The sequence below is a fragment of the Macrobrachium rosenbergii genome, chromosome 1 (genome assembly GCF_040412425.1).
Source record: "Macrobrachium rosenbergii isolate ZJJX-2024 chromosome 1, ASM4041242v1, whole genome shotgun sequence".
In the NCBI taxonomy this organism is placed as follows: domain Eukaryota; kingdom Metazoa; phylum Arthropoda; class Malacostraca; order Decapoda; family Palaemonidae; genus Macrobrachium; species Macrobrachium rosenbergii.
Window position 1 is genome coordinate 34,660,359 of NC_089741.1, and position 121,896 is coordinate 34,782,254.

General features: G+C 38.2%; 1 long non-coding RNA gene, 1 other non-coding gene and 2 pseudogenes across 2 annotated transcripts; 1 reads left to right on the forward strand and 3 right to left on the reverse strand.

The window, feature by feature from the left end:
* Positions 1–48,369: 48,369 nt before the first annotated feature.
* On the reverse strand, positions 48,370–91,289 carry LOC136840164 (rho-associated protein kinase 2-like; annotated as a pseudogene).
* Positions 91,290–95,555: 4,266 nt separating this feature from the next.
* LOC136841925 (5S ribosomal RNA) lies at positions 95,556–95,672 on the reverse strand (annotated as a pseudogene).
* Positions 95,673–97,152: 1,480 nt separating this feature from the next.
* On the reverse strand, positions 97,153–97,257 carry LOC136841995 (U6 spliceosomal RNA). Its single transcript, XR_010854136.1, has one exon. It is a non-coding gene; the product is annotated as a U6 spliceosomal RNA (small nuclear RNA).
* A 2,572-nt stretch (positions 97,258–99,829) lies between these two features.
* On the forward strand, positions 99,830–103,015 carry LOC136841604 (uncharacterized). Its single transcript, XR_010854029.1, has 3 exons — positions 99,830–100,021; positions 101,765–101,872; positions 102,931–103,015. It is a non-coding gene; the product is annotated as an uncharacterized lncRNA (long non-coding RNA).
* Positions 103,016–121,896: the final 18,881 nt, after the last annotated feature.

Here is a 121,896-nt window from a genome sequence, read left to right on the forward strand (position 1 = left end):
AGAAAGTAATCCCCGAACATCATCTTCGTCCTCAAGGATTTTACATCACCATCACCACCATCATCATCATGAGGAGGCGGAGCTCTCTCTCTCTCTCTCTCTCTCTCTCTCTCTCTCTCTCTCTCTCTCTCCCATCCTTCCGAGAGTCACCAAAGGACGTGGAGTCTTCACTCAAGTCATAGCCACTCCATGGCGTCCAGTTCCATATGAATGCGCAGACGCTAACGTCTTTTTTATTTTTTTATTTTTTTTTATAACTTTTTTTACTAAGAAGTATCGAATATTATTTAAAGAGGTGGTATAAAGACAGTTATTTTTTACTCATTTTTTGCGGCTGTTATTCCATTGCAGAGTTGTGGTCGGCATACTTTACCAAATTCTGATTTTTATGCGGAGAGTATTTCCAAAGCTAGTTGTATTTATATTAAGAAAAATAATGATCAGCATTTTAACGTCTTCTATCCTATATCGTTACCAGACGCACGATTATGGCTAACTTTAACCTTGAATAAAATAAAAACTACTGAGGCTAGAGGGCTGCAATTTGGTATGCTTGATGATTGGAGGGTGAATGATCAACATACCAATTTGCATCTCTCTAACCTCAGTAGTTTTTGAGATCTGAGGGCGGACAGAAAAAGTGCGGACAGAATAAACTGCGGACGGACAGACAAAGCCGGCACAATAGTTTTCTTTTATAGAAAACTAAAAAGGAAATGGTTAAAAATGGTTAACAGACGCCTTAGATAACCGTAAATGAATAAGTCCGTGTTTACACAGTTAATGTTAACACGTACTTATCCATTTAAGTTTTTCTAAGGCGTCTGTGTAAAGCTGGTTTTGTTTGTATAAAAGATGAAAGCAGCTGATTTTTACTGTATTTCTCCATCCTTTCAATTTGATAACGCAAGAAAATAATGTTTGATCAGTTCTAGAACATCATTCGAGGCGCCATATTTTTTAACAATTTCCTTTTCAGTTTTCTTTAAAAAAATATTGTTCCGGTTTTGTCTGTCCGTCCGCACTTTATTCTGTCCTCACTTTGTCTGCCCGCCTCAGATCTCAAAAAACTAAGAGGCTAGAGGGCTGCAAATTGGTATGTTAATCATCCACCCTCCAGGCATCAAACATACCAAATTGCAGCCCTCTAGCCTCAGTAGTTTTTATTTTATTTAAGATTAAAGTTAACCATAACCGTGCGTTTGGCAACGATACAGGACAGGCTACCACCGGGCCGTGGTGAAAGTTTCACGGCCCGCGGCTCATACAGCATTATACCGAGACCACCGAAAGATAGATCTGTTTTCGGTGGCCTTGATTATACGCTGTACAGAAAACTCGATTGCGCCGAAGAAACTTCTGCGCCTATTTAACCTGTTTTTCTTAACCTCTTCATTATCTTTGCGGGAACTGATAAGAAACATTTAATCAGTTCTATAACGTCATTCGAGACGCCAAATTTTTTTAAATTCCTTTTTATTCTCTTAATTCTTCATTTTCCTTCCGGGAACTCAAATTGAAAGTTGTAGGCCAGCAAAACCAGCGTATCTCGTGACTGGTTCGTAAGGGTGACCGCAGCTGCTGTGAGGGAGAACGATTTAGGCGACAAAGTTGTAAATCCTTTCTTATGCCTATTAAACAGCCTCGTCTCCTGGCCTTGCCCCTTCTCCTATACAGGTAACCATTTTTTTTCTTTATCCCCGTGGAGAAAACTTTGAAAGGCGTCGTCATCCCTTTTCAAGGGAAGATTCGTCGTGAGAGGAATGATTACGAGATGTTCCTTGGTTTGGGTGCGACATTCTCTCTCTCTCTCTCTCTCTCTCTCTCTCTCTCTCTCTCTCTCACACAGATTATTTCTTATATTGTTAGAATGACTTTCATTTTTGGAAAAGCATTCTCTCTCTCTCTCTCTCTCTCTCTCTCTCTCAGATTGTCTTGGATTTTTAAATAACTGTTTCAGTTTGGAAAAGCATCCCTCTGCGATTCCATTACTTTATTGTACACATTTAGTTGTACAAAAGTATACTCTTCAGAGAAAGCATTCATCAACACTTGTGCTACTTTCAAGTACAACTATGTTTTCATTCCAATATTTTTGTTTGTTTGTTTATTTTCGGCTACAAAACAGTTCCGCTTTCATGTACAACTATATTCCCATTCCAGTTTTTTGTTTCCTTTGTTTTAAATAGTCAGCGTTTTGCATTTTAACCTTATACACGCTGTATACAGTAGATCGTGTGTGGGATTTGATCAGAATTCTTTGGCCACAATCTTCGGAAAGTTTCTCTCTCTCTCTCTCTCTCTCTCTCTCTCTCTCTCTCTCTCTCTCTCTCTCTCTCTCTCTCTCTCTCTCTCTCTCATCAATTATTCAAGCGAACGCTTGACCGTGAAGGAAAGAGAACGGTATATAAGAGATATTCACAATCGCGTAATCCTCTAAAGAATGAATTCAGTTTAGTCGGCGACGATCCCCGGAGGGCAGAATTACTGTACCCATAAAAAATAAAAATTAAGCAGCGTCCCGTTACGCCCAGTCAGTTGAAATGGACAAATCACTCTCTCTTTCTTCACGCCACGATACGCAATAAACGTATGCTAACGAGCGGGTCAGCTATAATCATCCCATTAGCATATGACACCTTCGGAGGAGGCATTTCTGTGCAGGGCCGCGGCGCGTGACGCGAATGCTAAAAATAGTCGGAGCCGTTGCAAAGGCATTTCTCTCTTTACTTTACTACTACTACTAATACTACCACTACTACATCACTGCTAAGATCATTTGCCGGGATCAGGGTGTCGATGCATAAATTTTGTGACCCTCATTAAGCGTTTCTTTTCTGGTAAATTGTAGGAATAATTATCATTAGCGTCATTTCCGATTAGCGTTTTGTGACGAGAGAGAGAAAGAGAGATTTACCTTATTTTTCACATTTTTCCTGCTTTATCATTTTATTAATGTATAAGTTATTCAGTTTCATGCCTTTACCTTTTTTTTAAATCCCAAACCCTTATCAGGATATGATTATTAAAACAAAATGGATAGTCTGCTCTCTCTCTCTCTCTCTCTCTCTCTCTCTCTCTCTCTCTCTCTCTCTCTCTCTCTCTCTCTCTCTCTCTGAAAGAACACTTGTAGAATGTCAGTCAGTCGATCAACCAGTTAATCTGCTTGTATATTGTATAATTAACTGGGTTAGAAATGACGAGTGGTAGTTTGTGAATCATATAATGTCGTTTCTTTCTTTCTTCAAATCTCTTCTGAACGTATAATAATAATAATAATAATAATAATAATAATAATAATAATAATAATAAATTTTGTAAAGCAGATGTTATTTGTAAAGACTTTGCGTACACGCGTTTGTTTGAAACTTTTTACACGCGTTCGCTTTTGCATGCGTGTGCTTGCGTGTTTAGAGCTTGGTGCGTGCAGGATTACCCCGCGTCAGAGGCCACTTCTATCCTTCCTTTTCCAAGCTCTGGATTTCACTACCTGCTTCTGTGTTTTCTTGATTTGTAAACTTTCTTCTTTCAAGGTGAAGCCACTTAACCACTTTTTTTCATTTTGGTATTTAAAAGGCCTGAGATGAAAAAGGAAAGTTAGGTTGTCCCGTCGGCCTTTGATCTTTAAAAAACTTACGGTAAGCCGGGGATATACATTATTATTATTATTATTATTATTATGATTATTATTATTATTATTATTATTATTTGAACCCTATTCATATGGAACAGTTATTATTATTATTATTATTATTATTATTATTATTATTATTATTATTATTATTATTATTATTATTCATGGAACCCTATTCATTATTATTATTATTATTATTATTAGTATTATTATTAACCCTATTATTCATGTGGAACAATTCATTATTAACAATTATTATTATTATTATTATTATTATTATTATTATTATTATTATTATTCAGAAGATGAACCCTATTCTTATGGAACAAGCCCACCACAAGGGCCATTGATTTGAAATTCAAGCTTCCAAAGAATATGGTATTATTATTATTATTATTATTATTATTATTATTATTATTATTATTATTATTATTCAGAAGATGAACCCTATTCACTGGAACAAACCCATTACAGGGCCCATTGATTTGAAGTTCAAACTTCCAAAGAATATGGTGCTTATTAGGAAATCTGAGAAGGTAAAGGGGCATAAAGAAAGAGGAGATCTCCTAATTAAGAATTTAAAAATAAATTATACAGTAAATAAATACGTAAAAATGTGGCATCAAAAATTGCGGAAGAATGGAATAAGTACTGTACGTGGAATAAGTACTGTTTTGCCCGTGGAGTTCGAAAGCAGAATGTCAGGTACGCGGATCTCGTGGGACATTTGATAAGTGACGCGAAGGTTGCGCCCACGAAAGGCCACAACAGCAGCTTTCTCACCTCAGAGGTTATTCTTCCAGCTGTTCTTTTGAAAGTCTTCAAGCTCCGCGACTTATAGTCTGTCAGTCCAAGCACTGGGTGGGCGCTTTCGGCCATTCAGCGCTTAAGACTGAAAATTGGGGGTTGAGCTGAGAGAAAACCCCGTATTTTTCACTAGGAAGTTGTAGTTAGAGAGGCTGGATAGCAAAGTTGAAGAAAAGAAGCGAAAATGGAAGTAAAACACAAGGCTAAAAAGTGGGTTCAGCAAATGGCCGGAGGGACTCCGCAGAATACCTGAAGTAATGCCTACAGTGCATCGAGTGAGGTGGACTGGGGGCACTGCGACCTTACGAGGCCTCAGATCTGACGATGAAAAAAGACATTTTGAAGGAAAAGTATCTGTGTAACTCGTTAGGGGTAAAAGTTTTAATTGGGGTAAGGAGTGCCCGATATCTAACTATGAAAAAAATTGAACTCCATGGAACTTAGATTTGAGATTATATATATATATATATATATATATATATATATATATATATATATATATATATCAATTTGCAAAATATACAAAGTCTATCGTGGATAACTCGACGAAGCGGACAAGTCAGGCAGACTTAGCTTTGACTTAAGCGCTAAATCATTAACAAGAAGAAAAGTTTTTTTTTTTTTTTTTTTTTTTAAGCCACGCAAATTACTTTCGATTCTCCGAGCGTTGCAAAACCACCTCGCAGATCTGTCAGCGTTGAAACGCAACCTTCCATCTTCTCTCGCTCCTTTGTGAGAAAAAAAAAAAAAGTCTGTTTTTACATTAATGTTGTACCAGCCTCTCGTAAAAGCTGAGAGATCTTGGCCATAAATTTCCATACCTAACAATAGAGGTATTTGCCAACGTGACATTATGCCTCCATATATGCTCATTAAATTCCGTACATAAATGCCATGTTCTCTGCGCGACCCTACGCAGTGTTTAAAAAAAAACACACACACACACCTGAGTGAAGTAATAATGTGCTAGGAAAATGAATGCCCATTTTATGGTGCCCAGAGGTAATATTCGGATGGGCTATGGGCATCGCAGCTCATTTTCCAGTTGATTGAAAAATGTGTGTATATATTGCTTATCAATATTAGATCTAACGTTACCGGATGATTCTTTGTTTTGGTCAGGTAAAACTTATGGTTGCTGTAAAGTATCTTGTTTTTTTCAAGGTCACTGCATTGTGACATTTTCATTTCCGCTTCGATTTGCGCCTAATATTTAGCCAGAATCATATTATCATTTGATATTGCTGAGCAATTTATAGAATTCGAATTCCGCAGCAAGGAAAAGGCTGCCTCCTGTCGTCGTAAAATTGTCGAGTGTGTCCTTTCACTGTACCTCCGTTCATATTCGCTTTCTTCCATCTTACTTTCCTCAACCCTCCCCTGACAGTTGTTTCATAGTGCAACTGCGAGTTTTCCTCCTGTTACACCTTTCAAACCTTCCACTCTCAATTTCATTCCATATTTCTATCTTTTTGTAATGAAAGCCTCACTGTCAGAATCCACTGACAGTAAAAAGTCACTTGGCACAAGTAATAAAAAGGATTTAGACATTGTTGTCGACCTTAAGGAAACGCAATCAAGTGTCTTTTTTTCGCAAAAACCTGGATTCAACTTCATTATCTAACCAAGGCCGCGTCGACTTCCATAGCTGACACCCCCTTGTTTGACCTTTTTTTTTTTTTTTTTTTTTTTTGACCTTTTATTTTAAAGGCCGCGAATGACCTTTCGGGATAAGTAAGAGTCAAACGTTAGCATAGTCTATATCTGTTAGTGTTAATATAAAGGGGTGAACTTGGGACTAAGAATGATGTAAATATGTACAGGAAATAAATTATTAGGAAGACAGTGAAGAGGAGAATTATTATTATTATTATTATTATTATTATTATTATTATTATTATTATTATTATTATTATTATTATTATTCAAAAGATCAACCCCTATTCATATAGAACAAGCACACCAAAGGAAGGCCATTGACTTGAAATTCAAGAAGCTTCCAAAGAATATGATGGTGTTCATTAGGAAGAAGTAAGAGAAGATAAAGGGAAGTACAGAAAGGAGAGATCTCACTTATTAAATAAGAAATAGGTGTTTTAGGAGATACAGATAAAAATAAATGCACTGATTATATAGAACGCGCGGATAAATGAATAATTTGAATGACAACGTCATATCAACTTCAAGGAGGCCAAAATAAAAAAAAAAAGCTTATTCGTAAGAGGTTAGGTTATTTAAGACCACATCTCATCCTGTGGGCATAAGGAACCCCCAAAAAAAAAAAAAAATTAGTCACTTGAGGAATAGTTCTGAGTCACGTGGTTTAGGTGACTGAAATAATGAGCCTTGTAATTCACGTGACTTGAGGTATGAATTATATATTTCACATGACTGAAAAAATAAGAGTTCTATACTTGACTTTTTTTTCCAGTCGTGTGAAATATATAATTCATACTTCAAGTCACGTGAATTACAAGGCTCATTATTTTAGTCACAACACAAAAAAAAATAAGAGTTCTAATACTTGACAAAGTTCTTCGTTGGGCTGGTCGGTACCGTTCTCGGCTAGCACACTGCAGAGCCCGAGTTCGAATCTCCGGCCGGCCAATGAAGCATTAGAGGAATTTATTTCTGGTGATAGAAATTCACTCCTCGCTATAATGTGGTTCGGATTCCACAATAAGCTGTAGGTCCCATTGCCAGGCAACCAACTGGTTCTTAGCCACGTAAAATAAGTCTAATCCTTCGGGCCAGCCCTAGGAGAGCTGTTAATCAGCTCAGTGGTCTGGTTAAACTAAGGTATACTTAACTTTTCTGTACTTGACATAACTGAAATAAGTATGAGTCATCAGATAAGTGGCTGAAATAAACTGTGAGTCACATAGCTTACGTGGATTAAATAAAATCTTGAGTCACGTAGTCCATGTGACTGGAATCAGCTGTGACTCATACAGGTTATATGGCTTCGTCAGAGAATGAAAAACGAAAGTGAAATTGTTGTACGTCGTAGCTCATAGCGAAGCAGACAGACATACGGATACAAGCGTATATATATATATATATATATATATATATATATATATATATATATATATATATATATATATAAATAAATTCTTTTGAATAATTTAATTGCCTCGAGAGATCCACCAGCGTCAGATTTCACCTTTGTCATTTTCGTTTCCCTAAGTCGAAGATTGGAGGATGAACTTACCTATTCGGAATCTTCTTCTGTAAGTGATAGGAACCACCTACGATTATAATGCTGCATCTCGAGGATGACAATACGAAATGGACGGTTTTTGCCGCTGTTCATGACCGGATGCAGTTGAGGAAATAACAAGGTACGGCCAATTCGTCATCGTAATCGAGAGAAGTGATTAAAGTGTTGACTTTGTGAGAGAGAGAGAGAGAGAGAGAGAGAGAGAGAGAGAGAGAGAGAGAGAGAGAGAGAGAGAGAGAGAGAGAGAATTTTCATAAGCGTCCTTCATTTCACTGTCTTCCAAGATTCGCTATCTCCTTTCATGCGGCTTTCCCGTGCTTTAATCCGCGGTCTTTACGTTGCCCCTTATTATCATCATTAATCCATCACGTCAGGTGTTTTGCTGTGAAAAAGATGCGTTAAAATGCAGAAGAAGAAGAAGAAGAAGAAGTAGAAGAAGAATAAGGAAGAAGGAGGAGGAGGAGAATCTGCAAAGTCGACCAACTCCAGGCTTTAAATCGTGAAGGCCTCTCTTGACGTCTTGCGTAAAGATTGTCGATTTTGATCTCTTAAGAATGGTGCAGGTTTTACCCGTATTAGTAAACACAGCTCATGATAATACGCGCTAGTGTACTCTGACCTCTTGGCACTCGATGTCAGTGAGGCTGTGAACTTTGAATGAAGACGTTTTCACACACACAGCCCTCAGAGGAAATCTTGCCTACACACTACTCAGAGGAACTCTTGTCTACACAGTACTCGGAGGAAATCTCGCCTGCACAGTACTCAGAGGAAAAATATATTCTGTTTTAGAATGAACTGTGTTGTATACTTTTTCGCATATAAAAAAAAGCTGTTTTAAAGGAAGGATTCATGGGAGAAGGAACCTTTTGAGATGATTTTAGGGATACACTATACCAGTATGGAAAAATAATGTATGCAGAATAATATACTACTGGAAATTATTCAGCAACAAATGTAAAACAGTGTAATATGTATATGTATATATATATATATATATATATATATATATATATATATATATATATATATATATATATATATATATATATATATAATACATAATACTGGTACTGTATATATAGTCTTAAAATCATCTCAAAAAGTTCCTTCTCTTATGAATTCTTGCTCAAAAACAACCTTTCCATTTGCGAAAAAACATGGAACGCAGTTCAGTCTAAAGCAGAATGTCGAAAGACTTACCATAATATAAACATGCTTTCTTATCTGCGAGTCAGCGCGCTTACATTGTATGCGTGAGTATGTTAGTGTATGTTTGTGTTTATGTATGTTTGTGTTTGTGTATGTTGGTGTCCGAGCAAGCGACTTCAAGTCTTGTTCCACGCACGCAGGCGCGGTCTTTTTATTTATTTATTTATTAATTTATTTGTTGTAAGGTTATTCAAGCGTATGCACACTGGCATTCATTGTTTACACGAACAATCTATTGTGCATGTCTTCTAGGATTAGTACCTCGGACCGTTCATTTGCACAAGCGCAATTTTTATTCACAGTTGACAAAACTTTCGCCCAACTCTTCGTACTTCTGCGCATTCCGTCTGCGCATGCCTCGCGAGTGGCGGTGAGAAGTGTGCATTTGAGGAATTCTGAAGTGTCTTCGTCTTCTCAAGTCTGCGTCAATTTGAAAACTTTGCTTGTATCTGCGGTCAAGGGAATCTCGCCCTCGGCTGACGAGTGAGATGAAAACCGAAGCTAATTTTTGACGGGTATTTAATGCTGTATTGTCGCGGGTGGGTATAACCCCTTGAGCCGTGGCGGTAGTCAGAAGTATATTATTTTTATATATAGAAATAAACAGACTTGCGTACGTGCATATATATATATATATATATATATATATATATATATATATATATATATATATATATATATATATATATATATATATATATATATATATATGTATATATATATGAGAGTAAAAAAAACAAGAATCACGTCGAACCCCTGATACAAAACTGCATCATTGACGATAATGAAACATCTCTCTATAAAGGTGATATTTTTGTGTTTAGAAATTTAAAGTAAAAAAGGAAATTTTAAAAATAACTTCTGTAGTGTCTTGAGTTACTATTTGCAATGCCGTGAGATGGATTATCCGAGAAACGTGTTTTATGGGTAATAATAATTACTGGTATTATTTTTAAAATACAATATATTTACCACTAGATTATTTTTGTATGAAAGTTTGTTACCTTTTAGAAATTGTGTCTCAGGTAGGAGCTGCTCTCCGGTTTTCATGAAGCCATTTGGGATGAGATTGCTAGCCCCATCCCTTTCTCAGTCTTCTCTGCCACGATTGCGATCCATCGTCGTCGAATAACTGTCAGGTACAGATTTAAAGCTAGGGGTCAAGTAATGTTAAATGTGCCTCTAAACACTACTTCATTGTATGTCTGTAGCAAGCCTCCCCTCTAATGGCTGGGTTGAGTTCAGGGGTCCACACTATGCCTCATTTGACCTCGTAACATCGTACCATAATCAGGTTCCGCCCTTGAGTGAGGGTCCTTGGTGGCACAAGGTCCTCGAAATCGAAAAGCAAGAATATTATTAAAGATTCAAAGGATAACTACAGTAATTGTGAAGAAAAAAAATTAGCCTTGGTAGTATTTCTTGTTTATTATTATATGCATTGATTAGCAACGAGAAAAAAAAAATCGTGAATTTATGCGTCTTGTACAAGGATGCATGCAAAACAAATCACTGAACGCAGAATTGTGCTCACCTGCGTGTGCTGTACAACTTTGTTCTGCAGCTGTGCATCGATCAGATGATATCAGTGATCATGAATTATGAATCTCTGAAAGGATGAAAGCAGTTAAGTAACTGAGCATCAAAATTTATCGAGCCACGCCGAGTCTCTATCGTAAAAATGAAAAATTCCTTTTATAAGTATTCATCAGTGAAAGGTTGTAGAAAATTATGACTTGCTGTACTGTATGTGTTATCGAAATATATCGAGCCACGCCGAATCTCTGTCGTAAAAAAGAAAAATTCCTTTAATAAGTATTCATCAGTGAAAGGTTGTACAAAATTATGAATTACTGTATGTGTTTAAGAAATGCTAAAAAGAAAAAAAAACTGATGAATATATTAAGCCACATTTGTTGTATATATTTGACATAATATGTCCTTTTCAAAGGCATGATCGAAGATTTTGAAAATATCTGGGAATGGCGTGCCCAAGCCGCTGGTTCGAATAAGCTTTTAATCTTCCCATGAGGGATTAAAGAAAAAAAAAAACTGTACCCATAGTAACCTTCAAATACCAAGCAGCCTCGCAGCTGAGTATGCGGGTTACCTTGACAACCTAGGTAATGTTATCCTTCATTCTAAAATCAAAGGTGGTTTTTTTTCCTCATTCACTTTTTTTTTTTTTTTTTTTTTTTGCTGTCGTGATGTAATATTTCAAGGGGAGACTATTTGCAGTAGATGTGATAAGTTCGTCGATATTCTCTCTGATTCGTCGGATCAAGTAAGAAATAAATAAGGGCTTATCTTTGAAGCCTCACAGAGGTATATTTAATTATATTTCCTAACCCGCTTAGGCTAATGGCTGTGTGAGAATTTATGGAAATTTTCTAATGCGTTTCTTCATAGCTGCAACCCCCCTTTCATTCATTTTACTGAACCTCCGTTCATATTCTCTTCCACCTTCCTTTCCACCCTCTCCTAACAATTGATTCATACTGCCAATGCGAGGTTTTCCTCCCGTTACACCTTTCAAACCTTTTTTACTGTCAACTTGCGTTTCAGCGATTAGTGACCTCGTAGCTCCCACCGCTTGGCCTTTGGCCTAAATCCTATATTCTATTCTATTCCAATACATTTCTTCAGTATAAGTGACAGTCTTATAGCAGAGGTATCATCCTACCACTATACCTTATTATAATACATCATTAATGTGTGGGTCCAGGTGTTAAATATTTGTCTTGCTTGGAGTTAATCTCGGTGCGGGGAATGAATGTTAAATCTGTCTTAACAGCGCCAGAAAGTTAACTGCCGTTTCTAGACACACCAAAGTTGTAATACTGAACTCATAGCTTTTATTTACTTCTCCCATTTCTCCCACATTTACCTGTTTTCTGGACTGAGGCAACAGGTGAAACATAAAGTATGTCTCTCCCATTATAATTTTGTTTTATGGAATAATACTTAAATATATGTATGTATGAATGTAGATACAGTATATATATACACATATATGTGTGCGTATATGTATGTCTGTATGTATGTGTGTTACTGTACATGGCTGTGCTGAACATACGAATATATATACCGGTTCCACGACTAATTCAAGTAGAATTTGCGCAATAAGGCATTTCGATACCGCGTCTCCTTATGCCCCAGAGGAGGTCAGACTAAAAACAAATTTACTTTCGGAAGATAGTTTTGAGGTCTGTGTACAATATGAAAGAAGATGACATTGCAAGAACGTAAGCAGAATGGGAATGGCGTACGGATACGCAAAGCGTTTCCTGCACAGTTTTCAAGCGCGTTCAAAACGACGGCCTTGGGAGAAATTATCTGAGTGAAAATCGATTTGTATATGCCAGGGTGAAGGACTATACGCCAGCCCACGATGACGTTGGCTGCATTATTATATTTTGTTTATTTTGCGTTTCTCCCTCGGCGTCATTTTTAACCCTTTTTGTTTTTCTTTTATTTTCATTTCGTCTCTCTGTTTGGTTCATCGAGTCTTGGAAAGTTTTATGTTCGCGCTGATGATATGGTCGAATTCATGTGTGTGTGTATATATATAATGTGTTTGTATGTACTGTATATACATATTCACATACGTATATGTATAATGTATATATATACGGTATATATATATATATGAATATCAAATATATATTCAACATTTAAGTCGTTCCCTTGATAGGGGTGGCGTATGGGAAAAGACAAGACATTGTAGCATTCTATAACTAATATCTAAATCTAGGATGAGCCTCTGGTACACCAATAGGAAGTTGAACCCCTCAGACGTGGTGCGTCATTCATCTGCATCTTGGGCTTATAGGCTCTTGCATTCCGGGACCTCTTCAACTCTATCTGTCTAGCTATCATTTAGATCCCCTATTCTCCCCATTCTCTCCACATGGCCATACCATCTCAAAGCAGAACTTTCTTACACCTGCGCTATGCTTTTCACCATAAATATTTGTTTACAGTCCTCCTCACCCCGCACACACTAAGCAAGCAATGATGCCTTGTGCAGGAGCAATCATGAATGGAGTGTGAACGAAGAAAAAGTAGTATTCAGCGGATTCCTTACGCATATTGAAGGCCAGCAGTCGAAACGCCACGTCAGCGGGGAAAGGAGCATCCATCTGCCTTCGCAGGAGCTCCTTGACCTCGTCTCTGAGAAACATGTTTTTTTGGACGGAACCTCTCTTGGTTGTTAGACCTCTAGGTCAAATAAGGTTCTGTTCTCGGTACGAGGACTGGAGAGGATAACAATCCACAGTTACCTGAACTCGGATGAGTAATGGCAGACGATTGGTGCAGAGGTTAAAACCCGACTTGTATGATCTTGCTGCGGGAGCAGAGAGAAATGGGGTTTTTGGCTTGCGCAGAGGTTGATTGGTGGTAAGGGTTGGCACTAAGTACGCGTTATCTGCTAGCTTTGCCGGAGAGGGAAACGAAGAACTGACTGTCAGAATGGTGTGAGACAGGTGTTGGAATGAAAGGGCTTTAATTTGAAGAGAGCATGGGGCTGCATCTAAGATAGATGTGAATATATTGCCTACGTTAGAGAGATGAGTAGAGTAGTGATTCTTAGTCATTGTGATGAATTTCACTTACTGTGTCAGTCTGTGCACAGGGGGTTCATCCTTGGTTGTTCAACTGTTAGAAGGCGAACGTGTGAGAGAGAGACAGAGAGAGAGATAGAGCGAGAGAGAGAAAACTGCTGGTCACTTTTACAGATGTACGAGTATATGTTTTTATGATAGCCTACGTACCTTCTTAACTTCCCGATTTATTTGCACTTTTCGGCAGCGCTTGACATTAACAAGCTTTGCATCCGAAGCGAATATCAATAGAAACTTTTAACTTCCCGCGACGTACAAAAATCGCCAATGATAAAGACATGAAAAAATGGCCTAACGAAAAAGAGGAAGAGACCACTAACTTGAAGAAATGTTAATTTTTCATTTAAAGGAACACGCGTAAGTTCCAGCATGAGACAAAGTAATTCGTCAGAGATCTCATTAGCTCAGCCAACTCTACCAGTGTCACACGTGAAAATGAAATCAAATCATTTCTCTCTCTCTCTCTCTCTCTCTCTCTCTCTCTCTCTCTCTGATTCTGCAGTTTTGGTCAGATGGACACAGCTTCCTTCTCTTACGAAATTGACCTTCTCCCACCATGGGAACTTAACAGGACGCTCCTTCTTCTTTTGGAAGAAATTTTTTATCATCCTCCTCCTCCTCCTCCTCCTCCTCCTCCTCCTCCTCCTCGAATCATTATTTCTACTTGGTGAGGATGTAACGGCGTCCTCGCAAATATTAATTTTTTTAGACAGATTTGTCATCAGACATCCAGTTTCTTCATTATAATGCTTCAGGGGAGAACGATCGAAAGATAAAAAAAAAAAAAGATATCTAATATTCTTTTCGTTTCCAATGCTCTATTCTTCGAGCGGAATTTTTATTTAATGCTCTATTCTTCGAGCGGAATTTTTATGTACTCTTAGACAAACAAGGCTGACATTCGCCCGGTCCTCGTTCATGCGTCATGGCGAACTATGACCGTTTTCAGTTTTCAGTCTATGGCGTTCAGCGACCATTGGGTTGCGTGAGTTTTGCGCGTTCCTAAAATTCCAAATCTGGTGTTACTGCTGCTTTATTGTATTTTTAGTTTTAGTTTCATCTCTCTTATTCTCTCTTAGTTTCATCTACTCTCTCTCTCTCTCTCTCTTATTATTGCGGCTTTATTGTATTTTTTTCATCTCTCATCTAATCTCTCTCTCTCTCTCTGTTATTATTGCGGCTTTATTGTATTTTTCTTTCATCTAATCTCTCTCTCTCTCTCTCTGTTACTATTGCCGCTTATTGTATTTTTCGTTTCACCTAATTCTCTCTCTCTCTCTCTCTCTCTCTCTCTCTCTCTCTCTCTCTGTTATAGCAGCTTAATTGTATTTTTCTTCTCGTCTAATCTCTCTCTCTCTCTCTCTCTCTCTCTCTCTCTCTCTCTGTGTGTGTGTGTGTGTGGCAATGTTCATTTTGTAATTTCAAGGATATTCTCACACGCCTCCTCATTATTATCCTGCCACTACCGCATTATCCTTCGATAGTAATGAATGTCCTGTCATTTCCAGCAAAAAAAGAAAAGAAAAAGATAAAAAAAAAAAGCGAAGCCTAAGAAATTCAAAGGAATCTTCGATGACAGTGCATCGAGGGGCACTGAGTGAGGGTCTGTGGCTACAGAGACTTATAACTGTTTTCACTTTTAAGACTTTGTTTTGCATGTTGTTCCACTGTCATGCAGGCTTTGGCTAACTTGTCTGACATGTAAATCTCATGTGTATGTTTTTTTTTTTGCATGTTGTTCCGCTGTCATGCAGGCTTATGGGAAACGTGTCATCTCATATAAATCTCATGTGTATGTTGTTTTTGTTTTGCATGTTGTTCCGCTGTCTTCTTTATGTTGTTTTTGTTTTGCATGTTGTTCCACTGTCTTCTTTATGTTGTTTTTGTTTTGCATGCTGTTCCGCTGTCATGCAGGCTTTTGGGTAACTTGTTGTCACATATAAATCTCATGTTTATGTTGTTTTTGTTTTGCATGTTGTTCTACTGTCATGCAGGCTTTTGGGTAACTGGTCAACACACATAAATCTCACGATTGTGTTGTTTTTGTTCTGCATGTTGTTCCATTGTCATGCAGGCTTTTGGGTAGCTTATCACCACATATAAATCTTATGTTTATGTTGTTTTTGCTTTGCATGTTGTTCCACTGTCATGCAGGCATTTGAGTAACCTATCATCACATATAAATCTCATGTTTATGTTGTTTTTCCTTCTAAAACTGTATGCCGTTGCGTAGCTTAAATCTCGTTTTGTTTCTCGCAAGAAGAAAATAAATCCTTTATTCGCATATGACGCCAAGAAAACTTTTCATCTAAAAAATCTCCCATTCGGATTTTTTTTTAAAGGATTTCAGTAAAAAAACGGAAAGTTGTATAACCACAGGTCTAATGAATGTGACCAGTAAAGTCTTATCTACGTCAGGACGTTTCATCAGAATGCTTCTTTATTTATTATATCCCTAGTAATTTTTTCCCTGTAAGTCGATAATAATGTAGCTTTGCTTTTACCAAAGTAACAGGGAAGTTCAACTACGGCTTTTCATTTAACAACCTGTTTGCTTACCCATTTCACTGCAATGCACATCTTCACCCACTTAATCGCTGATACAAGATTGGTTTAAAGAAGTAGAGGTACAATAAAAGTAAATAAAAAAATACACCCGGTACAGACTCTATGGAACAGATTTACAAAACAGACAGACACTTAACCTAGCGTCTCGCTTGTTAGAGCATCATCGAATGCGGAAGATGACTTCCATTGGAGAGGAAAGGTTCGTAACGGGATGAGAACGTAATGAAGGCAATTTTGTCTGGGAAGGGATTTTGTGAATGCACGCCTAACTTTCATTCCGGCTTGGAAACTTTTCTTTTGTGGGGAAGGTAGCTTGTGATTGGAGAATTGTTTATCAACAAATATTTAGCAGAATCATTAGAACATTCTGGTTATACTTTTTAGGCCGTTATTCTGATCGACTCATAATTCTGGAACAGTTTCTTGAATTACTGTGATATTTTTATTGTCATTATTCAGAAGATGAACCCTGTCCATATGGAACAAGCCCACCACAGGGGCCATTGACTTGAAATTCAAGCTTCCAAAGAATATGATGGTGTTCATTAGGAAGAAGTAAGAGAAGGTAAAGGGAAATACAGAAAGAAGAGATCTCACTTATTAAAAAGGAAAAACTTAAATCAATTGATTAACAAATAGATAAAAACGTATTAAATTGCAAGGAGAATAGTATTAGGGTATTAATGTATTGCATCTTCGCTTGAAGTCTTGAAGTTCCAGGTGCACGACATATTCGGGGGACCTGCTCCACAGTCCAACGGTGTGAGGAATAAAGGACCTCTGGACCTGGGGAGTTCTACAGCGAGGACAGATTTACTGAATATTGGTGTTGGTTCAGCAAATCTGGTCGCTCTCGGCAGGTAAAGGAGATCAGGGATCAATAGAGAATGTGAAAGAAAAACAGCCTTGGTTGAAAGATGGTTTATCGTTAACATCTACAAGAGATACTTAGTTTTTTTTTACGATACCTTACATAACGTACAAGTCTGTTTTAAGAGCAGCGGACCTTGAAAAGTGTCGAGGGAAATTCGGCTGTACGCACGACCCGCTTGAACCAGGCTGCTAGACCGTCCTTGAATATGGAACACGGTATAGTACCCCTCGGGAGGATCTTACCCCTTGGGAGGATCCTGCAGACCTGGTCGTGATTGACTTTACGGCTCTTGGTCTAAGCAGGGATCTGCTGTAGGCATCAAAAGCCCTCATTCTCACCTGGGTGTTATTTTAAGAACAGTTTCTCCCTACAGCCAACGCAGAAGGAAATGGCTTTTCAGGTTGGTAGGTGCCCGTCTTGCTAAAACGTCAAAATCTTCTGGTGGCCTTGTGGCTGGACCTCTTCATATTGTACTCCTAGCCCAGACATTGAAAATAAGGCCTTGTGCTTCCACGTTTGGACTCTGTCTAATGTGTACAATAAATCTTATTAGACACTGCAGGAGGCAGCAGCCCGCCTTGAGGTTCCCGCATTTGGTGATGGTTCTCGTTTATTCATTCCCTTTTGTTTGTTTTCTTTATTTGCCTACAGGAGGTTGAACGATATGGTCAGACAAACTCCAGGACATCATTAGAATGAATTTAATGAGGATAGCTGTAAATCTTGTCTAGCGTTATATGTTTAAACTCTTTTGAGGTGGTGAACAGATGGGATTCACTTCGAGATACTGTATGTCATTATTCGACTCGTTTTGTTTTTGTTTTATATATACTTTATAAAAGTTTACTGTGAGTTTTATCCTTGCGGCTTTACCCTAAACAAAGTAGATGTCCTTTGCGCTCTCTCTCTCTCTCTCTCTCTCTCTCTCTCTCTCTCTCTCTCTCTCTCTAAGAAGCTCTCCTCTTAAATTTAAGAAACCTTACATATATTATATATATATATATAAATTTATATATATAAACATGCATAAATATATACATATACATATACACGTTTATGCTTGAACACACGTACACATAAATTTGCGTATGTTTATTTGTTTGTAACGGAAGGGGGAAAAAAAATTGTTTTGTGACAGTGAATGCATTAAAAGAGACAACAACCTTTCTTTTGCCGGTCATTCTGTTCACGCTCACGATTGATAGTGATGATGAGGAGGGAATGTTGCCCAAAGCACGGATGAGTAACTCCGTAATCAAATCATTATTCAAATGAGAAATTTTTCCGGCTTGTACCGGCGGCGAAACTGCTTTGCGGCTTGCTTAATCTGACAAGCGCGGGTCAGTCTCACAACTCTGATGTCCTTTTCCTCGTTCTTTTGCTTTTTTTGTTCAAGAACATCCTGATTTTCAGTGCGGTACACTGTAGGCATTGCTTAAGGTTCCTTGCGGAGTGCCTTCGGCCCCTAGCTGCGACCCCTTTCGTTCCTTTTGCTATACCTCCTTTCATATTCTCTTTCTTCCATCTTACTTTCCACCCTCTCCTTACAGTTGATTCATAGTGCAACTGCTTTGAGGTTTTCCTCCTGTTACACCTTTCAAACCGTCTTGCTGTCAATTTCCCTCAGTTTTCCTCTCAGCGCTGAATGGCCTCATAGGTCCCAGCGCTTGGCCTGTGGCCTAAATTCTATATTCTGTTCTGTTCGACCTCGTAATTGCCCGTTATTCTTCCTCATCTGTCAGTTCCCCATTGGTGCCCAGATTCACGGGATCATCTTCCCCTCTTCCGGCATTGAAATCTCTCTCTCTCTCTCTCTCTCTCTCTCTCTCTCTCTCTCTCTCTCTCTCTCTCTCTCTCTCTCGTTCAGCCACCGCGAGAACTCTCTAAAATGCGCACCACTCCAGGGACTGTGGACGGCGTTATCTGCAGGCAGCATCTCCCCATTTGCAACATCTGTTCTGAGATCCGTTTGGTTACTAGCCTTTCTCTCTCTGCTATATACTACCATAAGGGATTTAACCGTGAGTCCTCTGTTTGTGCAGTTTGTTTCTTTGAAGGGTATATACGAGTATGTACCGGTATTTCTTTCTAGTAGATTTTTTTCTCTTGCTTTTGCTTTTGCTACGCTCAGATATCATTTCCACTTCCTTTGCTGCTAACATCCATATTCCTCCCGTCCACACATATACGCTAACAGGTTGAGAGAGAGAGAGAGAGAGAGAGAGATCAGTTTGGCAAAAATGTCAATGAACTGGCGCCGATTTTTCCTACATCTTCCCGAGAGAAAATATAAAAAAAAAGAGACACTGAGGAGTGTATACAAGAAAAACAGTAACAAAAAAATAAATAGAAATAATTTCTCCTATCCTCTGCACGATAAAAAAAAAGGTAAATAGATGAAAATATAAAAAAAAAATGACTCTGAGGAGTCTAAACAAGAAGAAACAATACCACGAAATAAATAGAAATTAATTTCTTCTATCCTTTGCACTATAAAAAAAAAGGAAAATAGATAATGATGGTGATGATGATGATGATGATACGATACTGCCAAGGAAACATATTAAGAATGCCCCGGGCAAGGATGGGTATCCCGTTCAGCTATTAATGGGCGGGCAGGGTCAGTCTATTGTTCTTCTTCCCCTACAACTCTTGTTTTTTTTTTGGGGGCGGGGTGGCGGGCGGGCGACATCCTTGACACCTTGACCTCCGCCTAAAAAAAAAAAAAAAAGATAAAACAACACCATAGCACATCGCTTCCTTACCAAAACCACTTTTTGCATAAATCTCATTTATGGGAGATGCTACGGAGCCCTCAAACATATTGACCAGGCGGTTACCGTAAAGAAATGGAGAAAGGGGGTGGGGTTTGGGTGTTGGAGATGTGGGGTGGGGGGCGAGGGGAGGGGGTTGGGTTGAGAGATCATGTCATGTCCTGGTGCAACAGTTCATTGAATATTCAACATTTGTCGTACACACATGCATACATTTAAACACATGTATGCGATCTGTCTATTAATATGCGTAGATTCACATAATGTATACATACAGTATATTTTATATATATATATATATATATATATATATATATATATATATATATATATATATGTTGATATATATATATATATATATATATAAATGTTGATTCGCTAAGATCTTTTACATACATTTCCCATTTTTACCCTGACCGCCATTTGAATGAATCGGCTGAAATTTAGTAAAACAACATGATCATCTTCCATTTTGAATGTTCCTTGAGAACGCTTCACCTGATTTGTGTCATTCACACTCGCCCACGGGGCTGACACCTTGAGGATATTGAGGACATCGTAATAAGACATTATTCCACGCAAACACTTGCGAAGGGTTTGTCCGACAGACATCAGCTGAGGCAGCAAGAAGACGGGAAGTTAGACAAGCAGACTGAATGAAATGTTTAGGACACATTTCTGTGTCTTTTTCTCCCCCACCCCACCCCCCTCCCGTTTCCCCATTCTTCTTCTTCTTCTTCTTCTTCTTCTTCTTCTTCTTCTTCTTCTTCTTGTGCATAGTTGCTTGCAAGGCAAAAATCCTTTGCAATCAATAGACCCTACTTGTGTCATTCAGTTCTCTTGGGGCAGCGAACGCAACACGGTATCAGATGTAGAAGTCAGTTGTCCTCTAAAGGTTGGACTGTTCGGTGACTGTTTCTCTTCTTACCATCTGCTGCCATACTTTGGAATTGTTTCTGCTTCTCATGATTTTTACAACCTTCCTCCATGTCTTAGGCTAGAGGGTTGTATGAACTCACTGCTTTTGCTCATATGAATGATGCTTCATTTTCTTTTTAGTGTCCTGTATCCATTAGACATTTGATTTCACTCATAGGCATACTTATTTTAACAAAGTTGCGGTCCTCACCGCCAAACAGTACTGGCATATTGTCTTCATTAAGACTCAAGGCTCCTGATATTCCATTTCAAAAGACACTTTTTGTCAAAAATCTGGTAGTTCACGAAAAAACTTATTTTTGGTAATGTACTCTTCGTAACTGGCGAATCTCTATGGTTCATTCTAAATACATAAGGTCATGACTATCACTTTTCACTAAAGGGAAAAGACATTCTCCCGAGTAGGATTTGATGGTAATGGACGCCTACGTATCTTTTTACAGACCTCGTATTACCCACATCCGCAAAAGAATGCCGCCTGACCTGTCGCTTTTACGAAGCCATGAAAAATTTTCATGTGGACACATCGCGGATTTTATTTCCCAGGCCATCTCCTCATCCTTTAAGACTACTCTCTTGAGACTACTCTCTTGAAATGCATGTGATGTCATATTCGAATTCCCTCCTCATTAGCTAGAACAGATTGAAGTATTGAGTTTTCTGTCGTTATTTTGATGCTTTATTTGCTGCTAATTCTCTTGCTTTCGTTTACTTTGTCCTTTGCAAATATTGAATATACTTCCATTCTTCTAAGTTACAGGATAATCTCCCTTTTCCATCTTGCCATCAACGAGAACCGCCGTATTAAAGTCTGCATAAAGTTTCTGTTGTACTAAAAAAAAAATTTTCTAATTTCAATTTAAGGAGAAACCTTTTACAATGTACAAGTATCTGTTTATATGCGTTCTTCGTGTATCATATTGGAAGATCACTCCGGAATTAATTATTTTTGAAAAATTTTGTTCCTTTTTTTTTTATGCACCTATCAAGTTATTTTATCTTTGTGTATATTTGATGATTTCCTTTCTTGAGCGTCCATCAACCCGTGCTTTGGCCGCTTATCAAAATATGAACACATGAAACTTTTGTTCATTTGTTTTTTATGTGATCAAAATATGAACACATGAAACTTAATTCGTGGAATCATTTGGTATTTTTAATTCGTGCAATCACCTTTTACATTTATGTGATCAAAATATGAACATATGAACTCAGTTCGTGTAATAATTTTTTACATTTATATGATCAAAATATGAGCATATGAAACTTAATTCGTTGAGTCATTTTTTATTAGGTAACCGTGGTAGTCAAACTTATAAAATTACGGTTCTTTCACGCCATTTATGATTCTTAAATCGTTGTTTCATGATTTTTAGGATAATCACACCATCTACGGAGCTTATACCGTTACGACCTTGGCGTATGTTTGGCTTGGGAGTCGTTAAATAAAAGATTAAAACCAAATGTTTAGAAATACATTTTCTTTTTTATTATTATTATTATAATAAATATGGCTGCTCGGCCCAGCAAGAGGCAGCATCACATTCCCGTGTTAATAATAAATCGTTTTCCTTAGAAAAATGCTAATGAATATGAAAGCCATTCGTAGAATTTGACAGCAATTTTCGTTAAGGTTAAAGTGGTAATAATGAAAACATGCAAATATGAAAATAATGTAAAGATTGTACATTGAAAGAAAATAAAGTTTGTCTTAAAACCGTTGCAACAATGATCATGGGGCCGATGCTTCAGCTAAATCTCACATAAGCCAGACCTCACCACAGCCTTGACAGGTGGAAATGTACTGGAGTTGTGGCTTTCACCTTCACTTGTACCTTGTTAACACCATACAATCAAAGTCATAAATTGACGCATGAGTATAAAGCGCGCCTGTAGTGTTGAAAATACAATGCCCGAGTCCCGTAACTCTTTTAGATGCTCCACAGGCGCCGCGGGAATTCATTCTCCATGAAGTTCCTCGTCTCGCCATTTGCAAACATGCAAGTTTTCTACTTTTATCGGAAAATTCCGACATTAAACGACTTGGTTTTTGGTAACTCTTGAGTCACCAGACGCAGATAAAGCTACGAAACGCTAAGAAACGCCGACTGGACACAGTCTGTCTTGAGCAAAACCAGTAAAACAGAACTAAGTGGAAATATATATAGGCAGAGCACCTGGCGGCTGTCAGGTCCATCGGAAAACGAGGAAGGAAACAGTCGAAACAATAAAAAAAAAAAAAACAGTCGTCAACGACGAGGACCTTGGGTTAAGACGTGCGTAAAAGCCTCTGATTTGTATAGACACACCTCCCCTCATCTCCCCGGCGAAGGGTCTAATCGCCCAAGCACGCAATTTAAGCGTAAAGAGAAGAGGCCCCGTGTAGTAGGGTAGAGATACCCTCTCTTTAAGGATGGCTTAGTAATTACTGTTCCTTTAATATCCCCTACCCTTCCATTCGCCATAGTTAGGGCATATGTTTGCTAATTATGTCAGAACGGTACCCGCTTGTAGTAGATTGCGGATCTATTGTTCTTCGACCCCCTTTTTTTTTTTTTTTTTTTTTTTTTTTTTTTTTTTTTATTTTTTTTGCCAAAGGACGTCTTCATTTAAACATTAACTCTTCATCGAACGGTTTCATTCACTTATCGGTGTTCAGTTACATCTATTTTTTCATCAGTGAATTTTACTGAATATTTAAAATTTGCGTCTCGAATTGTGTAAGGACATTTGCCGAATTCTCCACATATTTGCCGCCGGCTGCTGATGTATTTATAGTTTTTTATTTTGAGCTGATGGTAAATATCCGCAGCCGATATCACTGCAGTTTCTATTCTGTTTCTGAATGGCGTATTTATGGTAGTAGCAGAGAGTACATACATTATTTCATAGATATAAAATCAGATCCGAGTACATACTGTAGGGTCGTTAGACAATACGAAGTATTAAAAAAATATTATGAAGATCATGGAAATATGATAATGAATAACGCAATATAATATAATATTAAGAGAGAGAGAGAGACAGAGAGAGACAGATTTTTAAAAAAGAAGATTATGAAGACTATGGAAATATGGTACAATAAATACCGTAATATAATGTAATGTTGAGAGAGAGAGAGAGAGATGAACTTGAAGAAATGGCGGCATTACCCACAAGGATCCATATCTCGAAATTCACGGGTGGAGGACAAGGACAGCTTCGGGGCACCGCAATTCAGAGAGAGACCACAAGTAACGAACAAGACGAGTTAATGGACGCAAACAATTATCCTGACTTATTTGCATAAACTAACAAACCGCCAAAAGATGCTTGAGCTGTCGTAAGTAAACATGCTCACGTCGTACAGTGTGCGAACTCGTATATTTTTTGTATACCCTATATTGTTTTTTTTATTTATTTTTTTTTTTATTTATTTATTTATTTTTTTTTTTGGCTGGTGCCAGAAAGCATTAGCATTTCGATTTCCAGCGAGGTCGTTTTGGGACGAGGCTGCGAGCCCCATGCCATATTTAAACACTGGTTGTAGTCATCGCAGTCGTCCAGCTGTCGAGTACATAATTTAATGCATAGGTCGGCAGAGGCACGATAAAAATAATCACAGTCTTTAATATCTTCGGCCAGAAGCGCATCTGCGGAGGTTTAAAACCTGAACCCTCGCAATTGGAGGTCAGTCTCAATTTCATATTGAATTATTTATCTATTTTGTTTTCGTCTCGTGATACGAAATGGCATGTTGCGTAGGACGCCACAATATATCTCTCACAAATAAGCCGGGGGGGGCGTTCTTGATTGATAGAATATTTAAAAACTGCACAATATAAGACTGAATAAACAAACATAAAGGTCTTGAACAAACGCAGTCGAATCGAACAGAATAACACGATACTTTAAAGATCATATAACTGTGAATAAACAAACTGTTTGCTTTTTACAAGCACTCGAATTAAACGGCGCAACAAAATACTTAAAAGTTGCGGCTTTGCACAAGCACAGTCAGATGGGCTGCGGGACTCGGGCTGGAACAGACAGGCCCACAATTATCACTAGAAGGAGAACCAACAGGTTTTAAAGGACGCCAAATTTGGAGTGGCAGGAAATGACCAGACGCCATCTTGTAGGATTGAAGACGATGCATTTGTGAAGAGTGTACATCCCCAATAGGGCAGGAATGGTCCATGTCTGGACGGCAAGACGGCACCAAATATTGAGTGAAGTTGATTTGATAAGATGAAGAGTTGACGAAAATAAAATGCACGCGTCTTGCACAATTTCAGGTACATTTTTCACATGCAGGGGTCTTGGATGTGGCTACACATCCGCCAACGCAAATGTGGCAACATTTGACGAAGAGCGTCGAAAATACGGTTTACGTTGTAATAAAATAAAGTGTGGGCATCCTTCAGAGTTATCCACATCAAAAATTATCGAAAAATTCCAGGTATAGATTTCTAAGACGAACTATGTTGTTATTATTATTATTATTATTATTATTATTATTATTATTATTATAGTTTTGCAGAAGATGAACCCTATTCATATGGAACAAGCCCACCATAGGGACCATTGACTTGAAGTTCAAGCTTCCAAAGCTTCCAAAGAATATTATTATTATTATTATTATTATTATTATTATTATTATTATTATTATTATTCTTATGATGATGATGATGATGATGATGAACCCTATTCACATGGAACAAGCCCACCAAAGGGGCCATTGACTTGAAATTCAAGAAGCTTCCAAAGAATATGGTGTTCGTTAGGAAGAAGTAAGAGGAGGTACGGGAAAATACAGAAAGAAGAGATCGCTCTTATTAAAAAAAAAATAAATAAATAAATAAAAATGTATTAAAATGCAAGGAGTGTAGTATTATGGTAGTAATGCATTTCATCGTCGATTGAGGGATAAATATCCGCATTATGGAGATGAATATCAAAACATGCAGTGATAGTCTACTAATCCCTTCTCAACTTTCATGTACAGTGTTCGCTTAAACCGACAATTCCCCCCTTTTCTGTCTACTGGCCACGGCGATTATGTCTTTGATTATACCGGTTTCTTGTATGGGATCCCATCTCTCTCTCTCTCTCTCTCTCTCTCTCTCTCTCTCTCTCTCTCTCACGACTTCATTGTATAAAACAACAATTTTTTTTCCTAATTACTTGGCATTCCCGGTAACGATCTTCTGATTTCTAGGTTGCTGGCCTTGAGAGAGAGAGAGAGAGAGAGAGAGAGAGAGAGAGAGAGAGAGAGAGAGAGATGGACAAACCACTTTAGTATCGTCTTTCCTTCCCTCAGCATCAGTGACATAAATAGCTTCTATCTATTTTGTTTCTTCATTATTCGCCTTTTGTGATTGACTTCAAGGTTCTTAGGTTCTTAGAGAGAGAGAGAGAGAGAGAGAGAGAGAGAGAGAGAGAGAGAGAGAGAGAGAGAGAGAGAGAGAGAGAGATTTCGTAATTGTCAAGTGCTTTTATGGGACCTCTCCGCATTGCGGTCGCCGACTTAATAACGAATATCTTTTAGAATGTAAAAATTCCTTGCATCTGCCCCCTGAAGATTGAATCCCTTTATTCAATAAAAAAAAGTACAGCAACACCCTGTTAGTTAAGTTTCTGATTTGTTCTGCTTGCTCATGAGTGATGATTCACTCTTGATAGGCTTTTTTATATATATTTTATGAATGTGCGTGCGCCAGTTTATATGTATATGTGTATAAAATATATATATATATATATATATATATATATATATATATATATATATATATATATATATATATATATACATGTATATATATATATATATGACTATTTATCACATCACCATCACTGATTCATATACAATCAGAAAGCTACAAACGTCCTTTAATATCCAATTCGCTCTACCTCGGAAATAATATATTTTCATATATATACTGTGTATATATATGATATATATACAGTACATATATAAAATTCGACTTAATACCTCGTGCTTTAATTTCCATACTAACTATTCATCACTCGTAAAACTTTCCAAGAACTTTGAAACCATCAACTTTATCCCATTTTACCTCATCTCTCAACCGTAACTTATTACAGAAGTTATTCTACTTCGATCTCATGTACTATTTCGAACACCCGCATTTCGCAATACATTTTTGTAACTTTCTATCGTTCAAGGTTATGAATGAAGCCTTGCTTCATCTCCCCCTCTCCCTATAATTTAATCTTTCACAAATGAAAGATTACCAGCTCGCTCCTATCATTTCGAGCCACCTTTCAAAAGCCGCTACCTACCAGCTGAGGATGCTTCCTGTGTCGGCAGGGCGTTCGTTGCTCTACCTGTAATTACTTGATTTAATCACCTCTACTTTCATCCTATAATACCGTCTCTCCTTATCTCATCCGTAGCATTAGAGAGAGTCATAAGTTTCTTGAACATTTAATACAGGTACGTAATCGCTTGACGTAACATTCCTACGTTTATTTCATACGTTTCTTCCGGTGTAGTATAAGCTTCCTTTCTCCAGGAGGCGGGGCTGCCGGTTCATTTAGCCTCGCCTTACTCGCTGATTCAATTTTATCTTGGTTTGCCCCTGGGCTGGGCTAGAGAAGGGTGTTCTCTCTTTACAAATTACCGTTACTACAAAGTTGGTAGCCATGCGAAGTATATGTAACATCTCGGTGATGCCATATTTGCGTATTTTGACTTGGAATAATTATTAGCAGACCTGTTTTTTTTTTTTCAGAATATGAAATTACTTCATTCACGTTCTTCTTTTGACTTTGTGAAACCTTAATAGACTTGCAGGTACTCGAAGGGTCTAAAGCTTTCGCAAGGGCGAAAGTAATTTCATGTCGCGTAATATCTCTTCACCGAGGAGTTCCTCATTGGACGGGTTGGTATCGTTCTCGGCTAGCACCCTGCTGGGCCCTCGTTCGATTCTCCGACCGGCCAATGAAGAATTAGAGAAATTTATTTCTGGTGATAGAAATTCATTTCTCGTTGTAATGTCGTTCGGATTCCACAACAAGCTGTAGGTCCCGTTGCTAGGTAACCAAGTGGTTCTTAGCCACGTAAAATAAATCTAATCCTTCGGGCCGGCCCTAGGAAAGCTGTTAATCAGCTCAGTGGTCTGGTTAAACTGAGGTATACTTAACTTTTTTCTTCACCGAGGAAAGTTTAGTAATACCGGGCAAATCGAAACGGACGCCAAATATATCCGGGAGACTCGACAGCGCTGAGGTCGAAAGGTTGAAGAAACTCCGAGCCTCCAAATGGAAATCTTCTTGAATATATGAATGGCAATTGGGAGGACCTCCGCCTCCTTATTAGTATTACCAATCTTTATGATTTCATATTCATGGAGGCCGTGCTTTTTCATTTAAATACGAAAGTACACGCTATTTTTTCATGGGATTTTGGAAGGGATGACCGAATAGATTCTCTCTCTCTCTCTCTCTCTCTCTCTCTCTCTCTCTCTCTCTCTCTCTCTCTCTCTCTCTCTCTCTCTCATGTCCCCTTATGTAAGAGCTGTCTTCACATTATTGCTTTGTACTGTGTACAGGCGAGGTCATGCCACGGTTTGATGCGCTCATTAAGCTTCAGGTGCGTCTGTTCAGGTGTTCAGGTAATGAAGGCTCCTGAAGTGTAAGGGGCTTACATGCGTGTGCGTGTGTGTGTGTGTGTAAGTGTTACATGTATGTGTGTATGAATGTTGAGGTATGTGCAGAGATAACAGCCAAGTGTACAAAATCACTTGGTCACAAAAGATTTTCAGAAACAATATCGCTTAGTAATAAAAGATTTTCAGAAGAAATTGACGAGAGGAACCGCTGTCAACAAGACAATGGCGTAATGGAATAGCGAATTCGAACAACAGCAAAAAATTAAAATTCGTTTTGTCGTTAATTTAAATAAGAAAATGTTGTTTTTGTTTATTTTTGAAAACAATGGCCGAACAAGAAAGTTAAATTTAGCAACACAAATCAGATTTTTTTTTCGTAGAGTGCGAAAACATAAACAAAAGGCTTCTTGCAAAACCCAACAGTGCCTGCAGTCAGCCAACATTATTTTGCCCATGCGCCTTTTATATTATTTAAAGCCCTGTCACGAGGAGGAAGTGACAGAGGCTCACTTGATCAGCGTTGAATATTCTATTATTCATTATCGTCACATAAAAAAGGGATATCTGATAGAAGATTTTTTGTTAATGATACCTGTGTTGTTTGTTTGGGACTGCGTTTGTTGTTAAACTTTTTAGATCGGAAGATTGTATTAATTATTAGCTGGACAAAATTCTTTATACTATACATACATACATACATACATATATATATATATATATATATATATATATATATATATATATATATATATATATATATATATATAATATATATATATATATATATATAATCAACACACAATCACATGTGAAACATAAATTTCTGACTTGTATGGTCTAGTGGGCAGCGCCCTTGCCTTTCAATTGAAAGACCTGGGTTTGATCCTGATGTGTCAGAAATTTATATATATATATATATATATATATATATATATATATATATATATATATATATATATATATATATATATATATATATATATATATATATATATATATATATATATATATATATATATATATATATATATATATATATATATATATATATATATATATGTTGTGTGTGTACATATATCTAATTATTTATTAAATTTATGATATTTTTGTCCTCTCTTAGTAGGAATTCTTAAGTTCTTGGCGTATTCTAATTTTTTCTCTTTTTTTGCAGAGCATGAATATATTCTTCTAAAGTCAAGAACCGTTGAAGAGTGAAGCTTTATCCTAAATTATCTCGGGTAAGTGCTGATTGTTTGAATTAAGAAATTCTCTCTCTCTCTCTCTCTCTCTCTCTCTCTCTCTCTCTCTCTCTCTCTCTCTCTCTCTCTCTCTCTCTCTCTCTCTGAGGAATGTCAACCAATTCGGACATCAATCATAAAATGGCAAAAAATTTCAGACGTAAAAGAACCTTTCGAGTCGTGCTTGTATCAGGAATAAATTTACCCAATATTTAAATGAATTCTTGACAAGTGTCAATTCTCATCTTCTTTATCATGTTGTTTATGCTTGACGATGCATTAGACTTTTATAAATAAGCAGGCTTGGCAGGTGTCAATTTTAATCGTGTAGTGTTGTAGCTTCGACCCCAGAACAGGGAAGGAACGAGTTAGTGGCGTTTTCTTACAAATTCAGTATGTCTAAGACCTTGTTTTATAGGGGTCCTAAACCTTGTATTAAGGTCCTGGTTATTAGCCGATAGTTGTGGGTCGCTGTGAGGGGAAAATAGGATATGGGTGATTGGTTAATCCGTCAGTATTTTTACCGTCATATCATAATATAAAAATTTGGGAAGGCCTCGACGAAGCAATCCAAAACTGTTCATTTGGTAATTCATTAAATTCTCTCTCTCTCTCTCTCTCTCTCTCTCTCTCTCTCTCTCTCTCTCTCTCTCTCTCTCTCTCTCTCTTCCATGCCGTTGAATTTGTGTCTTAAGAAGCCAGTAACAGTCATGCCTGAAGTACTGATTGACACTCAGCCGAGATAATTCAAGCTTTCTAGTGTTATCAGTGTGAGTGGGTGTGCATGCAAGCACTTGCAGGTGCGTCATAGTTTGACTGCTTCACTGATGTAGCTACCGCTTTAGAATAATAAACATGATTTCGAATGTCTCAGAAGACCAAAAACATAAATAAATAAATAAAGTTTCAGTGGGCATCTTATTACTCTCGTGTCATGGAGTTCTTTTGCACTTTTTCCAGGTTATTTCGATCTTACATATCGTGTAAAATCATATATATATATATATATATATATATATATATATATATATATATATATTTACATATTTGGTATATTACGTCACCCTATATACATTAATGTCAATGAGTCACCCTGGCTCATTACCTGTCTCTCTCTCTCTCTCTCTCTCTCTCTCTCTCTCTCTCTCTCTCTCTCTCTCTCTCTCTCTCTCTCTCTCTCATTTGTAATCAAACAGCATTAAACAGTCACCTTGAACGAAGCACCCATAAAACGGTATCACCCCTACCGAGGGACAATGGACGATCACTTTTCCTTGCGATTGAGTAACGGTTTCCACCGACATTTATGAGCTTCTCGCCCTCCAGGCGGAGATTTTCAAGGTTTCTGTGAATTATGTAAATGGAAGATGTCATGGAGATGCGAATGAGCCTTATGGAAGTCAATAAATTGTGTTTGTGAAGTTACATAAACTGGTAGAAATTTTTTTGTTTTTTATCTCACTAGAGACGTTGTAATAAAGTCTTCTAACATGTATAACTCTACGGACGTGGCCCATAATGTTTCATGTCAGTATCGTTCTGTTTTGGAAAAAGGGGGTAGGCGGACTTTCTTTGGGTATTGTTTTGATACCGAACCAGAGTTGTTGTTGTTCTCTCTCTCTCTCTCTCTCTCTCTCTCTCTCTCTCTCTCTCTCTCTCTCTCTCTCTCTCTCTCACCTCACGACAGAGTAGATCCGTTTTGTTTTTTCCTTAAATCAGATCGTACTAAGAGCTATCGTAGCATAATTTCCGCCATGTGCTTGAGAATGGTGCTAAAGTCAACGGAAACTGGAATATGCTCTCTATTAGTCGTTGCTACGAAAGCTAGGCGAACCAGGCCTTATGCCAGCAAGGGGTCTTGCCAGTGACATTTGGCCTCTACTATATTTCTGTATATTTCTCAGTATCTTTATGTATATAAAATAATCAAGTAATGATTTAAAATTAAACAGAAAAGGCCCCGTAGGGGGACAGCGCCGTCAGTGCACCTCACGCGGTGCACTGTAGGCATTATTTAAGGTATTTTGCAGTGTCCCTTCGGTCCATAGCTACAGCCTCTTTCATTCCTTTTACTGTACCTCTGTTCATATTCGTTCTTCTATCTTACTTTCCTCCCTGGGCGATTTTCCTCCTGTTACAGCTTTGAAACCTTACTCTCAGTTTCCCTTTCAGCGTTGAATGACCTCATGGGTTCCAGCGCTTGGCCCTCGGCCTAAATTGCATATAAATCGTAACAAATGACTTCATACGAAGTGATCATTTCCTCTCCAAAAGAGCAGCAGCTAATTTGCCGAGCAGATGAATTCTCGAGACAAAACAACTCTGGGATTCATTTCCATTCCTCTTTTTTCCTCAGGAAGTGTGCTAGAGGCTTCGATCAATCAGATAACAGTCAGTAAATCTGTACAAGGGCCTTATGTCAATTTAGGGTATCAAATTGGGGGAGCATCGTGACTTAACGAAAGATTAAGCGAGGCAACAAAAGATCAAGCGAGGTAACAAAAGATTAAGCGAGGTAACAAACGATGAAGCGAAGTAAAAAAAAATATTAAGCGAGGTAAAAAAAAAAAGATTAAGCGAGGTAACAAAAGATTAATCGAGGTAAAAAAAGATTAAGTGAGGTTACAAAAGATTAAGCAAGGCAACAAAAGATTAAACGAGGTAACAAAAGATTAGGCGAGGTAAAAAAAAGACTAAGCGAGGTGACAAAAGATTAAGCGAGGTAAAAAAAAGATTAAGCTAGGTAAAAAAAAAAAAAGAGTAAGCGAGGTAACAAAAGATTAAGCGAGGTAAAAAAAAGATTAAGCTAGGTAAAAAAAAAGAGTAAGCGAGGTAACAAAAATTAAGTGAAGTAACAAAAGATTAAACGAGGTAAAAAAAAAAAAAAGGGTAAGCGAGGTAACAAAAGATTAAGCAAGGTAAAAAAAAAGATTAAGCGAGGTAACAAAAGATTAAGCGAGGTAAAAAAAAAGATTAAGCTAGGTAAAAAAAAAGAGTAAGCGAGGTAACAAAAATTAAGCGAAGTAACAAAAGATTAAACGAGGTAAAAAAAAAAAAGGGTAAGCGAGGTAACAAAAGATTAAGCTAGGTAAAAAAAAAAAAGTAAGCGAGGTAACAAAAATTAAGCGAAGTAACAAATGATTAAACGAGGTAAAAAAAAAGGGTAAGCGAGGTAACAAAAGATTAAGCTAGGTAAAAAAAAAAGAGTAAGCGAGGTAACAAAAGATTAAGCGAGGTAAAAAAAAGATTAAGCAAGGTAAAAAAGAGTAAGCGAGGTAACAAAAGATTAAGCGAGGTAAAAAAGATTAAGCTAGGTAAAAAAAGAAAGAGCGAGGTAACAAAAGATTAAGCGAGGTAAAAAAAAGATTAAGCTAGGTAAAAAAAAAAGAGTAAGCGAGGTAACAAAAGATTAAGCGAGGTAAAAAAAAGATTAAGCTAGGTAAAAAAAAAGAGTAAGCGAGGTAACAAAAGATTAAGCGAGGTAAAAAAAAGATTAAGCTAGGTAAAAAAAAAGAGTAAGCGAGGTAACAAAAGATTAAGCGAGGTAAAAAAAGATTAAGCTAGGTAAAAAAAAAAAAGCGAGGTAACAAAAGATTAAGCGAGGTAAAAAAGATTAAGCTAGGTAAAAAAAGAGTAAGTTTAGGTAACAAAAGATTAAGCGAGGTAAAAAAAGATTAAGCTAGGTAAAAAAAGAGTAAGCGGGGTAACAAAAGATTAAGCGAGGTAAAAAAGATTAAGCTAGGTAAAAAAAGAGTAAGCGAGGTAACAAAAGATTAAGCGAGGTAAAAAAAAGATTAAGCTAGGTAAAAAAAAAGAGTAAGCGAGGTAACAAAAGATTAAGCGAGGTAAAAAAAAGATTAAGCTAGGTAAAAAAAAAAGAGTAAGCGAGGTAACAAAAGATTAAGCGAGGTAAAAAAAAGATTAAGCTAGGTAAAAAAAAAGAGTAAGCGAGGTAACAAAAGATTAAGCGAGGTAAAAAAATATTAAGCTAGGTAAAAAAAGTAAGCGAGGTAACAAAAGATTAAGCGAGGTAAAAAAGATTAAGCTAGGTAAAAAAGAGTAAGCGAGGTAACAAAAGATTAAGCGAGGTAAAAAAGATTAAGCTAGGTAAAAAAAAAGTAAGCGAGGTAACAAAAGATTAAGCGAGGTAAAAAAAAGATTAAGCTAGGTAAAAAAAAGAGTAAGCGAGGTAACAAAAATTAAGCGAAGTAACAAAATATTAAACGAGGTAAAAAAAAAAGGGTAAGCGAGGTAACAAAAGATTAAGCAAGGTAAAAAAAAAGATTAAGCGAGGTAACAAAAGATTAAGCGAGGTAAAACAAAAAAGATCAAGCGAGGTAACAAAAATTAAGCGAGGTAACAAAAGATTAAGCGAGGTAAAAAAAAAAAAAGGATCAAGCGAGGTAAAAAAAAAAAAAAGGATCAAGCGAGGTAACAAAAGATTAAGCGAGGTATAAAAAAGATCAAGCGAGGTAACAAAAGATTAAGCCAGGTAAAAAAAAAAAAAAAGGATCAAGCGAGGTAACAAAAGATTAAGCGAGGTACAGCAGTAATAGACAGGTACTGAATTAAGGAAAAGGCATGAAAATAAAAAAGTTAAAAATTGGGGGGCGGGAACAACAAACGCGCAGGCTAGGGAACCCACCACCCACGGCTATAGCATTTCCTTGCCTTGACCTTTGACGACCTTTTCCTGGAGAGCTGACAAGGTCGCGTAATGAGACAACATGATTATCTAGATGTGGCAGGACTTGTTTACCCGGTCCCATCGCTTTGTGCGACGTAAGCAAAAACAATAAGTTTGTCTCGCTGGGGTGACAGCATTCAGGGGTGTTCTATAGAGTCGAGTTTCTCTCTCTCTCTCTCTCTCTCTCTCTCTCTCTCTCTCTCTCTCTCTCTCTCTCTCTCTCTCTCTCTCTCTCTCTCTCTGGCTGACCATAAAGAGGAAAACCACACGATGTACTCTAGTTTATATATTAGCGGATGCTTCAAACGGGAATGCGCACTCTGTTTAAGGTCGGGAATGCGCACTGTTTAAGGTCGGTTATATGCACTCTGTTTAAGGTCGGGAATGCGCACTGTTTAAGGTCGGGTATATGCACTCTGTTTAAGGTCGGGAATGCGCACTGTTTAAGGTCGGTTATATGCACTCTGTTTAAGGTCGGGAATGCGCATTCTGTTTAAGGTCGGGAATACGCATTCTGTTTAAGGTCGGGAATGCGCATTCTGTTTAAGGTCGGGAATCCCCATTCTGTTTAAGGTCGGGAATTCGTACTCTGTTTACGGTCGGGAATGTGCACTGTTTAAGGTCGGGAGGGCGCACTCTGTTTAAGGTCGGGAATGCGCATTCTGTTTAAGGTCGGGAATCCGCATTCTGTTTAAGATCGGGAATGTGCACACTGTTTAAGGTCGGGACAGAAAAAATTGCGGACGGACAGATAAAACCGACACAATTGTTTTCTTTTACAGAAAACTAAAAACAATAGTATAATAAAGAATGATTACAATAAAAAAAAATCAAAGCTAAATACAAAAAATAAGCACAGAAACGAAATAAGGACTCTTATACATGTTTCTGTAGTACAGTCATTTTTGTTTGGGATGAATACATATTTAAGGTTTTGTCATCAGCTGATAGCAGAAACCTAATCACGCCTGTATTCCGTTGAATATTATAGTTTCCCAGAAATGGCAACACCGCACAAAACTCTCTCTCTCTCTCTCTCTCTCTCTCTCTCTCTCTCTCTCTCTCTCTCTCTCTCTCTCTCTCTCTCTCTCTCTCTCTCTCAAATCAATGAAAATTTATTCTGTATTTTGGGCTATACTTTTCTCATAATTGCTCTTCCCCGATAGGGCAACAGAAAATGTGTTTAAGTCCTTGACACAACACGGCATGTTAAAATGCGCGTGGACGCAAGCGCCGCTAATAAAAATGAATAAATGCTAGCAGTTGCTAGTAGAAAATGTAAAATATGTAAAAGAAAATTATCATTGGCCGGCAATATATCAAACAGTACAGCTGGAAAAGTTGAACCGGGCTGAGGTGAACCAGTAGTTAGTCGATGCTTGTGAAAGGGTGAGTAACCTGCCCCTTCCCTGCCAGGGGGAGACAACGTCGTCTCTGCATTATAAAAAGCAATGCGCGTCTGCTTTTAGACTTTGTAAGAATGATGGTCTACAGGTAATAAGCCCCCCCTTTTAGGCTTGTCGTCTATTGTCTGCCCGAGAGCCAGCCTCTTCCATGTTTGGTCCTTGTAGAAGTATGTCATTACAGACGCATGCGTCTTTTCTTGTGTCAAGTTTCGTCGTCAAGATTTTCCAAGCAGATATCTTTTTGACAAGATCTGCACATCCCCCCTCCCACCTCCATCTCTTTGCCATAACACTTAGCAGCATTCTTTATCCGTTGCTGTCATGTACACCCTGCCCCCCCACCTCCCTTCTTTCTTACAAAAATATCCAGCTATCGTTAAACGATCGACTACCTTACATTTCCTCTCGTATGTATCTTATCAACATCCATTCGGAGTCCCAGTCCTCAGTGTCAGACTCTCTCATGCCCCTGTCCTTGCAATCGACAGCCGGCCACCGTACCACTCAGCCACATGTTCATATCAGTGAAGGATTTTATTATAAGATTCGTCAGATATCAGTGTCTGTCGGGGGAATTGAATTCGACAGCTGATTGCGGACACTGAAATCAGCAGCATCGGACCTAGTTGTTACAGAGGCTGTGTCAGTTAACGTACAAAATAAAAAATTAATGTGCAGTTACAGGGAGACCATACTGTACCTTCGACTCGCTTCGCTCAAAAAATGAACGAACAGCCACGAGAGAGAGAGAGAGAGAGAGAGAGAGAGAGAGAGAGAGAGAGAGAGAGAGAGAGAGAGAGAGAGAGAATCATCAAAATATTTTCATTCCGTAGAGGACGGTCATAACTGTCTTGACTTAAATGAAATGTATTCCCCTGAACACTTATCGTTTTAAGTTGTACGTCGACAGACGGTGTGAAAGAGGTGTTAGAAAGGAAGGACCTTACCATCCAGGAGTTGAAATGGTGCATTGCAAGATAGAGCCGAATGGCGCATTGTGTGTGAGAAGTATTGGCATGCTGGTGGTGAGTTTTTTTTTTTTTTTTTTTTTTTGTGTATTTGTATGAAGCAGCTAGTGGTCTGAAAGTCTTGTGTATAGTGGGTTCATCCACGATTCAACAGTTTAAATATGAATGCAGCAGTGATTGTTGTCTTTTCTTTTCTTTGAAGACACCCAAGTAAAGAATTAAATAAACATACATTTATACACAGTATATATATACATACATACATATACATACTTGCAGTGTCGTATGTTATTCTTGCCAAATTTACAAGCCACTTGAAGAGAGGTCACTCGAGTACCGGCAAAGGGAAGTACCGAATACGGACGCTCCCTCGTCCCAGCAGCCAGCCATCTCTGGCTAGAGAGATTATGATGATGTAAGGTCATCAGTGAAAGTAAGGTTCATCTCCCAGCCTCAGGCTATAAGATGACTCTGCAGGGTGTACGCAAGGGAGGGCTACTGGGCCTTCGTCACCTTTGTTTCGGCCTTAACCGCATTCGGAGCCGCATTCGATTGTCTGCGATGTTAATTGTTTGCATTAGGAAGCGAGCTCGTCTCTCGATGGGCTCGTGTTAGACTCGAGTACGTAACTGTATTCGTCGGTTTCCGTTTGACATTTTCTTTGTTAATTACAAAATGCTGACGCTTTTGTTCCGTAGCTTTGGGACTTCACACATCTTACGTAGATGCAGGAATATACGTAAATGATAACACAAAAATATGACTTTATAAAAAAAAAAAATTTCAATAGGGAGGGTTTCTAGTCGTGAGGAGAATAATTTAGGGACAGTTAAGTTTTAGAGCAACTGCTCAGGATAGATTGAAAACCGTGTTCTTAAGGAGAACGTACAAATGCACCAAACGTTTCTTCAGTTAATGCGGTAATGGGAGGCGTTGATACTTTGAACTTCCGTTAAGGTTTTCCGATGTGATAAATGCTGAAATTGCTTTTACTAAGTATAATAATATAAATGCAAGATTTTCCATATATTCCATTATGATACTCTGAGAAAACTTCAAAATTACTGACAAGAGATTAACAAGATTTTGGTAGACCCTATTCTGCAGACTATAAAACACACAAAACATACATTGAGCTTACAGTTATCATTAGCAAGGCTAACTTCTCCCTGCTTATTTAAGGCGCAAATACTAGTACAGTATACGAGTACTGATGTATTTTGGTCTGCTGATACCGAATAAGAATGCATTATTGCTATGTATTATCATTTGCTTTCAATATTGTTGCCAGCAACATTGTTGGAATAGCTGTGCTCTGTCCTTCGTGATACTTTTTGGTTCACCTGGCGTTTTCCTCCAAACTGGGAATAATGCACCAATTTGGGCCTTGAATGACGAATGTGAACACACCACTGGAATACAGTGGAGTTAGTCTTGCAGTACAGTAACATTGCAAGTAATGCAAAAATTGCCAGATAGCAAGGCTGTAAATTGCCGTAGTGATTTTATGGTGTACAACAGGACTTTTCCTATAACTGAGTAAAATGAGTACATATATTGGGCCACTAATCACGATTATGAATGAAAAATTTCAATACTGTACTTTATACAGTATAATCATGGTGCAACAATAACATTGCAAGTAATGCAAAAATTGCCAGATAGCAAGGCTGTAAATTGCCGTAGTGATTTTATGTTTTACAACAGGACTTCTCCTACAGCTGTGTAAAATGAGTACATATATTGGGCCACTAATCACGAATATGAATGAAAAATTTCAATGCTGTGCTTTATACAGTATAAACATGGTGCAAGTTATAAAAAAAAAAGCCACAGAGGTTTATAGTGATCCAGCTGGACTTTTCATTCTGAGTATAATGTACCACTTTGGGCCTCTAACCACAAATATAAATACAAAATTGCAATGTTTTGCAATTTCCTTGCAAGACAGTAATGTAACAAGAGATGCAAGAATTTACGGCTGTATACTGCCATAGAGGTTTTGCCGAGTCCAACTGGACTGTTCCCTTATATTGGAATACTAACTGTGAATATCAAGACACACTTTCAATATGCCTGCTGTACAGGAGTGATGCAGACAACATAAAAATTGCCAAAGTATGAAGACTAACCTAAGGGATTTTTCGGGTTCAAAATACTATAGTGTACACAGTTTGAAGGAAGTGTTGTGGACACAGAATTAAAATTTCACCAAGTCTATAGCCTTGCTGTTTTAACAAATATTGCAATGCAGGTAACATTACTGCATTGCAGGGGTTCTTTACCCTGGGTTACATTACCCCAAGTGGGGTAATTTGGCAGCTAGAGGGCTACCAAGAAAAAAAAATCTAAGTAAAACCATACCATTGAGTTAGGCTTTAGGTTAGGATAGACTGAATACATCCTTTTTATTCTGATTATTTATTTTGCAGCATAACGTGCCGCATTCAGTGAAGGATAATGGGTCAAGGTGTGGAAAACTGGGTATTGGTAGATAATAATGGAGAACCTTTATACATATATATTTATGTACACACACACATATATATATATATATATATATATATATATATATATATATATATATATATATATATATATATATATATATATATATATATATATAGGCCTTATATGTATTTGGTGTTTTTGTTTTTATAATCATTATTCCATGGCATTTGTCATGTGTTCGTTATATTGGGTTTCAGTGATACTGTACTATGAAATCATCATGTAAAGGAAGTGCTTAAATTAGTTATAATTATTTACACTTGGGAATTTTTTTTATAAAAAATAATCTTGTAACACTTCTCAGTGAATTAATGTTTGAAATTTGGGCTATATAGCCCTGCGTAAATGCTTTTTATTAGATTGACTGAAAAGATTGAGGATTCTGACAAAATTTCCTGAAGGGATTGTTTTGAACAATTGCCATAAGTTGTCAGCCGAATCGGTATTCATATTAAAATAGCTATTATTTTTATTGCTGTATTGCATTCTCTGTGGATGAGAACTTGGACACGAAGGGTGGCCACTAAGTAAGAGAGTTAAGCAGGTGTTATAGTTTTCAAATGTGACAGCATCACCTCTACATTTCTTTTGCTATTTAAAAGTACCACAAACCTAGTTTGCGATCAGTCCGCTTTACTTTGTCATCAACCATTTAATAGCATCACAGATCCTGTCGTGTGTACAACATTACCATTAATGAATTTTTGGCTGCTTATATCTCCATTTCCATGCCTGTATGGGCAGGACTCCAGCATTTACTAGCCATCATCATACCTGTTTATGACTTTGCAAAGTTAATGTCTAACTTATGCCGAAAGAAATCTTGGAGTAGTGTTACTGATAGTGTTTCTTAAGTCACATTCGTAATATTTTGTGATGTAGATGACTATTTTTTTTTATAACACTCGGGGAGTATGTGATAGTACAGCGAACACTACTGCGTATTGGATATTTTAAAGCTGTGTGTGTGTGTTTGTAATGTGAACCTTTACATACATCTTGTATACTCAAGTATTACCTCTTGTATTAATCACCAGATATTCCCCAGACTGGCTTTTACTGGCAGCTGCAGCTGACTATTTTAATATCAGAATAACATCTTTTCACTTGGGTACTTGATCAGCAGATAAGAATATTATCATTAAAACTAGTTATCTATTTCTGTTTCTGATACAATAGGAAACTTAGTTGATTATCATACCAAAAAGGGATTCGTAATGCATGGGTCTCTCTCTCACACACACACACACACACACACACACACACACACACACACACACACACACACACACACACACACACACACACACACACACACACACACACACACAGAGAGAGAGAGAGAGAGAGAGAGAGAGAGAGAGAGAGAGAGAGAGAGAGAGAGAGAGAGAGAGAAGAGAGTTAAAATGTAAAGGGATTTTGTTTCACTCGTCACAGCAAAAGACCATTAATACTCATAGAGGTATTTTCCCACACCTATTCTTTCAAGATTGATAAACACCTCTCACAAACTCCCCTAGGGCTTGTAAGCAATAACACTACTGCTTGCAAGGTTGCCAATCCACCAAGATGGACCCATCAATTTTATTTAAGTTATTAATGTTGAAATTACAACTTCCTTAAAATGGTGGGTATACCACAACTGCAGAGGGTAAGAATTAAAATAAGAACATTTCATTTGTCTTTTATTATTATGGTAGATTATATTCACAGAGGAACAAAACCTGGTACAAAAGTACTGACTAAAAAACATCCTCAGTACAGTACAAATGTTTTCAAGTATTTAGTTTTGGAATTAATCATTCCTACGATCCGAGCCATCCTGTGTCCCCCTTGTAAAATGAGACCACATAGTCGCTAATGTACTGTAACACAACCCTGAGCATACATTTATTGCAGACACTTGAATGATCAAAAGGCAAGGTCATGCATCTGAACTGACTTTTAGCTCAAAAAATAAATCAACACAACAGTTAACACATGAACAGTTTATGTATAATGAAAATATCCTTTGAACATAAAAGGAATATTTCCCAGTTTGGGACTACACAACTCACTGAATTCACTTAGAAGAATTGTGCCATCTCGGCAATGTCATTGAACATTAAAATTATGAGATCCCTCAAGCATCACAAAAGTTAGTTCATGCTTCAGTTTTCTATGTTGTAAAGGTCAGCAAATTGGTGTGTCCTTTGAATCTCAAAATGTTTTCATTCAATATGCCTGCAATTTCATACGTTCCTGTGTTTATTGTGTTACTCTATGGTCAAAGAACAGACACACTTCAAGAAAGACATACGCATTAAACGACTGTTGGAAATCTTGTGACAAAATCTCTAAACATGAAAAATTATGAGTCAAGCAACTTTTAGGTTGTGAGTAAATATAGTTTTTTAAAATAATAGTAAACAAGTCACCTGAACAAAAGGTTTTCTTTCAAGCCCTGTAAGTGAAAGGAGTAAATAAAAGAAAAAGGATACCCTTATCAGTGGCAGATAATATGAGGTATTAGATTAGGTGGAGGATATCTAGGATGAACATACTGACAACAGATTTATGGATAGGGTTTAAAAAAGTAAACAAGATTTTTCAGTAGAACACACCTAAACAATTATGGTCATTCCACGGTGAAAAATTTAAAAAATACACTGGCCAATATAATCCAAACTGTCAGCTAATCCAAAGTTTTGAAACCCAAAGAAATATAGACCACCTTTATATCTCACCAGTTCAAGTACAAACTGTCAAGGTGCTCTGGTACTATGACGAGTTCAAGAAGTCAACTCATAGTTATATTCATTGATATCATTTCTACCTAAAAAACCGCAGCAATTGAATGAAACTGATACAAGGTTTCCAGGGAAGAACAGAAAGTCTTATCAGGGAATAGAGATTGCAAGATAGTAACCCAATGAAAGGGACATTGCAGATTATAGGAACCGTGACACTGAATGCTTGATTTGTCACTGAAGAAAAGTGAAAACAGAAAGCCAAAAATTTATATTTTGTCAGAAAGGAAAGGAAAGGTGTCAAGGCTTTAGACTTTGAAAACCTAAGACATGACTGTGCTATTTACGCACTGGAATCAGTATTCAACATACTCTGCAAGGAAAAAATAACCATAAATAATCATTACAAGAACACGTCACACAAGTCTTTTTCTGACATACAAGGAATAGGGATTCATATCTTTCCTCACTATAAGGAGGGTTTGTGTAGACCTTGAAAATTGAGGTAATTTTTACAAACTGTTCAAGCAGACAAATGAGATGAAAGTAATTGAACTGTTTGCTCACAAAGACGTTTCCCTGGCATATTTGTAATCTTCAATTTTACTAATACAATGTGACCTGGCATATTCATTGCTTTCAGATTTATTCACAGACCAGATAGTACTGAAAACTAATGTTCCCAATTTTTACCCCTGAAACACTCATTACATTCGTTCCCAAAGTTTACACAGAAGTACTTTAAAATGTATTTTTATGAAAACAAACCTCCACTAGTGATGAATGAAGGCTTATTTCAGTTCTGTTCTGTACAAATATGAATAATCTTGGTAAACATTGCACACAAACAATCTCTCCTTTCAGTATCAGCCACATCAGTAATTATGCAGCCGTTTTAAAAATTGATACCCTAGAGTAGGAATCTACAGCAGAGGTGTCTGGCACAAATGGGAGGAAAAATTATATCTTCAAATGTGCAAGTTACAGTTAATCAAAACATTAAGAAAATATCAATGCGAGATAAACAGTAAAACTTTGATTTTTCTGATCTCAGATAAAAGTGAAACAGGATAATTTTATATTATTTTTTTTTAAATTCATCTACTGCATGTTACACATCTCTGAAGAGAACTGTGTGCATGTTGTGAAAAAATAAGAAATCTTTAATACATTACTTAAGATAACACTGTACTTTGTAATATCAATTTTTCTTAACAATGGCTAGGTTACCTTTGTAGTTTAAGCAGTCAAAATTCACATTTAATTCTTCAATCCTGTGATGATCAAGATTTGGTTACATTGAAGAGAAAAAGGAAGAATACTAAAGGAACACAAAAGGGCTAAAGAACCTTACCAACTTGTCAGTCAAGTATCAAAAACCAATCACAAACCTTTTCCTCATTGGACTCGGCACAACAGTTCTCACAACCATCACTACACTGAGATATTTCTCCAAGGGACCAGGATAGCTCAATTTAATTATTTACAGCTCTCAGTAATATAACTCTTCAGTGTCAGAATAAAACATACTGGTTTATTCTTTTTATTCAATTAGGAAGTGTGCATGTATGATTAACTTGGTGAAATCCAGCACCACTACCTCAGGCAAAAAAAAAAAAATGACTTGTTTCACGGCACTTTGATCATTATTCATGGGAACTTACCAAGTGATATTACTTGAAGAGCTGTTAAAAGTTGAAAAGAAAATCTCATCACACATGTGAACCTCAGGCACTAATAAGCAAGTCCTGCCTGCTGCCAGTTGGTATAAAGTACTGTCAGTGTTTATCTTCTTTGCCAGTTGGTTTAAAGTACTGTCAGTGTTTGTTTATCTTCTTATGTGTATGGAGAGAGAAAGTGTAATATCTACCAGTCCAAAAATATGTAACTTGGAGTACATAATAAACTATGTATTGCTAAATACTAAGCAATATAGTTCAAAATTTGTTTCCCACAACTGAGATAGAGAGGAAAAAGGAGAGACCTATGTTACAGTAGGTGTTATGTGTTGAGTCCAAACGAATGGTAGAAATTGGAGTAAATAATAAACAATGTTTTGGTAAACATTTACTTTCAACAAATTTTTTTACACAACCAACAGACAGGAATCAAGACAATCATTCCTAAATGGACAGTGAAGACCTTGAGAGAGCAAAAAAATATATTAGTTTGGTTTATTCTAGAAATTTAGTATGGTGGGCAAAGTTGTTGATACGATACACTGGGCCCTATGGCAGCAGGCTGGGACAAAGATTTTGTTCCTTTAAATGCTAGTCACTGAGTGTGTCACCCAATGAAGGGACACGATACCATTGTTAAAATAGCCATGTACAAAGCTTATTCATGTGGAGTACGATAAGAGATAATTAAAAAAGAAATTATTCATGTAGCACAAGAGGAAAGAGACTGAGACCACCATACAGTTGCATCTCGATTAGTCCTCGGAAAGCAACGATTCTTCCGAGTATTATTGTCAGGAGATTTACTGAACGATCCAATGCAATAGTCTGATGCCCACATAAACTGGGTGGCAAACTGTAAGTTTGTACAAAAAAAAAAATAAAAAACATTCACTGGACGACAAAGCTAATTTCACTGGTTTGTATATCTTGGAATAAGTACTTGCATTGTACAGATGCACAGAAAGTCCAGACAGACAGATACACTTGTTTCTGCATACAAAACATTCCATTTACAGTATTCTGTAAATCAGTTCATACACATACTAGATCAAATTCACCTCTAAAATTATATAAAAAACCAACTCATGATCAACATGAGTTCCAATCATGCGAAGTCAACTGCGTAACTGTAACAAAAAGGAAGATGACAGTACCAAATAATTAAAAGATATTTATACAAAACATAATGAGAAACTGACTTAAAACCAGACATGACTCATTCAACGGCACATACTTTCAATCTGGCTTAAGAGCCAATAAAAAAATATTGGCACAAATATCTTATCACAAATTATACATCTCTTAAATTTAAATTACAGTCACACAAATCCATTAGATTCATTAGCCTTCAGCTACAACACACAGAATGTATCATTCCTCTGTACAGTATTGCATAAAAATGGGGTCAAGTTGGAGGGCCCTCACAATAAGGAAAAAACAAACAGAGCTTCAATGAAAGTAACCTTTTATGTCAATACTATGCACTAACCTCAGCCCACTGTAACTGGAGGGGGGGTTCAGCCGTGCAGTCTAAATGAAAGAATTTTATTTTAAAGTAATATGAATCTAAATAAGATAATGCTGCTAACTTTGTTAAAATTGTGAATGACTGTTTCGTAAGAGCTACCAGATGCATGTCCATAACATTTGACAGCTACAAATGCTTTAGAATTCAAGACAGGGATTAAACCATATTTGGAAAATTATGAATACTATCACATTCCTGTAAAAATCTCCTGATTATTTGGTCAATTCATCCTACCACTGACAACTAAACATTTCTAATCAATAATAGGAACCAGCTTAATATATATGGTACCTTTCAACATGAAATCAGGACAATTTCGGAAAGGAACTTTCAACATTATACTAATAAATATATGGACAGCTGTTATGTTCACATTCCTTATCTCTAATATTATTCATCCATAATTCTTCTTCGTGAAAACCTGAATGCAACAATATAAATGGTACATTCATACTACCTACTTAGGTGTGTATTAGAAGCCCACCAAATAATTATTGCAATTTTCCACAACAAATTCTCACAGTATCAGTACTGCACATTACTTTAATTATGCTTGGTTTAAGTAAAAGCACATCTTATTATCACAATTAATTGTATTGTTTGCTTAAAAAAATATACATTTAACAACTACCTCTAATGTCATAAGAATATAAAACTGTCTACTGCTCAACAATGAGTGGTGTGGAAAAAATGCACTAATATCATTCTCCCATAACTCTACATCCTCCATTTTGTAGTCTGAAACATGTTAATACCAGCTCAAAAGAATTATTACTAAGCTAAATCAGTGGCATTGACATATAAAGGTGTTTCTATGACAATGTTGCAATTTATTAATTGTACCAGGAAGTTTAAAACTGAACGTTTTTGGTATCTAGGAAGATAAGGTACCACCTAAACTCAAAACAAAATTATGGTAGACAGTATTTAATATTCCTGAAGTCTAGTACTTTGTGGACAAATGACTTGTAAATATCACATTGATATAAAATAAATCTTCAATGCAACCATGCAATAAGGGGAAAACAGTATAATAACAGCAAGTCAAAATCTAGCCACCCAGATATTAGGCTACTGGATAACATTCAGTTGTTAACACATACACTGCATATTAAGCCATGGAATGAGAAACTCTGTACACATAATTAACACACCTTAATCATTGGTCATGCCTACTCCTATCTTGGCCCAGCAGCAACAATGCCTAAAGAAAAAACTAACATAATACTCATGTGGAGTGAAGAATGAAAAAGTACTCTCTCTCACAGTTACTTTTTGTGAGTCAAGACTGCATAACCTACAGTTAACAAGCAAAATTGTAACACAAATATAAATTAGTAAAAGTGCAAGATATGGCCAATGTAGTATCATAAGGGATGCCTGGCTAAGACAGGAGATATAAATATGAAATGATTAAAGAAAGAATTCAAGACATATGAACTGTGCTCTAAACAAGCTGTCCACTAGGACTTTGGCCAGATGATGATGCAGACACCATCTGGAAGAGCTGGGAATTTGAACTTCATGTTAATCAGCATATTTACCGCTTTCGTATAATTGTTTATAAACAAAATATTATCTATACAGTCAAGCATTCTGATTCACAACCACACACACACACACACACATACATATGATCATACACTGCAATGAAAGTAACTTCCGGATTACACATACACATGCACTCAATTAGCATTCGCACATGTTGATATTTACAAAACGTGCTCAGTTATAAAATTAACTTTACAATGATATATACTAATCTGATTCAGTTTGCAAGCTATTATGAGGTACTATTTTGACTGACTGGGCACATTATGTATCACTACAGAAGGCTACGCATCACTGGCATTTAAAAAATTATTATAAAAATTATTGCTAGGTATACACAACTAAATTTCTGTAATTTTGTCTTAACATTTGGCTGATTTCTCAAGATCGTATTTATAGAAATGGTATTATTGGGGAAATTACAACAACAACATGAACGAGGGCCAGTGAGATTGGAAGCATTTTAAAAATGTTGGAGCTTAGGTACTTACACAGTAACCCTCAACTTATTGGACTTTCTGCAGTTATCAGCTACATTATTAAAATGGTTTTTTGCTAGGCTACCTTTTGAGACTTCAAGCATTTTTGGGTAAATCTCAAACACTGAATGTAAGGTCTAACACACTGTTTAGTTAGGGTGAAAAACCATATGGAATTAACGTTAGCCACTGGGTATCTTGTAAATGTCAACTCACATGTTAAGTATAGTCTTTGTTACTTAACAAAAGACCATACCCATGAAGCATCTGATAACTTGAGGGCTACTCTATAACATAACTAACATTGTATAAAAAATTTCCAGTTTTATACAGCATTATATGATGATAACACTACACATGATTTTGACATTTTATGAATCAATATGTAAATATTTTTCTGTAGAATCTCCATTATCCAGCGTAATTAGGACCAAGATCTTTCTATTTACTGGATATAATATGCAGTTAATGGCAATCAATATTTTAGGTTTTCTAAGCAGGTAACTGTGAAGTAATGAATGGTGTTAAAAATAAAATATTTTGTATAGCTTATATTTACAAAAATACAAAACGGTAAAATCTTTCCAGTGCACAGGAGCTAAAAGTAATATGTAAATTTATTTACAAATCTATTTTACACCATGAAATCTTGAATGAAACTTTTCAGTTATAACAGTATGTCAATGTAACATTTGACATTCATAAGAAATCATAAATTAAAACAATCTTAAAAATATGGAAGGTAAGAAAAACCTGGACACTTACATCTTGGATAATAAAGACTACTTTATTAGTTGGACTGTTAGGTTAAGGTATTTTAAAGTGTTCATGTATGTTTAGAAAGCATAATTTACTAAAATGCTTGTCTGTCAACCTGCATGTTTCTATTTGCATTACCACTGGGGGGGGGGAAACATCACTAGTAGCAAGAATTAAGTTCACACAATGGGAAAAAAATGATGCCACCCTCATGCAAAGATAGTAGTTTGGGGCTAAAAGCAGTCAGTATATGAGGAATCACCTCATAAACACAGCAATTATCGAATCATCAAATGGAAATTGTTTAATTTAATATATAACAAATATACAACATACAGATATAGCATATCTATATATCTTTTATCTCTGTCAAGTCCTTTTAGCTAAGACTTGATAAGGCACTGGTCCTTGATATAATAATGTCTCATTGGCAAAATAAATTCCAAATCATCTGTCATTTATCTTGAAAAGTAAAACCATTCAACAGTGTACCCTTATGTAGAATCATATTCACATAAATAGTACAAAGGGCTTGCTGGCACACTTAGGAATTGTGACCCGACTTTGACTCATTTTCGACTCAAGTTTGAATTTGGTGGTAGGGTGGCGGACTTCTGGGCAACAAAGGGTCGGTAGGCAGATCTTGTGGATTCCCTGCAACATTCAAAACTTTCAGTTAAAAGAACAGCACAAACTTCTTTACTTGTACTTTTAATTCATCATTTGACCAAAGATGAATGACTGCTACTGACAAGTTTCACTCTGTCTAAATTTACCATAAATGTATAAAAGCTATATTAATTAATCCCAAATTTTACCAGTGCAAAATACTTTTTTCTATTAAGAATTCACATAACAATAGATTTCACAAACAAAGAAATTTCAAAGGAAGGATTATCATTTGGAAAGGGGTGTAATTTGATAACACAACAAAAACTTGGTAACTTCTGGCAAACAGTTCAATTGTTTCATTGGGTAAGGAGAAGGCTTTGGAAACCCCTCCTCAAGGCTGAAGATGGCTGGATGAAATGTTAAAAAAAAAAAAAAAAAAAAAAATAGAGAGAGAGAGAGAGAGAGAGAGAGAGAGAGAGAGAGAGAGAGAGAGAGAGAGAGAGAGAGAGAGAGAGAGAGAGACCTATGGTATTTTCTAAAGAAAACCAATACCTATCGTCAGCACTTAAACCAAGCATACTAACTCTACAGCAATTTACGGATTTGCCATTCCATGTTATTTAATGTAGGCCTAGTTTCGCTATGTATAACAATATGAGTATATTGAAATTTTCAAGTTTGACTTTCTTCTCAAGATCACCTGTCTGATTTTCTGTTAAAGCATGCTTCCGATGTACTGTACCTCATAAAAATATCTTAGTAGGTACTTGAAAAAGAAAATTTATAACTTAAAATTTAACTACAAGTCTCTACATTTGCAGTTTCTTTTATTTTGATTTGGTGTCAGTAATTTGTTGAAGAATAATCTTATTTAATTCTCTATGAATGCTTGCTGTGTATTTCTGATTTTCCATGAATGCCTGCTATGTTTTCCACATTGCAATTTTTATATATTGGTAAAACACCAGTGCTTGTCTTGATAGGAGTTACTGTACCTCAAAACTTGTGGCTCAACTTTCAAAACAATTTTAATAGACCTCACTAACTGTGATGTTTCCATTGCAGCCTTGACATAAGTTATACCTTCCGCCCAAGATATCTCTGCATTAATTTTTTTTACCATGACCTGATATTTTCACATTTAATATGAATTAGCCTACTGGTCACATTCCATCTGTTGGACACAAACTGGTGTGTCACTCTGTTGACAACTGAGCATTGCCGGTGGGCACAGGTGAGTATTTACTCTCAAAAGCAAATGGAAAAACAGATTGGACTGTAAAGGGATGGGAAGAAGGGTATATTGATTCTGCCCTAATCGCATTGCATTATAAAAAAAAACTTAATCGTAGCATGCATGCGCTACTAATAACGAGGAAATTGTGAAGTGGTAGTGTCCAAATCATAAAAATAAAAATTTTTTAGGACAGGTAATTAGAAGTGATGGGGGCCATTATTCAGAATAGCTGTGTACAGTATCAGGGAGTATATAAAGATAATTAGGGAGACCTACTAATCCATGAAGATAGAGCACTGATAAAGACCTAAGCCACATATGCATTCAAGCAAAAAGTACGTAAGGTAAGAGAGTTTGGGAAAATTAATCATGAAAATATCAATGATGATGGTGACACGCTATCTGTTATATGCTGTTTGAGTATGTCGAGGCATAATGCACTGGATACAATATGCCTCTAAATATAGAGATGAAAAAGTGTGCTATCATTCAATAAGCAAATTCTAACCTTTTAGCTTCAATATGAATAACACCATTATCATTTCAAAGTACAGTAGTTCACCGAGATCTTCAAACCCCATTTCTAGACTCTCATTGAGCTCACCCATACAAATTTCTTCTTGAGAGGGGTGAATTTTGGAGCAGAGTAAAGACAAAGATGTTTTGCAACTAAGTGAGAAGAGATCAAAGGAGCAAATGAAAAGAAAAAGTGGAAAGCAATGCAGCTGAGGCAAGTCGAAGCTAGAGAGAATGTCCTGTACCATCTGTAATGATAAGGCCACTAAAAGTGGTACCCCTCTTATGGAGCAAGTATGGTAAAGCTTATATGTAATCTCATGAAATGAAGTTTTTGTACTTGGGTCTCCTAGGAATGGCATGTTTTCAGGTTGATCCATAATGGCATCCGAGTTGCAAATCGAATGACACGTTAAAATAATATACCCACAATAAGACTTTTTTCCCTTGTCATAAAAAAATACTAATAAAATTTTTATTTACTAAAATATTATACCCACAATAAGACTTTTTCCCTTGTCATAACCTTAAAAATACTAATAAAATTTTATTTACAAAACCATTTCATACATTATATATATATATATATATATATATATATATATATATAATATATATATATATATATATATATATATATATATATATATATATATATATATATAATATAATATTTATATATATATATATATATATATATATATATATATATATATATATATATATATATATATATATATATATATATATATATATATATATATATATATATATATATATATATATATATATATAACAAAGATCCAAAGATCCACACTAACTGGGGCTGGGAGTGGAAAGTTTGGTGAAAATATCCAGATCTTTGCAAAGTTTTATAATATTTTAGCCTAGAACCTATAAGCATATATATATATAATATATATTCACAAAAAGTTATTTACTTGTATACTGCAAATCACATAAACTGCTTGTGGGTGTGGCAATAAGTTGAAGTTAGCTGAAAATTTTCTACATACAAAAGTCAGTGGAATCCCAAGTCTGGAATATGACCTTCAAGGGGTAATGATGATTGTTAAAATAAATGAAAATTAGATAGAGGCTTCCACCAGTTAGGAACCCACTTTCTGCTCTTCATTCTCTCTCATTTACCTTGAACACACACTAGGATACATTACTGTTTATTTGCTAGCCATTTTTACCCCGTACCTAAGTGCTTTCACCTTACATGTGTGACATTTTCATAGTTTTGTTTTTATTTCTCTTTTCATTTTCTTAAGAGTATATGATTTTAGACTGTATGTATGTTCTCATTCTCTCTCTCTCTCTCTCTCTCTCTCTCTCTCTCTCTCTCTCTCTCTCTCTCTCTCTCTCTCTCTATATCTATATATATATATATAATATATATATATATATATATATATATATATATATATATATATATATTATTTTAAAGTAGCTTTATACAAAATACAAGATATCTTAATGTATTATGGTGTATGAAACACAAAGGAGAATAGGTTGTGACTAAAAATTACAGTAGTTCATTTACATATACAGTACAAGCAAAGAATGTGGATTTTAAATGAAAAAAAGTGTAGAAGGAAAGTAAGTGCACTGAGAAAATAAATACAATCCTTTCCCTTAGATACAAATGAGATATTAAAATCAGAAATTGTTTCCGACATGGCACACGATAAAAGTACGATCATCTGAACATGAACAAAACCTGTTCCATGTATTTTCTTGACCATGTTAGGTAAAGCACTGCCATATAGCAATGGAAAAAGTTTTGCAAAATCTTAACAAAGTGACTAGATTTGGGGATATGAGTGTAAACTTCAGGAAGAACACTCCTTTTGAGAACTGTATTCCTGTTGTTTCAAACTTTCTCAGCTCAAGTAACCAAATCCCTATGTCATTACCACTGATTGGTGACCAAATACTGTACAATAATTACTATGTGACCGGCAGCAAAGGATGAGAATCTAGAACTGCTAGGAACATAACGTTTTGGAGAGTGGGCATCTTGAGCCATGCTTGTTTTCTACAAATTCTTATCATCATCATTATTTATTACTATATTATTATATACAGTAACCTGGCCACTTGAGTTGAAGTTCTCAAATCTCACCCAGAATGAAGGTACTTATGAGAAAAATTTTTTTATTGATCTATTTTTTTGTCAAATATCCTAAGCTTTTACTCATTCAATCCTTATTTTTCTTTCCAACACAGATATATTATTATGGAAGTCTGCACTAATCTTGAATGAGAAGTCAACTGCCTGGAGAGAGAGCCCCAAAAGCTACATCAGAGCCAGTGGGAAGATGATGACTATAAGGGAACAGAGAATCTCTTGACACTCTTGAAGATGCCGAGTTGATTGTAGAATGAAATGTCTATTTCTCATAATGTACACAAGTCAACAGCCAGAGTTCAGATTGTCAAAAAAGGCTCCAGATTGTCATAAAATGCTCCAGTGAAAGAGACAGTAAACGTCAACTGGGAAGGAGCAAGCATCTTGTAGGAGACAGCAAGAAAAACCTTAGATATGGAATTTTAGAGGGATGGTGGAATGAACGACAAAATGTTCCATAGTCATACCTGTAAGGTGAGAGTTACCTAGAAGAAAGTGAGCAATAACCCAGTGGTGCAGCATTAGGAAAGCAGAGCTAGGCTAGATATTGAGGAATCCCTGCCATCCATCAGAGAGCAGTTTAAGGTCAAGTTTAATTACAGAATTGTACAAAGGTTAGAAAATCAATAGAATGGGCAAGTAAACCATAGAAAACTAATAGTTAATAACAGTGAAAGATGAGAGGAATGACAGAGTATTGGCAAAGAAGTCACTAATATGAAGACCAGTACAATACCTCTAGTACAAACAGTCTGAATGGTCGAGCATGGGGCATACAATTAATACAATAGTCAGCAAAGAGTGAAACAATAAAATTACAGAAAGGATCCAAGAACGTTACTAGAGAATTAATTTCCTTGGCAAGTGAGGTACTTGTGGATTACCCAAAAGGTTCCTGAAAACATTTTTTTTTTTTTATCATTTATCACAGACACTGATAGGTATTGTTGAAAATATATTCTTTAGATCCTGCTGATCATTGACAATCCACCAGTCACTACTAATTTCTTTGAAATTTTAAAGAAATTGTATCTTTTCTAGCTAAACAAACCAGAGTCTTTATATGGATACACTTTGGGTTCAGCCAAGCCCATTGAAGCTGGGAAACAAGGTTTCAAAATTGTTTCCCAGCTTCTATGGGCTTGGCTGAACCCAAAGTGTATCCATATAAAGACTAAGGTTTGTTTAGCTAGAAAAGATACCATTTCTTTAAAATATCAAAGAAATTAGCAGTGACTGGTGGATTGTCAATGATCAGCAGGATCTAAAGAATATATTTTCAACAATACCTATCAATGCGTGAATAAATGATCCAAAACATGTTTTCAGGAGCCTTTTTCGGTGATTCGCAAAGTACCTCACTTAAGAAAAAGTAATTCTCTAGTAATGACACTGCTCTAAGACCTGCTGGCAAAACAGGTTGGCCCCAGGTTAGCAGTCTGGTGTGAAAGAAACATTAAAAAGAGTCCTCCTACTTACAAAGTAACCTTTGCCTTTTTTTCTGTGAAGATGCTCCTAACACACCATCCCTACTTATAGAGTAACTTTCACCTTTACTTCTTGTGAAGATACTGACACAGCCAAGTCCATCACAATTACCTCTATTCAGTTAAAAGGAATGCTCCTTCTGCCTGCAGTCACTCCATCCTGAGGTTGCTTGTCAACTAACATACCAAGAGATCCACCTTTAAGAGGCAGGCCTCAATTATCTCCTGGAGGTAGTTCTTTCTGCTGACTCAGTGAAAGGGTCAGCAGGTTGGCAGATCTACTGGATCACGTTTTCCACCTAGTTCAGTAATCCTGTTACCTGGGCTGTGCATATTCCAAACCTACTGAGTAAAGTGACACCAGGCTACCCCGAGGGAATATAGTAACACCCCCAACCGCTTGAAAACTGGTTGTAGGGATGTCCTGGGTCCTGGTGTAAAAACGCCAGAGGGTCGCTATGGTACCGGGAAGAGCAGACTCTTACTTCCGTGCCTCCAAAGAAAAGAACAGTAGGGACAAGGCTGAATCTCTTCTCTTAGGAAGGAAAAGTGGGTGATCATGAATGACCAGTCCAATGGAGACACAGCATGCACGCACTCCAGATCTGGGTGATATGTCAAGGAATTACTCCTCTATCACCCTTCTCGCTTTCAAATACCAACTTTCACATACTGTTACTTCTTAGCCTTCTTGTGGAGGGAGGTCTTCCACACCTTCCTCCTCTTACAGTCTGAGGAGGAATAGAGAAAGATGAGAAAAAGAAAGGGGAGAAAAAGGCAGAACAGAAAGCAGTGAAGAACACGGTACGTTTATCTTCTGTTACTGCTTCCCAAGGTGAAGCAAATGCTATAGCAATTGATTCTTGGTACACTGCTGTTAGGTTCAAGGGTTTGGCTTTCATCAGATGTTTAATAAAGATAAAAAGGAAGTTTACCTGAGATGACCAATTCAGGCCACAAGCTCCACAACTCCATTTGGTTGTAGTTCTTGTCAGCAGCAGGCAACAGGGTAGAAGTGGGAAGCAAGACTAAGACGGGGGAACAAACTCCACACTTCCAAATGCCTTGAACACTACACTTTGTCCACTAAAATGATGTCTCCTCCTCACTAGTGAGGAGAAGGACAGGGAGAAACTACCACTCATGGAGGGAGAGAAGTTGTAGCTACCAGGGAAATAAAGATGCCAAATACAAGGAGTGGGCTTAATGATAGAAGCACACAAGAAACATACTCACAATCTATTGCATCCAGTGCATTTGTGTTGGTCATCCTCATGAGATGCAGAATTCACATTCACCATCATGCCTAACATACACACAACAAAGACAAAGGGCAGAAACCATTCACTAAAAATCGAAGTCTCAAACACTGCCATAAAGAGAGCATGAGTAATGTGTATACACACAGCACTGATCGAAAATGATGCCCTACATACTGTGCGCACAGGCAATTACCCACAAACCCTGAACAAGGAAAATTGTCAACTGTGAAACTATTTCCAAGCTTCAACTGGTCCGAGCTGTGCCTAAATTGTATCCATATCCAGACAAGGGGTTGTACCCTTTAGAAGCAAATGTTGACTGAAGATATTTCCTTCAAAAAAACCTTTATTGAGCACAATTTAAAAATGTGCTACTCCAAAATCCCAGATGACTCAGAGAAAATAAATGTCCTGACCAAGTGTGTGAGAAAGAAAGAAAGAGGCAGGCAACTGCTGTTTTTCACTACTCATCCACAAGCTAGTTCAATGTTTTCTACCGAGAATAGGTGTTTCACAAGTTAAAAGTGCTATAGTTAGCGCTCTACATTTATTTAATGTGTGCAAAATAAAGCAATGAATGTCAATCATCATTTATTAAGAATATGTAACCAAATCTTGTAATCTCTACCTCGGCAGATTAGGTCTATATAAAACAAAATTTCAGATTGTGATGCAACATGAATGACAAAAATACATAAAAATGACACATGGCACAGCGGTGGCTCAAATAACCTAATTTTCTAATAAAAAAACTCATCAACAGCACAAATGAACATTACAAGAATTTTAAATAACCATCTTCAACATGATAATTATCATCTAAAATACTGTTAATAAAATTACTAACATTTTCTTCCAAATAAAAGCACCACAGTTCATTGGTAAAATTACTAACACTTTCTTTCGAATAAAGTACCATAGGTCATTACTACAGTAACTACTACAAAAATTATTAAACAACCAAAAATCCACTGTAATAAACAAAATGGATCTTAATGAAAGCTATTTTCTGAATTAGAATGCATCCATCTACTATGATAGCAGTTGTATTTGATGAAAGCATAAAGAACGTTTGAACATTAAAATTAAATTTTTACATACAGGGTCAGTTGCAACACATTAGATATTTCACAAATTACCAAATTTAAAGTTTGTATGTGCTAAATAACCAAATATAGAAAATGTAATAAAATTCAATATCTTGAATACTAAATATAAGGAAATAAATATAATGCAAATCCTCCCTTTTCTAACTATCTCCTGCAGCAATATCTAAAACCATGAAATTGTTTAATCAAAGAAAACCTCAACCTTTTACCTGAACAAACATATGATGTAATTACTAACAAATTACAGTATACGATAGCATTTCCTTGACACATCATACTTGGCACTGACAAAAGTCATAACATTTAAAAACTCACAGAGAAGGAAATCTAAGAATGGAAAGGTGACCTGTAAGTAAACCAGACTTGAATACAGCAAGAGACTTTCTCCAAATCATGTATTTTCTTTCTAATACTGGTAAAGCATTCGGTGTGTGAACTGCATCTGTGCTTGACGCCTGTGTCACTCAATGGTGTGATGGTGAGAGTAACAGAAACTGACTAAAAGATGTGTACCGAGTGCTCTCATGTTATTTCAGCCAACTGCTTTCATGTTACTTTAACCAAACACTTTCATGTTGCTTTAACCAGCAAGGTAAATTGCTTTCACAGCCTCCAGTCATTGAGGCTATAAAGGACTGCTTTCCTGGTGTTAAAAATGCTGAAATAACATGACTGTGCTTATGACAGCATCTTTCATTCAATCACTTAGACCTCTACCATTTCTAAGCTCTTTATATAGTCAAATATAAATTTCACCTTTTAAACACCAACACACATCAATTTTTGGCATACATCTGCTATTCACTGAAGCCATTCCTCATATGGTTTCCCTGTCCTGTTTAGGATGGCTAGTTAGTTGGCAATTTTGGTGGGAGGTATGAAATGTTAATAAGACAGTGCTGTCACTGCCCTTACAGAAGCAGATTTAATGACAGCAAGTCTACGAAACAAGCCGGCGGCAGTCTACCAGCCAACCAGAATAAAATGAATCACTTATGGGAAAGGGTGCTCATTGTTACTGTTCTGTTATAGCTTAGCTCAATTCATTAAACAGTTTATTTTTCAAGGAATGACAATAACACTTATTAGTAGAACACATATTCACTTGTATATAACTGACAGACAAGAGTTATAAGATGATCATCTGCTGTTCAAACAATACATGTAATGTTTATATAGACTATGTTAAATAGCGCACGAGGCACAGTTACTACGGAAGTGAATGTGAATGCAATGATGAAGAATGTTTTGCAGTGCGTTAGGTTGAAAAGCGATCAATTCAGGCAAGCTAGAAGTGTAATTATAAATACTCCTGCATTACTTGCTGGTTGTGGCTGCTAGTCCTAAAGCCTTTTACATTCTGTAAAAACCACAACCAAAAACTGTCAGCATACAACTTTAAAGATAAATAAAAATAAAGGATTGATTTATAAAGAAAAAAAAATGTGAGGTGGGCCAACATATTTCCTGTATTAAACCTATTCAGTACTACATGAAACAAAACTAAAGCTGTTTTAATATTACATTAGGAAACATAAGCAATAAAGCAGCTCTTCCAAGTGAATACAAACATGACTCTACCAGATTAAGCCAGAAGCACTATTCAAAATATTCAAAATAATGTAAACAGCAAAAATTTCAGCATAGGCTAAATTCATACTCCTAAATACCATGAGAAGTACTTCAATCACTGATGATAACTTAAAGAGAATACCTCTGTACATGCAAACAGAAAATGGATGCAGCAACTGCTACTAAATAAAACATTACTCAAGCTGGGTATAGTTATCTTAATACATTACTCAAGCTGGGTATAGTTATCTAAAATGTGTCTGAGACAGGTGGCAAAATACAATAAAATCTTGGAAGAAAATAAATATGTGAATTGTTCTAGATTTTGCTTCTGCATATCCCAAGCTACTTATTACATCTGCAGATTTTTAAATTTAAAGTCAAACAGCATCAATTCCTATACATGCGAAGTATATCTTTCTAAACCTGTCAATCCAGAGTAAGACATCTCCAATAAACAAAATTTACATAACCCTATATACTTATCAAGATCATTTTCCCTTGTAATTCTAAATCCCAAATTCCCAAAAATCATCATACTTGAAGCAAACCCTGTGATTCCCAAGTGTATTTATGGGCTTCTTGTACTCCACATATATATGCAATGAAACACAACAGAGAAATACTGCAAAGTCCTTGACCATGAAGTCAGGATATCAAAATGAAAACACTAGTAATTTTTTTAATACAATAATGTTGAAACCAATGTCTTACCAGCCACTATAATTCATGTTACAAAACAAAATGTTTTTTTTGGACTAGAAGTCTGTTAGGAAGAAAAACATACAACAAACGCGGAAGCACTTACCTAGGAGAAACTTTGGCACCGTCAGGACCACCTGTATTATTGGCTTTGTACCCTGACTTCTGAATTTTCTTGGATAATCTCAACACCCAGTTCTGCAAAAACAAAAAGCAATTTTATAGTATAGTACCCTGTATAGCAAACTCTTGAGTTTTCCTACTATTTTCCTACACAGCAAATGTCTGAAATTCAGATTCAGGGAGAATACAGTTAAATTTCAAAGTTCTTCTGTGTCTGGCCTGAAGGATAAGCTTTAAAATAAAAGATAAAATCTATAAAGTACTTCATACAATTTCATACAGTAAAGCAACAGAACTTATCATTTCACTAACCTGCTGTTCATCAACAGATGGAGCCAAAAGCAACAACTCCTTTGCAGTATTTAGATCATAACTTATTTTACATGGGGCGACAAGTTCTTCCTTGCGCTCAAGGTGATCTCGATGAATTTTCATGCGACATCCTGAAAGGGCAGATCCCATATGAATAATCCAATCAAGAAACTAAACAAACGTATTCAAAGCTAAGATCCCTGCAATTTTCACAGTGATCCACTTAAAAACCGCTCACAAAAACAATAAACCAACTAGAGAACAAGCAATATCACGATAACTATAAAAATGATATTTTTATGATAAAATAAAGTTTTGTACATACTTACCCGGCAGATATATACTTAGCTATAGTCTCCGACGTTCCCGACAGAATTTCAAAACTCGCGCACACGCACAGGTAGGTCAGGTGATCAACCATACCCGCCGCTGGGTGGCGGGATAGGAACCATTCCGTTTTCTAATCAGATTTTCTCTTCCACCTGTCTCCTGAGGGAGGCTGGGCGGTTATCAATCGTATATATCTGCCGGGTAAGTATGTACAAAACTTTATTTTATCATAAAAATATCATTTTTGTACATGCAACTTACCCGTCAGATATATACTTAGCTGAATGGCACCTTGGAGGAGGCAAGAGACAGAAAATAACTAAAAAAACGGGAAACAACATATGTTGTAGGATAAACAAAAACCATGGTTCTTACCTGATTGGGCAGAAGACTTCATGGATACTGTCTATGAGTCTGCTTGCCTCAGGAGCTTCAGCGAGGATGTGACCTGTGACTGACATCCCTTCTGGATCGTGCCAATGGGGATGACCCACTAACATGGCAGAGCCTATAGCGGATCGTGTCAAAGGGGGCTGACCCACTTACATGACCGAGCCTACACCTGAATCATTTCAATGGGGCTATCCTCTTACATGACAGAGCTAGGTGTCCATACAAAATACAAGGAACATGACAACCAATCCCGACCACCTGACCAATCCTAACCTTGTTAGTGATAAGAATTGAAAGGGAAGCATAATTCCATCACCCTCTTTCAACCAACCATAAAAACACACACCACCAAGCCTTAAAAACAACTGAATTAACTAAACTAAATAGGATTGGATTCAGCTCCCTGTCCCAGCACTGAATCCAGAGATACGTAAGCTCCTAGAGAGAAGCACTTATCATACGTTACTCTAATATCTCGTAAGTAATGAGATGCTAACATTGAATTACACCTCCAATAGGTTGCCTCTATAATAGACTGGAGAGACAACGTCTTGTGAAAAGCCAAGGATGTAGCAATGGCTCTCACTTCGTGTGCTTTCACTCTAAGGAGCTTAAAGTGCTCATCTTCACACGAGATATGCGCTTCCTTGATGACGTCCTTAATAAAAAAAGGACAGCGCATTCTTTGAGATCGCTTGCGTGAAGGATTCCTGACAGAGCACCAAAGACTTTCAACCGATCCTCCCAGTAATTTCTTCTTTTCTAAATAGAATTTAAGGCTCCTGACAGGGCATAGAGTCCTCTCCAACTCATGTCCCATCACAGAAGAAAGACCTTTTAATTCAAAGGTTCTTGGCCACGGTTTAGAAGGATTCTCATTCTTCGCTAGGAAGAATGGTTTAAAGGAGCATATAGCCTAACCTTCCTTAAAACCAACTTTGCCGTCTAAGGCTTGTATTTCACTTATTCTCTTAGCTGAGGCAAGGGCAAAGAGGAAAAGTGACTTCCTGGTGAGATCCCTGAAGGAAGCTTGATGAGGAGGTTCGAATTTTTAGACATTAAGAATTTCAAGACTATGTCTAGATTCCAACTGGGAGGTTTCAAGTCATGAATTTTGACGTTTCAAAAGACCTTATAAGGTCATGAAGGTCTCTGTTTTCCGAGATATTCAGATCTCTGTGTCTGAAAACTGAAGATAACATACTCCTGTATCCTTTAATTGTGGATACAGCGAGGTTGCAATGTTCCCTCAGGAAGATAAGGAAATCAGCAATGTTTGTCACAGAGGTACTGGAAGAGGATATCTTATTGGTCCTGCACCATCTTCTAAAGACCTCCCACTTCGACTGGTAGACGCGAAGGGTTGAGGATCTCCTGGCTCTTGCTTTGTGCGAAAAACCCTTCGCTCTGACCAGACCTTCGATAGTCTGAAGGCAGTTAGACTGAGAGCGGGAGATTCTTGTGGAATCTGTTGAAGTGGGGCTGTTTGAGAAGATCGTTCCTGTGTGGAAGCGATCTTGGAAAATCTACTATCCATTCCAGTACCTCTGTGAACCAATCTTGAGCTGGCCAAAACGGAGCTACCAGGGTCAGTCTCGCGCGCCTTCCGACGACGCAAACTTTCTTACCACTTCTCCCAGGATCTTGAATGGGGAAAAGCATACCCGTCTAATCCTGTCCAATCTAGGAGAAGACTGTCTATTGCAACCGCTCTCGGGTCCGATATCGAGAGCAGTAGTTTTCTAGCCTTGCATTCCAGTGGGTTGCAAATAGGTCGATATTCGGCCTTCCCCACAGGTTCCACAGTCTTCGCAGACTTCTGAATGGAGAGTCCACTCTGTGGGAAGGACCTGATCCTTCCTGCTGAGAAGGTCGGCCCTCACATTCCTCTCTCCTGTACAAATCTGGTGAGGAGTCTGATCCTCCTCTCCTGAGCCCATAACAGCAACGCTTTTGCCGTTTCGTAAAGGGAGAAGGAGTGTGTTCCTCCCTGTTTTCTTATATAAGCCAGGGCAGTAGTGTTGTCTGAGTTCACTTGGACTACTTGTCCTGAGACAAGGAACTCGAACTTGATGAGAGCCAAGTGTACTGCTGATAGCTCTTTCTTGTTGATGTGCCAGTTCACCTGGTCTCCCTCCCAGGTGCCTGACACTTCTCTCGACCCTAGTGTTGCCCCATCCCGACTCGGAGGCCTGAGAACAACACTAGGTAGGGCTCTGCAACTGAAGAGACAGTCCTTTGCATAATTTTCGAGGGTCTAACCACCAGTTGAGATCCTCTTTATCTTGTCCGAAATTTGGAACAAAGTTGCTAAGTCCTGAGACTTCTGGTCCCATCTCTCCTTTAGGTAAAACTGAAGAGGTCTCAGATGAAGTTTTCCCAAGGAGACGAACTGTTCCAGCGAGGAAATGGTCCCCAGCAGACTCATCCACTCCCTCGCCGAACAATGTTTTCTCCTTAGAAAAACTGTCACCTTTTCTATGCAGCGATCTATTCTCTCTGGGGATGGAAAGGCTAGAAAAATCCCGAGAATCCATCAGAATCTCCAGGTAAACAATGCTCTGCTGAGGAACAACCTGGGATTTCTGTAGGTTTACTAATAGTCCAAGGGACTGTGTCATATTTAGGGTGATCGACAAGTACTCAGACAACTGTCCTTTGATTGAGCTCAATCAGCCAATCGTCGAGATACATTGATATCCTCACTCCCTCTAAGTGAAGCCAGCGTGCCACATTCCTTAAGATGCCCGTGAACACTTGGGGGCCGTCGAAAGACCAAGCACAGGGACCTGAATTGAAAAACTTTTCCCGAATCACGAACCTCAGGAACTTTCTTGACGAGGGATGAATGGGAATGTGGAAGTAAGCATCCTGCAGGTCCAGGAGACCATCCAATCCCCTGGACGAAGAGCTGCAAGAACCGAAGAGGTAGTCTCCATTTTGAATTTCGCCTTGATTACGAAGAAATTCAGGGCGCTACATCCAGAACCGGTCTCCAACCCCGAGGATTTTGGAACCAGAAAAAGACGGTTGTAAAACCCGGGGAATGGAGGTCTTGAACTGTTCTATTGCTTCCTTTTCTAACATTTGTTCCACTGCTAGAAAAAGAGCCTGGAACTTGATGGGATCCCTGTAGCTGGCGGATAACTCCTGGGAGTTGATGTTAAAGGAGGACTTTCCCTGAAGGGGATAAGGTAGCCTCTTCTTAAAATGGAGAGGGACCAGTCGTCCGCCCCTCTGTGCCCAGACCTCGGCGAATTGTAGCAGTCTGGCACCCACTGTCGCCTGGAGTACTTGTTCTTCATTTGGTCCTTCTGATAGGACGAGAGAAGACCTTCCTCTTCTCTGGTCTTTTGCTCCTGAAGGAGGATCTGGACGGCACCACCTCGAAAGGGCTCCTGAAAGGGAGCCTTCACCTTCTTGGCGAAAGGGACGGCAGGTCTGACCCTCTTCGATGACTGGGCCAAAAGGTCCTGTGTCGCCTTTTCAGATAACGAACGAGAAATCTCCTTCACCAAATTTTGAGGAAAAAGGTGAGGAGAAAATGGAGCAAACAGAAGAGAGGATCTCTGAAGAGGAGACACAGACTTCGTGAGGAAAGAGCTGAATACTGACCTCTTCTTCAGAATAGCAGCTCCAGAATAAGGCAGCGACTTCCATGGAACCATCCTCACTGCTTTGTCCAAGCAAGACAAAACACTCACTGAAGTCATCCATACACAGGAATTCGGGATCCCGAGTCCTGTTGGCCAAAGCTCCAAGAGACCAATCCATAAAGTTGAAGACCTCCACAACTCTAAAAGACCCTTGAGGAGATGGTCCATTTCACTCATTCCCAAGTCGCCTTGGCTGAAGAAAGGGAAAGTCTCCTGGAGGAGTCAACCAGATTAGAGAAATCTGCGTCAGCTGATGTGGGGAGCCCCAACCCCATAGGCTCCTTGGTCTCATACCACATTCCTGATTTTCCCAAAAGTTTCAAAGGAGGGAAAGAGAAAACCGTCTTGCTTGCATCCTTCTTACATTGCATCCACTCCCGACTCCTTTAAAGGCCTTCCTCATCGAAATCGTAGGGGCGATCTTGACGAAAGAAGAGGGTCTAGTTGACTTGGTGCTGTCCCACAAAGATCCCGGAGAAGGAGGGGCAGCATGACAAAGAGAATCTCCAAACTCCTGAATCAGAACCGAAGCCAACCGCTTGTAATCCAAACTCCAGCGTCCTTAGGAGAATCCTCTTCTGAAACTTCCTCCAAAGCAGCAGGCGGAGAGGAAGGCTTAAGAGAAGAAGAGCGCCTATCAGGCGAAGCGAGCCTGGAAGGAGAAGCACTCCTGTCCAACGAAGAGCGCCTACCAGGAGAATGGCGCCTGACCCCGGACGGGCGCCTGACAGGAGAGGGGGTCCTGTCCACTGATGAGAGCCTTCCAGGAGAGGAGGCCCTAAAACGAGGGCGCTTGGTAGGAGAGCGGCGTCTGCCGGAAGGAGGAGCTTGCCTAAGACGAGCGCCTGCCCAAAGGAGAAGTACAGTGAGGCGAATGTGCGCCTGGAAGGAGAGCGCTTCTCTCCGATGACGAGCGCCTGGAAGAAGTGCGCCTGCTGGGAGACTGGCGCCTGTTCGGCGAAGAGCGTCTACGAGACGAAGAAAACTTGCTAGAAGAAGGAAGCTTGGCAGGAGAAGAGCGACGAGTTGAAGACGAGAGCTTCCTGGAACTCTTGACAGGAAGAAAGTCATCCTTCCTACGAGAAGAGGAGTCCTTAGCAAGAGATCCAACAAGCGCCGATAACTGCTCCTGGAGGCCGATCAAAATCTTCTTCGTCGAATCCTTCACCCCTGCTGGAGAGGAGGAGGGGGATCTACGAGCTCTCTTCCTGACAATAGGAGAATCCTCCGGGAAGCGCTCAGGGCTCGAGTCCAAAAGCTCTGCTCTAGGAGCCTTCCAGGATCTCTTCAGAGGGCGCGACTCCTCAGCCGAACTCCAACCACGTCTCGGAGAAGACGCAGCCAGACGACGAAACACTTTTTCAGGATGCCTTTCTATGGCGATCCAAGGCAGCCTGGGACGCAACTACAGGATCTGCCGGCGGGACGCCTGATCGTTGGGGATGCTCTACATCCTCCCTGCGGCTTTCGACATTCCTCCTCCACTGGTCCTGGGAGTTTGGAAGAGGTCTAGGCCTGGAGCAATGCGGAACCGATCAGACGCCCCTCCACTACACTGGGGACACTGCACATATCACTGTCACTCTTACCTTCCTTCATCGCACGCAGTTGCGATTTCATCTAAGAAGTTCCGCTTTCATCGCAGCCATTTCAGAGGACGAATCCACAGGTTCGATGAAGGAGAAGGGGCTGAAACCAAAGGATTAGGAGAGTCTACTGGGTTAATCTCTAAATCGTGCTCAGCAGAGCGAGACCTACTCGAGCTTCTGGAGGAAGCCTTCCTAACTCTATCCTTTTCAAGCTTCTTCAGATAAGAAGACAAAACCTTCCATTCTTGATCAGACAATTTCTCACACTCCTTGCACCTATTGTCCAAGAACAATCATTCCCCTACACCTCATACATACAGTGTGAGGGTCTACCAAGCTTTCGCAACCTCACCTTACATTCTTGCCTAGCACACACACGGAACACAGGCGAAACATTAACGCCAGACATCTTAATGAACAATCCAAAGCAAATCCAAAAACAGTCCACAATAGCGTATGCCAAACCAAAGATCCAATACGTCACCAAAATCAGGCCAAACAGATCCTCAGCAAGCGAAAAACGAAAATCAAAGCAGGAGGAACCAACAACAGATGTTGCCGGAACCAGCGACAGAGAAAATCTGATTAGAAAATGGGAATGGTTCCCTATTCCGCCACCCAGCGGGTATATGGTTGATCACCTGACCTACCTGTGCGTGTGCCGAAGTTTTGAAATTCTGTCGGGAACGCCGGAGACTATAGCTAAGTATATATCTGATGGGTAAGTTGCATGTACAAAATTGAATTTTCTTGATCTGTAAGCATTAACAACAAATTTTCTATTTCAATGACACAAAGAGTGTGTAAAAGAAGCTGGAACTTACATCTTTTTTATAACCTTTGTGGGTCAGTTATAGTAACTCAAGTCCTGGGTTGATCCCAACATGAGGTAGAAACTCCACATGTGACTATGCAATGAATTTCATAGCATTAATGTTATAATGTAACACAGTCACACTTTCGGTAAATAAACGTTTCATAATAAACTATTAGATTGCAAAAACTTACTTCTGCATTCCAAGGCTGGAGGAGGCTTTAAACATATGCCACAAATGTCGCTGACAAACTTCACAGTTAGTGGGCATATGAAAAGTTATAGCCAAAAATTCATGGCCTTTGTGGACTAGAGTCCCTGCTTTGTCTGGACCTGCACCTCATGCAATGCAAGTGGACCACCAGGGTTATCACCAGGTTTACGACTCTCCCCTTCACCAGCATACAGGAGCTGTGTGCAATTGAGGAATTGCAAAAGAAAAACGATTATGTACTTTTGTAAACTGAAAATTTATGTTTCATTGTAAGATTAAAATCAACAAAAATAATTTCTGTTTTAAACAAGTTCCTCTAGTTAGGTGGTTTTCACTGCTATATCATTTGGTCCAATTTATCACAAATGCCACAAAGCTATTGAAGATTATCAAAATACTAAAATATCGGCTATTAAAACTAAAGACAACGTAAATCCTTACCTGAAATATTCTGGGTATATCACGGGCATCTGCTCTTATAACATCACCTTGAGTCACAGAACGCACATGAAAAAGTTTTCTGTGGATAGCAGATAACCAAAATGAAGTGAAGTAAACAACTGGTTTATCATTAGCTTAAATGACTGTGAAACATCAGAATGTTTATAGCTTACATGGAAACAATAAAGTCAGATCTAACCCAACAACAAGAGTGACAATTAATCTATTTGCTTTTGGTGAATAATATACTAAAGTATCATAATTAATCTATTTAGATCATATAAACAGTGGGTTCTTAACTTACACTTGATTTATGGAATCCAGAATAAACTAAAATTTTAATAGTTTTTCATGAGAATTAATGGTACTAGCCACAGCTGTGTTTCACAGCTGCACAGTTTCTCTAATAAAGTGGTTTAGTTTCGCAACAAACCCTTAACCCAAATACTGTAAATCCAATATTCATGGTCTCAATGTTCCAGACCATGCAATCTGTTCTAACAGAGAAGGTTGGTACAGTAGCACTACCAATGTGCCATCTAACCCAAATATTCACAGCAACCAACAGCTTCACTTTACTACGATCTGCAGTGCTTTACACAGCTTGGTCGAGTGCCCCAAAATGTATCTGTATCATCTTTGACACTAACTGGCAGAAGCAGCTGACAAAATTCTCAACCACAAAATCCAATCTATAGCTACTGCAACTTTGCTCATCCCAAATCAACAAGTCAGGTGGTTTCACAGGATGGAGGGTGGCACACTCAGACATCAACCTCCTTTTTAAGTACCCAGCCTTGACCTGGATCATCTTGTCAGTCATCGACCTACATTTGATTTTACATCCTCTTGCCAACATCATTATGAAGAACGATCCTGTCTTCCTGCAACCTAATGGACTCCATTCTGCCTCCATTACACATGTCACGGAGTTTTCTAGCAAGCCTGACTATGGAACTAGGGTGGTGGGAAATGCCACTGTGCCTTGTTCAACCTAGGTGCCAGACACAGAGTAGAAGGATCAGGGATCACCAGCAACCAAGGCAATAAACAAATCTGAATAGCCAGCAGCAACATCTCCCCCCACCAACTCCAAAAAGGATTTATCCTATTAAGTCTTTCAGATCTATCCCAAACTGGAGGCAGCAAAGGGGACTTTTTAGCATCCACTAACCCGCAAGATGCCCATCTATCCATCTTCAAGGAAATACCTTCATTTTGTTTGGCAGGTAGGGTTATGCAGTCTACAGTTCTGCTTTGGCCTGGTGACAGCACTTCACTCTAACTGTAGCACTACTGCACAGAAACAGACTCCAAGTGAAAAGATACTTGGATAACTGGTTAGTTGTGGTATTGTTACTAGAGGTGCTATATCACATACTCACGGACTTCTTGAGTCTGCATATCAACTGGGAGAAGTAGACCTGCCACCACTGGGATAGAGATAGATACAGAATGAGTGCTAGTTCAGCCAACACAGGGCAGGATCCAGAGATGGTGACTGCTTGACGCATTAGTTTCTTTGTATCCCAAATCCTTTATCAAAGATTTGGCAATCTCTGAACAGAAATCTTATCTCCCTAAAAATAAAATGTTGGTCACATGCAGCCACATGTCGGTGCTGCTTTACTTCCTATCTTAGAAAATGTCAGGGAATATCTGTTAAGGAGTCAAGATGCACAGAACCTCAGAATGGAAGTACCTCTGGTTCCTCAAGCCCCCAAAAGCATTGCTTTTCACAGGCATCTATCATCCGGGACAGAGCACCTACTGAACCTTCCTGTAGCAACAATTTGGTCAATGCCAAGAAGAATCACCACATAAATTTTCTGATGCTGAAGGCTGTCCCTCTGGGTCTTTTGTCTTTCATCCCACACACAAGAGGCAGCACATCAGGTGCAATGATGGATAACACTCGTTGCGTCCTTCAGTAACTAATTGTTAGGTTTACATATTTATGAGTAAAAATGTTATTTAATTGAAAAAAAAAATAAAATAAATAAAAAAATAAAAAAATAACTAAGATTACAACCTTAAAGTTAAGTGATGCAGGTAGTCATTGATTCTACACCTTTACTGATTTCATAAAATATCAAAGATACGGAACTGGAATATAAGATTTAGGCCAGAGGCCAAGCACTGGGACCTATGAGGTCATTCAGCGCTGAAAGGAAAATCGAGAATACAGTAAAGGAGGTTGTAAAGGTGTAACAAGTGGAAAACCTCAGTTGCACTATAAAACAATCGTTCAGAGAGGGTGGAAAGTAAGACAGTGGGAGAATATGAATGGAGGTATAGTGAAAGGAGTGAGTAGCAGCTAGGGACCAAAGGGACGCTGCAAAGATCCTTAAGTAATGCCCACAGTGCACAGCGTGAGGTGCACTAATGGCACTAGCCCCCTACGGTACATATTTTTCAATATGCTTACCAAATTACTGAGTTAATGAAATTTACTTTTCTATGAAACTTCAGTAAATTCTTCATGGATTCACAATTCGGAGCAAAGTGTTTATAATTCAAATGCTAAATATTACAAATAAAAGAAAACTGTCAAAAATGAATGTAAATATATATTTTTTTTAAATCTGAACCATCCCATGTAGCTTATTAATATAGGCACTACTGAAAAGAAGACAACTCCAGATATTAAATCTACAAACTAGCAAAAAGAAGATAATTATATTTATTCTAGGACCAAGTACAGCAACATGATGACCTGTTAATTACAATTTTCCATGTGTGGTGGAGGGAGGAGGAAGCACAACAGCGAACAGTATACATAAAAGCTGACACAAGATCAAAAATAAAAAATCACTTTCCTCCTGAAAGATAAAAACAAGTAGTACTTACGTAAGATCTAGAATAAGGACGGGATCAGAATTTTGCTTATCATTTTCAGAATTGTAAAAAATAATCTTCCTGGACGAAACAACAACGTACTGCTTTCTCCAACCATGACGCTTAATATTTTGTTTATTGGGTACAGATAACCATCCTTCTAGACGATATTCTGAAGAAAAAAATTATAATGATGATAATAATAATAATAGTATTACATTTAAAAAGCTACTTGCCAGTTTGATTAAAAATTTTTAATACAGTAATATAAGGTCATTTTAATCTACATACCCATTTCATCCAGATCATTATCTGCACCGCTGCTCAGAGATGCCGCCTCACTATTGACATTGGCTAATTTACAAGTGAGTGCCTCAATTTCTGAATCTTTAGAATCAACCTCCATTTGTAGTCGAACTTTGGACTGATTCTCTTAGATAGTAGAGCCTGAAGATCTTGAACTTCCTTTTGGTACTTGCTTACCATCTGAGAAAAACTTGTCACGTTCCTGTAACAAATTGAATGAAATTAGTATAAGACCATAATGAATCTAGCTGTTATTTAGGTGTGGTGAAACTTTATCTCATAAGGGATTAGTAAGTTTGCTGATTTAAAAATCTATCAAGGGTCTACTCATTTCTAGGTAAACTATAATAAACTTGTTCAGTCAAGACATCTTGTTGCTCTCAAACAGTCTCCGAATGATGGCTTACTCAAGATGAAAAATTATTAAAAAATTTCAAATTTTGAAGCACTCTAACAACTGAAGGATGGAAAATTCTGGAAATGTTTATTTTCAAATAGTACAGTGTACATTCTAATAACTCTAACACTCCTACAATCCAATATAATATCAGAACCAAAGGAAAAATTTGACTAACTAATTTATCAGAGCACACACAAACAAGTTTGTCTGTATATAACATTTGGGTGCACGAGTGTGTGTTTGTGAGTGTAAATTAGTATGTGTTTCTCATGTGTCATGCCTGGCTGCAGCAGTAAGTACAACCTCTTTTATTCATACACATACATACAACCATCATACAACACAAAGAACCCATTTATAATGTACTGCATTACCATCATAATTCAAAATGAACTATCTTTCAAGAAAGGAACAAGCTTAACAATAAACAAACAAATACAGTATTCCCATACAAAGCTGTAGTAACTATGAACAACAGCTACCATAGTTAATTCTTGCTGCAACTTTCTGCATTCCTTTTCTTTCCTTCTAAGTCACTTGCCGACGCTTTGGGCTTGCGGTTGGCAGGCAAGTTCTCCTTATGTGCCATGATCTCCGCTAACTTATTGACAGCCTGCATTTTCAAGAGTTGCTCCTGCTTGAGTTGTTTGCTGATCTTGTCTATGCCGTCTTTGTGTTCTGCTACGACTTTCTTGTTTTCTGGAGTAAACAAACAATGACTCAAAACTAAACTAAAGTCTTACCTTGATTTTCTTATTTAATAGTTCAAATTTGATTTTCTTATTAAATAGTTCAACTTTACCAAATTTTTCTTATTAATAATGGCAGACTAGCATTGCTGTTCTGAGTAATTTAACAAGATGAGTAACTAAATAAAAAATATACAGGTAAAGTATTTCTGTCTATTTATCTAATCAACTTCATGTTATATTTCTGTCTATTCATCTAACAAATTTTCTGTTAGATATCTACAAAACTGTATAATTTTGAGCACATGCAAAAAGCTTTTCAACCATCATGTTATGTAATCTTCAATATATGAACCTCTTTACTGTATGTTTCTATATTTTCCAGTATCACATTCATTTGTTAAGGGAGTATTTGAACCATGCCACTTATTCAATATTCTCAACAAATCAGTCTTCAAATGTCAATTAAAAGGTAAAAGTAGAAACAGAAGTTAGAACTCAAGAAGGAAAAGGGCAAAGGGAATGAACTCAATTGTGGATACACTGGAAGAGATAGATTAACCATACATACAATTAGGAGTAGTACTATATTCCATTAAAAAATTTATATTGACTCTGGAGATGCCCAACTACAAAATGTCAAGATTTATAAAGTGTTGTTAGAAAACTATATACAGCGTACACCAAAACTAACTTACTAAGAGTGAATTCTTAAAAATCTGGGGAAAAGTTGTTTATCCCATACTTAAAATGGTTTGAACATATGACAATGTGACAGTTGGTGCAATAAACTAGAAAAGTAGTAAAGCTAATGTATGGTGTCATGAGGCAATGTGAAATACTTCCTGCCATAAAAGGGAAATAAATGTTACTGCTGTAACATGCTTCTCCAACCCCTACCTTTGTGATCATCTAAGTATGATGATCCAACCCAAGGTTAGATATAAATGATATTTTGGCAAAAGCAACAACCACTTAAGGAAATAGGTCTATATTATGTGAGAGTGCTTTGGATAGTTTTACAACTTCTAAGGAGATGTATCTACAGTCTGTGGAAAAGCTTTACTGCACAACTAAGCGAAAAACTAAGCTCACCTTCTTCTAGGCTTTGAACTTGCGCATTTAATGCCTCCTTTTCTTGTTTTATATTCTCAAAGGTCTTACTTAATTCCTCTTCTCTTGCTTTAACCTGAAATTGAAAAATTTTATGTAAGGTTATGTACCCATAAGGTGAATAAACCATTTGTGAAACTGCAAAACAGCTATGGTAATTCCTCAAAGCAAAACCAGCTTGTGAAGACTGAAACCACAATAGCACAGAAAACAACTATTTACCTCATTATATGCAGTTTCTTTCTCTGACATGTCTGACTCATGTTTTGATAACAAATCCCTGATCTCTAATTCTTTCACAGTTTTTTCTTTCTCCAGCTCTGCCACAGTCTCTTCTGCAATTGAGCGCGCCAATGTTTCAGAGTCTGCTCTAGCTACTGCCAACTGCAACTGGTGTGTCAAACTAGTTCGCTCTTCTTCGAGTTCCATCACTTGCCGTGTTTTTCATCCACTTCTTCATGGAGTTCGCGAACTTGAGTCTTGTAGAGTGTCTGTAAAATATAGAAAATGTCATGAGAGAGAGAGAGAGAGAGAGAGAGAGAGAGAGAGAGAGAGAGAGAGATTTTTTTTATATGACTGGTTGCTGTTACCTACTTCAGGCTTTTAATTAATTCTTTCTAAAAGCATAAAGGTAATTTTTTCATATATAGTGACCAATCCTCTTTTTTGGCAGGCTTTTGACTCAAGAATCAACATAATCAGAAGATTTTGACAAAGAGAACTACTCAAGAAAACAAAGCACTTCATTTTACAAAGGAAATTTCCCCAAACTATCTGCAGCTGTGCCCATGAAGAGGAACGCAAGTGCTTTACATACAACGATCTATGACAATAAAAATGAGGCACTCGAAATACTCACTGAAAAATACTGTTCAGCTTCTAGAGTGTCCTGAAGCTCCCTCATTTGCACATCGTCAACAGACTTCTGAGTTTTGAGTTTGTGCAGCTCTTCCTCCAGATTGGATCGCATCTCTTTCAGTTCTTCAAGGTCCCGCATCAACTGTTTCTCCCTCGTGCGCAGGAGAGACAATTCTGATGTCTGGGTCTGAAGATCACTTGCAATTGTTGCTCGTTTTTCACTTTCAGTTTCAATTTGTTTCTGAAGCGTTTTCACCTGCAACATGGATATAAATTATAAGCAATTTCAATCACACAAATAATTATATCTGTTTTATGACAAAAAAGGTTAGGAAGGGAGAGAATTAACTACAAAATAACCTCTCAAAGTTCTTTAAGAGTTTATGATAAAATAGTTGCAATGCCAAAGTACAAATTTGGGCCAACTCATTAAAATCAAGTAAACGAACCTTTTCACACTCCTGCCTGTGCTCCCCTTCTAACTTGTTGAGCTGCTGTTGCAACTGCCTGTAATCAACGCTCAACATAGAATTCTGACGTTCTTTCTCTTGACTAGATGCTTCCGCTTGTTGACGCTTTTTGTTTCTCTTCATCATTCAGGCGCTCCTGCAATGCTGTAAATAAAATGAAAATACATAGTATACCACTCATAAGTCCTAAAATATCACTCTGCAAATTATCTTTGAAATGTTACACACACACACACAAATCTCTCTACAGTACATAGTGTAGTAAAAAATTCTCAACTTCCCTTGGGCTTGCCTAAAAAGATCTGCATTATCAAATAGTATGAGATGGAAGATTTGCTTTTATTCTGCCTTTATATTTTTTGTCTCAAAAAATCATAGCAATTTATTAATTTAAAGATAAAAATACTGTTGTCAGGAAATTAGGAGAAAGCCTACATGACAAATCTACAAGCGTGGAGTTCAAGGGAAGTTTCAATGAATATGTATGGTACTGCTTAATTAATTATAGGCTTTTTATCCTTTCTCTTTATCTTCTCCTTTTCATCTTACCACCTACCTGCATAACTTATTTCATTTAACCTTGCTTCAATTTTCACCTCTCACTACAGAACAAAACCCTTAGGCAGATTTCATAATAACTAAGGAGTTTGGTAGTTTCCCTAACAAGTACATAACTTTACAAGTAATACCTCACTGGAAAAATCAATACCTGCCAAGGCTTGAGCACTTGTCTGGTGGTTTGTAGGGGCAGCAGAATTGGCCTCCCGCAGGGCTTTTGCCTCCTGCTCATACCTATTTGTCATACTTCTTAACTCCAATTCCAGAGATGTTTTGTCCTTTTCTAATTGAACTAAACGATCAGACACCTTGTCAGCTTCTTTCCGGGCCAAAGTTTCTCTCTCGAAAGCAGTTTCAAGCTGAAAGCCATGAAGTTATTTTAAGTCCATCGTGGAACAGTGTGATTTGAAATATTGATAAAAATATGCAAAGAACTCAGTTTCATAAGCAATATCTCAAGAACATTTCAAGTTTACAGTTTATGTTTCACAGCGCCAACCAGACAGCGATACCTACCTTAGCTTGCAAAGCCTGAATTTTATTTTCTGCATGAGCAAAAGATCAGTCTGATGATTCTTCTGAGCTCTCTCTTATCCAGGAGTGCTTGTAAGTTTACCAAATCACACTCAAGGGTGTCTCTAATGTCTGAATCCCAGCCAACTTGTCCATGTACTCTGCTAAAGAGGTCTCTTTTTGTTGGTTGATGACAGTCAACTCGGCATTCTGCTTAATAAGCCTTGTATTGGAGTCTGATTCACTCTTCAGCTTATCTTGTACCTCTTTTATCTGAGAAGTTATAAGGAAAAAACCAATCAATCACAAAATTATTAAAGGATTCCATTAGGTGAAAATCAGTTACACAACATAAAATAGAAAACAGGAGACAATCTCAAGTTATTGATACCATTACAGTATCCAATTTACATGAAACTACATTATAGGATAGCAAGCCATTTTGTGCAACTTACACCTTTTGAAAAGTAATTACCAAATCAACTCTAAATCCATAAAAAAAAGTCTCTTCTGAATATCACTAACAGATTTACCAAGGAGTACAACCACTCTAATATTATCTGGGGCAGGCATAATATCATTTACCTTTATCAACCCCATCACACTAAGCAAGCTATGGTGTACCATTACCCACAATACAATGTATGGATGTATGCCCAATCCTATTCAAATGGAACAAAAATTGCCATGGTTCGACCATATCAATCTTGCAAATACATTGGATACTACAGACATGGTAAGAGCAAGACATGCCACTTTCCTAAAGCATACAACATAGGTTGCTTTCTTTTCACAGTGGAAGGCTTTAATATTTACTATCTTAGATACCGTATCAGCTCGTACCACCCAATGTGTTTTATTTCCAAGAATCCAAACACAGAAAGGTACCCATCAGAAACAAACTTCTACCCGCATAATGCATAAAAAAGAACATATGCTGTGTCTGATACCATGACAGAGCATCAAGATGTTATAAGTGTTAATGATGATGATTGTGACGATTTTGTGCCACATATTGTATTACTTGTAAGCACTCACCTGCTTTTCCAAAGAGTTCAATTTATCATTTGTTTGTAAGGCTGACGACAAAATCTCGCGTTCGTTTGTTTTGCTCGTCTTCCAACTTCTTCTTAAGCTCTTGGTATAGTCCATCAAGTTTCCTCCTACAATCGCCCTCATAATCAGCCTGATAAAGAAAAAATAAATAAAGTAAAAATCAAATAAGTTACCATCTTTCTTATTTCTTTGAATATAAACTTTCAATGTACTGAAGTGGGTTGCCCTAATACGGATTATTCAAATGAGAACATGATCAAGTACTTTCTCAAATGTCTGAATTTCTTGTCTGTCAAGATACCCAGCATTACTTGTAACACAAGCCTGCCTTTTTTTAACAGGAATTTTAGCTAAAGTTGTTGTTCCTCATTCACATTTCCCAGGGAAATAGTAAGAAAATAACATAATAAAGAACATCATGCATAATGGTACATAATTCTCATCTCTGTCGATAAAAGACAAATGCGATGCATATTCAACCAAATTTTCAATAAAACCATTGAAACTAATTATTTATTTCTCCTATTACACAAAAACATTACCCAAACAAGGACATTAACAAGGAAAATACGTAACACTTGGGTTAATGTCACAAAAATCAAACTGCATAATCATCACTAACGTATACTGGACGTATCAATAAAAAAACACCTGGTTAAAAACTCGACATCGAATGGCCAAAGGACTTGCCTTCCTTTGAGCTTCCTTAAGGTCATGTTGTAAAATTGCAAGCTTGCGATCAAGATCCCTTCGCTCCTGCTGCTTTTCCTGGTCCTTCCTCGTAACTGTCTCCAGCTGCAGTATTGCCGTTTATGCTTATTTTCCAACTCGTCAATGATGTTCCTCTGGTGCTCCAACTGTGCTCTTAGTCCTGGCAACTCACTGGCATCTGTCCCGTCATTTGTCTGAAAGAAATGACTGCTGTTAGAGGATTTAGAACCAAACGCTCAAGATTGACCATGCGAAAATATCAACTCTACATCATGAAGCAAAGTTTAGCAAATTGGCAACTACTTTCACATTGCAATTTGCACTACTAAAATACCTCTAAATGCATATTTCCTTTCCTTCAATTCTCAAAGAAACATTATGGTTACCGTGCAACACTTCATGAAAGAGATATCTGCAATAAACGCATTTACACCAGGCAGACTGAATCTACTGTAGAAAACACACTGGACTAGAAATGACAAAAGAATAGTTGTAGCATTTTGAAGTTAGTCAAAGTACAGAAACACTTTGAACATATACTAGGGCAGAAGCACACTATCTGAGTAGGATAGACATCTTAATAAAATACAAAATTGTGATCAGTAATCAACAGCACCAACAGATCCCATAAACTTTCTCCTTTGTGTTAAAATGCTCTTACAGCAAATCAAACCTTGTATCAGACAAAATTACAATTGAATAATGGAAACGTTATGAGATAAAATCCTTGGCCTACATACTTTACATGCAATACCACATCAGTTAAACTGAACAATAAAACTATTATATGACCAAGAGGAAAATGACTTAGAAGAGATGTTTAAGTGTTGAAAGAGAAGAAGGAAAAGGACTAAAAATAAACCAGAGAAAACCACACTTATGGCAACCCAAAGAGAAAAAAAGGAAAACGTCCAGTCAGGGCAAAGAAACAGATGGTATATGACGCACATGACTGCAAATGATGTAATGGAAGGAAAACCATTAGTTAGGGAATACAGCTGGTATCAAGGGGTCACCACACTAAAACGAGTAGCAATACTGTAGTCTGGATGAAGTGGAAAAGAGCTGCACTACCTGTAAATGATTAAGAGTGTCCCATTCACAAAAACATATGTGGGCACTAATAGCCAATGGTGTGCAATGAGTAGCAGTCTTAAGTATAAGCTAAATTAGGGATGAGAACAAGAAAATATATGTCATAACATGACTGTCTGTCTCATTATGAGAGAGAGAGAGAGAGAGAGAGAGAGAGAGAGAGAGAGAGAGAGAGAGAGAGAGAGAGAGAGAGAGAGAGAGAGAGAGAGAGAGAGAGAGAGAGGGGGGAGCTACAACTTGTAGCATGCTGTTCAAGGGTTAGTTATAAACGATTTGTTTAACCAGACCTCTGAACCCTTTTAGGGTTCTTCTCAGGCTGGGAATGCTGCTCAAGAGATAAAATTGCCTTCTGAGCCTTTCTTTTAAGCAAGTCATTGCCTTGGACAGGAAAATAGACACTTTCAATTTTCTTTGATAGAAGTTAGACCCTTTCAGTGTTTCTTTATAACTGAAGGTTACAGAATTCCCAGAGCAGGGGAAATCATGAGCTGAAGAGGTGAAACAACAGCACTGGCTGAAAGGGAGTGGATAAAAGAACCCCAGTGAAAAGTCAATGCAACCTGGATATTGAAAATCCCTGAGGAAGTCAGGAAGTGATGAGACCCACTGGCATGACTGTCAGTTTCTGGACTGTATAGCACAGACTGATATGCCATGCAGTTTGCTGGTACACATGGTGGACTCATCAGCCAAACGGAAGACTATTTTGATAACTATACCTGCAGAGAATATGCAAATTCCTTTTCCCAACATATCATCTAATAATAATAACAGGGTGAGGTTCATCAATGCAGTTAAAAGAAAAGCATACGTGCACTAATTTTCTGACACTGGTTTGGTCAAGACACTTTTTCTTCTTCAAACATGCTTTACCTCACTGAAGTAGCAAAAACAATACAAGATAACCACAAACTATGCAGAACTCAAAACTATTAGAAAATCAAAGCTTAACTTGTGGTATATACATAAGGAGCGAGTAAATCTCCCAGGCAAAGAGACTTAAATAATGTAAAACCTACAAAAACATAAAACAACTTGCAAATCACAGCACAACATTCTTAGAGAGTAACTTTATGGTAACTAGTTATAATATGCATACCTTTATCCAATCCCAAATCAGTGTATTCTGTAGGAAGAGCACTACTGTTATAAGCAAATATTATGTGTCAGCCAAACATTATTATTATTCAGCTGCAGCTAAAAACTAAACTATTCTCTGAGGACAGCCACTGTCACAAATCACCATAAAAGCATAATTATGAGTAATCATGTACAGAACCCTGAGTACATAATAACTACTGTACATCTAAAAACTGCCAAAAATCATTAAAGAAAGCAATTTTGATTAAATACAGGTATAAATAAAACCACACCTATACATACATGCAATCTCCAGGGAATAGCAATATAGCTAACTGGGAAAGCAATCTAAATCTATAAACAGGGAAAGCTAAGTACCTAGTACCTTCAAAGATAAGCACATGGGAAAAAACTTCAGCTCATCTCAAATCTCTTGTTGCAAAAAGCTGTACTCTGAACATGAATGTTTATAATGCCTTTCTGGCTTACACTTAAAAATCAAAATACCTACTACAAAACTGCTTACAATCTCCAAACCAAATCTTTGTAATCCTACAATTCTTGACAGTTTTGGGTAAAATACCAAAGTTAATGGTAAAATACCACAGAAAGAAGTAAAGAAATATAAAAATCTTTCTTTCACACCCTAATCTATCGAATCATAACCTGAACCCGACAATTTCAGTTTTTCTTCAATTTCTGGTTAAAGAAATGACAGTGACATATTTTACTTAAAACTTGACAAAAACAATTTTGGATTTCAAGCACTTCAGTGCAGAAGATAAAGAACGTATTACTCATCATGACAAGCTGAACTTAGGTTTAATAATGGTTAACTAGTTATTACCCTATCAACCAACATGAAATTTTTAACTTGTTCTGTTTAAATTATCTTTTATGAGTTGACAAACCAATCTATATTGAATTTTTACACAAACTGCATCATTACAAAATGAAACAATTAATTATGTATGTATGTATATATATATATATATATATATATATATATATATATATATATATATATATATATATATATATATATATATATATATATATTTATATTAATTACATATGTTCATTCTATTAAATCACACAGTTTACTCAATAACCAAAAAGTGTTCTTACTCGCCCACCCAAGTCAGGATCATGATTTCAACTGTGGGGCTAGTGATACTTGCACAGCTGTTATACACCACAGAAATGGTACGTATTTAATAAACTGTAACATCCGTTGTCTTCATTTTTCCTTGCCATCCTATCTTTGAATGGTTTACCAATGGTCAAAGGTAGAGGGTATTATCATAAACAATTGTCTCTTTATGTTCGTGGTACAAAAAGCACGCTTGAAAAAGGAGACTGAATCTAAATTCTACAGCCTTGCTAGGCCTATTACCTCAGTATTTCAAAGGGTAGACTTAAGGATTCAATTACAAGTTTTTGTTTTCAATTTACGTTTCAAAAGCTTCTAACCACAAGCCCTCTAATTTTTCTAACCAGTGGAAACTTTAAGGCGGAGGAGAGCAAAATCCCTCAAATCTGGGCTGCACACCACTGGGAAGATAGCATTACATATGTAGCTTCTGAGAGATGTAGCGTTCAAAAGCAGGAGATCTTAAATACACAGATGGTGTGTACAGGTAATGACAAGAGGAGAGGCAATAAAAAGTCAGAAAATTATTAAAGAGCTAGATATTTATAATTCTCTTCTCATTTAAAACAAGAGGAACGATGAATCCACAGGCCACACGGGGAAGGGAGATGAAGAGAAGGTGGGACTATTAGACAAAAACTATAATCCAGGGATGGGTGAAATCATGGGCAGCCCTCCTGCCAATGCTCCAATCCATCTGAACAGCAGTAATTGCACACATGACAAATTACGGTTCTCGTGTGCCTTCAATCTCACATTTCCAGAACTCTCAAGGATCTGTATTAGAATAAGCACTCATGATGAGTAGCAACTGTGAGTAATTATTTTATTCTAAAGTAATATATTTCATTTACTTCTCAAAAGGACCTTATTTCAGGAGTCCTGAATGTGCATATCCACTGACCTGCTCCCAAAATTACATTCTAAAAAATTTCTCACTCTGTAGCCTTACATTAGGTCCTTGTAAAAAGAAGAACTAAGTGGTACAGAGTGAGAACCACACAATTGTTTAAAATCTTAAGTTTGTTTTTCCGAATAAACCCTTAATACACAATAGGTCTACCCTTCCAAAAACTGTACCAAAGTAACTGGCTCTGATAAGATGGTAATTTCCATTTTCACAATACACTGAAAAGCTGTACCAATAATCTTCCCATTCAACAGTGCTAAAGGCAAATTAACTAAACTAAACATTGTGGCTGAATGTAGGACAGGATAGGGTGAATGTTCATAAAAGGCAATATGTAATACATGTAATACCTTTTCCTTCTTTTTAGATATTTTTCTCTTTGCTACACAAATCCTATGTGTTTTCCTTATAGAAAGAGGAGGAAAACATCATAAGTTTAGTTCCTGAATTGCTTTCCCTTACATGTTTCACCAAACAACCTGACCTGACTAAATTACCAGAGAGAAAAATATGAGGGGAAGACAGAACATATCATGGAAAAATACAAGTGAAGGGTATACTTGCATAGTCTACAGTAACTGAACACTTAATACAAGGTAATGAGGAGTTTCTAAAAGTCCCTTTAAATCTACAAAGGTATATGACATACTAGAGAAAAACACTGAAAATTAAATATTCAAGATCTATTCATAAAATAAAATAAAATGCGCTTACCAGATTTCGCTTCCCATCAGGCTTGTCTGGAGAGGTTAGCAATCTGTAAAGAACAAAAAGCTCTTTACCAAAAGCATTCCCAATCCATGCTTAGCACCATCCCAAGATCCTAGCATTAACACACTTATGACGTCTGCTCATCACACAAATTAAATAATGATTTTAACTAACTTCAAACTCATGGAACACTACTATTCTCTAGTCCTGTACAATGCCCCTTAACTAAGCGTCCCCATTCACAAATACATAATCAAGTCCTTTAAACCATTAATTCCTCTTGATTTTTATCCCTCCAAAGCAACAGAACCTTGACATCTGTATTTTGATTCATGTCATATACAATCACTTGTGTGTGGAAAGTCTCATTTTAAGACTTCATACAAAGTACAGCTACTACAAAACCAGAAAAATTTTGAAGCCCAGTAATAAGTTTAAATTTTACACTGAAGCCCAGTAATTAGTTTAAATTTTACACTGCAATTTTTCTAAATACAGCACCCAAAACTTATTTGACTTAAAAATGAGTTAAAACCAGAACCCTCAAAATTTGTAAATTATCAATTTTCCTTCAAGTTAAAACATTACTTTCTTATAGTTTCTTGTTCCTCAAGTACTTAAGTGTTCTTTGGTAGTGTTTCTTTAAAACCATCAATACTTTGTGCCCACAATTTGTAAGTTACATCTACTTGTAATGATCAAAGCAGGAAAGTGTTTGAAGCTTCATGACTATTTGTTTTCATAATGAAGAGTTTTTGCATCTGCAGTATTCTGAGATCAACTTTTCACTAAACAACGGACTAGTTAGTCAGTATTCTGTATGAAAAATAGCAAGACATAACGTCTTACACTTCATAACGAGGCTTGTACTTTATTTAACCTTATGAATGAATGCAAGAAATTTAGGGTTTATACAAGAGTAGCATACAAAAACGAAGAGGGTTTAAACATTTAATGATAAAGGAGTTCTAATAGTTTTCAAATTTACATCTCTGTTTCTCCTTCTAACAAAGTGTGTCACATCCCCCCCTTTCACTACTTTTTATTTTTGCAATGGCAGTTCAGCAAGCACAGTATGATAAATGTTTTCTTACCTATAATCTTTAGAGTATGTGAAACCAACAAATGGCAAATGATTTCCCACAAAGGCCTTTGGTACTGGAAAGCTCTCTTCAGGTGAATCTTCATTTTCAACTTCATCAAAATTGCTTGTATCTGCATCACCATCTAGATCAGGAACAACTGGCGGTACACCTGTACCATAAAAAAAAATGATGTATTTTCATGTCTTCCTTTTGCTTCCCTCCTACCTGTCCAACTTCTTACATTTTACCTTGACCATTTTTACCATTTATTTACAGTAAAATGCTGTACAGTCCCTGCGTACATGATTGGAATTATTCAATATGACCAATCTTCATGGAAAATTATTCACCTATAGTAATAGGTGAAACATTTCAAGGGACTGCATTCCACCCAGCTTGCAACCCTATGCCAAAACATCTTTTTTAGTGAAAAGCAACTGGATAGCTCCCAAATCATTGACCATACAAAAGCAAATATAAATCTGTAGGAAAAATGATTGGGAATACTTAGGAGATAATTGCAAGAAAAGATTGTCCCTTTGATCACAACCCACGCAATGACCCTAAAGAAACCTGTCACCTTTAGAGCCAAAACAATAACTTTCAGCTCTATTTTCATCATAATCAGTCATATACAGAAATTAGCATTACATGACAACAGATAAAACTGCTAGTACCTCTGTTTACAATGCTATTCCTGTCTATCAAATAAAATCTTAAAACAGTGAATATAGTCAAACTATTTATTTTAACAGATCGATTTATTCACGAATTCTGGGCAACAAAGAAAAGAATTACCTGCACATCCTTCCTTAAATATCCTCCTAAGACAAAAGTGAGAGACCAGAGAATTAACAAGGTCTCCATTTTGCTCGAGTTCAGCTGTCTACCACAACTACATTTCCTGATCTGTTCTAATCTGTTAAGGCTTGCAGCAACTTTGTTTCACATTTGCATAAGGAGGAAAAAAATCATCTGCATACAGGCACCTTACTTTCCATTAGTGGGCATTTTCTTCAGTGGAAGTTTGCTAAACAACTCACAAGTCCCTTCTACCACTTTCCAAAAAAATGCATTCACATTCCAAATTATGTTATTGTACTTACAATAATTTCACCCGCTATGAATTCCTTTCAACTTGACCACTGTTTGCTAGACCTACGATATAAACATCAAATAACTACATTCACAACAATAAACATAAACAAACGACTCTCTGCTACTTACAATCTCGTATGGTATCAAATGTCCATTGGTCATTGAGGAAAAACTTGTGCCTTTAATTTCATTCACTCCATTGCCACCCAATCTTGTTAACCTGTTGAAAATGAAAAAAAAAGAGACATCATTGAAAAGTTATGAAACTAAATTTATTTCGGTAAAAGAACATTTCACTGGATAATTGTATATGGATAGAAAATGCTTATCTACAAAAGATGAAAAACTCATTTGTGACAAGATTTGAAGATTTAGTATTATTAGCATTATACATTCAAAGTAATGCAGAAAACCATATGAAGTGTAGAGCTTACTTAGCACTCTTCCAAAAGAAAAAAAATGTCCATACATAGGGTAAACAATTGTGGTGAAACAGAAGGAAACAAAAAAAAAAGAATAAAAAGACATATATATGCACAGAAATTGAGGATCATCAACAACATGAAAACCAATGAGGATGGCACTGCAGAGTAGAATTTAAGTCTTAATCCGTGAGTGTTCAACAGCTCTTTATGATCCCACCTCTTAAAACACACAAAACACAAAAGGTGACATGCCAGCATATATACAGTACACAGAATCACCTCTAAATACCAAGCATTACCAACCTGTCAGTTAGAAAACCACAGATGAGACTTTTAGCCTCTGATGTTATCTCTATATCCTCTGAAACTTGAGAGAGAATTCTTATGGTCCATGATCTTTCCATATGTACCAACAAGAGAGTCTGCATAGAACGGTGTGTCTCCGACCAGCATTTCATATAAGAAAACTCCAACAGACCACCAATCGCACTCACGGCCATACACTCCTTCACCACCCTGAGACTTGAGGACTTCTGGGGAAATGTAGTCTGGCATGCCCAACCGCAGTATCTGACCTCCACAGAGCCCATCCTGTAATGAAATAAATTACAAATATGCAGTGAAACAAGTACAACTGTCAATTTTTCAGTAATTACAGTAATTTACTAAGTTCTACAAAAACAAACATTTCATTTTTACTTAAGCTTTGATATCAAGTTACAAAAAGATAAACCAAGTATCAAGCAGCAGCATACACTAAGGAAGCAAGTTATCAATGGTCTTGTCCACTGATAACTTGGCGGGAGAGAGGAACATCTCACCTGCCAAAACACCACCATTCCTTGATTCAGTCTCTAAACCAGAGATGTATACAATACAGACGTCTGTTTATACTGCTAATATGAATACTGTACGTTTTTCCATATAAACCTCACAATTTTACTCTTAAAAATTAAGAAAAACAGCACAATTCTATCTCTAACAGATATTCAGAGGAATACATTTGACACTGGCAGATCTAGTTTTTCTATCATTGCACTACCTATTGCTTTACTAGTTTAGGAAGCATTTCAACATCATTATGCTCTTAAAAGGGCATCAAGGCATAAGTAAAAATAAAAGACCTATCATTTGTATGACACAAATAGTCATCAGGCACACAGCACACTTGAAAAAGAAAATAATTTAAAACAAATCTAATGAAGCTGATCTTTTGAACTAATTAAAAATATGTAATAACATATTCAATTAATCTAAATTCATTAAAAATACATAATAACAAGGTTAAAAATATAAAACATATGGCTAATTTAACACAAATGATACTGTGACTTTCAGAGCAACATAAAATACAACTGAAATTTCCAATGTTGCAGTTATCATTTCAATTAAAAATGTGATCAGTGCCTTGTCAAAATAATGAAAAATCTTACCTTATCCATCTTCATACAGGTACCAAAATCTGCTAATTTAAGATGACCACTAATATCGAGCAACATGTTGTCTGGTTTAACATCCCTAGAGTAAAAACAAACAAACTAGGAATCAATAGTGAAAAAAAAAACAAAATCACAAAATTATTTGCAAAGATAAAATTGAAAAACATTGCTAAAGTTCTAAAGTGCCTCACAATACAAAAATGTTTCAAAACATTCTATCATCAGTCCATGCTAGTTACAAGTTGAATACTCTAAGATCTTGAAAAATCCCCTACTAAGGTCCAAAATGAACCAAACTCAAGTTAGGTATTTAATGGAACAATAAAATTATGCTTCATGCCCTGTCACTTCCAAGATTAACACTATATTTGTACTTACTAAGTTATTTCCAGCTATAAGTTTAGAAGTAAAGAAAAAGATATGTAGTTTACACAAATTACCTTTACATAATCACACGGAAAACACCCCTACTTTGCGCTGCTTTTGGTCATCAGTTTCAGCAACTAGACCAGTTTCAGTATAGAATGCCTTGCATGCTCCTTGACAGCAGTGTGAGCTCACACTGAGACAAACTCATTCACTCCCTTGCTTATAGAATGTAACAAGGTTGCAGCAACCAATTAGGATGGTAGTGGGGAAATCCCTAAATTTGTTATCTGTCACAGAAAATCCAATTTTTCCACAATTAACTGAATTTTTCATACAAAACTACAACCCATATATGCCCCACATTCACAGTCTTCATATGTCAAAACACTGCGGTCCTTTGTCTCTAACAAAAGAGCAGTAGTAGCCCCAAGACATGAGCCTCTTGGACACACAGATTCCAAGCAGACAATTGCCTCACTGTTCATCTAGTTTGGACCATAAGCCACGAGAAATCAGCAAGCCTACAAAGAAGGGAACTTGTTATATGAGCAATCGGTTACTATGAAAAGTTTTTTTTTTTTACATTGGATTTGTCTCAACACAAAATCCACTAATCATATACAACACTAATTTCAATTTGGGTGGAAAAGAATGAGCAGCTGGATTTCCAAGAAGTGTCTGACAGTGAACTATAGGATGAAAATGGGTTCCGGATTATAAAGTAACCAAAGGCTCAAAGAGGGACTGGGAATTTACATGTAGAGAACCCACCCATACTCAAAGCACTAAAACAAGGTGTCTGTAGATGATTAATCCTTCTAATGTTTCAAAAAGATTATTTTAATTATTATTAAGAATAGGCACTTACTGTTATGTACCAGACCAATCAGTAAGTACCTTCAAAGGTCCATCTTTCTACGGATGCCATATATCTGATTTGTGAATTTTTAGGCCAAAACGACCCAGCACTGCAAGTATTAGGTGATGCATAAATAAAACATTAAGAAAGCCATTAAGACACAACTGTCCCTTCGTGACACCAGAAAAGAGATGAGATAAGAAGAGGAAGAAGAATTCTCATGCCCCACATGATGCAGATAATACCTGCCTTGTGGTCATAACAAATGAGTCCAAACTTTTTGCAATACATCCCAAGGGTAAAAACAGTGAAGTATGTTTGGCACCTTATGTATAGACATTCAGGTTGTATGTGGAAAATAGAGATGTGGAAAAACTGAATTCCTGGCTGAGGAACTGAACCAAAGATGTCTTGCTTGCATCACAACGCTACAAGGAATTAGCATACCTAATCCGCGCCAGTAAAATTTTATTTCTCAATACGTGCTTCCTGGAACATCCTTCGGAGAGGAATAGTCTGGCTGCACCTTTGCCAGTCTTACATCCTTTGAAGATAAAAGGAGAAAAGCTCTATATTGGTAAAGTAGGTGCTCTGTTTTCAATGTGAGAAGAAACATGAGGAAATGATGAAGGGTTCAGCAGATTGCTTTGAGCTGCCTACAATCAGTCTTCTCTAGCAAGAAAGCTATAAAATGCGAGCCTCATGAACTCCAACCTATAATAAGAGTGGCCAAGCTAAAGAACATGAGGGTCGCTGATCCATCTCAAAGAGGCAAATGCCAGAGGAAAGACAGTAAGCAGTTAAGAGGATTGTGAAGACTTCAACGCCCAAAAAATGTCCTGTTAGGAGGCTCAGATGCCTTTAGAGATGCCTCCACCTCAAAATGCTGCACATACATAAAAAATAAGGCAGTTGACTGTTGGAAGACTTGTCTCCATATGAAGCATACACACGACTTCGTCCACTCTACTGTCCGTCATGCAAGACTTGTGACGGGGCCTTTGAAGCTCATGAATGTGAAATATATATGTGATGCACTTTTATGAAATAATTCATACACAATTACTGAAACAAGCTTTTATATACTATTCTTTCATACAGCAGCACAACTTTTTGCTTTCAAGATGCTGTTACAATTAAGAAGGAAAGATGATCAGCTTTGGTTAACCTTGTGAAGCCAATCATGATCACAAACTAGGGAGCTTTTGAATGTCTGTTAACAGAAAACAATGAAGGACACAGACTGTTAGTTTTCAAGCCAATGGTCATCTATCCAAGGTGTTTTTCAGTTTTAATGGGATACAAAATTTGCTGTACTTCAAAAAAAAAAAAAAAAAAAAAATCCTACCTATAGAAGCCTACCAATGCAACTTGATCTCATTGCATTACCCTTTAATTATAATAATCATCTATGAAAACTACTTGAGATGTTTTAAATTAAAAGGCATAACATCCACATGAAATTTAAGATATTGGTGCCCACCACAACAGGGCTAGCTTGAATGAAGTTCTAATATAAAAGGAAAGTGAAAAAAATAAAAACTGGACACAGGTGAATTGCCAAAATTACTGGTTTCTTTAATGTCTCATTAAAAAGTTCCAACTGCAACAAGAAAGTGAAAGGACAGTGATATTTCTTATCCTTATTCCTATCTCTATAAACAAAACACATTCATGATCATCCAAACACTAAGCAAAACAATTACCATTGTCAAGTATAATACAATTATTAAACAGGATCATTCTTACGTCCCCCAACAAGTAAAATTTACACCCAACATGGGCCTTAACATGATCCACTAGAATAAAACCCAAAATGACAACAACGGAATTTTAAAAACTACCTGACCAACATGTTTTACACTGAAAATCAAAGACACAATACGTTTTTCCCTTTGGTTAAATTTAAAAACCGCTCTCATTTGAGGCTTGAAATCTCTGTCAAGGAATAATGTTTCAAGTCAAATTACAACAGATAATTTCTCAACTCTTCCTTGGAAATACAAATTGCATTATCTCTTAACTGTCAAAGATTTCCATCTAATATGAATATAAGGGCAAGTATTACTCCTGCTTCACAAAAACCTAAGGCAACTTGCAAAGTGACAACACTTGCAACTCTTACTGCAATTAGAATTTTATTCCTTAGTATTTATGGACAAAAAGACATATGCACTCCCTCTGGTTTGATGCTGTATTCTGAATTACATCACTTGAGGCATATTTTCCTCAGCACAATGTTGAAAAGGTTTTTCATAATAGCAAACCTAGTTATGCAACCGACAGACTGTTTTCCTGAATTCTAAAAGTATTTTCATTGCAATGTGTCCCCTTTCTTTATATCTGTCCACAACCTCAACACCTGGACAAGGTGACATTTACAAAATAAACGACAGTAGGTCCACATACAGAGCAGCAAGAATTTCATGCTTTAAGTAGGATTTTACTTAGTTAAAAAGGTGCATCAACCTACAAAACCTCAGAGTAAGATAAATCACAAGCCTACTGTGTACTGCAAGAAGCAATACTACCAAATTCTGGAAACCAACACACACTAACGAGCTAAAATATAAATGTATGTTAATACCTCACTTTCAGATCTAATCCAGGCCCACTCAAGTGAGACAAAAGGCAGCCACCAACCATACCATAGAGGCCATTTAGGAAATTGGAAATCAGCCTCCCAGGTAACCCCTCGGCCCCACTTTCTTTACACATCTGTGGCCTTATTGGTTTTGCCCTTCTCTTTCACTAGAGGGGTCTGGGATTCAATCCTGACATGAGGTAGAAAATTATTACAACCAAGTACTTTATCAATGAAGTACTTAACAATGATCAGTCGTCATGCAAATTACACTAAAGCCTCCAAAGACCAGCAAGAAACTACAACTCACCTGTGAACAAATCCCATGGAATGAATTGCATCTAATGCCAAAACTACCTCAGCACAGTAAAATTTGGCCCACTTCTCTGGTACATCATAGTTGGACATCAAGTTCACCAAGTCCCCTCCTGAAATAGTAAGTCCAAAGTAAATGCCACAAAACATGAGTAATTTCCAATCAGGAATTATACCAATATCCACTAAGGGTAAGATTAATATAAAGATATTAATCACCTATAAGGAGCCTCAAACCAACATTTAAGTAATACCCTTAGCAGCCAATATCAAAGCTACCATGGCTACATTCAGATGCAAAACATATTCATAAATTATGACTTGCTAGTTGCAAAGACCCGTATCCCTACTGCATCTGAATTAACACATTCGCTCAATTTCTACCTGGCATGTAATCCATAACCATGTAGAGAAATTTCTGATCTTGAAATGCAAAATGTAACTGCACTATCCACTCAGAATGCATGGGCCATGATGTCTCGTTCTTCCCAGAAGAAGGCTGAATCTGAACGTTTATCATCTCCACCTTACTCAAGAGTTTCATTGCATAGACCTGAAAAGATAAATGAGTTATCAGACTCAGGGCATATCACTACAAGCAAACCAAATGAGCTGCATTGTTTCAAATCCAGATATCCATACTATCTGGGATATGCTATACATATCAGCATTAAAATTCATATCCAAAACATTCAAATCAAATAAAAAAAGGGGGGTGGGAGAAGATGAAGACCTGGACATAGGCAGGCAAAGCAAAAGACAAAGAAGAGTGACAAGATTTTATTTTATGTCTAACCTCATGAAGAAAACCTGACACGAAAACATTTCAGGTGATGATTATCAGGAGAAAAAATCAGAATTCCACATAACTGTGTCTTACACTGTCACAGCCTAAAATTTTGGAGCACTCCAAAGTTTATTCTTTCAACCATACCACAACTATCTTATGAATTATAAGCAAATGAAAAGAATCCCCAGTAAGATCTTCATCAGGCAGCTGAGGATGAACTGGTAGTGCAAAGTACCTACTTTGCCAATAGTGCACCAAGCAAGGCAGTGTGTGAGAAAGCATAGCATCAGACACTCCAAAGACACTACCTGTTTGGTGAATTTATGTCGAACAAGCTGAACTTCTCCAAAGGCGCCTCTTCAATGACTTTTATATTGATGAAATCGTCAGCACGCATGCGTAACATTTGATGTCCATAATGGACTCACGATCTGAAACGAAAAAGGCAGTGTTTCAACTTTCTCATGGAAAATAAAACAGGTTTCAAAAATACAGTACACTACCAATTCTAAAATGTATTGTCAATTAGATAAAATTCATGTAAAAAAATCGCGAAAAAAATCATTTTCATTTAGAAGGTAAGATAATACAGTATACAGGCAGTCCCCGTTATTGGCAGGGTTCGGAAGTTTCTGAGGTGTGATGATAACCGGTTGAGGCTAACCGAAAATCAGCGATTTTGACGCTTTTCTGCGATTTTTGGGGTTATCAGCGCCAAAAGCGCTGATTTTCAGTTATCGCGCCTCTGTTAGGTATGTATCGAACCAATACCTAATCATTGGCGCCGATAAGCGGAAATCTGCGATTTTCTGCACCGAAAATTGCCGATTTTCGTCGCTAGACAAGCGCTGTAAAACCGAATCGCTGTTAACCGAGCCCGCTGTTGACCGGGGACTGCCTGTATAAGGATGGAAAAGGGATTAAAATGGCAATAGCTGGTCTATGGGTTAGTGATGGGGTGTTGTGTCAGTGGAGTAAAGAATAAAGGTGCAACTAGACTTAGTCCATATGGCAGAAAATTTTTGGGATAAAAGGCCAGGATCAATGAATGTGGTGCAAAGTGTGTGGCAAACCATCGCACAATGCCCAAGGTGACTGCATTCTAGAACAAGAAACCTGGTGGGGTGCCACAGGCAACCATGCCCTAAAACGGGAAACCTGATATCTCTTCTCCTAAGGAGAGTGGCGGCGACAGAATGTGCCTATAATGTCTGGGAGAACAGGAAGAAAGACTACTACCGAGGAGAGTGACTGCAATCAAAAGACCTATCAAATGTCAGACAAGTGACACAAAGACGTGTTGGCATAAGTAGCATGACTGGGAGACTGACATGAATGGCCAGGCAATCAGCGCCAAGAGGAAACGACACCGCCAGCGCATGCATCTCTCTGGCTAGTAAGCCAGAGAGAACGGAGATCCAGGATATGGATCACTAGGGTTTGTAGCCTCCTGGAAGACCTCGAGAAAAGACTCAGACCTTGAAAAAGCTTGCTGCTATCTGCCTACACCTGCAACCTATCTACCTGCACTTCACTCGACTCTACCATGGATCTTCTGGCAACCCCAACACCTCAAGCCAAGTTGGTCAAGGAGGAAGCCAAGGCACACAAACTACTTCCTCCCCAACACACCCTCCTCCCTTGTACCTCCTGTATGGGGAAAAGTCCCACGGCATTGGCTTTATCTCTGCCACATGGGTGAGACCCAAATCAAGATTAATATGGGAGGGCAATGAAGCTAACAAGGCTAATGTAAATTCCTAAATTTTTCTAATGTAGTCTCAAGACTAGCTACATCTGATTCCAACTTTCTAACCCTCATATCCCAATGACATGAGAAGAACATCATGGGGATGAAAAAGGCCCTTACGCCTATAAACATTATCTAGGATGAGTTCCTTTGCTGACATTTCCTATCCCTATCAGCTTCTCACCTCTTCTATGTTCCACGCTGTTCATGAAACTAACTGCCCAATTAACACACTACAGTAGCCAGCAAATAAACAATCCTTGCTCCAACACATACTGCAAACTTCATGGCCCATCATACCTCAGCAATTTAAGTCGGGTGCTATGCCCACCTACCTTCCAAACTCAGTAGGATTTATCAATGTCTCTTAGCAGACATCCTAAATTGTAAACAAAGCCATTCAACATCAAACCAAAATGATCCAAAATGCAAATTCAAACAACACTGTCCACCAGTCCTTTTCCACAATGATAGAAACAAGGCAAACCGAGAACAACACACGCATGAACCATGGTTCACCCCTAATTGGAGGGTCAATGGACAATGTAACTAAAACAATCTAAGTAAATATCTTTTGAGTTCATAATCTGTTATTCTCCCAGTCACGTGGGACTTCAGAGCTATCATAATAGAGATGTACGATTCATTTCAATAACTGAGAATCAGATGCTGTATTGTGACCTTACATTAGCAGAATCTGGATGGTTAAAAGACTGTAAGAAGTAATTATACATCACTGGTATCTAAACTGTTCCGAATTAGATGGCAATTTTACATCAGAATTCAAATATCTGAGAACTGTACAATGTAGCCTGACAGCATCAAAATTCAAACAGTTGAAAAGTTGTACAGTGTAATTCTACATCACTTGACTAAAAATGTTTGCAATGGTAAGGAAATGAATGGAAAATCACTTACATCTGTTGACAAATGCCTCAACATTTTGTTCCTTCTAATGGCCTGATGATCACAATCAGAGACCATTGCCTGTACAGAGTCCTAAAAACAAAAAAATTATTAGTACTGTAACAAGGAAAGGCAGTGTTTTTTAGTAAAAACTAAAAAAATGATATTTTAATGATAAAATAAAGTTTGTTCATACTTACCTGGCAGATATATATATAGCTGTATTCTCCGAAGGTCCGACAGAATTTCAAATTTCGCGGCTGCACGAAAGTGGCTGGGTCAGGTGGTTAGTACCCATTCCCGCTGGGAGGCGGGTATCAGAACCATTCCCATTTTCTATTCAGATTTTCTAACGCCACTGTCTCCTGAGGGGAGGAGGGAGGGCAATATAAATATATATATCTGCCAGGTAAGTATGAACAAACTTTATTTTATCATTAAAATATCATTTTGTTCATGAGACTTACCTGCCAGATATATATATAGCTGAATACCACCTTTGGAGGGGGTAGAGACAGCCAAGAAATAGGGAAAAAACCAATTATTGGTAAAATTATTTTGGTTCCTTATCTGATAAGCGTAGCTGACTGAGTGGTTACTGTCACTCTAGTCTGCTTCTGCTTTACTAGAGACCCCAGCGAGTAGTGACCTATATAGCTGGCGACTTCTAGATGATCTGTCAACGGGGCGTGACCACAATGTGACTAGATCATGGCCCATACAAAGAGGACAAAGAGCATTACTAACCACCTAACCAACACCTAAAGCGTTAGTTTGCAAAGGATTGGAAGACTGCCTCCAGTAGTCGACCTAACAACCACAAAAACACAAAAAAGGATAGGATCAGAGTTACCCCTTGTCCCCAAGGTTGCTGAAGCAGCAATGTATGGTCCCAGCGAAAAGCAATTTCGTATGCTACCTAAACATCTTGCCAAGAGTGTGAGGCAAACACCGAATTGACTTCGCAAAATGTGGCACTAAAAATGTCACTGAGTACCATATTTTCTTGAACATGGAGGTAGCAACTGCCCTCACCTCGTGAGCGTTAACTCTCAACAACTTGAAGTTGGAGTCGTCACAACTAGAGTGTGCGTCCTTAATGGCGTCCCTAATGAAGAATGCCAGTGCATTCTTCGACATAGGTTTAACTGGTTGCCTCACAGAACACCATAAAACATCCAATGGACCACGAGTGTCCTGTGTTCTTTTAAGGTAGTACTTGAGAGCTCTAACTGGACATAGAACTCCTCAGGTTCCTGTCCAATAAGGTCTGCTAAACCTTTAATTTCAAAGTGTCTAGGCCAAGGGTTAGAAGACCTATCATTCTTAGCCAAGAACTTAGGGCTTAAAGAATAGACAGCATTGTGTTCCTTGAAGCCCACATGACGGACCTCGAACTTCTCTCACTCTCTTCGCGCGAGGAATGCCGTTTGAGTAACATCCTTAAGAGATGCAGAGTGGAGAGGCTCAAAAGGACTAAACATCAAAAACTTGAGCATTACGTCCAAGTTCCAAGCAGGGAAATCAGCTGAGGAACCTTGGACGTCTTGAAAGAGCTAAAGATCGTGGAGGTCCTTATTGTCAGACAAAGCTAATCCTCTGTGTCTGAAAACAATCAAAAGCATGCTCTGATAACACTTGATAGTCGGAACTGCTATATCGAGTTTTTCTCTTAAGTAAAGGAGAAAATCCGCAACCTGGCTCACAGTGATAGAGGAAGAGGAAAAGCCCTTCTTTCTACACCAACCTTTGAAGGTTGCTCACTTAAACTAGATATATCCTTTAGATGAAGAACTTCTGGCTCTAGCGATGGCCCGTGCCACCTGGCCAGAAAAACCCCTTCGCTCTGACCAAGTTTCGATAGTCTGAAAGCAGTCAGGTTCAGAGCGGGGAGATCAAAGATATCCCGTGAAGTGGGTTTTGTATGAGCAGGTCTGCTCTCATAGGAAGGGTCCTCGGAACGTCTACCAACCAGAAGAGAAAACTCCGAGAACCAGTGGTTCGAAGGCCAAAACATGGGGATGAGAGTCATCCTCGTCCCTTGTGAGGCCGCGAACTTGCGTGTGACTTCTCCCAGAATTTAGAACGGGGAAAAGGCGTAAACATCTATTCCCGTCAATCCCAGGAAGAGTAACTATATCGCAACTGCCCCAGGGTCGAGTACAGATGAGCTTTACAGAGGGAGCCTCGCTGTTCTTGAGGTCGTGAAAATATCCACAAGATGGCGACCCCAAAATTTCCAAAATCTTGGCAAACCTCCTGATGAAGGGTCCATTCCTTCGGCAGGAGTTGATGGCGCCAACAGAGCAGGTCTGCTCGAACATTTTCGACCTCTGCCACAAAACTTGTGAGAATCGAAATGTTGCGAGCATAGGCTCAAAGAATAATCTCTCTTGCAAGGCTGAACAGGGAACAAGTATTGTCCGAGTTTGCTAGAACTACACGATTGCAAACTTGGACCTCAAAAATTGGCGAGCTAAAAGATAGCCGCCAAATCTTTGAAGTCGATGTGCCAGGACACCTGTTCCTCTCTCCAGGTTCCTAACACTTTCTCTCCCTCTAGTGTTGCCCCCCAACCTGTTGAAGACCCGTCGGAAAAACAACACTAGGTTGGGGTTCAGAAGCTTGAGGGAGATCCCTTTCTGCAATTCCGTTGGATCGAGCCACCACCACAGATCCTCTTTATATAAGGAAGAATTCTCAATTCCTCTTTCAAGTCTTCCTTGCTTTGTCAGTTCTCCAACAAAAAGAACTGAAGAGGCCTGAGATGCAGACTCCCAGAAAACAAACTTCTCCAGTGAGGAAATGGTCCCCAGCAGACTCATTCCTTCCTTCACCTAGCATGTTTCCTTTTCCAAGAAGGCCGAAACTTTTCGTACATAGAAGTTGCCCGTTCTTGCGACGGAGACGCTATAAAAGCCGCTGAATAGATCTGAATTCCCAGACACAATGGACAGTGAGGGGATCAGCTGCGACTTCTCCACAGACCAGAAGTCCCAGGGACTTCACGAGTTGCAGAGTCAACTGAAGGTCCTCCAGATACCTTCGACGGCGCTCGAATCAACCAGTCGTCAAGTAGAGTGAGATCCTGACGTGCGACAGATGCAACTGCATCGCAACGTTTTTCATGAGACGTTTTCACCCTCGAGCAAAAATGTGAACAACAGCATCTGGTGTTCCCAGGCGGTCAACCATCCAAGTACTGACCAGACCCACGCTGTTAACTTCGCTGATCGGACGAGAAGCGGTGTTTTCAACGTGGTATGGCCGTTAGCAGAGTCCAAAGCAGAGAGCCCTGAACTGGTACATCTAGTCCCCAAGACAACCTGAGATACTTCACGAACGTGGATGAATTGGGGCGTGAAGATAAGTATCTTGGAGATCCAAAGATACCATCCAATCCCGGGATGAAGGGCTCCTAGTATTGACTGCAGGTCTCCATCTTGAACTGTTCCTTCGGACCAAGTTGTTCGACCTGTTGAGGTCCAAGACGGTCTCCAGCCTACTGAAAGTTTCCGGGACTAGAAACAATCTGTAGTAAAATCCCGGGAACACCGAGTCAATATCTGTTCCACTGCTCTCCGCTCGAACATCTGTTCGAGCAGGTCAAACAATTTTCTGTTTGACAGGAAGGCAGTTGGGAAACAAAAAAAAAAGAGGAGACAGGAAGGGAATCAAGTAACCTCTCTCTAACAGTAGGAGGGACCAAACGCCTGCCCTCACTCTTTCCAGGCTTGTGCAAAATGAAGCCTGGTTGCAAAGGGAGTCTGGAGATGAAGGGAGTCACTTGCTACCTCTCTGGAAGTGACATTCCTTCGGGAAAAAAAACTCTTTCTCGTGGTGCGGGTCTCGTGTTGCTTCCCATGGAAGCCCCTTTGTTATGCAAACATTTAGCTTTCGTTTACTTTTTGTATCTGAGATCGGTGCAAGCGTTATGAAGGAGATGCAGTTTGAATGTCGATAACTTTAGTTTTGAGAAAAAACGATATTTTTGCTTCTCTGTGTATTTATTTGCTTGCTGTTACACAGTTTGATGTTTTTGACATAATGAAAAGCCAAAAATAGACCTGCAAGTAATATAACCGCTAAATAAAGCTAAATGAAGCGAGTGGCAAAGCACGGCTGAGGTTGGCCAGCGACGTTTTACTTAGTCAAGCTCTGAGCTGCTACTGACTGACTGCCACTGACTGCCCTGCGGCATTCCTGTCTTTAAGCTGATGCGTACTATGTCCACAGGGTTGCCATAGATCGCATTAGATATTATTTCATAGCTAAAAGGAAATTACCACCGATATACTGACAATATCATTACATTATATGAAAATGTAATTTGACTATGATAGGTTACTGTTTTGTTTATAACTTCTAACTGTATGGCGAACTTTTAAATAAAACTTTCTGAGAAGATAGTCAGGATATGTATGATGCCATATATAAAATATCCCAGAAAATTTTATTTCCGATTTTTCGTCAAACGCTCCCTTTAAGACAAAGACAACTGCGGGGTGGAGAGAGAGGAGCCGACGGTTGAAAAGTCTCAGGAAACAGATCCTAAGAAAAAGCCAGAGTGATAATCAGAGGAAGAAGAAGACGAAAGAAGTTTCTCTTCATACAAAGGCTGTGACGAAAGAGGATGTTCTTCCGCAGCTGGTGGGTCTTGAGTGAGTGGTGAAAGTAGTTCCGATTCGCGCGATGCGTGGCGGGAACTCCAGCGAACGAAGAAAGTCGCCAACTAGAGTGCGTATAGTAAACATAAAAAATGTGGAACGCTTCACGATTAGCGTGTCATCCTTTGCGCAAGAGCCATGCTAATCTTCTCTGTATCGTTCCAATTAGTATATGTACTGCCGAAGCAAGTACTGGCTAAATTAAGGACATCAAATGTTGAAGCGGGTAGTTGTGCGACATGATGAACAACTGGAGCGGTGTCAACACAAGACTTGAAGCTATACGGGCGGCGAAGCGGGCGTCATGGCGTGACGCCAGAGGCTCCGTGGCAAGTACTAGAAGAGAGTCACAGGCGTGGCGCGGCGCCATGGCTCATAGCTAGCGGCGGCGTCAAGGTGAGGAGCGTGAAGCGTGAGAAGCGAAGAGCAAGACGCGCTCCTGGCGCGACAAGAGAAAAGGCCAACACCTCAACTCGGGAAGACGAATAGGAAGCCACTAAACACTCTCTCTAGAAGACAGACGCTCTGTATCGTTCCCGAAGCGGGAGACGAAGGTGAAAGTCTGTACCTCTTAACAGGCAGATTCGAATCTTGAAAGGTTCATGAGAGCATCCAGCTGTTGTTGCAAACCCAACAAAATCTTACGCGTTGAAGCCACTCTCTTGGGAGAAGGGCTGAACCTGAGAGAAGGAAAGGGCGAGAGACGTATACTTCCTTCCACAGGGGAAGAAGCTCTAGCCCTTGCCTTAGCGACACAGGGGTCGAGTAGAGTGATCATTCGAAAAACACTTTATTCTCTTCTGCAGAGGAATATCCACGCAACTTTCGGGGAAGAGTACAAACGTCTAGAGGAAGAGGACGTGAAGCGTCCTCTCCTCTAAGCTTCTCTTAAGAGGGCGAGAGTCCAACCGAGGCTCCAACCCGTGGCGGGGAGGGGCGTGTCGGAGGACGAAGCAATCCTTCAGGATGCGTGCCTGAGCACGATCCCTGGCAGCCTGGGTAGCGTCATCAGGACCTGCCGAAGGGGACGCCAGATCGGTGGGAAGCCCCGTAACCCTCATGCGGCTTTCGACATGCCCCCTCCTGGTCCTGGGAGTTCGACAGAGGTCCAGGCCTAGAGGCATTATAGGGCGATCTGACGCCCCCTCCACAACACTAGGGGCACTAGCACTAACACTATGCGTTTGAATTGCATTCACTTTAGTTTCAAGAGCACGCCTTGACTCCACCACGAGCCAGGGAATTACCTTCTGCAGCAACAAACTACAGGGTTAATAATAAATTACTACAGGGTTACTAGTAGGAGAAAAACCCTGACTGTCCAACTAAGGATGCACTCTAGGAGGAAGATTTCCTCAGCCTATCACGCTCCAATTTAAGCATATAGGCTTCATATTTCTTCCACTCACCCTCAGACAATCCCACACATTCATTACCGATTATCATAGAGCATTGAACACCCTTACATATCATACATAAAGAGTGAGGAACTATCAAAGTCTTCGATAGCCTCACCTTACATTCACCCAAGCTACAGACTCGATAGCTAGAGGTAAGACATCTTAATTATAAGAAAAGTCAAAAGCAAAATCAAAAACGGTCCACAAAGAGCGTATGCAAGTCACAGATCCAGTCGAATACCAAAAACAACCAAAATACTTAACTGACAACAAATTTCGAAATCCAAAGAGCGGAGGAACTGACAACAGGTGTTGACAGTCCGGCGACAGAGAAAAATCTGAATAGAAAATGGGAATGGTGCCTGATACCGCCCCAGCGGCGGAATGGGTACTAACCACCTGACCGGCCACTGCGTGTACGCGAAATTTGAAATTCTGTCGGACCTTCGGAGAATACAGCTATATATATATCTGGCAGGTAAGTCTCATGAACAAAATGAGTGTTCTGAACAGTGTAGAATACATAGCCCAGAAAGAGTAACATTTCTGTTTGTTAGAATAAAATTAAATATGTGACAAATATGAAATTTAATTTTTAGTAATTTATAGCAAACTGAAATTGGCTGATAACCTGTAAAAGGAAAGTTGAAGTAGGACTCCAAAACAGGAGGAGAGTGAAGGAAGTACAGGAAAATTTTGTAAACGACTTTCAGAGACCTGAGACATTTATTTTATATCTTTGAAGTTTTCACTCTTTTGTCCAGTAAAGTATTTCATTTTTTTTGTCCAGTACAGTATTTCTTTTGGAATATTTTTCATTTTGCATTAATGGTAATATTGTACTTACAGAAACACACACTGTAAATATATGAGTATATAGACAGAATTTTTTTTTATTTGTATGATCAGTAGTCCTAAGAGAAACAGTAATTTAAGTGTACAGTACTCTTACATAAAGTGGGATGAATTTATTGAATGACATATAAGGAAGACAGATTGGTTTGTATACAGTTTACTTGTATGTTTACTTGCTAATTTTCCCTGAATTTCTGAAAATGCACTTTAAGCCAGAAGGAAATTTAGTGAAAGGACACAGAATGAAGAAACCCAAGCAAAAATAAAATATCTCTTAAACTTCTTATAGCAAAATAAAATATCTGGTAAACTTCTTAGACACCCTTTATTGGAAATACAGGCCATTATAATTGTTAGTGAAAGTTATCAAACTTTATTGTAATGCATAATATATAATAAATATTGCCCATTAACAAGCACAGTGGTGTGCAATTTGACATGTTGTTTTAAGACTACAAGTACCATAGTGAGTTTTAATTTTTAATCATCAGTTTCTTATTATGTAATAAGGAAATACACTTTTTTCCAGACTGCGTACAGAGACAATACACTTGGCCTGCCAAAAATTTGCCCTCCAGAAAATGTATTGAAGATTGACCAGTCAGTACTCTTCACATATTTGAAACAACACCACACTCCAAGCCGCATGGTATTAGCTGGTGTTGGTGTGCACCACGATGAGCTTGTAGATGCTGCTCAGAGGTATGAGACGGTATTTTTGTACTTGCCTGTGGTCTTGTAGTTAAGTATTAGCCTTGTGGTTTGTTAAGAAAAAGGTTGCAAGAAGTCATAAGTCACAGTTTTATTTCTGCTATTTTTTTAAGATTCTTCTGTTTATTTTTTTATAAGATTTTTTTTCGTAGTGTCAATATTGGTACAGGTATGTGTTATTTCTTTTTTTACCTTTTCTTAGAATTTGGCAAACAAAGGAAATGGAGTTTGTAATGTGGCGTACCTAACTATGAAATACAGTCATGGTTGGAGAGTGCTGGGAAGTTTATACAGTAAGACCTTGATAAATCATAACTGATGGGGCTAAATCCTTTCTGAGCTAGTTATTAGTATTTTTTAAATTGACAAATTTAGTGTAAATGTATGCATAAACAACCTTACATTAATCAATATTTGAGTATAATTATAAGTGATATAACCACAATTGTAAGTTAACTAGTTAAAATACAGAACATAAGATTTGCAGCATAAAGTTTGAAAGTTTGGAATTTGAAGGCTAAATGTCTGAAACTTCTGTGCCTATCTGTTGAATTGATATCATCAAACCATTGTCATTCTTAGTAATGCCAAGTTATAGGTTATTGAATTTTGAGGGAACAAGGTTTTAACTGCACAGTATTTAGAAATAAACAACTTGCTGAGGGATATGTACCCAGAAGCTGGAAAATAGGCAGATCTCAGAGAGATTTGAAGTCACACTTTATTAAAGTTTATTTTTTTGTCCATTCAAGATTTTGAACTCAGAGAGGTAAAGCTACTATGAAAACCTTCTTCATTGTATTGCCCCAGCTTCACAAAATGTAAGAGTGTTTAAGTATTAAACATTCATCTCAAACACCAACTTGTCTTACTTGGGTTGTCATATTGTGGAAAGATGGGATTTCTTAGGGCCCATACATGCTATATGTGTTTCCATCGTTATAACTGTATCCCCTGTCTAGGCAGTGAATCTCATATATTCAGTTATCTCGGTTTTGCTCTTGAAAATTGCCCAGATCATCAAAACTCAATTGCCAAGTAGCTTAGCATTGCTTCATTTTTTTATTTTGTCTCTACAAGGTGTGCAAACATTCATATGGAACAAGTCTAAAGGGCCATTAGCTTAAGCAAGCTTCCATGAAATAGAATACCCAGATATAAAAAATAAAGTATACAGTACTTTCATTAACAGCAGTTTATCATAGACTCTAAGGCAATGGTTCATGGCCACAGCAGTATTATCTCATGTAAATTTATGAGCATCAGTAGTAGTAACACTTCCACAAAGATCACTCCACAGCTTTACCATGAAAGGAATTGAATTGTGACATTGTGTTTCATAAACAGAATGTAGAATTTAATGTTCAACAGTGCTGATAGTTCCTACATTCTAAAAGGATCTGAAGGATGCGAAATGAAAACCTTGATTACTATAGATATTAGCGTAATGGACAGCACCTAGCAGTCTGACAGTGTAAGATATTTGTAAGTGGTGTAAAAAAAAAGTTTGGAGAGGAGGGTAACACTATATGTTGTCAGATATTAAGAATCTTAAGTGCATTGTTACCCATGTAAGAGCAAGCAGTTAGTAGGAACATGGAGCTTTTTGGCAAATGTTTCATGTTATTTTATCATGTCAGTAGTGTATAGTGTATTTTGTGCATTTGTAGTTCTTTGATGTAATCTTGATAGTCTGTGATTCATTAATGAATTGTCTTACTTTTTTATATACAGATATTTTGTGGAAACACCTGCTATTTGGGAAAGTTGCTGAGGCTTGCCAATAGTCGAAGCCTTGAGATTGATCACTCAGTTTCACAATATACTGGAGGAGTTATTAAGGTAAGGCTTTTTTCTTATTGGAATTTATGATGAAGATTTGCTCTTGTTTGTAAGAAATGAATAAGCCTTTGACAACCTGGGGAGTCCCAAAATTTTTTTGGTCAAAGTGCTCCAAGCAATTATAGACAGCAGTGTTTTTTCCTGTGAATGTTGTCATGGTATAAAGCTGGTTTCGATGTAATTTTGTAGCTGAATACCTGTACTGTACTTTTCTTTTATGCTCAGAAATAGAAAACACCAAAAATAAGATGTCAAAATGATACAAAATTCACAAAAGTTTTAATGGAGGAAATTAGTGTAATCTCATTGGCTGAGATTATTTTAAGCTGACAAAAATATTATTAATTCCATAAAAATATATGAATAAATAGTGGATAGACTAACTTTAAGTAAGGCAGAAATTTCATTGTATCAAGATTCTGAAATTTTGCAGCTGAGTTAGCAGATTTAGTTATATACTGCAATGCTAAAACTCTTGGTGGACAAGAAGATACTTTTTAAAGGTATAAGTCTTCAGTCATACTGCACCCTGTATAAAAATGACTAGAACTTTCCTCTCTAGCTTTACTCTAACATGAGTTCGTGGTTATCACACAGAAATACTAAACTTGAATTCAGCTTAAAGGCCTAAGGGAAAAATATGATGTGAAAGCAGTAATGGTGATGAAGAGTTTCAGTAACAATTCTTTTCTTAATGTATATGAAATGCAAATTTTTTTTTCTCCCAAAATATATGGAAACATTGGTAAATATCCACACAATAGTTGTATAAACAATTCTCTTGATAGTAAAGGTACTATGGAAAAGAGAAAAATTTTCAGAACATGTGTGCAGTGAATTTTGTGATAAATATATTAGATACTTTTTTATCAGAGCCTCTCAGTAACGGTAATTACCTTTACTACCATCATATCAAAAGCATGATGGAAAGACACTTATATGCCTTCAATAAGATTAATTTCTTGTTGGACAGAGCAGTTCTTGTTGTGATTAAAATTTTCAATGTAATTTTTTTATTTCCTGATTACAATTTTTTAATATGTAAATTTTTTTTTCAGGAAGAGGCAGACCTATCAGATGTGTCATTAGGACCAAATCCATTACCTGAATTGGCACATCTAGTAATTGGCTTGGAATCAGTTGGACATCAACACCAAGATTTTGTTACATGTTGTGTTCTAAATATGATGATGGGAGGTGGTGGCAGTTTTAGTGCCCGTGGACCTGGCAAAGGAATGTATACCAGACTTTATACCAATGTTCTCAATAGGTGAGATATCTTGATTGTGAATCTTAGTAATCTGTTCCAGTTCTGTTATGTTTAGTTGTTTATTGAGTGACAAATCACCTGGTGATTTAAATGAAGGGATTGAGACTCCCAACTAGCAGGAGTGCTGCCTCACTTATTAAAACATTCCTCCGCTTTTCTGTGTACTGACAAGTGTTCTTCATACGACAACTTTAAATGTTGTATGCCTAGAACATTTATAAAATGTTTTATAAATGGTTACTTGATCTCACAGAAATTTATTATAACTGAAATTAGTAGACTTAGAACTGGCACCTTTGTGTGAGGGTAGTATCAAATCATAGAACTGGACATAAATTTATAACATTCAACACTTAGTATCTGTTGGATATGCCATACAGTATAATCTTGTTAGTTTATCAAGATCACTGACTCACATTTCAAGGCCCCATAGGGGTCAGTGCTGTCAACTGTAGGCATTACTTCAGGTTCTTTGCAGCATCCCTTTGGCCCCTAGCTACATCCTTTTTCATTGCTTTTACTGTACCACCATTCATATCTTTCTGCCACCTTACTTTGCACCCTCTTCTAACTGTTGTTTCATAGTTCAACTGTGAGGTTTTCCTCCTGTTACACCTTTAAAACCTTTTTACTCTCAATTTCCCTTTCAATGTTGCATGATCTCTGGCCTAAATTTTATATTCCAGTTCCAATTCCACATTTTCAGGCTCATAGCACTAACTTGAATGAAGGATTTGTTCTTAAGTGAGAGGTGAAATGGGAGCAAGGTAAAAGTTGAACAAACCAGGTGAGAAAAGACTAAAGGTAATAAATGAAAAGTATAAGGAAGAAAGCAGGGCAGCTGTTTTGGCTAAAGGATGCTGCAAAGGATCTTTAGTTCCATCTACAGTATGCTATCAAGCACACTAAGTGGTACTTCCTAATGAACCTGTATGTAGCTTTTGGAAATAGTTCAACCACACATGCAACTAGTTTAGTTTCACCTAACAATGAATAACGAGTATCAGGCTTGAAAGTTTTGTAGAAATCATAGAAATTTTAACCAAACATAACATAACTGCAGACTAGATCTCTTTCCTTTAGATATGATTGTTCGTTTTCTCATTTAAGAATAAGTTCTTCCAGCTACTTGTATATATGGAAAGAATTTTAACTCTGTGGTCTGGTTGATATGCTGTATTTTTGTTATGACACCTTTTATAGTCGTAATTTAAACTTCACATTTTATGACAGTTACGTAATATTTTATGTCAGTAACTCTTGACTATCCTGTGTGTAAGATGTAGGCTAGTTGGAAACATAGGCTAGCCTGACTAACCTAGCCTAGCCTATATAGGGTACTTGACTCCCATGAGGGAGAGGAAATTAGACCTCGTTTGACCTAAGCAAATCATACCATCAGGTACCAATAGATACCCAGACCTAAAAGAGCAAAAACTAACCACGATACCCTGGGCTGCGCTAGAAATAAATACGATAAAATAACAAACCACAAAAAAGATGGCATGTCTGTCTAGGCTAATCTCAAAGTCGCGGGCATCGGCCGATACCTGACGTAAACTACCCAATCAATGCCCAGGCCTTATCAAGCAAGAGCGGATGTCACAGGTATTTCAATCAGTGAGTCCAGTCTGTCAGAGGGCGCCTCCTCCTCCTCTTATCACGAAGGGTGGAGGCCAGCCTCACACCTGTCAAAACCTTCCCGCAGAAGACACCACCTCCTCCAACTTCGAAGTCACATTGCAATGCCCTGGGGAACAACCCGCCCACACACACACACACACACACCACCCACGGCACGCCTCGCCCGCCCTTCACAGGCCACCACGCCTGAAACACACCCTCCGGGGCGAATATCCCTCGGGAAGGAGGAGAAGAAGAAGCAGCAGCCCAGGGGAGAGAAACTGTTTGTGTTTTGGGCGAGTCCGCCGAGGACGAGGTCCTCCTGGTTCTCCCGTGGCTGCTGCTGCAGCTACAGCAGCTGCCCTCCCCTTCTTTACACCCGAATATTTCGGCGAAGGACACTGTGGGGACTCACCTGTCTCATCTCAACGTCACATTATCCACGCACGGGTCTGACGGGGCACGATTTCAGGCATCAGCGGGGCTTTTATTGCCTTGAAAAAATAGTAAATGATAAGCCATCGTCTCGCAGACTCTGCACATAAATATGGCCGAATAACCAACTTACCCATAATGCCCTGTCACCTTTCGAGGTCCCCTTCCCCTGAGTCACATATGCGGTTCCTCCCGGGGTCTAAATAAAGCCCACCCACCCGCCAATTTTGAATTTGGGTTTCTGGATAAGGGGTGTTATTGTGGAAAGGATTGTTCTTTCGTTCGGTTTCGTGAATGGAAGGAAATGGACGATTTTCTTGTCAGATTTTCGTAAAGTTTTTGGACGTTGATGGCGTCTGCGGGAATATTATTTACCTGAGGATGTGTTCCATGCCTAGAGTAATTTATATATATATATATATATATATATATATATATATATATATATATATATATATATATATATATATATATATATATATATATATATTATATATATATATATATATTATATATAATGTGTCTATTGTAAACAAAACACAAATGCTCTACATTCTTTTGGTAAGAACTCTGACAGTAAAGATTGTGATTCTCTTTCAACAAAATAGCTTCATTTAATTATGTCAATCGTTGGTATCACGGAGTAATTTTGGATATTTTTGTTGCTATATTGCAAATTTCATTACGCCAAAATTAAATAAACACATGTAGATCTATTTTCACATTAAACTTGAAGCATAGAGTTTGAGTTAAAGAATACAAAATCTATTCAAACTCACGCGGTACAACACGACGAAAGCTGATTGCAGAGAAATTTAAAATCCTCATTTGGAAACTTGGTTGTCGCAAATGTTACTAAATAAAGCAGGCCTTGTGAAAGTGCTGGCTGACTTTGTTTTCAAACAACATGATAAAGCATAATTTTCCTTTTTGTCGATTAGGCTATCATACCAGCACCACTCTTGCTAAGCAAATTAAGACAGGTGGTTAACCTTATAAAACATTTGTATGTATGTGTGTTACCAAGGCTTTGCTGTTATTGGAAGTGTAATTATTTATAAAAAGAAGCAAAACAAAAAGATATTAACTATTTTGATTGTCCAGTTGCGATAAATAACAAAGTTCAATAACAATGTAGATTATATAGTTCAAAAAGAAGTGAAATCACTCACCTGAAAGCTGGAACCAAAATAAAAATTAGACCTAAGCAGAAAGAGTTGTTTATGAGGAACTGAGAAGACTGAATATTTATTTTCATTTCATCTCTTCATGACAGCAAAGAGATTTCAACATTTTAAAAATAATAATATCAGTCTAATAAAACCAACTTACGAGAACTAGGAACCCTAGTCAGACATTAATCTAGATCGTAACATCGTGTTCCCTCGATAATAACATCTTAAGAGGAAGGAAAACTCTACAGGGAAATCTAGTAAAATACATAATATAATAAAATAAATATATAATATACTAAAATTATTCACAAAAGACTCTCTCCAGTACTGGGTACGCGAACACCCTACTCGAGTAACTGACAAAATTTCCACACATTTCTTCAGTAGTTTTTACTGAATACGAATGTAAAGATGATTTCTGTCTACTGTCGTGGGTAACACGTGCGGTAGTTTGGGTTCTTCGTTTTCGTTTCACAGACCAATAGTCTCAATCAAAGTTTTCTAAGTTCGCCGAGACTCGCGAGAGTAATGAATGAGGATGGTAAGTCAACTCAAACTGGCGTACAGCTTTAAGTATTTATTGTCTGAAGTCCCTGTGCCATAATCATATGATATAAGAGTTACACATGTATTGCAAATGTCAGATTGATCTTTAGCCGTCTTCATTTGCTATTATTTTCCAGTGAAGACCGGATGAAAAATCTTCATATTCAGTATATAAATATATATATATATATATATATATATATATATATATATATATATAATAAACTCAAACCAAAAATACAGACTCATTCACAGACAAAGAAGCCTAAACCCTCACAATATTATTGTTTATATAAGATGGCTATGGAACACTATGATACCATTGAACTATCTACAGTAGATTCTCTAAAGAAATTGTAACATCCTTTGTAAAGAAACACTATATATATTAAGAATAATTCGCGAGAGATTTGTTCTTATTTGCTCTCTCTCTCTCTCTATACCACGACATTTCAAGCAGAACAAAGTCTAAAGGCGTGATACCTCGGAAACGTCAGCCATCCGCTGTTTACAATGACATTATCAGCGGCGCTGCTGCTCACGTCTCACCCGTCAAGACAGATATATAATCTCAGGGCCACTTTTCTGAGGCTCCCAGATCGCCGATGACGAAAATTACAGGCTATTAGGCGCTTAACCAGGCGCGTCATTTAACCCCATTCGGAGTAAAACAGTGACCACCTTATACATACGGATTCGTTTTCCATTTGTCCTAGCCGGTCTGACGCCAGCGCGTTCAATTATTATCTATCGGTGGCTCTGGGGCCCCACTGAAGTAGGTGGTGGACACAAGTCGTTACTGTCTTCGTTTGACTCTACCATAGGTTAGGCGTTAGGCTGCTCTTCGATGTCTGTTTTCTACAGAAGTTTTTTTTATACGGTTATCTTAAAAGCATTTTTGTTCGTTATCATTTATTTTGTTTCACGTGGTTTCCGTTCTGACGTTTATCCTTGCTTAGACTTCACTTTACGCTTTATTTGTCTTGAATTTCAGTAATTTATTTTGACTTTCTCCTGGTTTTATTCGGTATCCGGATACCTCCTGGGCAGGCAAGAAAATAAGGTGGGCAGTGATCAGATTAGAAGGTAGGCAGAGAATAAAGAGGGGCATACAGTATCTGGGAGTTAGATATACTGGGGCAGACCTACTAGCACTTTCTCGTTTACGTTACGGTTATTCACGCCTAAATCAAGGGTTCTCAATTGGTGGTCTGTCTTATACAGTTATTATTGCTCTCTCTCTCTCTCTCTCTCTCTCACGCGCGTTCGTTGATTTTCAGTCACTAAGGCACCAAACCTATCCATCGGATTTAAGAGATTCTTAATAAATTTACAAGACATAAAATGCAATGCAAATTCGGATTTGACGAGGGGGGGGGTGGTTTTAGGGTGCGGGGAAGGTTAGGTAACTCTACAACCATTTTTCGATAACCAATAGATTTCTTTTCGCTGTGGATCCTCGTGTGGAGTTGTTACGATTATGTACTTAGAGCTCTGATCGATTTCCATTCAACGTTGCCCTGAAAGCTACGACGCCATCATCATCTCCGGGGGTTATTTTTGGATGCCCTCCTATCGACCCATTACGTACCATTCTCACTCATTATCGAAAACAAAACATTCAGAAAATCTTGAAAAAAAGTAAAAGAGCTGAGTATGCGGAGCAACATCGGAGAGTAACTTGAAAAACTGCCTTCGTTTTTAGCGGGATATTTATAGGCCTATTAGTGTCCGGGTAAAATGAGCGTGAGCCACCTCCAATCTTTTTACCTCTTCGTGTAAAGGTTCCATAAGTAAGGGTCGCAATCATGTTTTGAGTAGCTTTAATTGTCCTGCTCGTGCTTCAAAATACGGATACACCAAAGTGATTCATCGATCTTGGTATAGTTCCGCCTTCTGTGCTTGTAATTGGTTTGAACCACACACACACACACACACACACACGAAGGTACAAGAATTTGGGAGCAAATGTCTCTTTCATATTAAGTCGACGTGAAGGAGAGGTAAGTGCCTAGATAGAACCATGTCTTATTTTATTAAACTATCTTTAAAGTACTTTATTTACAAAATCATCACTAGAATATGTAAATCATCATTTGCTTTAGTTTTATTGCTGACGTCAGCGCCTACGAATACTGCTACTTTCAATAAGAGTTAAATTTATTATTATTATTATTATTATTAACACTTGATGGTCGAACTGCTATATCGAGTTTCTGCGCCAAGTAAAGAAATGAATGCAGTTTAAGCCCCTAGTGAATAGTTTCTCACCTTATTACTAGTGCCGCCCCGCTAGATATATCCTTTAGATGAAGAACTTCTGGCTCTAGCGATGGCCCGTGCCACCTGGCCAAGAGAAAAACCCTTCGCTCTGACCAGGATTTCGATAGTCTGAAAGCAGTCAGGTTCAGAGCGGGAGATCAAAGATATCTCGTGAAGTGGGTTTGTATGAGGCAGGTCTGCTCTCATAGAAAGGGTCTCGGGCGATGCCACCAACCAGAAGAGAAACTCCGAGAACCAGTGGTTCGAAGGCCCAAAACATGGGGATGAGGTCATCTCGATCCATGAAGACATGAGCTAATATGACTTCTCCCAGAATTTAGAGCAGAGGGGAAAAAGGCGTAAACATCTATTCCCGTCAATCCCGGAAGAGCAACTATCGCAACTGCTGGTGAAGTACAGATGAGCTTTACCAGAGAGCCTCGCTGTTCTTGGTGTGCAATATACACAAGATGGCGACCCAGAAATTTCCAAAAATCTTGGCAAACCTCCTGATGAAGGTCCATTCCTTGGCGGGAGTTGATGGCGCCAACAGAGCAGGTCTGCTCGAACATTTTCGACCTCTGCCACAAAACTTGTGAGGAATCGAAATATTAGGCATAAACTCAAGAATAATCTCTCTTGCAAGGCTGAACAGGAACAGTATTGTCGAGTTTGCTAGAACCTACGTTGCAAACTTGGACCTCGAGAAGAATTCTTGAGCTAAAGATAGCCGCCAAATCTTTGAAGTCGATAATGCCAGGACACCTGTTCCTCTCTCAGGTTCCTAACACTTTCTCTCCCTCTAGTGTTGCCCCAACTGTTGGCGACCACGTCGGAAAAACAACACTAGGTTGGGGTTCAGAAGCTTGAGGAGATCCATATACATTCGTTGGATCGAGCCACCACCACAGATCCTCTTTATATGGGAAGAATTCTCAATTCCTCTTAAGTCTTCCTTGTACAATAGTTCTCCAACGAAAAGGAGCAGAGAACAGATGGGCTCTGAAAACAAACTTCTCCAGCAGAAATGGTCCCCAACAGACTCCTTCCTTCATACTAGCATGTTTCCTTTTCCAGAAGCGAAACTTTTACCGTACATAGAAGTTGCCGTTCTTGCAGCGGAGGCGCTATAAAAGCCGCTGAATAGATCTGAATTCCCAGACACAATGGACAGTGAGGTCGGCTGCGACTTCTCCTGGCCAGAAGTCCCAGGGACTTCCGCGAGTTGCAAGTCGTAACTGAAAGGTCCTCGAATACCTTAAGCCCGACGGCCTTCGAATCAACCAGTCGTCCAAGTAGAAGTGAGATCTGGCGATGCGACGGATGCAGCAGCATAGCGTTTTTCATGAGACGTGTAAACACCCCCGGAGCAAATGTGGCGTAACGGCATCCTGGTGTTCCCAGGCGGTCCAACCATCCAAGTACTGACCAGACCCAACATTTGTAGCAGCTGATCGGGCGGCGGTGTTCAACGTGGTATGGCCCGTTGTGCAGGAGTCAAAGCAGAAGAGCCCTGAACTGCGTCGTCTAGTCCCCCCAAGACAACCTGAATGCTTACGAGCATTGGATGAATTGAGGCGCAGGCCGTATCTTGGAGATCCGAATACCATCAATCCCGGGATGAGGCTCCTAGTATTGACTGCGAGGTCTCCCATCCTCAAGAACTTTTCCTTCCGGACCAAGGGATTAATTTCTGACCTCTGGCGTGTTCAGGCGGGTCTCAGCCTACTGAAAGTTTCAGGGACTAGAAACAATCTGTAGTAAAATCGAGAACACCGAGTCAATATCTACCACTGCTCTCGCTCCGAACATCTGTTAGAGCAGGTGCTAATTTTCTGTTTGACAGGAAGGCAGTGAAACAAAAAACAAAAAGAGGAGACAGGAGAGAATCAAGCGTAACCTCTCTCCCACAACAGTAGGAGGACCAAACGTCTGCCCTCTCTGTACACCAGGCTTGTGCAAAATGAAGCCTGTCTTGCAAGGGAGTCTGGAGATGAGAGTCACTTACCTCTTGGAAGTGACATTCCTTCGGGAAAAAACTCTTTCGTGGTGCGGGTCTCGTGTTTAGCCATGCATTGCTGATATGCAAACATTTAACACGATTTACTTTTGTATCTGAGATGATTTCAAGCGTTATGAAGGAATGCAGTTTGATGATAACAGTTTTGAGAAAAAACGATATTTTTGCTTCTCTGTGTATTTTGTTGCTTGCCGTTACACAGTTTGATGTTTTTATGACATAATGAAAAGCAAAATGACCTATAAAGTAATATAACTTCGCTAAATGAAGCTAAATGGCAGAGTGTCAAAACGCGGCTGATTTGGCCGTGTGACGTTTTACTTAGTCAGAAAGCTCAGCTGCTACTGACTGACTGCCACTGACTGCCTGCGGCATTCCTGTCTTTAAATTTGATCGTGCTAATATACACAAGGTTGCCATAGATCGCATTAGATATTATTTCATAGCTAAGAAATTGCCGATATGACAAATATCATTGCATTATATGAAGAAAATGTGAATTTTGATCCACCACGGCTGAACTTTAAATAAGCTTTGCAGAAGATAGTCGGGATATGTATGATGCCATATATCAAATATCTCAGAAAATTTGCTATCACTCTAGTTGCACAGTCAACGCTCCCACCAGACAAAATAGCTAGGGTGGAGAGAGGAGCCGGCCGGTTGAAAAGTCTCGAAACAGATCTAAGAAAAGGCAGAGTCTGATAATCAGAGGAAGAAAGAAGAGCGAAAAATTTCTCTTCATGAGCTGTGGCGAAAGAGGATGTTCTTCGCGGCGCTGGTGGAGTCTTGATGAGTGGTGTGGTTCCGATTACCGCCCGATCGTGGCGGGAACTCCACGCGAAACGAAGAGAGTGCGTCCAACTTCAGAAGTCGCGTATAGTAAAGCATAAAAATGTGGAGCGGCTTCCGCGATTGCGTCATCATATAGCATAAGAATATGCTAATCTTCTCTGTATCTTCAGTGTATATGTACTGCGAGAAGCAAGTACTGGCTAAATTAAGAAGGACATCAAATGTTAGGCGGGTAGTTGTGCGACATGATGAACAACTGGAGGCGGTGTCAACACAAGACACTTGAAGCTATCGGCGAAGCGCGCGAATGGCGTCATGGGCGTGAAGCGGCGAGCTCCGTGGCAAGTACTGAAGAGAGTCTGGCGTGGCCCAGCGTCATAACTAAGCGCGCCCGGCGCAAGGTGAGGCGCGTGAAGCGTGAAAGCGCCGCAGAAGAGCAAGGCAGCGCTCCTGGCGCGAGACAAGAGAAAGGCCAACACCTCAACTCGGAAAACCCAGACAAAAGCCACTAAACACTCTCTCTAGAAGACAGGCGCTCTGTATCGTTCCCGAAGCGGGAGACGAGAGGTGAAAGTCTGTACCTGTAGCAGGCAGATTCAGATCTTGAAAGGTTCATGAGGCATCCAGCTGTTGTTGCAAACCCAACAAATCTTCTGCAACGTTGGAGAAGCCACTCTCTCGGAGAAGGGCTGAACCTGAGAAGAGGAAAGGGGCGAGAGCGTATACTTCCTTCCACAGGGGAAGAAGCTCTGGCCTTGCCTTAGCGCGACAGGGGGTCGTGAAGTGATCATTCGAAAAAACACTTTATTCTCTTCTGCAGAGGAATATCCACGCCTTTAGGGGAAGAGTACAAGCGTCTAGAGGAGGGGACGTAGAGTGTCTCATAAGCTTCTCTTAAGAGGCGAGAGTCAACCGAGCTCCAACCCGTGGCGGGGAGAGGGCGTGTCGGGAGGGCGGCAATCCTTCCCGGGATGCGTGCCTGAGCCGCGATCACAGGCAGCCTGGGTAGCGTCATCGGATGCGAAGGGCGCCAGATCGGTGAAACGCGTAACCCTCATGCGACTTCCCGACATGCCCCCTCCTGGTCCTGGGAGTTCGACAGAGGTCAGGCCTAGAGGCATTATAGGGCCGATCTGGCCCCCTCCACAACACTAGGGCTGCTTGCACTAACACTATGCGTTTGAATTGCATTCACTTTAGTTTCAAGAGCGCGTTGACTCCACGAGAGCCAAGGGAATTACCTTCTGCAGCAACAAACTACAGGGTTAGTAATAAATTACTACAGGGTTACTAGTAGGAAAACCTGACTGTCCAACTAAGGATGCACTCTAGGAGGAAGATTTCCTCCCAGCCTATCACTGCGCTCAATTTAAGCATATGGCTATATTTCTTCCACTCACCCTCCAGACAATCCCACACATTCATTTACCGATTATCATAGACATTGAACACCCTTACATATCATACATAAAGGTGAGGAACTATCAAAGTCTTGATAGCTCACCTTACATTCTGGCTTCTGAACTCTGACGCTAGAGGTAAGACATCTTAATTATAAGAAAGTCAAAAAGCAAAATCAAAAACGGTCCTGGCGTATGCCAAGTCACAGATCAGTTGAATGCCAAGAAACAACCAAAATACTTAGTGACATAAATTTCCCGAAATCAAAAGCGGAGGAACTGACAACAGGTGTTGACAGTCCGGCGACAGAAAAAATCTGAATAGAAAATGGGAATGGTTCCTGATACCCGCCTCCCAGCGGCGGGAATGGGTACTAACCACCTGACCGGCCACTGCGTGTGCCGCGAAATTTGAAATTCTGTCGGACCTTCGGAGAATACAGCTATATATATATCTGGCAGGTAAGTCTCATGAACAAATTAACAATTAAATATTTTCAACTTCACACATATAACATTAAGCATAAATGTGGATACAATACAGCAGAATATCTCAAAAACAATGGGCACCTGCACTTTTAAGACAATTTCATTAACTAGCTGTACATCATGATAAAAATAACACATTTCATACTTACATCTACATCAAATTCATCATCCTCCTCTTCTTTCTTAATCTTTTTCAGCTTTTCTTTCTCTCTTTTTTCCTTGTTTTTCTTGCGTCTTGATCCAGCCATAAGCGCTGGTGCTCAGGAAACTTATCACAGAGATGAGGCCAGAACTATAATAAAGACAACCTCGGTTCTGTAAGGTGAAAAAATAAGGTAGCAGGCATCCCAAAGGAATAATTATTCAGTAGAGCAAGACACAAATGGGTGAATACATAATTATTGAGAAAGTACTGTCATAAAATTAGAATGATTATAGAATTATTGGAAGAATTTACAACATATCAGTATACTATAAAAATCAAGAGTCAATATATGGAGATGTATTTATGGTGTTTCAGCATTACATAAAATTTAAATTTTTCTGAAAAAATTTATTTTTATGGTACAATACAATCACTTTACAACTGCAGTGCTTTTGTCAGGCCCTTTCAGAAGTGCTCAGAGAAAGAATCCAGCTTGCAATCCACCAAATCAGGATCTCAACCTCCTACTGTGTCTAGTACAAGAATGCCAGAGCTGTGGGGCCCTCAGCCCACAGGGAGAGGGTGTAAACCTTGCTTGTTCAAGTAAGAAAAAGAGTGTAGAGATTCATGTGCTGCTCCCAGAAGGGAGTTACACAAATTGGAAGGCAGCTACAGCTTGGATTTAGAATACAGCTCTACCACTGGCCTACCCCTCCCTTGTTAAAAGGAAGAGAGGAAGGAGACATATCTTTATCGCTGTAACACTAAGACTGGTTGGTCAACTGAACTTAGCCACCAACCCTACACCAGTCCAGCAGCCTATAGTGCTGAATTGCTGCTTCTCAAAGGGAGGAGAAGGACTGGAGAGAAGTCGTTTCTCAGATTCTACCATTCGACCCCAACCTTACAGTCTTCCAAGTACCTTAAGCAAGATGGTTTCTCTCCAAAAGAAGCTAGTTATTTACACAACCTCTGAACAGCTGCCACAGGTCTCGGTCTGAAGCAAGTCTGGGAACCTGTGGTTGAAAAACCCCTAGATGGGATGAGTAAGGTGGTCTGATGATTCAGGCACTTACTCTCATAACTCCTGATACCAAAAAGTTATTCCAAAATGCCAGAAATGGTTCTTCATCCTGACTTTGTGAGTTTTCCTAAATTGTATGACTGGCTGCTTGTTTAGACAAATCATTGACTCCTTCTGAAGCCAGAAAGAAAGGAGACATTCCAAACCTCTGCTTCTTTGTGTTTGGTGGTACAAGCAGGCCGACCTCTTGATGGGTCCTGCTCAGAACACTCAAGGCTCACACTAGACATAGAACTCTCTATCAAACCACCTGGAGGTCCAGAGAGAGAAAACAAAAGCTCATGTCTCTTGTCTGAATGATAATTCCAGAGGTTTCATTACAAACCAAGGAATAATTAAGAAGAGCAATTCCAACTCTCCTAGTACCAGATGAGAAGGCCAAGATACTTCACCAAGAAACAACAGTCCTGCTAATGAAGTCTCAGTCCAAGGCATCTCCAGAGCCCTACAGAGCCCTAGTTAATCTATACAAAGGACAAGAGTCATGTTTCTCCCTAGAGGCCAAAGCCCTGGGAGGACAAGACTGATCGAAAGCCCCTACCTGGCACAAACTGCTCAGCCACAGCCAAGAGATCTATGTCCTTCAGTCTGAGCAGCCAGTTCAAGGGTAGCCAGCGTTTCACAAAAAGTGACAAAGAGGAACTTAAGACAAGGAGGAGTCCATGATCTGCTGAATGGAAACACTGATTGGAGACAGTTTTTGGCATCAAAACAGAAAAGGGCCCACTTCCCCTAGATGAGAGTGTGGGCTACAGGGAATCTCTCTAGGAGACTGCCAATCCAGCGTAACTAGAAAACCCCCTTGGTATGGGATCATGCGCCACAGGTGTCTGAGCTTGCATGAGTCATCAACCCACAGTTGAACACCCTGTGGGACAGAAAATGCTGGGGAGAAAAGGTGCAGGAGTCCTAAAATGCCAGGGTTGCTTGGAGGCATCTTCTGGGGTCAAGCGCAGATATGGCGCAGAGGGCAGACAGAGGTCCCAGTTGATGGAGTGTGAGTGACCAGGCCAGTCACGATAATTCTGGGGAGACTGAACAGCTATGCCCTTAAGGCATAGACTACTAAACTCTACTACATATCCCTGATAGCTGAGCTAGTCTCCAAAAACATTCCTCCATCAAGGAATGTATCAGGATAACAGCTAGATGGCGTGGCAAGCCATCCACTCGTGCATCTGCTTTGACAACTGACAGGGTGAAGGAAAGTTCTTTGTATGCTTGTTGGCAGAAGTCTCCTGGACATGTTACTCAACAACAGTACAAAGTGACTCATCAAACAGAGCACTGCCTGCCTTCCCAAAAGTGGGCGTGAGGATGGCCCTCAGCCCCACACACCTGAGGCCAAATCTTAGGAGGGTTAACAGCAAGTGTAAATACTCATATCCTCGACCCATTTCATTACCCCAAACCACAACACTCATTAAAGTACTAAAATACTGTATGGAAAAGTTGGGTCACTAAATATATTAATTTTCATGCATTAATCATGCAGTTTAATTAGTCCTTACAAGAAAATTCTACAAAAAGTAATGGATTTTTGACATTCTGGGTGGATCAACACAGAAGTCATAGGTTTTTCTGGGATTTTCAGCAACTCTGTAATCACAAAGCAGGCCAAGTGTGTCCACCAAATGACCTAAAATTTTCAAAAACAGGACATTTATCCAATGCTCTGGAATCTGTTACTTTATTTTCTGTTAATGAAAGTTAAAATCTTCAGTGTCATAAAATTTTACCATAGTTATGAAAGAAGCTGAGTAACTTAAAAAAAAGTTACTAACTGAAACTCATACACTAATGTACATTCCCAAAATAAGGCACAGGAAAGCTAAATCCATGTCATATAGTGCAAGCATTGCTGCAATCACGGTATTGACAATGAACTTTGAATATTTGCTGAAAGCAGCAATGGTCCATTACAAGTCCTGAAGGCTAACAATCTAAAAGAGAACATTAGGACTCAAAGGGACCTAGGTTATTTAATCACTACTTACTAAATAATGCATGCTGCAATAAAATTTTCTATATTGTATTGTACAACAATTTGAAAAAATAAAATAGCTTTATAAGTTTGGTTGTGAAGTTTACATAGCAACTCCCAGTTATACAAATTGTGCACAACAATAGTGTCTCATGTTTACTTCAATGACCTGGAGGAGTTTATAGTGTCTCATGACATTGCTCCCAATGACCTGGAAGGAATTTACAAAATATGTTGAGATAGCTGTTGTTTGTACCAAAGGGATGTATATTATCACTCACAGTACATAAAGTAGAACCTTGTAGTAACAGACCTTCAGTACTGTATTTTATCGGACTGTGCACAGTGGGAAGTGGGTTAATGTGGCTTTTCTTAGCAACATTCACTTTAGGATGTAACTTCCCTACCCACAAGAGTTAGGGTAGAAGAGACTCTTTAGTCTTGGCATTCAACTCTTTTAGGAGAAGGACATTCTAAAATCAAACAAGCAGGCAGAAGGGACCCTTTGGCCTTGGTAGGCAACCATTCCAAAAGAAGGTTGCTCAGAATACAGACCTTGTTCTCGAACCTTGGACTGCTCCTTTGCTTGAGGTACAATCAATTTTTTCCTCTTTTGTTCATTTTCTATTTTTTGAAGTGTATAGAACAGACTGAAAGCAAAAGTTGCTAGGTGGATTATCAGGAAAGTGTCTTTGTCTTTACCTAATCTTTTCCCTCTTTATAATTTCTGAATCCATCCTGACTGTCCTCCCCCAGTTGTGGCAGACCTGATGGTTTCTTATTTGCCTTACAAGGTGTACCGGCCCCAAATTGTCAACCAGTTGCTCCAGCACTTTTTGTAATGACATATGGTTAGTTTTACACATTTTCCTAATGTAAATGTTGTAAATAATGGAAATACTGTTGTTGTTGATTATTACTGTTTATTGTTCTGTTGATTTTTACTATGTTATTGCTGTTATGAGTCTATTTGTTAATTTTGCTTCTGATTTTATATTGTTAATTTCTTTTGGGAGAGACAAAGCTGAGTCCTGGGCCTGTTACTCATTACATTACGAAAAATTGCAAAGTACTTTTCTCAAATATTCAGGGCTTAAGGTAAAATTTTCTTGATCTCCAGAATTGTGCCCAAAACTACAATTTGATGTTTTTATCTGAAACACTTGTGAGTAGTAGTAAGTGAAAGGTTGAGTTTTAATCTCACATGGTTTGATGGCCCTGGAATTTATTTTTATTAAAACTTTCCACATGCATAAGGTATGGCTGTATACAATAAGTCCAGGCGACCTATTTATCGTCAGAAGTTCTTTGTTTAAAGATTTTCAATAAGTTCTACAATGTTTATATATTCCTGTTTACACAGGAATCCAAATATCGATGACTCTACATATGACTGTCTCTTGAAAAGGATGAGTATGGCTCAGTCCACAGGATTCAAGCTTGTGGAAACTGTGCTGTGATGATGACTATATTCAAATTCCACAGATCAACATGGCTACTCTGCTTACTGTTCTGTGTACCCTCCAATTTTGTCAACTAATTGAGAACCCACACATACTTCTAGCTATAGGATTAAACTTCATAGACACAGGCGTTCCAGCTATTATGAAGTCCAAGATCTGCACGAATATCTAGGCACTTCTGATCACTGCACAACTAAGATGAACAAAACTGTCACCCAGTATACTCCTCATGCCACCCCTGGAAAATCAGTCTGGCTGACATCTAGAACCAACTGGGATCACATTACTGAAGCTTGTCAGGTACTTAATATTTCAGATGCTGTATCAGATCCTGATCTCAAAAAGTTAAATGAAATGCTGGTGGTTATTTTAATAAAGTCTGTCCCTAGAGACGTCATAAAATTCTGGACAAATGACCAGCCGTAGTTTGTAGTTTGATGATACATGTAGGCGTGCTTGTCATGACAAACAGATCAAATTCAACTCATGGAGATGAAACTGTTCAAATGAAAATTATGCCATTTTTGTTAAGTCTTCCAATTTTGCGAATAGAACTTACCATAAAGCTGAAAAAAATGACAATAATTTCCTGAAGAAACTTGAAAGAATTACTCGGCCTCATCTTTGGTGGACCAAATTGGCATTATCTATCTTTGGGTCAGGCCTGTCTTCCATTCCACCCCTACTAACAGATGATAGTAGATATGTTACTGGCCCTAGGGAAAAGATTGAACTACTTCATCAAGCTTTTGAAGCTAAGCAATCAGCTGAGGATGTCCCTCTTCCTGATACTTGTCATCCTGAACCTATTCTTAGAAAATTTGCATTTCACTCTCTGGATGTTAAGAAAATTCTGGATAATCTTGATAGCTGGGATGAGAAGATCCTGTTAGTTTCTTCCTTTGATTTTAAAAAGATCTAGTGTGCTGTCTCTCAAGATAAGAATATTCTACAGATTTTATGTGGGCATATAAGTATCCTGCAGACTAGAGTGCAAGCTTAGTAATACAGTGCCTGTTCCAAGAGAGTGGCATATTGGCAGACTGCAGTAACTGAATTAGACTACCAATAATACAGCAAAAGTCTATGGGCAGCACCAGCCCCATTTACCTTCCGGTGTGCAAACAAACAAACAAATGTTTCAGAGTTTTAGTATTATATATATGTGGACTCCCAGATTGGCGGGGGACGTCACAAACCTGTCCTGTCTCAGAACCCCAAACCAAGAGGTAGTCCTCATTCGGGGATTCCTAGGAGGGTTTTTGACCTACCACACAGGGTCTTCCTCTTAGGCGCCCATACTTTCAGCGACTCTTGGGACATCAAATGTTATGGAGTCTGAAGTAATATGACAACTGGAAGACCCAAAGCTCTTTACTGGACAATCCTTACAAATCTATGAACATTTTGTTAATAGTACTCAATCTCAACACATTTCATTTTATCCAGTTACAGTTTGGTCACCAATTTCCCCTTGCTTTGAGTTCTCAAAAACCTGAACATGAAGTGAATCAAATGAACAAATGCAAGAGCAGGTGACATACAACTGGCCATGTGTGATGTTTGTCCTTGAGCTTTGTTGATGGTCATGGCATATACTAACTTCACTGGAAATTGTCTGCGGCAAAGATTGAATGCACACATGACACTGTCTTGGTATTGAGTGCATCACCTTTGATTTAATATCATTACCAAAGTCTAGTGCCGTTACCCAAAGGCCCTTGGCCAAGCACGCCTGCAAATAACAACAACTGCACCTTTCTTCAAGTTCAGTGCATGTGGGGGCAGCCCAGCCAAGTTAACAGTGTTCAAGATTTCTAGAGAAACACCTATTGTATTTAAACATATTCTCGAAGATGTCTTCACGACTCCAGGATCCTTTGAAGCAGTCTTCAGCTCCTGAAGCATTCTTGGAGAAACACCCACTGGATTATAACATCTTCCTAAATTCTTAAAAACGCCAGGATTCTGTGAAGCCGTCTTCAGCTCCTAAATGGATCCAGAATCTGTCTTCAGACTCATTTCTTCCACCTCCTGGAGAAACACCCATTGGATTATAACATCTTCTTAAATCTTAAAGACTCCAGGATCCTGGAGCCTTCGGAATTCCCAGAAGCTTCCGGACACACACACACACATGCACACTATGAAAAGGGAGCCAAAGTGTATAATAGATGGGATAAAGAGATGGAAGAAAAGGGTTATCTGTTGTAATTTGGTCTCTCTCAAAGGAACTCACATGATAAAGAGATACTGTATAAAATAATTTTTTATGAGTGAAAATTTTCAGGATGCTTGATGTGTGCGAATCGGCGTTACACGAGTATACACGGCAAGACATCATTTGTAATAACATCATCTGTACGTAACCAGTATTTCATAAGTTACCTGTTGTTGCAAAAGCTAGCCTATACACAGATGGTTTTGTAATTTAGCAGTCGTCTTATACTATAGATATGAGATAAATTCATCAAAATTTACCATAATTTTTTACCTCATCTTATCTAAAGGAAATTTATGGTATGAATCACAAAGGATTAACTGACGATTAATATGCATATATATGAAACTGATTGGGGGTACCTCGCGATGCTCTTTTAAGCTTAGAGCATGCCATTTGCAAAGAGAACCTTGATAAGAGTTTCAAGTGCAGAGTAAGGCACTTAATTATAAACTTCAGAATCTTGGAGTGGGTGGATATGTTCTAGGATTACGTCAAGATTTCCTTCAGGTAGGCAGCAGCGAGTTGCAGTTGATGGGAGCTTTAGTGAAGCAAGGCCTGTTGTGTCTGGAGTTCCACAAGGTAGTGTTTTTGGTCCACTGTTATTTTTAGTGTATACAAGTAATATGGTTGTTGGCCTGGAAAACAAGATTGTTCAGTATGCCGATGATGCAACACTTGTGGGTGTAGTAGTTTCCATTCTCCCACTCACAAAAATGAAACTGCCCTCAACATCAATCTGGGCATGGATTGGATGGTGAACAGCGTAGTCAGCAGGAGTGGGCTGTTACTCAAATGAAAATGATATTTCAGCTGATCACAAATATCATAAGATTTCCACCCATCTCTACCTTTAGGGTGGATGGACTTCCTCAGAGCAGTCTGGCTTTAACTATTCCTAGATGTAACTTTTTAGGCTACATCTTTGCTGAAACATCTACTGGAAGTTTCAGCAAATGCTGCACAAAAGTTAGGTATTGTTTGTAAGGCCTCATGTATTTATAAACAGTGATAAAATCAATGCAACCTGTTTTAGGTCATCTGTCCTTCCATTACTAGAATACTGTTCTCTGGTATGGATATATGCTTCTGCCATATTTATCTCTTTTAGA